Source organism: Dermacentor albipictus, chromosome 5 (genome assembly GCF_038994185.2).
Source record: "Dermacentor albipictus isolate Rhodes 1998 colony chromosome 5, USDA_Dalb.pri_finalv2, whole genome shotgun sequence".
Taxonomy (NCBI): Eukaryota; Metazoa; Arthropoda; class Arachnida; order Ixodida; family Ixodidae; genus Dermacentor; species Dermacentor albipictus.
The window spans coordinates 142,489,759-142,625,771 of NC_091825.1; the positions used below are offsets into that span (position 1 = coordinate 142,489,759).

General features: G+C 45.5%; 3 protein-coding genes and 4 non-coding genes across 10 annotated transcripts; 3 read left to right on the forward strand and 4 right to left on the reverse strand.

Moving 5' to 3' along the window:
* Positions 1 to 20,250: 20,250 nt before the first annotated feature.
* Positions 20,251 to 20,323, reverse strand: TRNAV-AAC (transfer RNA valine (anticodon AAC)). Its single transcript has one exon. It is a non-coding gene; the product is annotated as a tRNA-Val (tRNA).
* An 841-nt stretch (positions 20,324 to 21,164) lies between these two features.
* Positions 21,165 to 21,237, reverse strand: TRNAV-AAC (transfer RNA valine (anticodon AAC)). The gene has a single exon. It is a non-coding gene; the product is annotated as a tRNA-Val (tRNA).
* A 23,448-nt stretch (positions 21,238 to 44,685) lies between these two features.
* On the forward strand, positions 44,686 to 44,758 carry TRNAV-AAC (transfer RNA valine (anticodon AAC)). The gene has a single exon. It is a non-coding gene; the product is annotated as a tRNA-Val (tRNA).
* A 904-nt stretch (positions 44,759 to 45,662) lies between these two features.
* On the reverse strand, positions 45,663 to 45,735 carry TRNAV-AAC (transfer RNA valine (anticodon AAC)). The gene has a single exon. It is a non-coding gene; the product is annotated as a tRNA-Val (tRNA).
* A 578-nt stretch (positions 45,736 to 46,313) lies between these two features.
* Positions 46,314 to 60,554, reverse strand: LOC139060150 (kynureninase-like). Its single transcript, XM_070539061.1, has 9 exons — positions 60,501 to 60,554; positions 59,074 to 59,145; positions 58,736 to 58,810; positions 57,442 to 57,588; positions 53,821 to 53,919; positions 52,389 to 52,521; positions 51,476 to 51,561; positions 49,045 to 49,284; positions 46,314 to 47,140 (listed from the first exon to the last, which is right to left on the reverse strand). Exons 1-9 carry the CDS (start codon positions 60,534 to 60,536, stop codon positions 46,994 to 46,996), a joined length of 1,035 nt encoding a protein of 344 aa, XP_070395162.1. The 5' UTR covers positions 60,537 to 60,554; the 3' UTR covers positions 46,314 to 46,993.
* A 29,326-nt stretch (positions 60,555 to 89,880) lies between these two features.
* LOC139060151 (transmembrane protein 39A-B) lies at positions 89,881 to 99,657 on the forward strand. Of its 2 annotated transcripts, none has more exons than XM_070539062.1 (5): positions 89,881 to 90,301; positions 91,087 to 91,515; positions 92,044 to 92,206; positions 94,643 to 94,878; positions 96,875 to 99,657. In XM_070539062.1, the coding sequence occupies exons 1-5, from the start codon at positions 90,225 to 90,227 to the stop codon at positions 97,227 to 97,229; spliced, it is 1,260 nt and encodes a 419-aa protein (XP_070395163.1). In that variant the 5' UTR covers positions 89,881 to 90,224; the 3' UTR covers positions 97,230 to 99,657. The 2 variants fall into 2 exon arrangements, with proteins under 2 accessions (XP_070395163.1, XP_070395164.1); XM_070539063.1 differs by lacking the exon at positions 89,881 to 90,301 and adding an exon at positions 90,784 to 91,011.
* A 1,215-nt stretch (positions 99,658 to 100,872) lies between these two features.
* ArgRS-m (arginyl-tRNA synthetase, mitochondrial) lies at positions 100,873 to 133,931 on the forward strand. Of its 3 annotated transcripts, none has more exons than XM_070539074.1 (17): positions 100,873 to 101,016; positions 101,067 to 101,164; positions 101,250 to 101,355; positions 101,820 to 101,888; positions 102,229 to 102,436; positions 103,058 to 103,134; positions 103,522 to 103,606; positions 103,661 to 103,734; positions 113,068 to 113,174; positions 115,021 to 115,098; positions 116,525 to 116,585; positions 117,283 to 117,490; positions 119,763 to 119,946; positions 127,880 to 128,014; positions 129,012 to 129,086; positions 132,649 to 132,712; positions 133,736 to 133,931. In XM_070539074.1, exons 1-17 carry the CDS (start codon positions 100,981 to 100,983, stop codon positions 133,820 to 133,822), a joined length of 1,752 nt encoding a protein of 583 aa, XP_070395175.1. In that variant the 5' UTR covers positions 100,873 to 100,980; the 3' UTR covers positions 133,823 to 133,931. The 3 variants fall into 3 exon arrangements, with proteins under 3 accessions (XP_070395175.1, XP_070395176.1, XP_070395177.1); XM_070539075.1 differs by having other exon boundaries at positions 127,919 to 128,014; XM_070539076.1 differs by lacking the exon at positions 127,880 to 128,014.
* The last annotated feature ends 2,082 nt before the right edge of the window (positions 133,932 to 136,013 follow it).

A 136,013-nucleotide genomic window follows, 5' to 3' on the forward strand; every position in this document is an offset into this window, starting at 1 on the left:
CAGAACTGGTACCAGATCGAGAGTTCCATGTAGTTACAGCCTATATTGTAACTTGCGTTGTTACAAGTGGAATCTTTAGCTCGGAGTCTCTAATCCAAATACACCGGAAAGGGGAAGTCATATTTATCGGCAACCATTGCACCGAACTGGCAAAGACTGGTAAATTTAAATGAAAAAAAAAAGTTCAGTACTAGTGACTGTTGGAAGCGGATCTTTCATTTACGCGTTCGATTTAAAAAAAAAACATTTATGAAAACTGCAAAATTTGGAAAAACGAAACTATGAAATTTACATCTCTGTAGCTCAGCAATGAGAAATGACATCACTGAAATTTTGAAATCTGAATTTATTAATACATTTAAAGCGGGCGTAAGGGGGGAATGGCTTTCGAACAACGAATCCCGCACGTGTGTTCGACCTGCTTTTAACGCCGGCCTAAGCTTAAAATTTTGAATGGTGCTGACGTGGCTGCGCGTCTGGACGCTCGTGCCTATAGCTTCTTCTCCTCCTTATTCTTCTTTGGAAGAAGGAGAATTGGGTCGGGCTAGTTGGTACTGATACGATCTCGACCGGGTAAGGTGGGTCTTCACCGCAAGAATTAGGAAACGACGACGAAGCCGGGCATTGTGATGATGAAACAAAAGTAGAAAAGATTGTATTTACTTCATTGGTTGTGACTCATCCGAGCGTCGAGCGGTTCTGATTAACACGGGGCCAGGACGGCCTTAATAAACTCCTTGTGGTCTTGTGGTCGTCGACATCTTCTTCGGGAGCCTACAGAAGTAGCTTTTGCCGTCGACGACCTCCTTCCCTTCGGGTTTTCTATCCGTCGTTCTTCCCTTTATGTCAGCTCGGGGGAAAAGGGTGATGCATGCTGTTTCGGAGAAGGGGGCAATTGTTTCAATATGGGGACGACCGCTTGAACGCTTCTCGATCACATTGGACAGGTCAATCATACGGGGGCCATGACGTCATTAATTACCCTTTGTGGTCTGGTGGTCGTCGCTCTCTTGGGGAGCCTGTGGGAGTAGCTTTTGGGCCCGTACATGGTCGCTCCGCACGTCCGTTCCGCCCTCGCCCGGTCGCGTGCGGATAGCTCTCTACTGGTGAGCGAGGAGCGGACGCAAGTTTCCCGTCCGGCCGCCTGCTCGTCTCTCATTGGCTGGTCCGAGGCGGACGGTTTGGCTGTCGTCACAGCAAACATGGCGCGTGCTCGAAGCGAAGCGAAGCAGGGACGCAAGGCCTAGGCTACAGCCGCGTCAGAAACAGTCTATTTTTTTCTCCTGTTTGTGATTTTTACCAGAGATATGTGGCACCCACGGAGATAGTCATCGGAAGAAGCAAGCCGGTGTACGCTTCCAGACCTCATCAGTGCGTGCGATCGCCAACAGAAACAGACGGAGCGCAGGAAGTGTGTGTTGTGTTTACGAGAGCGTCGGAGGAAATATTTCAAGCCGTCGACTTCGTGATTTCTTGTGCCATGCTTCGCGTGTGCGTCGCAGACGAGAACTCCATCACATACACGTGCATTCTGAGCAGCACACCTGTTCAAGGCGTGTCGAAATAAGTAGCGTCCGATTGGCGCACCCAGCGTACACGTTTGGTTTCTGCTCTGTGTATGCCGATCGTTGCCGCGGTGTGGTGAACGCCAGCCCTTCGCAACTTACCAAAAGTAACGATACGATCAGTAGCGATAAGTTTTTATCGCCTAGTTATCGCTGCCATTCTGCGTGTGCTATACTGCGTATGAGCCGTTTTGCCGGCTGCGATGCGCCGTGGTGATCGCGACGTTCGAGCTGTGCTCTTGCCGTTATGAAGTGCGTTTGCGAGCTACAAATCGTGATATATATGTGCGATGTGTTGCAGCGTTACTGGGTGTAGAAGTGGTCGTACTACGCGATGTTCGTGTGCTCAGAACTGAGCTGAACATAAGTGTTGCCGATTGCGTTTTCTTATGTAGTAGCCCGATAGAGAAGCCCTATCACACCGGCCTTTTCTGCTTCGTACATCTATCGTTTGTTTCAAAAGTTGTTACTGCACGGTTAAAGATGCTTCTATCGGTGGGGGGAAATTAGGGAACAACATTATAATTGCATACGTCAAGACGTTCAGCGCTGTCGTGAAATGTGGACGCGCCTGAGAGCACTAATGTCATGAATGCAATTAAAATTTCCCGAGACAGTATTAAGAGAACGGTTAAAAAAGAAAACATATGAGAAGGTAAGCACAGCAGCTTGTGAACCCGCTCCTATAATACCTCGACCCGCGTCTGTTTGTAAATGTATGTTTTCTTGCGTTTGTCATTTTTTTTTCTATTTCCCAGATTTCTTTACGTTGGAGTTCTTCTTAGTTCTCGCATTTGTGTGTGAATACGTGCCTGTTTCCATGCGTGCTTGCGCTTACCATTATTTCTGTCCTTTTATATTATATTAGCATTTGCTTTTGCTAGTTTTCTTTCAGGAAAGTCATTACACATTTTCATAAACCAATCTCATTCAAAGCACTAACTCATGTACACGGCAGGGCAGGCCTCTTCCATCTCATTAAAACCTTTCTCACTGGTCTACCTCGTCTTCTCAGTCTGCCTACTCGCTGTGTTTTCTGTCCTTGCTTCTTGTGTTGTTGCTGCAGTGTGATTAACCAACTTGCTCAAAACAGATTTTCATCGCCTATGAAAACAGAAAGGTTTAGAGATAGATTTTCTTAAAACCGTCATGGGGGTTGCACAGCAACTTAGCCTCTTACCTCAGTTCATGTTTATGCATCAGTGCATGTGGCAGCTCGTCAGAAGTGCACATGAAAGGGTGCCATATTGTGAAACTACACCTTGCTATGCTGTTGCATTTTTCATGCAATCAGTCTTAGTAAACGGATGGTTTCGCTGCCCATCACATATGATGGCAAAAAAGTTCAACACGAATAACACTGTGCAGTGGGGTGTCATTTCCTGTCTGATGCTTTTGTCGTTGCAAAGAAATTTTTCAGTAAATGGAGCCCAGCAAAGCAGTGCACTGATAGCTTTTGCAACTTTCACCATTTATTACTTCACAAATGTCATTGTTTGAACCTGGCCGTCGATCACTATGCCGATGGCTTGTCAATTAAATAATTGCCTCAATAAAACACATTCAACTTCACTCAGAATTTTTTAGTACAAACAATGCTAGCAAAGCTATTCAGGGTGAATAATTGTGCTTACATTGGCGTTACTTGCCGTGAGATAAACAAATACAACAATGGCTGCGACATGACTGTGATTTGACGTGCAGACTGCTAATGGTGCATTTCAAGCGTGCCCTCGACTACTGCTATTAATAGCTGCCCGACTGAGTATTTTGCGCCTAACTAAGCTAATGATGTTTGATAATTGTTCTCCTATTCACATTACTTGCCTGGGCCAGGTAACCAAAATAAACAATGCCACCACATGAATGTGTGTTTGCATGCAAGCTGCCAACAGTGCCTGTCATTTTCACATTGAGTGCTGCCATTTCACCAACAGTGGCGACGACTTGACTGCGCTTTGACGTGCAGACTGCTAATGGTGCCTTTCAAGCGTGCCCTCGACTACTGCTATGAATAGTTACCCGACTGAGTATTTTGGGCCTAACTAAGCTAATGATGTTTGATAATTGTTCTCCTGTTCGCATTACTTGCCTGGGCCAGGTAACCAAAATAAACAATGCCACCACATGAATGTGTGTTTGCATGCAAGCTGCCAACAGTGCCTGTCATTTTCACATTGAGTGCTGCCATTTCACCAACAGTGGCGACGACTTGACTGCGCTTTGACGTGCAGACTGCTAATGGTGCCTTTCAAGCGTGCCCTCGACTACTGCTATGAATAGTTACCCGACTGAGTATTTTGGGCCTAACTAAGCTAATGATGTTTGATAATTGTTCTCCTGTTCGCATTACTTGCCTGGGCCAGGTAACCAAAATAAACAATGCCACCACATGAATGTGTGTTTGCATGCAAGCTGCCAACAGTGGCTGTCATTTTCACATTGAGTGCTGCCGTTTCACCAACAGTGGCGATGACTTGACTGCGCTTTGACGTGCAGACTGCTAATGGTGCCTTTCAAGCGTGCCCTCGACTACTGCTATGAATAGTTACCCGACTGAGTATTTTGGGCCTAACTAAGCTAATGATGTTTGATAATTGTTCTCCTGTTCGCATTACTTGCCTGGGCCAGGTAACCAAAATAAACAATGCCACCACATGAATGTGTGTTTGCATGCAAGCTGCCAACAGTGGCTGTCATTTTCACATTGAGTGCTGCCATTTCACCAACAGTGGCGACGACTTGACTGCGCTTTGACGTGCAGACTGCTAATGATGCCTTTCAAGCGTGCCCTCGACTACTGCTATTAATAGTTACCCGAATTAGTATTTTGGGCCTCACTAAGCTAATGATGTTTCATAATTGTTCTCTTATTCACATTACTTGCCTGGGCCAGGTAACCAAAATAAACAATGCCACCACATGAATGTGTGTTTGCATGCAAACTGCTAAAGTGGCGGTCAATTTCGCGTTGACTACTGCTGTTTCACCTACAATGGCTATGACATGGCTGCGGTTTGAAGTGCAGATGCTGAAGGTGCCTTTCAAGCATACCCCGATGACTGTTATTTCATGGTGTACTTGATGTACACAAACGTGTACAGCTATTTTAAAAATTAAAATATCACTACAACATGGGCTCATGTCATTTAGAACATACTCAAAAATTTTTAGAAGTGGAAACAAAGTTTCCAGTTACCGTATGCTCATCGGATACAAAGGCTCAACTCTTTGTATCCCAGCTGCAACACATGTCATTAGGAAGCGCTGCACCACAACTTCTGTGCGGTAGTTAGACCCCACTGAAACACGTGTTACATCAGTGCTTTGATACAGCCACACAGATTGCACAACCTGAGGAGCAGTTACCCGCCGTGATTGCTTAGTGGTTGTGGTGTTGGGCTGCTAAGCATGAGGCTACGGCATCGACTGCCAGCCACAGCGGCTGCATGCAGAGGAGGATGATTTACATATGTAACAGTTACTCATCCCTTGAAATGTGAATGACCCAAACCTTCGCGAGCATATCAGTCGCAACCATCCAGCAGCGCATAGTAGAAGTACAAGCACAAGTAGAATAGTACCAACGTCTCAGCTGGTTTGTTGTGATTACCTTGCCTGCAAGTTTCTCGTTTATATTGGATAGGCTTCCTACAAATAGCTTGTATACATATTTGACCTGCACCACAAAGAGCTTATGTGACAAAATATGTGTACACCGTAGTGTTATGTTGCTTTTCATGGTGTCTCAGTTTACTTAATACAGTTTTGAATTTACAGATTGCTTCACATGTTTATAGCTAAACACCACTGAAAACTACTTGCATTGTGACTGCAAGGTCACAACACGAGGATTTGTGTGGTATCTTTCCTGTTCATCGGTGTGTCCTTGCACTATAAATGTAAAATGTCACACCTGCAAACCTGAGCATCCACCCTTACATTTCAAACACTTTTTTGAATGCTCGGCAGTTATGCTTACAAGCACATTGTGACAGCAAATCTACACCACCTTAATTTAAGTGCGATGTAAAGGATTGTTTGTGCATATCCAAGCTGTTCTAGCGTGCCTGCAGGGATACAGCATTGTCCAATGGCACCGTATAGTTCAGGCGTAGTAAGGTGGCAACATATTGGGTAGCCAGGCTGGCAAGAAAGAATGCAATTGTTTGATTTCACTCAAAATAAGTTTTCTTATCAGCAATGTAAATTATATGCTTTCAAATAAGTACTCCCCTTGGAAACATATCTCATGAGTATGCATATATCTGCATAAGGTCACCGCAATACATACACATTGCTTTAAGCCAGTCATAATGAATTGTACACTCACTGCTTAACCTTCAATTCCTTGCTGCATGAAGTTAACCACTCATGCACAACTTTTTCTGCACACGGTGAGAACTTCAGACATCGCTGAGCATATCATTTAAGAAAAAGGCATTCCATGCATCCAACTGCTTTAAGCACCCTCTTAAAATTGGCAGAGTGAAAAAAAAAAAGCACGAGCAAGCGTATCAGCAAGCTGTACTCGGGGCCTCACACGCGTTCTCAGTGGTAGAAATGTGCCTCTTGGCGACCTACGCAAATGCATTCCGCGACAGATGTGCGTGTGTTCTGTATTCTTGCAAGCTGTCACTAACACTACAGAAACCGCGCCACCGCGCTTCCGGCGACAATATCAGTTTCGCGTGTCGCAGAACGGATCACGTTGGATAATTAGAGAGGTGTTGTTCAACCAGCCAAGGCAGCGTGCACTGAAAGTAATCATCCGAGAATACGTCGCGTGCTGCGACGTGATGCGATTGCAATACATCTGTAAAAGGTGGCGCAGATAAGACGACTGTGCAATGTTTCGAAGAAGGATGACGGTGCCAATGCAACACATACGGCTGCAGAACAGAATGTGGCAGCCTAGAATCGCATTTTCGCCGGAACGCGGAAAATTGAAATCACATCTGCAAAAATATGCCAGTGTCGTCTGCTGTCAAAGGTCGTTGCCAACCTTGAACACCTTTGCTCCGCCGAACGGTTGCCAGCTGTCAACAGGCCGCGTCGCCCAATAGGAGTGCGCGTGCGTTCCGCTCGTGCGGATTGAGCGTGCATCGAATTTTGCGACACCTTCCGCCTTTCGGGCTTCCGCTCGCGACCGGACGAGGGCGGAACGGACGGGCGGAGCGACCATGTACGGGCCCTTTGCCGTCGACGACCTCCTGCCCTTTTGATTTTCTTTCTTTCGTCCTTCCCTTTGTGTCAGCTCGGGGGGGAAAAGGGGTGACGCTGTTTCGGAGATGAGGGCAATTGTTTCGACATGGGGACGCCCGCTTGAACGCTTCTCACACTGGACAGGTCAATCATACGGGGGTCATGACGTCCTTAATTACGCCTTGTGGTCTGGTGGTCGTCGACGTCTTCTGCGGGAGCCTGTGGAAGCACGTTCTGCCGTCGACGATCTCCTGCTCTTCGGGTTTTCTTTCCTTCGTCCGTCCGTTAGTGTCCGCTCGGGAAATAAAAGGGGTGACGCTGTTTCGGAGATGAGGGCACTTATGTCGACATGGGCACGCCCGCTTGAGCGCTTCTCGTATTTGACAGGTCGATCATAACAGTACAAATCCGTGATGGTAGGTAGCGCAAAGTCCAAACACCAAAAGCGCTGTAAGTCATTGCGCTGCCTACCATCATGGATTTGTTCATTAGAAACATCGAACCGCTCGTTCTGCCCAGCCATGTGTTGCCAGAGGCCACAAAAAATTAGAGGTATACTTTTTCTTGAAAAATCAGTAGAAATCAGTGGATTTGGAAATGGATATGGCTATAAAATATGAGGGGAAAGAAAATGAGGGTGTTAAAAAAGAACTGCCTGCGCACACGTGGTGAGGCACCCAACAACGTTTACAGGTTTTCACGCAGTTACGATGCACTTCGGAGACGCAGCAGTGCGTTAAATGTGATATATATATATATATATATATATATATATATATATATATATATATATATATATATATATATGTGTGTGTGTGTGTGTGTGTGTGTGTGTGTGTGTGTACCTGTCTGCTCAATATAAGATTCTTTTATTTAGGGCTGTTAATTGCAGGACCATCATTGCAAAACCAAACAGGAAAGTCTAGAAGGCAGGGTGTCTACCAACCGGGAATACCTGGAATTCTCAGGGACTTTGAGTATAGTCTGGAAATACTCGGGAAAAACTCAGGGAATTTGTGCTTCTATCAGTGAAAATTAGCTGTAATTTTATTGAAATTTAACGACAGCCACTGTAATGCTGGCTCGAGTAACAGGCGAATCGTAACGAATCGTCTTTGATGCCGTGTCGTCGGCTGGAGGAGTTGCCAGTGTACAGACAACGACAGACTTTTCGGATGCCCGATAATTCGGACGGCTTCGCGGAACCACCACGTACCCCATAGAGCCAATGTATAAGAACGTCTTTGAAAACGTATCTGAAATTTCGGACGAAAGAAAACTTCCCCGTACGATCTTCCCGACTTCTTGCCGTGACCGCAGGTCCTTAACGGCATTAATCAAGGCCACCACCGCTGCCGTTTTATTTACCTCGTCCCCTCGAACCGGCGCTTTCTCACGGAGATCCGCTGGCAGCCTTAGCGACCATTGCGGCAGCGCTAGGCCTAGCTGCTTCGACATTCGCTATTAAGATCCTTTCCGTTGAGTGCCGTGTTTTTCATTGAAGGAATTCGCCGCTGTCAACAATGGCACCGACTCCGCCTTTGTGGTCCTCGCGATTGGGTTCGAAGCTCGGAAAGCACAATGCGTTGTATAATACCGGTTTCCGAAAGTCAGCCTCGCCTCAATACAGCAATGTTACACTGTGAAGCATACGCGAAAGTACTGCGGTGAAGCATAACAAGCGTGGGAAGGGTGAATTGTCACGGGACACAGTATGTATTCCTTAATTATGCACGTGTGCACCCGCCATCTCGTGTCACAATACGAGCACCGATATGCCTAATAAGTGTACTTGCAGGCCTTCAGAGCTTTTTCGGATGTCCCTGTGGCGATTTGAACCCTGAGGGCAGTAAAAGACGTGTATTCATTTTTTTCGAACTGCACGATCTTTCGGCCGTTTTCGTGGCCCCTAGGGAGTCCGAAAAATCGGTTGTTGACTGTACAACTGACCAAGAGGATGCTTCATATGGTCTGCGGGGCGAACGCGTGGCGGAAGAAGGACGAGAAAGGACTGGGAAAGGATCGAGGAATGAACAAGAAAGGAAGATTGCCGCCGCCGCTTTGAAGGAGCTTGAGCTCAAAAGGCCAAGTGTTGGCTGACGCGAAGTTGCAGGTGTCCCTCATCCAAGCCAAAATGAACTCTTTAAAGCAGTGAAACGAAGCACTGAGCCGTTCTGCACTGGCTGAGAGTATGTCAGGACAGTTGAGGTTGGCTTCTGTTGCTAGAGAATCTCACTTGTGACAAAGTTCGGGCTTCATACCAATGAGCCTGCTATCAGTTGGTAGAAATAGCTCATATTCGAAAATATTTGCTTCTATATGCGTATCCTTTTTATTCATATTTGAGAATGTACGACTCGATTTGCAATGGGTTTTAAAATTTTTTTCGAGTATGTTTTTTGCGCTGTGCATTTTACTAACCCCTCCCTTCTGTTTCCTTTTAGAATAAAGTAAACGCTACTCCTTACTGTTCAAGCTGGATTAAGTCAGTCTTTTATTTTTTAACACGCTTGCTAAAGAGTGGCAGCATCGGGCGACATGGGTGTCATCCCGTCTTGACATAAAACAAAGTTCTGGAACACTCAGGAAAAGTTGCAAAGGCACTCGGGGAAAACCTGGAAAACTCAGGGAATTTGGAAATGTCAACTTGGTAGACACCCTGAGAGTTAGCCTTTTGAACAACTGTCGCGAGTAGGGACAACCGACCTCAGGAAGGGCAGCCTTCTGAACGATTTCGTTATTGTCAAGACTATAGAGACAAATTAGCAACCTGATGTCATTGGCATAAGTACGATGACGATAGCTACACGGCAACAATGATGACGGCAACAACAAACACTGAGAAGAACCGTCTACGCATAACGCTGCCCTGCGGCGCCATGTCAGAAGGGCGGATATGGGGCCAAATGTCTGTCGTCAAATACGCCTCGTGCCGGCCAAACCAGTATACTTCACACAAACTCGGCATTCCTATAAACGGTCAATCCAAGGGCTGCGACGTGCGAATTCTCTTGCAGTGTGCCCTTCAGAACCGTAACAGTAATGTCCCGGCACCATAAAGAAATACTTGATTAGAGGTAACACAGTTGGCAATAGCAACGCACTGCTTACGGTTGGATAAGACGTTGATAAGACCGAAGCAATGCGAAATCGCCTTACCGCAAGCGTCATATCTGAGCAATTTGATTTGCTGTATATAAGGGTGATTTAAGGATTTCGTCCAGAAGGCCAATTGCCTTAACGTAGCAGATGTGCCCAAAGTAAGTATTGCCTTCTGTAGATTTTGAAGCCACTAATTGAGTTAACAGTGCTTTTTCGGTCGACCCACACTGTAAAAGGCCGTACTGATATTCAGTGATATTGTTTCTTCAGGAAGGGCGAAGAAAAACGTTCCTTCAAAAATGCAGGCAGTATTGAAATATATTCGTGTAGTCAGTATACCTGCATCATTTCTGTCCTCTATTTTTGAAATTGTGGAAACTTCTAGTTTCTTCATAGCGGTTGGGAAGCCATCCATATCCTAAACAAGCTTAAATATATTGGGACGTTGTAGTGACGGTGATATCGGTGATACTACAGTGGCAAAACACAAATAACAGAACTGACTGTTTATTGGGCGACCCTGGGCCCAGCAATAACGAGTGACAGCACAATGATAGAATGATAGCGGCGTGCCCAATCATCGATCGTCAAAATGCGATCAGGTGAATGATTGACTGAACCGCCCAGCGTTATCGCAGGAGCTCACGTGAGTCCCAGAATGTATACGTCACTGTTCTCGTCGTGCAGGCAATCTGATTACACAAGGCTCGGCGACGGCATAGGCAGCAAATAGAACCAGCGATAAGATAAGGAAAACTTCCGACACTGAAAGGCGCGTCTTGCGCTGGGCGATAACTTTTGAAAATTTGTGAGCCGGTGAAGGACAGTCCCCGGGACAGATAAGTTCTCCTGGCAATATACGTGAATATGCGAGTTGTAGTTAGGATAATTTACGCGCATCGCGCTGGTCTGATTTTAGTTCCATCGGCACACACGGAGTTTCTAGTACTGAAACTTATAAAGATCTCAACGTCATCCGTTGGCTCACAAAAATTTCTTTGAGCACATTTCATCAAACCTTGTGGTGACATCACCATGCATAGCCATGAAATGCACTATAAAGTATTTGGCTAATCGAACTACCCTGGACGCTTTCAATCGATACTTATTGCTGTACGTTGTACACAACTCTGTTCCGCGCCATTCCCTCATTCCGTCCCGTCCACGTCTTGTCGTGTTGCTGTTGCTAGAGAGAGAGATAGAGAGAGAGAATAGCTCGTTCATTAGTTAACTTATTCTTTTTTTAGCGGCAGCAAGGTCACATTCTCGGAAGTTATTGAAGATGATTTTTATATCTGCACATCCCAAAACGTTGATGAGCCTTACAAGAACATATTCTAATTGACATTAAGAGCAAAAAATGGAGCTCGAGGACGGCAGATGACTAGGTGTGGCGATGAAATTAGGAAATTCGGGGGCTCTATATAGTTGGGATCGGTTAGCGCAGGACCGAGGTAATTCGAGATCGCAGGGAGAGGCCTTGGTCCTGCAGTGGACATAAAATAGACATGATGATGATGAGAACATCAACGCGCATTGGGTAGTCATGAGAATGAAAGCCGTATAAATGCGCGCGCATGCGTGCGTGTAAACGTTTCTTCTTTCCTAAACCATTCCTCTTTTCTATCTCTTTTCAAAGTGCAGGGCAACCAGCCGCGGACCTCGCCTCGTCACTTTCTATCTCATTTCGGTAACCAACCGGGTTCCGCCTCGTCACTGTCGGGGTTCTGGTATGACGCCGGCTTGAATACGCGCCTCTAGCCCATATGTGACCTGAGAATGTGCAAAATGCGTTTGCGGAAAAGCATTTTGTGTGGATGAGTGTACCGCGTATTGGACGCTGTGTATGCAGTCAATTTTACTGCATCGTCACCTGCGATCTTTCTCCCCATCTTCTCTGTCTCTCTCTCTCTCTGACACACACACACGCACACACACGGCTGTGGCTCAGTGTACGGCCTTTTTCCGCTGAACACGAGGTCACAGGTTCGATTATCGGCCCTGATGTCTCAGTCCGATAAATCGAATCCCGGCCACGGCGTCCACATTTCGATGGGGGCGAAATGCGAAAACACCCGTGTGCTTAAATTTAGGTGCACGTTAAAGAACCCCAGGTGGTCGAAATTTCCGGAGTACTCCACTACGGCGTGCCTCATAATCAGAAAGTGGTTTTGGCACGTAAAACCCCATATTTTTTTTTTCATTCCGATAAAGGCGGAATGCAAAAAACGCTTATCGAAAATAATTCGGAGCATCCCACAGTGGCGTCCTTCACAGCCGGTGTGCTGCTCTGAGGCATTAAACCGAACATTTGATTTGATTTTACACACCCCGAAACACGCTATCGGGAGGCCGGAATCATTTAAAAGCGCGTAAACTTTAAGCCTAAAGTGATCAGCACTCATGTCGAGCGCAATGACTGCACTCCGCTTGCTCAGCAACAAGTACTACTATCCCGGAGCACGAAAGGCCACATCCTGTTTCCCAACCAGAGGTGCTCAGACCGCAGAGAGTGGTGCGCGAGCCACCTCTCTCCTATCCCACAGCGGTGAAGGGGGCGAGGGGGGGCGGCTAGTTCGAGGACTTGGGGTACACGAGCGGCGGCAGCTGAGGCCGGAGGCAGCCTTGAGCAACTCCGGGAGCCGGGGGAAGCGCTATCGACCGTGCTGACCTCGACCGCCGCGCGCCGCAGCCCTGAAGCGGGGCGAGCGCCCTTGAACTCCCTCTCGCCGACCTTGGGCCGCCCGAATCTGGGTCGCGCCGGTAACGGGGTTCGCTCCAGCCGTGCCTTACCCGTTCCCCAGTTTTTCCCCGGAGCCGCACCGGCCCGTCGCGCTCTCCCAGCGAACTACTCCCCCGCCTCGGGCAAGTGGTGACGAAGCCAGCGAAGAGAGCCCGTGGCAACCCCTTTTCATCACCACCAATACGCCTCCGCATTTGCCCCGCGTCCTGCCCCTACCCCCGACGACCGAAAGTGGACTCTCCCACTGTCGAGTGACGTAGCCGGCTGACGTCGACAGTGGGGGAAGACGCGTGTAGCAGAGGCAGCGGCAGCAGCCGCGGAGCACAGACGCGGGGAAAAAAAAAGAAGAGAAGAGAAAAGAAACAGCTGTTTCTCCGTCCTTGCCCCGGAAACATCTCTTTCCTCGCCCTCCCTCGGCATCGCCGGTAAAACCACGGGCGGAGCTATCCTTGCGGATTCTCACTGTCCTCCTTTCCGAAGCGCGCGTGAACTTGGCCCACTTTCACGCCGCGTCCAGTGTCAAGGTGGTGTGCCTCTGCGTTGTCGCTTTTGTGTTTTGCTGCTCCGCGGCCGAAGAGCGCGCGCGCGACTTGTTGCGCTGCCGCCGTATGTACCGGTGCGCTCGGCGGCCGCGTGCATCGGGAGGAGAAAGTCGATGGCAGGTTCCGGCGCGTGCTCTTCCTGGCGTGCTCTCTCCTCTCGGCTCGGAGAGGCCGATGGCCTTGGCGGAGAAAGTCCTCGCTTCGCCCCTCTCTCTCGCTTCTTTTTTTATTTTGTCTCCCGCTCCCTTGGTCTCTGGCGAAGCGCGCGTGCATGCGTTGCCAAGGCCGGCCAAGGCCGCCCCTCCTCCTCGCGAGCCCACCGTCACGTAGGCTGCTGTCGTCATCGGACCGCACCGCATTCTACGTGGAGAATTGCGAGCTGTTAGCTCGTCGATTTCTGCAATAGTTGGCAGTACCAGCCTTAGAGACGTGCAAGACGGTTACATGTCGTATTTACCTCGACAAACGTTCTCTACGAAACGCCGCGGATGCGATGCGATGTCGATGAGGGACAAACCTTGACCGAGCAGCTCTTTGTCATGTCTCAATGCGCGGCAGTTGCAGCAAGGTCAGGCTGGCTTGGCGCGTTTCCATTTGCTATGACCGTCGCCGAAGCCCCTCGATAGACGCGCCTTCGCCAACTATAGCGAATAATACTTTATAGCGTTCCGTCATGATATTCGAAGCGGCATCAGCAAAAGAGCTTTTTGCAAAGCTTTCTTTTTCTTTTTCCTGAATATGCCTCGAAATTAGAAATTGGAATCTGCGTTTTGCGTGTTATTCATTACGTGATATTCACTTGGTGAAAACAAACGCGGCTACGACAACGCTGTTTCCAAGCTAGCAGGCTGACAAGGCGTGCGGAAACCAGCGCGCTAATGATACTGTTGCGCATTTCTAACCCTTCGCAAAACTCGTTCGTAAAAACGAAAAGCCAATGCTGAATGGACGTGTTTATATTATCATATTTTAATAATTGTACCTTAAAAAACAACGCGATTGGAACTCTACTAGTTCAGGGTCAGTATCTGTGTTTTAGTACTCAATGGAAAACTATTTTTGTTAGAAATATATCAACTTTGCTATCCGTGTGATTCGTTCAGAGGGTTCATGCCCGAATTCAATATGAAAGTTACGACACAGACGTATGCCTGTACGCAGCGAAGCGACATCGGCGAGAAAGTGCGCCGACCTTGATCTGAAGTGGGAAGGAAGGTCAAGAGCAGGCTACGTGTCCGGAAATATCGCTTTATTCGCGGCAAAGCTCCGCGATCGAAGCCGTGCTCGCCGTCAATCTCTATTCGCCGAGCGCTGTCCAGAGGCGCGCGCGCGCGCAGTCACCTTGAGCTAGGAATAACAAATAAGCAGGAAACGTCCATCTGGAGGCCGACCGTGTAAACAAGCAATAATAATCGTTGCCAACCCGGCAGGCGTCCCCCGTTTTGGGGTACGTCCCCCTGCCATCTGTTTCCTCCTCCTCCTCTCTATGTACACACAAACCGGCACACAACGTAGACTCGTCCATTCTCGAGGGGTGAACGCAGCGATTCGGACGAGTCCACATACTCTAGCGCTGCGCAGGATCCCCCCAACACCCACCGCGTTCGCGCACCCTCTCCACTTTGCGGGAAAAAAAGAATACACAGCCAACTGTCGGCCGCCAATCGTAACGCGCCGGTGGAAAAAAAATCGCGTTCGAACAAGACCGCGCGCCGCGCCAGGAGTAGGTCACCGACTCGTGCGGCTTGCGACCGATGCAGAGCGGTAGCGTAGCGCAGGCTCTGCTTTCAGGGGGGAGTGGCACCGTCACGTGGAGGCTGGCTCCCTCAGTGCACACACTCATCCTTTCCAGCTGGGAGGGAGCAGTTGCCATGGGAACAGTACGCGTGCGCCGCCCTGGCGGCTGCTCCGCAAAACACGGACACCGCTCTCGGCACTCCCACAGCGAGGATGCGCTCCGAGTTCGATGCGCCTTGGTTGAGAGAAAGGAACTGAAGGTGCGACCAGGCGCTATCCGTTGTGAATTCTCACCCGAAAGCACCGCTTATTTTGCTCTGTGTACTTAAAGCAAATTACGATTAATCATACAACAACGCTTTGGTATGTACATACGTGTCTCCACAGGAAGCACGCCTTGAAAGGGAGATAGCCGAACGAGGTAGCGCACTCGATGCCTACGGTAGGCTGGAGGGAGGGCACGTTGAGAATGGGCGGTTGACAAAGAATGGAAGATGAGATTTATCGTTACATTATGAGTGAGTGATGACACTGCAAATGTCGGCGACTGTTGTACAGCTGACTTCTCCACAAACAATAGATTGTCTAACGAGCAAACTATGATAATATGAGCTGATATGAGGTCCTCTACGGGCGAAGAATGTATACGTGACACATGTGGCACTGGAGCCCACATGTACACGTATGTAGTACAAATGCACGATATTTCGGGTAACGAACGCGGCTGCTGTAGTTGCAACAATGCTTTCGTGCTGCCGTTACTACATCGATGGTGAGCGCCAAGAGGCGCAAATAAAATTGGACGTTTCATGTCTGTCAATAATGAATGACAATGTCGAATCTCATTTTTGGAAACAAATACGGTGGCTAATGTTCCAGCGGCCTTTAGCTTTAGCGAATTCGTATCAGCATCTTGGCGCTCAATGTATGAAAAAAGGAACATGATGGTGCTCGCAACACGAATCTGATCAGTCGAAACCGCCACCCGGCCCTCCTCCGAAGTCGAAACCAGTCCATTGGCAAAATTATTTTTGAAGAGAGAGAGGAAGAGCGAGAGAAAGAAGTTTGAACATACGCACACGTGTGGGCAAACGCTAAAGAAACAGCAGCTTTGCTTGAACTACACGAACCTGAGCGCATAGTAACGCGAATTGCCCTTTCACGGGGACCCCCCGAGCCACGGCCGTCCCTTAATTTCCCTCCTGACGTCCGGAGGAGGCGTCACAAGAGGGAACACCGGGCGAGTCCATTCGCAGCGAGCGCGGGGTGGGGAGCGCGGCACCGCTCTCGACCCTGCTCTGTCGCCAAGTCCGGAGGGGGTTCGGTTAGGCGAGAGAAAGCTCGCTGCGGCGCGGGGAAGGCTCCGGTGGCAGGCAAGGGTGTCGCCGGGGCGTGCCGAGAGGGGTGTTCGCAGGTGTCTCGCAGGCCTTGACCTCGGCCGCTCGCCGGGCCCGCAGCCCCTTTCCGCACGCGGGCGGCCCTGAACGGGGCAAGCGCGCGCCAGTTTCCGGGCCCGCCGGAACGAGCCTTCCGCGCTTCCGCGGTTCGGGAACCTTGACCGCGATCTCGAGGCTCTCTCTCCGCACAACCCCCTCCGTCTCGGCTCTCTCGCAGGGGGACACACCGCGAGAAGGAGGAGGCGGGGTTCTGCGGGCGCTTTACCGTTGTTGGCCGCGCTGCTGCATCCGATGCGCGGCTCGGCTTCGAAGGGCACGGAGCTGTCGGTGTTCCTTCTTTCGGGGGTTCGAGATTGATCACGGTCGCGGTTTGGCGGAGCGTCTGCCTCTCGGAGCTCTGCGCTGATTTGCTCGCTGTTAATTTAGCTCTATTCTCCTCCATTCGCATAAATGGAAATAAAGGTATAATAATAATAATAATAATAATAATAATAATAATAATAATAATAATGATGATGATGATGAGGAGGAGGAGGAGGAGGAGGAGGATGATGATGACGGCAGTATTTTCGTTATTGCGTAAGTTTGAGCGTTTTTTATCAGCTGGGCATATCACTTATATGTATGTCACTGCATATCGCTTAGCCTACCATACATTGTCACCTCGGATTTATTTGTTTGTTTGTTTACGGATAGGCAAGGAATGGGATAAGTTACAGGCACGAAGTGCTGTTATAAGCTACGCGTCTCGTTTTCTGATAGCCTCGGTCGCCCTGTACAATATTCAGCATTCGCCAAGTGCAGGTCCATGTCGCCACTGAAATTATCCTTGTTGCGAACCTGTAAGTCCACAGAATTAATAAATAAAATGTTGACAATCACTTTAGCATATGCTAAAGATGAAGCCGAAAGCCTGCGCACTTGCGACATTTATTAAATTACTTGACAGACTCATTCGAATGCGTTGTTACTTCCTATTACTTGTTTTCTACTACCAAAGGTAGTGGGTTCGAGTGCCTTAATTAAGTATATGCTAATTAGATGTGCCCTAATTAACGTCGCCTTAATCAACACCAGTGGTGGCGGGTCCCAACAAAGGTCGTGGGTTCGACAATCAGTGGTGGCGCCATCAATTTTGGTCCCACCAAAGGTCGAGGTTTCGACTCACCCCAAGGTCGGGGGTTCGAGTGCCTTAATTAACATTGTCTTAATTAATGCGGAATATCTTGGGTTCGATTCCCACCAAAGATCGTGGCTTCGACTCCCACCAATGGTCGTATGTTCGACTCCCACCAAAGATCGTGGTTTCGACTCCCGCCAAAGGTGATGGGCACGAGTACCTTAATTAACTTTGCCTTAATTAACACGAACAATCGTGGGTTCGACTCCAACCAATGGTCGTAGAATCACCTCCTACCAAAAGTGGTAGGTTCGAGTGGCTTAATTAACTTTGCCTTAATTAACACGGGAGATCATGGTTTGGACTCCCACCAATGGTCGTAGGTTCGACTCCCACCAATGCTCGTATGCGACTCCCGCCAAAGATCGTGGTTTCCACTCCCACCAAAGGTCGTGGGTACGAGTACCTTAATTAACTTTGCCTTAATTAACACGAACGATCGTGGGTTCGACTCCAACCAATGGTCGTAGATTCACCTCCCACCAAAAGTGGTAGGTTCGAGCGGCTTAATTAACTTTCCCTTAATTAACACGGGAGATCATGGTTTGGACTCCCGCCAAAGATGATGGGTTCGAGGTCCTTAATTAACACGAAAGGTTGTATTTACGGCTGCCGCCAAAGGTCGTTGGTTCGAGTGCCTTAACTAACGCCTTAATTAACGTGCAAGATCGTGGGTTCGACTCCCACCAATTATTTTGGGTTCGATCGAGTGCATTAATTAACATTGCCTTATAGTTAACACGAAAGATCGTGGGCTCAACTCCTACAAAAGGTCGTGGGCTCGAATCCCACCAATGGCGGAACCGTCAATTTGGGTGCCATTTTGGTGCCATAACGCGGGACGGTGAAATTTTCGATAACGCAGGACAACGGAGTTTTCGACCCATGAAACACTTAAGGCTCTCGCCTTAAAAATCGGAATCCGAATAAACAGTCACGTTATCATACTCTAAAGAGGACAAAGGTGAATGCCTGCCCGCTCACGAGACATTCATTATATTACTTGACATTTCCATTTTATTTAGTTGGTACGCCTTATTACTTGCCGTCTTGGGTTCGAGTGCCTTAATTAGGTATATCATAATTAAGCGTACCTTAATTATCACCATAGGTCGTGGGCTCGACTCTAACCAGAGGTCGTGGGTTCAACTGTCGACCTTCACGATGTCAATTGGAGTCCAGTTTAGAGATATTGCCGGTTCGCCCATGTCTCCAAGTGGGCTCGACTCCCACCAATGGTTGGGCGTCTTAATTAAATTCGCCTTAATAAACGACACAAATAGTGGGTTCGACTCCCTCTTAATGCTGGTGCCATAACGCCACACATCGGATTTTTCGTCCATTTGAGCCGTCTAAGGCTTTCGCCTTTATAATCGGAATCGTTGTCACAATTAAAAAAAATTCCCTTGTCCAGTCTGGGCTCCCTGGTACAGATTATAGCGTTTAAGTACTTGCCATTAACCCTTTACATATTTGCCATGGCTTATAACCGGAAGAGACGTGTAGGAGACAAATGTTACCTACGTGTGAGTGTCTAAAGACATCTGAAACAACGCCATTGCGATATAGGAGTATAGAAGGTGTAGCACATCCATGGTATCCCAATCATTTTATGGTGGTTTGGTAGAGACCTATAGTTGATGTCCGCCTCGATGTCGGTCAGGGAAACTTGAAGGTGTAGTGGATGTCGTGAAGTCAAATTACAGTGACGCTGTGGCGCTGATTGCAAGGGGTTAACTGTTTATTAAGATAAAATAGACAAGCGACAGAATGGAAACTATTTACACAGACATCACATTACGAGTCAAAAGTTACAATTATGTTAAAATTTTGGTCTTCTTTCTCTTAGCCGAATCTCCACCGAAATCCCCCTCCGACGGCCCTGCACGCACCTAAACGCATCCCCGACATCCCCCTCGCCCAATCGTTCGTCTAATCAAACTGCGGTGGGCACAGTGTGCAAACAACGGGGCTCCAAGGCGACACTATCCGGAGTTTCAATATACGTCAAGGCCGTTGCCACGAATCCTCTGCAGTGCAACGAGTCCTCTCGTCTCACAACCTCGCAAGACACACTTCCCCAAAGAAAACGCTTCCATGTCCCGTCGGGGCGTCTTGTCCGTTTGCGGAATGTCTCGGCATGGTGCAGTTCAGAGGCGAGGGCTTGACTTCAAAGCCCCGGCGCTGCTTCTGCGAACCGACTGGCTGATGCCCCGACTCACAGTCAACTCGCTTACGCGTTCTACGTACGTAAATCGCGGCACCCCAACCCTCGATGGCTATCCTTGGTGTCGAATCACACGTCCCTCTTGACCACCCCGCGTGACCCTTACGTGCAGCCGCCCGCACAAACAACGCTGAACTACATTGACCTTGTCCTGAAGGAATTCAGGTGCCTGCGCTACTTCATTATCGAAATTCGCAGCATCCTCCCATGCTCGCGGAAGATCCTACAGCTACTGGGTTTTGTTAATCACGAAAAAAACGCTTCCGTCCACGTGATACTTCGTTTTTTTCGCGCTTTGTCATGGTGCACTAGACGTGATCACCTTTCCCGTTTTCGAATTTCTAAACTGACCTGGAAGCCACTTGATAAAGTGATCAAATGTGTAAAAGAATCTAAGCAAGTATTTTGCTGTCAGATTCCACGGCACCTTTTGTTATAATATTCGATCTTGAAAGGTCATTCTTTCGGAAATTCGTACTCGATTAGAAAATTGTAGTTCTCTAACACCCCCAAAATTAAATAATTCTGAAAAATAAAACAGAAAAAAAAAGCTGTGCCTGCCAGGGATCGAACCTGGGACCTTCCGCGTGTTAGGCGGATGTGATAACCACTACACCACAAGCACGTGCGTTGACGCGCTCACATAGCATAAGTGTCCAGTATAGGGTACTAGAGCTGGCTACGAAGAAAAAACATAAAATAAAGCACGTTACAAAGGGAAATTTATCGATGTTCTAATAACAATAACAGCACAGGTGACCGTAACTGGAAAAACTGCTTACATCAATAATTATAGGTAAATCAAACAACTGTGCCGTCCCTCCGCAAACCGTGTATAAAGTTTGGATCACTCAACAGAAAAAAAAAAAGAAATGTGAAAACACGAAACACACGAAACACACGAAAAAGCCAAATTTATTGCCCGTACTTATACGCATAGACCGCGCTTTAACTTTGAAGATTGCCGCGGCTATATTTTAACAACTTGTTGCCTTACATTCATATTGAAGCTCGACACCCTAGGTTACTCTGGCGCCACTTGACCAAATCATATTTCAGTATTCGATTTCCTTAGAGCGATTGAATGTGTAGTAAACAATTTCTCTATTCGTTTGTACCTGTGAAGGTAATATGCGATTGTAAAGTGAGCTATAACTCTCGGTATCTTGAATTGATCGTATAGTTCGTGGGGTTTCACTTGTCCTGAAAAAAATAATCCAAAGTACGCAGGATCATAACCGGTAATATTTTCTTTACTAACGATTGCTGGGAACCCCGCCCCCTTAATTTTCTGTCTCGTTAAATAATAGTGCTGCCTCATATATATAGTTGCGATTGGCATCAGGAGCGCACATTGAAGGGAGTGTACGAACGGGTACTCGTTTATTCTGGGTATTCATGTGTCAAAACAAATGTTAGTGTTTGAAAAAAAAAAAAAGGTATTGTTTTTAGAAAAAAAAAAGATATGTTCTTGCCAGGGATCGAACCTGGGACCTTCCGCGTGTTAGGCGGATGTGATAACCACTACACCACAAGAACAGCTGGGAAAGGCCTGTTTACAAAACTTAGATAAAGATAAATGTTCGCAATATGAATTTCTTTGAATTAGTTTTTTTAGTCACATATATCCTACAGTACTATTTTACTGTGGCGTTGCGTTGCCTACTAAACGTTGCTGCGTCTGTTATGCGCTCTGAAACAAATGCGCGTTTGTAAGCTCTGGCGCCATCTAGCGGCAACAATTTGAAACGCCAGTCGGCGGCAAATTTGAATGTGAGAATGGCGACAACGAACGGACGTTTTCTGATTCAAACAGAACAAGGACTTTCAATCTTCTCTACGTCTCATTAAGTACCCTCTGCCTTGTATTTACAAGTACTGCTAGCGGGTAATAACTCTGTGGTGCAAGTGACCCCGCTCCGCTTCAATTGTCCCCGTCTTGACTTGCCAGTCGCGGTGTGTTTCCATTGTGCAGTGCAATCGCTACTGGGATCCAGAGCCCATCCCCTTTCACCAGGACCCGCCCCTGTGTGGGTGCAAGGTTTCTCCAGTTAAGCGAGTTTGCTGCAACGTGCCATCTGAGAGAACTTTCGAAAATTAAGGCGCGGCAGTCACGAAAACTGTTTTCCTAGAAAAGGCGTCACTGGTCAAATACCACTGTTCTGTATAACTTTGAAAAGTTGTTAAGGCCACTAAACTGTAGAAACGAGAACTTAGCATGTACTCTTAAAGTGACACTAACGAGAAACTCGTATTAAATGTGTTAATACTGATAAAACATTCTATTAAAACTCAATTTCCTTAATTTTACGGTATTTGGTTGTTTACCAGAGAGAAAATAATGTTAAAGGTATCTTTTATTTTATATTCAATAGCTCCCAGCGTCAGTACGTCGGTGAGATGTCCATTCTGCTCTCTCTCTCTCTCTCGTTTTTTGTTTTTGTTTTGTTTGTTTCATGGTTGTTTGGTGCGGAAATTTGATCATTTCTGTGGTTGGCCCTCTTATGAAACATCATCGTTCGTCTTTACCGAGAAAAACCAGGTACTGGAAAGCTTGAGAACTTCGAATCGACCAGTCAGGCTTTAATGTCTCAATAAGTCAAAGATAATCTACCTACAGGCATTAGAGCACGCAGTGTTGCTAAATGCACGGATGCAGTCATGCTTTGCTATCACATTCCGTTTCCGAACTTCCCTTCTGCAGCACGTAATCGACATGCCCCTTTGCCCTAACAAACACAACACCAATAAATAAATAAATAAATAAATAAATAAATAAATAAATAAATAAATAAATAGAGTTGCTAATGTTCTTTTCTCTGTCTTGTTGCAAGCTCTTCTACTGCCACAAGAGATGTAAAAGATCTGTTTGAACTGTGAGAGCGTGTCTGGGTGAGAAGGAAACGAGGGGTCTCGGAAGGGGAGCCACGGTGGAGTCCAACCTTGGTTCTTCGACACACCTCTCGCCTCTCTCCGCCAAGGCGCGTTCCACCGACTTCGTCGGCTTCTCAAAAGATCAGCCGCGTGCCCCAATGATCCCTTTTGTGCCGAGGTTACTCTGGTTCGGAATCGACCCGACTGTGCTTTCGTGACGTCGGCCGGGTCGGGCGTTGGGCGGAGGGGCCTCTCGGTTTCGAGGACGCCGACCGAGACACAAACACAATGCGCTGCAAAGCGGGACTCGGCCCGGCCGGGCCGGGGCGCGGACGGTGTCTCGCCGGCCCCGCGCACCTGCGTCCCCCCGGGTGACCCCGAAATGCGCCCCGGCGACCGGCGAACAGCCTTGGACGGCGCGCGCCGCTCGGCGGCCTGATCCAGATTCGCGCATCGGCGACCGCTCGCACGGAGCACAATGCTCGCCGTGGGGCCTTGATTCGGTTACCAGGTCGCGCGGTCGGTCGCTCCGAGCTTCTCGGCGCCGGTTCGCTTCCGACCTCTGCTCTGGTTCCGAGGCGCCTCGCATACCCCCCCGCGCTCCTTGCTGTTGTTGTACACACACTGGGACACACTCCGTCACACCCTCGAAATTCCGGGGGTCGCTGGAAAGCGGGCAAATGGGTGTTTGGTAGAGAGGAGGGGCTTTTCGCATATATGGTGACGAGGAGCTAGCTCTCTCCTTGCACACAGTGTTGCCCTTAATCCTCCTCGCGAAGAAAAAAAAAAAAGAGCACAGCCAGCGAAGTTTGAAGCGCCTTGGCTCGTCTAACTAGTGCAGTTGGGCCGCGGCAAATTGCGGTGAACTTCGCCTCAGTTATTCCTGTAACAAGTATCTGCGTGCGGCGCTACCGTAACTGCCTAATTCTTAACTGTCATTGCCGGAACAACCGGAAGCGTGGCTGTTGTAGTGCCGGTACATGCCCTTACTATTTCTACCGCCGCTATATTCGCGCGAAACTGCGGTCAACGAGCTATTGGAGTGGTTTGTAAGTGAACACCAGGAAAGGAACAACAAATTTGACTTGGGCGAGTTTGTTCAACTTGATGGTGCTGCGGAAGCGTCGCACATTCGTGCTGCGATGCGACCAGGTTGCAATGCCGAAACGAGAAAGAAACTTAATTTGCAACTAGTGAGGTTGAAGTATGTATCTATAGGGTTGGCATGACACTTAATCCACAGATGCATGATGAGGGACAGAAGAGACAGAGAGAGCGAGGGAAAACAAACATACGCATAAAGGGTATAGAAAGCGAAGTAAAAGCTTCGCCACTGAGAGGTTTTTGCGAGACCTCTGTCAAGAAAGTAACAACGATAAATCACTTCCGCGTAGCAAACGGCAGCGTCTGATTTTTCCGCCCCCCCGTCCTTGAAAACCGGCTCTCCGGAGTTCACGCCTGGGAGCAAACCTCGTCGCAGCACCTGAGGGTCGGTTCAAGGCCCTGGCTGTCCGAGAAAGCCACGCAGCGCGACACGCCGACATGACCTCGACCCCGCGTGGCAACCGGGGAGGAGCGAAAGGGAGCACGCGATGACCTCGAGACGGTCGTCGGGTCTCCTTGACACCTCCGGCCGGGGTCATCCCGCGAGTCCCCCTTGCCGACGCCTGCCCCGGTGACCTTGAGCGGACCGGACCCCTCGAGGGGATGCCCCACATCGGGTCCCCCCGGACGCCGGTAGTGCACTTGACCCCGGAGGCACCGCCTTGCCTTCTTGGCCGGTCGGCCTCGAAGACGCAGAGAGCACCTCGTGCGTCCCCGTGACACGTGAGCTTGGTAGTGCCGGAAACCACCGAAAAGTAGGGTATAGGGGAGGAGGGGGGTTCTCTCAGTTAGATTGAATCGGTTCAAAACACCGCGACACTATAGATGTCCGCTTTCACTACATTGCTCATATCTATTCAAGCGCGTCGAAGTTAAGGGTTCCTAGTTGCCTGTATGTAATTTATGCGCCAATTTTTTTTACATGCCAAGAGACCAGCCAGACAAACATCCATCTTCATTCAAGCATCTCCAGAAGCTCTCTCTCTCTCTCTCTCTTGCTCGTTTTCTCTGGCCGTTCCTGTCTATTCATTTTGACAATCAAATATCGCGGAATAGCCAGTGACGAAAGTTGCGACCGTATATTTGGTAACCTGGGTTTGTTCTGCCTGCCGTCCGCAATTGGACATCACCGCGGACACCACCAATCACGGAAGGCGCGCGCCCTAACACTGATCAATGAATGAACGCGCATGATTATGTAAGAAGCTTTCTGGATACCGACTTAAATACCCGCTCGTCATTAAATAGTGCTCACTCTGGCTTCGCTGCTCCAGCCGTGCTCAAGAGTTCGGGGTTTAGAACAGCTCAAATTAGTGAACCTAGTGCAATAATTTTGAGGAACAAAGACCGCTACTATATAAGTCCAGGCAACGTTGCATATTCGAACTGGACACTTAGTAAATGAACAGTTGTGCAGATCCCATGCACTGTGAAAATCGATGTAAGCGAAGCTTTCCGTGCTGTCATGCTTTGATTGACGATAATTAGCGGTGATATTGACGGCGAACGTTTAATTTCTTCAACATTTTGTCCAACACGAGAGGGGTGAGTTGATGTCAAAGTTACCTTGCGTGCACAACTGCTGTTTGTCTGCGTAGTGCACAAAACGCGAAGGGAGAGGTGTTTGCTTGAGGCGTTCCGGTGCGCCATATTTCATAACTTCCAATGGGGCTGAGCGTGCGCTTTTAATGCGGCTCGCTTCTGCGTGCCCTGCGTAAGTTATCCGCTAGACATGTTTGCATGAATTCATTTTTCAGAAACAGCAGAGACCATACCTTGAACTTAAGTTTATTCAGTTTCCCTGCAACCGCTGTCGTGTCTACAGTATTAGCGTTTCCTTGCCTTCACATCTCACCTTCCCCCCCCCCCCCCCCCCCCTCCATTGTATTTGTATGGGAACTGCGAGCAAATAGTGGCAAGGCTGTTATTCACTCGTTTCGCCACAGCGTCAGTTCCACCCATTATCTGCCTCCTCTCCCCCCTCCTATCTTCTGTTCTATCTAGCTTCCCTCCGCACTTGCACGCTAGTAGGAAGGTAAGCACTTTTGCGTGGGATCATGGATAATTACAGCTCTCAAGAGGCTAATGTTTTGACGCCCAGGGAGCTCCAGAGGACATTGTGGACATTCGACGCGGTGCAGTCCAAACGAGTTGCTCGCGTCTCTTCTCTGTCACGCTCTTTCCGTGTTACACACGCTCTGAACCACCCCCCAACGCCGTGTGCCAGACAGCAGCAGCAATGGAAAAGTCGAAGAGGCAAGGAAAGCTTCGCTTCAAAAGAATCGAGAGACTAACCTAGAGTGCTCGAGCACTGCAAATGCTTGCTGACTAGAGACACGAGAGAAGGAAAATGACTCCTAGTTCAACGTCATCGCACTTCAGGAGGAATCCAACTTGGCCTCTGGCGGTCCTTCTGGATCATACAGGCGTGTTTCTTTCTCGTGTACCATTATAACACTGGCAACAGGACAGCTCTGTGATCCTCAGAAAACCAGTATATATAAAGCAAGACGAATCTGACCCTTCTCATAGCCGCGGCATCCTATACATTTTAGCAAAGTTTCTGTAAGAGGAAGGATAGTAAATATTCTCGATCGATAACTTTTAAGGAGCATAACTATCTGTGCGCGATGATTTACTACGCCTGAAGAAGCGGCGGAAACAACGGCGCACCACACATCGGCGTTATTATTTTTTACGCCTCGCCGGCTTCAATATTTTTATAGATGGATGGTAGGTTTCTTTCATATACCTTCAGTGATAAAGATAAAAGCAAGCCTTCTTATCTAAACGCATAGCACATGCATTGCGAATGCTCTCTTCATCGCAGGCCACATCTGTACGATTCACTGAACACAATCCATAAAAAAGTGTGCTACAGACGCAGCGCTGACTAACAATTGTGTGCATCTATTAGCAGGCTTTGCCGTTTATGCACAGGTAAAAAAAAAGAACAATAATAAGACAAGGCCCCCAAAACGTGGAAGAAACAAAAAGGCACTTGCTATATCGCACATCCCCATCGCACATCCTTCTGACAAGTTACACAACTGTTGTAAAAAACAGGATTTCCTTTTCTTTAGGGATAAAGGAAGAGCAGCTGACGCAGCTGTCTTTTGAGCAATCAATCTCAAAGGCTCTGGATATTTTTTCTTGTATGTTTATCAGAATGTGCAAGGAGCGTTTCAGACTAGGAATATACATGTAGGGGCACATTTGCGCTGTTGACAACGAAATACAGTATTTGCAGAGATGGCCTAGATTCTTATGTGTGTTTTCTTAGAGCACCGGGCTTGCATCTTGCAGGACGCGTACATAATGTACAGTACATTGAACTGCCGTTGGATTGGTATCATATATGTTGTAATAAACTTTTTTTTTCTAAACGCAGCCTCTCGATTGATCTGGCTGACTGGCAGATGCATCGTTTTCCACGCGTCAGACGCTCAGAGGTAAGGAATACGCCACTTCGCTGCACATATGCAGCGAACTTGGTTTCTGTGCTTAGTTGTGCGCGCTTTAAGTCAACGAGGCTCTCAAGATCACCCTCATTTCCCTCCATTTGTCCACTTTAATCCGGAAGACCCTACTCATACGCGGTCTCTGCTCCGTTAGGTTCAACGAACCAACTGTCGCGCGACCACGTGACCGGAGCCGTTCCCCCCCCCCCCCACCTCCCCTCTTCGGGTGCTTTCACCTCAATTCCGAGGCGCGCAGCGGCAGCAGCTGCCGGAAGGCAGAGAGCGTGGAACTTTCTCGACTGCCCTTCCCTTTCCCACCCGTGCGGTCAGTTCAGGAAGCGTCCCACATTCCAGCGGAGCGGCGGTTCGACATTGAACTCGGCTCGGCGAAAGAGGCTGGGGTTGAGGGGACGGCCGCTTTCACTTTCGCTCGAGAAGAGTGCAGCGACCCCTTTGGCCGAGGTTCTTGATCCCGCGCGGTCGAACCGTGACGTCATCCGCTCTCGCCAACGAGGACGCTCTCGCTTGAACCCGGCCCCACAGGACGGCGTTCCAGCGCGCGTGCGCGGAGCGGCGTTGTGAGCAATGAGGTTTAGCTTGTCCCGTTGACGACAGCGAAAGATTGTGTCCACGCGTGCAACGTCATATATAGGAACGCGGCGAGTCGCTGAAAGGCTTTATCTCGGGGCGCTTCACAGTTCCGACTTTGAGAAAACTATGGGAACGCCCTCTTCCCTCACTGACGCGCTCCTCTACCATCCACATCATGATAATGTGCTTAACGGTTTAGAGCCACACCGTGGAGATGCGTGAGAGCCTCCAGCCGGAGTCCAGTAGAGAATCGAAGCCGCATGCGGACAGACTTCTTCCCGTCCACAAGCACTGAATTAAATACAGCTTATTTTTTTCTTTCTTTTTTAATCTATACGCTCTTGCTATTATTTCCGTTCAGATGAGTGTACCGATGAAGACCCTTATTCAAAGTAATGACGAATACCTACGACACATGGTTTCTGAATTCCGTTCGGCTTCAGTAACTTAAGCACGCGCCAATACGAAGCCGTGACATGTTCGCTCACGAGGACCATGCGGAGACGGGTTCTCTTTGTATCGGGTGCCTTCCCGTCCCTTCGGCACAGCCACCCCCTAGACCTCGCAGCGTGCATCCGTCCCCGTTTTGAAAATAAAAGCGACAGTCCTCGTTTGTTTTCTGGGTGACCGGTGCAATGCGCGGGGAGTATATAGGAAAGCAGGTCGGGCGTCAGCGGTGAACCGCGAACAAAAGACGCGCGAAGCGCACAGCTGCGCCAACGTAGAGTTGGAAGGGAGGGGTGGGTGTAACGAGAGTAAGAAAGAACGAAAATATAGAGCGGTGGCCGTGTTTCCATTTCGGGGCGTCGATGTGGGTATCGCGGTCGTATTCTTTTTGGGGACTTGACCGCGCTACTTGGCATAAGCGGGCCGACGGCGCGTTGTGGTACCGTTTGACCGCCTTCGAGCGCCCGCTGCTCCAGTGACGAACGGAAGGGCTTCCCGGTCGGCCCGACGCAACCGCCCGCCGGTGGCCCGAAAACCCCGACTCGCAGTCCGTCCCGCCCCTCCTTCTCCTCTCGTCACCCCCACCTTCGAACGCGTGCGCGTCAACCACCCTGCGAGCGGAGTGAATCCGCGGACCCCCCTGCGCGCTCGAATGGGATCGCCCAGAAAGAAGCCGTGCTGTACTACGGGCTTTGCTATACTAAGTGAGAAAGGGAGGGGTACGACGACTCGGGGGAAGCTGGCAGAATGTTCGACAAATAATAGGTGGAATAAATAAATAAAATAAAATTAGAGGGAGGGAATGGTGGCAGCTCTTGCCTCTTCCTGCGTTTCCTTCCCTTTTATTCTTGTCTTCTTATTTTCCCACTTTCACTATTGGCTGATTGGTATAGCTTTCTCTTGCCATCTCTAGCTGCTAATTTAAGCTCTCCTTTACATCTGTAGTATGTTTTTCTCGTCAAAGCTTCCGCTTCTTGCCCACGTTGCCGCAGCACAGGATCGAGTAAAAAAGAAAAAGAAAGCAAGAAAGAAAAGAAAGAAAAATGTGGGAGGAACTGGAATATTACAAGCAAAGCGGTAGATAAACCCTACTTGCGAAAGCACTGGACGGCGCTAATAGACGTGGACGAGACAAATACAACCACACAGTATTAGCGCCGTCAAATGCACGCGATACGTGCCGACCGACAACTTCAATTCAAGATCAATACTGCTTGATCCCCGCTATGTGCCGCTGCTGTGGCTAGGTCGTGTTGTTTTAGGCAAAAAAAGTTGTTGTATGGAACCCTTCAGACTCCGGCTTCACTAGTCACATCGCCTGTTGCCAGACGCAAGGTGACCCGCCTTCTCATTTCGCCTTAATTCTCAATCCTGAAAAGTTATAGCACAGCCTGAAATATATTAACGTCGTCACTATACCACCACCCCCCGCAAGCGAGCTTCGCAAATCAGTGAGATCCAGTGAACCATCCTCGTTCTTGCAGTTAGCGCGCCTCTGTGCTACGCACTTTCTTATGGGCACCTGCGCGACGAAGCAGCAGCCATCGCAAGGTCGTCAGAGCATCGCCTCCAGAAGCGACGTACCCGAAAGACGGAGTAAAGACCGTGTATCCAGAGGAGACAACCTTCTCAACAGCCTCCTCGACCTCATTCTTCGCCGGAAGGAAGCATAGCGCGCTCACGGAACCCTCCTCCGAAAGAGAGAACCGTCAACGTGCGGGGCAAGCAAGCTTGGCCCCGTTTTTATTATAATTTTTCCCTCTCATTTTACTCTCGATACTCGACAACGAGGGTGGGGGCAAGCGAACCAAACTCCTGCCGCGGGCGAGTCCAACTCCCGTGAAAGAAGCAGGGGTGCCCGGCTGTCCTCCGAAGCATCCTCTCGGCAAGGCTGGATGCTGCAGAGGGGCCAGGGAAGGCAGCGCACACCCCCCCAACTCCGCCGAGTGTGCGATGCGGGACCGACCCGCCGATTGGCGGCCGACCTTTCTGCTGCCTTCTTTCTCAGCCTCCCAGAGAGAGAAGCACGATGAGAGAGGGCGCGAGAGAGAGGTGTCTTATCCTTGCCCTCTTTCGCGGATGCGAACTGCCCGGCCTCGCTCTCGTTCCAGGAAGCGGGAGCTCGACGCGTCCGGATGCGGGCGGCAACAGCTTCCCTCGCCCCTGCGGAGAATGAATGGAGCACTTTCGCTTTCTCCTGCTCCTCCTCGGGGAAGCCAGTCGCACCTGCTCGCAGGAGAAGCCGGAGGTACAGGGTGCTGCCGCCGCGATGTTGCGCGACGGAACAACTCCGTGCCTCGACCAGCGGTAGCATAGTTTCGCGTCTTAGCTGCGAAGCTAGTGGTAGCAAGGTGCGCGTTCGTGTACGCGCTTGATGGCGAGGAGAGGGGCGCGAATGACTACAGTACCATTTTGACTGTGTCAACGATACGTATGTTTATTTGTATCAACAAGGTATGCAATTGGTTAAGCGACAGTCGAAAGTATTGCCTGATTAAGGCGCTTAACACTGTGTCTTTTGCGAGAACTTTGTGAATACTGGTAACATTGCCTGAATCGACAGATGCCGTACCTGACGTTCATTTACCTATCAGCTAAACTGTAAATATGAGAAGACAAACTGACGAAGCGGTAGCACAGACTTCTGTATTAAAAGAATAATTTTAGGTTGCTTTCCTGCGCACTTAAATAGAGTAACGAATAGGCACACTCACCTTCCTTTACTGTCGTGGTTATTTTATTACTATTATCATTTTGTTAAACTGAAGTCGGCGTTCTCCAAAGCGAAGTGCCCTTTTTTAATGAGTATTCTTTCTGACAACACCTATTTACATTTTGCTGTTCTACGCATACCGTGGTAACATTTACCTAAACACACGATGTCTTGTCGTAAAATAATAATAATAAAAAATAACTGCAGGCTCCCTCCATTTTATTTGCGCTCTCAGCACTATAGGTCGCGAGTTCGAGTCACCAGCCGTAGCGGCCGCATTACAATGGCGGCGGAATGCAGAAACGACCACATATCGTGCTTCGGATGCACGCTAAAGAAGTCCATATGGTAAAAATAAATCCGGAACCCTCCACTACGGCGTTTCCCACAACCCGCTGTGAAATTTCGGAGCGTTAAATGCCCCAATTTAAGCTCACTACACGAAAGCGACGTGATGGATAATTTTCGCACGAGCGGATCATTCGCCACCCGAATAAATATATCCAAATACAGAGGTTGGCGGGCTATATCAGTGGTTACAGCTCTTATGTGCGAAAAAACAAATAACGAGAAAAAGCGGTTGTCCCCTGCAAAGGGCATTCGCCCCGCTTTCAAAGACACGCTGCTGATATCGTTATCAGCTCAGTCCGATTGCTGCACGCATGGGGGGAGGCTGGATGCGGGACGGGCATCGGCCAAGGCTGTGGGAGGTAGGGTCGGGTCGGGCGAGCTGCTGTCATCGCCGGGTGCACGCGAGAAACTGCGAGGTGCAACGCACTCTGTCCGGCACGCGCAGAGCAAATATACAAAAAAGCATTGCAGGCCCGGTCATTGCATCACAGTTCACCGCGGCTCCCTTGTAGTTGTTTCGGCGGCGTCGCGCGGCGTCTGGTCCGGTCACCGCCCCTCCCTTCCAACCGCCACCGGCGACCCGGGCGACCCGGGGCCAACGAGGACGGCGACGAAAGGGCGAGGAGGTTGGGGCGCGCACCTGCCCGCACGCCCTCTCCGCGTGGCCACCTCCGCTCTCCCTCTCCGACGGCCGGGTCGGGATAAAGTGGTCGTCGCCGGGGGGGCGGAAGCGGAACCAGGTCGACCCGGGGCTCGGCGCGGTTCGGTCGGGGTCGACGGCTCCTGGGCCGGGGTCGACGACCCCGGCCGGGACGCTGCTTTCGCCGGGGCGGCCGGACGCCCTCTCCGGGGTCAAAGACCCCGCCGGCCCCGGGGGCGCGGCCGGGGTCACAGGCGCGCGCGCACCCTTCGGCCGCCCCTGGCCCTTTCCCTCCGCTGTGCCGTACCCTTACCCCGAACGGGAAAGCGGGCGGTGGGCCGGTGGTTTAAATCCACGCAATGCATCCCCCCCTCCCCCCTCCTTCGTGTCCCGGTCTGCAGCTTTCCTGCATCCACCGGTTGCGATCCGTCTCCGCACCATCGCGGACGCTCCCATAGCAATGGTAGTGAGCTCGCTCACGACAAGTGGACTGCGATTATATTTATGTAAAGTTCTCTTTTTTATTTTTACTCTCTCTCTCTCTCTGCATGTCTTGTCTTCACTCTTGTTATGCTGCACGGGGGAGTTGCTTATACACGAGGCTATACTCTACAGACATCGAGCAAAACAGCTTGAGCCTGGTGAAAGCGTGTGCAGTGTTTCACTGGTCAATGAACCTGCTTCCAATGACATATATGATAGGAGACTTTAATAAAACAATGTAGGCGATTAACGAGCAATAAATGTGCAGTTGTCAAGGAAGTTGACTTGAAGGCAAATTATCGCACGTCGACGCGTCAAATCCTCCTAGGTTATAACGCACACTCAATGCGCAGGAAAAAAAAAACGTAGTAGCAGTAGTAATAACCAATTTTATTAATGTGCACATTATTATTATTATTATTATTATTATTATTATTATTATTATTATTATTATTATTATTATTATTATTATTATTATTATTACTATTAATGTTCATTTCGAATGTACTTGTGCATTTGGTAAATTCTGTGCCATTTAAGCGCTGCCGCGCTTGTATGTGACGCCAGCAGCAGGCAGTGTTCGCGCATTAGCGTGAAATCTAGGCACAACATACATCCTTAATACACATAATTTCGCCTAGACGCCACTATTTTTTTTAATTCATGCGACAGACTGAAGAAGAGAATTTTGAATAGTGCAGACAATACATTACACTACCCGCCTTGGTGGCGTAGTGGCTTTGGTGTTGCGCTGCTAAACCCAAGGCTGCGGGATCGAATCCCGGCCGCCTTTCGATGGGGCGAAGTGCAAAAACACCCCTGCATTGAGTGCACGTTAGAGAATCACATGTGGTCAAAATTAACTCGCAGTCCCACACGGTGTGGCTCATATAGCGGTGTAAAACCCCATAATTTGGTTCTACTTCAAACCTGGGAGAACACGTCGTGCTCCTGAACAGTGCAACATCACGCCGCTGATGTCGTGATTATATGCACTTCGGTTTCGTTCGTTCATACCGCACCTGAGCAAAAACAAGTATAACCAAGTGCCTATCGACACCGATACCATGTAGCGCGAATGTACGACCCGGTGCATCGGAGCTACCACTAGGTGTTTTTTTTCTTTTCCATTCGTAACTATGCTACGAATGTTAAGCAACCCACGATCCCGTACGTGGAGAGTGGCTCAAATAATGAGCTTACCCACTGGTCGCACGCAGGTTAATTTTGTAACTAAGTAAAGGAGTTTTTAAAACCGCGACATGATTGATATAGCGCCTCTTGCGAACGTGAGTGAAATGCGCATGCTGTGCTATCTTCAGGTGTTTTCAAAGCACGCGTGACTCAGTGCAGGGAGCGTTGCCTCCGAGATTATTGAGTCGACCTTGTATCAGCGACGAGCACGGAGGCCATGTGTGGAGTGAAGTAGCACTTTCAGGCCACTACATAGATGACGCTGGCGCCCGTGTGCCTCCAAAGGCGCTCAAAATGAATGAAACCGGGGTGCATATAATGGTAGGTAGGTGTATTTTAAAAACTGCCCAGGGTTAATCGACTTTCGTGATGTAGAGCTAAGCAATGCGTATTTAGAGGCTTGATGGAACGCATAATTTAGGATGCGGATGTGTCCACATAGTGTTGATTGATTTGGTTGATGCAGGGAAGAAATCTCTGGGAACGCCCTGTTCCTGTTTGACTTGATAACGCTCATAATGGTTATATCATAATCATAACGACGACAAGTCGTTAGTGGACAATTGACACGTAGTCTGTGCCTGCGGCGCTTCCAACAGTACCCAGCATTATAGCCATACTCTTAAAAACACGTCAAATGCGTATTATTTGATTTCACTGAAAAACTGCTGACCCGACAAAGTAGGGAAGCAGGTAACAGGGTCGAGACTTGATTGTACAAGCGGAAGCAGTCATAACGTTCCGCTCACTAACATGCGCTCCTTTGAAAGTATAGCGAAGTGCGCGTGAAATGTAACGTTCTCTCAATGGATAAGTGGCGAGCGATGTCTTGACCGGGCTGTCTTGGCTGTATTTGTCTTTTCAATTAAAGAAAGATATCTGACTCACATGTTTCACAGCCAAGAGACATTCCAGTCTGTATTCTTGTAAGACCCTTTTCGCGGAGCAGTTCTCTCGAGAGGAACGAGATGGCGCTTTCGGCGCCGCACGAATACGGAACCATTGCCGCTTCTGCACAGGTTATGTGCGATCACCTGTCCGAAATGCAACTGCAGGGTGTTCGCCATCGCATTGTGCTCCATTCATGCTGCAAAGCGTGGAACGGTTGAGGGAAGACCTAGTGCAGTAGTTGGCTGCAAAAATAGTGACTGTCATATTGAGGAATGGAATGAATCTGGAATGAAATGAAATGAAATGAAATGAAAAGAATGGAATGAAAAATAGAATGAAGAGGAGGTCCACGGACCTCCTCTACATAAGGATTGGACATCCTGTTTTGTCGACCCTTCGCGATGCAAGGTATTCCTCGAGGATAAAAAAACAAGATCGCTCATCCGCCAGAAAGGACTTCAACTCCGGAACGTCGGCCAGAGTGTATACGGTGTTACGGTTCACTGTGTGCGTCGATGAAGGCAACGGATGCCAAGCGCCTGAGACATAACGTGCTTAATCGTCACGCTCGTCAACAGAAAAAGGCTTGTCCGTCGGGTGTGTGCGACGGGATTACGCACCAGTGCAAATCCAACTCTCCACTGTCTTCCGTTCAACCCCTCTTCGCCAGCGAATGGTTCTTCTCCGAATTACTCTGTGTGGGTTGACCAGTGTGCTGACCCGACGTTACCTACGCTCCCTACCTCTACACAAGTGAGTGGTTTTTCTCCGTATTCTTCTGTGGGAGCGGACCAGTGTGCTGACAGGGCCCTCTACCAGGGAGCAAGAGGGAATTGGCTTGCCCGCGGATGGTGGAGGTTATAAGGAGGCCAGCGAGACGCCACATGGAGACACATTTTCTCTGCCCTTTCGTGCAGGAGCACGCGCGCCGAACGTTTCTGTACTTTTTTCGCTTGGAGTGCCCCAGTCGCTCTTATCAATGCATTAAACTGCTGTAATTTGTTTTTACATCATCTCGTCTTCCCTACCGGACCTTCTCCGGTAGTCAATCTGGTTCAAGCTACAAAAAGACGCTGTTGAAAATCGACGAAACCCCGTCGCCGTACCAGCTGGTACCAGCTCGTAACAATTAATTAATGGCGGTCGTAACAACTGCTCGTTACGCAGTGACAAAGGGAGCAGCACCGTTTCCTGACATAGGAAGTTTCTCGCACGTTATCAACGCACATCAACCACAACTCACACGCAGACTTACACCCACTCCATCGCCAACGTATAAGGAATAAACGAATGGGCGCACTCTTGAATCAATGTGCCGAAGCATGGGTGACGGCGACTATTACAAAGTACAGAACATCTACGTTCCAAGTCTTGTGCGCAGCAAGAGGACATTTATCGCGACTGGGCACACCCACGAGCAATGAGGCAGAAAATAAACAATCAGACTGGTGACCGCACCGAGGGAGTCCGAAACATGACCAGACGCTTCTTCAGTGTGTTCGCCAAATAAAGAACGAATAGAACAACGCACTGATCCTGATCTAATTCATAAGGCGAATGCTTTACAGATTGAAGTACATTTCTAGCCCTGATTCTAGCACATGCACAGTATACGCTGCTCGCGCGTTTGGACAAGGCGTAATGAGCCAACACTCTTTTTCAGAATATTGAGGGGGTGTTGAATGAGCTCACAAAGCGCTTACATGTCCCCTGGAGCTGTGGCCAAAGCTTCGAGTCGTCCGCCTAGCCACCGTTTACGATATCCTCCGAAATACAGTTTTGCTGAGCCGGAACAATGCGCATCCATTGTAAACACGATGGCAGCTGAGGGCAAGCAATGGACGCGCCACCACGTGATCAAGCTTGGTGGCACACATGGGATCGCCGTGAAAAGGATCTATATCGTTCGTCCGTCCACTGAAGCGATGTTTGTAACACTTTGACTTAGTCCAATAAGCAACGTCTCAGATCGTAGACGTCCAAATGGCAGCGTTAAATGTACTGACAAGGTTTTTGTTGGTTAAGTTTGTCTTTGTACCTGGGCCTCTCGGCGCGCACGTAGAGAGAGAGAGAGAGAGAGAGAGAAAGAGAAAACATTTATTTGGACCAATGAGGTCGTTGACCTTGAGGTCGAGTGGGTGGTGTCCTCATTCCAGGACTCCACTGGCCATGGCTGCTCGACGTACTAGACGAGAGCTTTTTGTCCCACCAGAGTATCACCGTTCAGCTGTACCTCCCACCGCTCAAATGTCGGGCTAGGCGTCTTTAAGTGTTGAGGTTTGCCCCCGCACCCCCACGAGATGTGAAGGAGTGTAGGGTGTGTGTCGCCGCATCAGGGGCAGATGGCGCGATATGTTTGTGGGTATACATTTTGCTGTATCTGTGTAGGTTTGGGGACGTGTCAGTCTGAATAAGTCTGAGAGCTACTGCCTCTTCAGTGCTGAGCTTTCTGTGAGAGGGAGGATAAATCTTGCCGTTGAGCCGCTGGAACTCGAGTCGGTCGCAGTAATTGGAAGGCAGGGGCACGAATGTTTTGCCCCGCTCGGTTGATTAGCGCTCGAGCTAAGGCGTTCGCCCTTTCGTTCTCCAGTCCCGCGTGGCCCGGCGTCCACGTGATTTGATGGGATTCTTGCGGCGCGCACATAACTAAGTGCGTGCCTGCATGCGGGCGGGTGAAGGTGGGGTGGGGGATAGAATGATGACAAACTTTAATGGAGTGCTGAGTGGCCTAAGCAGTTCGGTATATATATATATATATATATATATATATATATATATATATATATATATATATATATATATATATATATATATATATATATATATATATATATATATATATATGTTGTTACAAGCACGGGGAAAAGGGGTTTATTGAGGCGTGCGAGAGCAGGAACGGCAGGCTACGAACAACAGGAATGGCCGCTGCACAGTCTTCGTTCTCCTCTTCCCCTCTCTTCTTGATCCCCGCGTCCCTTTGACGCGCTTGGACGTAACATGCCTCCCCTCGCAGACAAAGCCCCCTGGGCGAGTCAACTAGCTTGTCGTGGCGTGCATGATTTCAACCGTGCGACATGTGCGACTTGTGTCCTAGCAGAACGTCTACCAGTGTTCGTGAGGCGCGCGAGAGTATAGTTAACTTCGCTGACTTTGTCGATGACAACATACGGTCCATCGTAGTTTGCCAGCAGCTTTTGACACAAACCGCGCTTCCTTGTGGGAGTCCAAAGCCAAACGAGATCACCAGGGTGATATGTAACAGGCCGATGTCGTGCGTCGTAGCGGGCTTTGGAGTTTTCTTGTGATGCCAAAGTCCGAAGACGCGCAAGTCGCCGAGCCTCTTCAGCGAGGCATAGCGCATCGGCGACCGTAGGATTGCCGTGGTCGTAAAAAGGGAGGACAGTGTCGAGCGTATACCGGGGCGGCCGAGCATATAGAAGGAAGAAGGGGCTGTAGCCGGTTGTCTCGTGCTTGGCGGTGTTGTAGGCGTAAGTAATAAACGGTAGAACTTCATCCCAATTCTTGTGATCGGACGCAACATACATGGAAAGCATATTGGTGATTGTTCGATTAGTGCGCTCAGTGAGGCCGTTCGTTTGGGGATGATACGGCGTCGAGTGCCGGAGGTGCGAGTTACATAAACGCACAAGTTCTTCCACGATATCCGCCGTGAATTGACGTCCCCGGTCACTTATGATAACACCAGGCGGTCCATGCCGTAGAACAATAGCGTAAAGTAAGAAAAGCGACACTTCGGTGGCAGTTGCTGATGGTATAGCCGCCGTCTCGCAATAGCGTGTGAAATAGTCGGCGCAGACAATTATCCAGCGGTTCCCCTTAGATGACTTTGGAAAAGGGCCCAACAGATCAATTCCAACTTGCCGAAAGGGTGAGCTGGAAGGCGGCACAGGTTGAAGGAGACCAGATGGGGCAGTGGTTGGGCGTTTCCTACGTTGGCACTGTATGCAGCTGGCGACATAAAACTCAACCGAATGTCGCATCCGGGGCCAGTAAAAGCGTTCTTGAATGCGATAAAGTGTGCGCACAGTGCCTAAGTGACCGGAGGTAGGGTCATCGTGCATAGCCTGAAGGATTGCTGGCCGGAGACGCTCCGGCACCACTAGAAGGAAGCGTGCACCCGTGCTTGAGTAGTTCCTTTTGTACAGGAGCCCGTCACGTACACAGTAGCTGCTTGTTGCACTTGAATGGGCAGAAGTAAAGAGTGGCTCCAATTTAGTGTCTGTCCGTTGTTCTGCTTTGAACGCATCGATATCCGGAAAAGCGGGTGTCACAGAAGCGACGAGATGATCAAAATCGTCTGCGTCGCAGTCCGTCGTGGCAAGCGGCATACGGGAAAGGCAGTCTGCGTCAGCGTGTTTTCGGCCACTCTTGTAGGAAACAGTGAAGTTATATTCCTGCAACCTCAAAGCCCAGCGCGCAAGGCGACCACAAGGGTCGCGAAGGTTCACGAGCCAGCACAGGGAATGGTGGTCTGTGACGACTTGGAATGGGCGTCCGTACAAGTACGAGCGAAATCGCTGAACCGCAAAGATTACAGCGAGGCATTCTTGCTCTGTCACCGTGTAATTCCGTTCAGGTTTGCTTAATGAGCGGCTTGCGTAAGCAATCACGTGCTGACGGTCGTCATAGCGTTGGACCAATACGGCACCCAGACCAACGCCACTAGCATCTGTGTGGATTTCTGTCGGCGCAGTAGGATTGAAGTGGCGAAGGATAGGTCGGGAGGTTAACAGGAACTTCAGCTGACGAAATGCAGAATCGCACTCGGGTGTCCAGTCAAACCGCGCGTCTTTATGTAGCAGATTTGTCAGAGGATAAGCGACGTCAGCAAAACCAGGAATAAATCGGCGAAAGTAAGAGCAAAGGCCCAGAAAACTGCGAAGTTGCTTCACTGACTGCGGTGCACTGAATGCCTCGACAGCTGCCGTCTTGAGGGGATCAGGCCGGATACCGTCTTTGTCAACAAGGTGACCCAGCACAAGGGTTTGACGGTCACCAAAGTGACATTTCTTGGAGTTCAGAACCAGGCCAGCGTTTTTGATGCAGTCGAGGACAATATCCAGGCGCGTATTGTGCTCATTGAATGTGCGCCCAAATATAACAACGTCGTCAAGATAGCACATACAGATGTTCCACTTTAACCCACGCAGAATGGTGTCCATGAACCTTTCAAAGGTTGCTGGAGCGTTGCACAACCCAAATGGCATCACATTGAATTCGAATAATCCATCCGGGGTTATGAAGGCTGTTTTCTCCTTGTCTGCCGGGTGTATAGGGATTTGCCAATATCCTGAGCGCAGGTCCACTGAAGAAAAATAAGAGGCCGAATGCAGGCAATCAATTGCATCATCAATCCGGGGCAGGGGGTAGACATCCTTCTTAGTCACGGCGTTTAATCTTCGATAATCTACGCAAAATCTCCAGTTACCGTCTTTCTTTCTGACAAGTATGACCGGAGCTGCCCAAGGACTCGAGGACTCTTGTATTATTCCATTTTTCATCATGTCACTAACTTGTTCCCCGATTATCTTCCGCTCGTTAGGCGACACGCGATAAGGCTTTTGCCTGATCGGGTGCGCAGATCCCGTATCTATAGTATGGCGTGTTCGTGAGTCGGGAATCGAGAACGCTTTGTCCGGCTGAGCAAAGTCAAACACTGACAGATGCTTAGAAAGCGTATCCACCAAGGTGTGGCGCTCCCTCGTGCTGAGTGACTTGTTTATCATAGACAGAAGCTTTTTGTCTGAGACGTGGCGAAGGTCAGCAGGTTCACACGGTGGATCTGTTAGTACGGCTACGGACGAGGACGAGTATTCTGTAAAGTAGGCGAGTTTCAGGCCGTCTGGAAGCAGGACGGGTTCTGCCGAGCAGTTGGCCGTCCACAAGCCAGCACGTCCCTTGCCGATGGATACCACACAATGAGGGACAAAAATGTTCTTCTTCATACAATTTAGATGCATTGGCTCTACGGAGGCATCGAAACTGTCTGGCACTTCACCGCGACACACAACCGGCACGCACACAGAGGTGGACGCAGGCACAACAGTATCTGCAGATACACAAAGTTCACCTTGACTGCAAGTCTCCTCTAAGAGCCCGGACGAAACATGGCCATCGACGAAAACTTCCCCCGTGCGACAGTCGACGGTCGCACCACACTGTCGCAAAAAGTCGATGCCCAAAATCACTTCGTGCGTCGATCGGGGAATAACTACAAATTCCGTCGCGAAAACTCCACCAGCCAAGGATACGTCAGCAGTGCACACACAAACAGGGCGCAACGACTCGCCGCTCACTCCACAAAACGTTGCAGCCTGGTCCCACCGAAATACAACTTTACGCCCCAACCGACCTTTAAAACCGAGACTCATTACGGATACAGTTGCTCCGGTATCCACTAAAGCCATTGTAGCAACACCATCAACAAGTACATGCACTTTGTTCTTAATCATAGCAACTGCAGGGGGCATTTCTGTCGATAGCACGTGTCGAGCGACCTCACCCCCATCGGCCGCGCTAGCTAGTTTTCCGGTTGTGAAGGCGAGGCTGAGCGGCGCACTGGCGATGGAGATTGACGTAAACGCGGTGCACGAGAAGTCGGCGGTGGCGTCAAACTCCTGTCAGATGCGGGCGAGCGGCTCCGGAAGTTTCTCTGCCAGTAATCGTTGCCAGAAGGGACGCCAGCTGACCAAGAGGTGGTGTACGGCTGTTGAGTTGTCCTCGTAGGAGGTGTGGGCCTTGTTGAAGATCCGGATCGACCATTCCACGTCGTTGGGCGACGATTGCAGAACCTCGCTATGTGGCCCGCGACACCGCATTGGAAACATACCGGCAGATGCCTCAAATTGCGATGTTCTTCCATGTAGTCGCGCACGTTGCTGTCGACTGCATAGACAGTAGGTGGGTGACATTCATCATGGCTAGGCATCGGCCGCTGGGAGGCGTGTGTGCGGCGTGGGCGTTGGTCGTATTCATGACCTTGATAGCTCATGGTCCCTCTCGTTTGTGGGGTAGACCTATACTCGATGGTCGCTGAGTTCACCGTGGGTTGCCATGTCGTCGAAACGGCCGTGTTTCTCATCTCGTGTGGTGAGTACGCGCCAGTGATGCCGGGTGTGCAGCGGTACATCTCTTCCTGATGGAGCAACTCTTCGCGAACAATCTGCCGTATAGTGGATGGAAGGTCAACACACGAGCTTGGGTCTACACTCGCCACCGTCGTGACATTAGCCAGGCGACCAAACTTCGGTATTATCCGTCGCATCTTCAGCGTCTCAAAGGTTCGGCAGTGGCGAATGACGTCAGACACGGAATCCAAGCTTTCCTTGCCGATCAAAAAATTGTAGACGTCTTCGGCTATTCCTTTCAACAAATGTCCAACTTTGTCATCTTCAGACATTTGAGAGTTGACTATTTTACACAGTTTCAGCACTTCTTCTATATAAGTCGTACAGGTCTCGCCGGGAATCTGAGCTCGTTGCGAAAGCGTCTGTTCAGCGCGTTTCTTTTTTGCGCTAGAATCTCCAAAACACGCTCTGAGCTCCTCGACGAAAAGCTCCCACGAAGTGAGCGTGTCTTCGTGATTCTCGTACCAGACGAGCGCAGTGTCGGTAAGGGAAAATACAACATTGGACAACTGTGCGGTCGAGTTCCAACCGTTAGACCGGCTCACCCTTCGGTAGTTCGTGAGCCACTCGTCGACATCTTCTCCGGCTTTTCCTCCGAAAGTGAGTGGCACGCGGTAGTATTGCCACGGAACACCAGGTGCTGGCCTAGAAGCCGCGTCAGATCCTTCGGGAGTCTGGCAGGCGTATTCAGGCATGTCAGGTGAGGGTGGCGGAAGTCCGGCAAGTCGACGGCTTCGGCGAAGTTGTAGCAGCGTAGGCTCCGTGGTTACGAGGTGTACCCCGCACCGTCCACCAATTTGTTACAAGCACGGGGAAAAGGGGTTTATTGAGGCGTGCGAGAGCAGGAACGGCAGGCTACGAACAACAGGAATGGCCGCTGCACAGTCTTCGTTCTCCTCTTCCCCTCTCTTCTTGATCCCCGCGTCCCTTTGACGCGCTTGGACGTAACAATATATATATATATATATATATATATATATATATATATATATATATATATATATATATATATATATATATATATATATATATATATATATATATATATATATATATATATATATATGTGTGTGTGTGTGTGTGTGTGTGTGTGTGTGTGTGTGTGTGTGTGTGTGTGTGTACTGCCACAGTAAAACAGTACTGTAGGACACATGTTATTAAAAAAACAAATTTAGAGCAATTTATGTTGCGAGCATTTATCTTTATGTAAGTTTTGTAAACGCACGCTTCGCAGCTGTTCTTGTGGTGTAGCTGTTTGTTCACTACAATCCTTGTAGTGCATCCCGTGTATGCCATTCGTACCCCCTCCAAAACCACAGATCCCAGTTTTACGTAGTCGAGGATGCACAAAAGGATCTCGTGACTCACGCGGTCAAAGGCTTTCTCGAGATCGATCTGTAGCATCGCTACCCTACTCTCAAAATCTTCACAACATTCTAAAATATTCCTTGCAACGTGAATATTCGTCGTTATAGATCTACCTTTGATGCCGCAGGTCTGATGGTCAGCGAAAGCAGGTCAGCGAAAGCATACAAGTTTTATCAAGCGTAAAACAAGGATGTCCTGCTTCAGCATTACTTTTCGCCCTCTACCTAGAGCCCCTTTGCCAAAAAATGCTTCAGAATGAACGACTTCGTGGATTCCGCTTGATGACCGCGGAAGTCAAAGTGCTTAGTTATGCGGATGATATCGCAGTGTTCTGTGATGATCAAGAAAGTGTGAGAGTGGCAGTAAATGATGTGAAGACATTCTGTGGGTGCACCGGTAGTAGAATTAATTGGAATAAATGCCTTGGTATCTGGCATGGAAATTGGCGAAGTACTACCTCACTGTTTGAAAATGTTACATGGACGGTGACGCCTGATAAGTATCTAGGCGTACCACTCCAACACTACCGGGACACAACAGAATATTGGAAGAATGAAACGGAGCAACTACGCGAGAAGACCCAAAAATGGGGTGGCCGAGAATTTTCAATGTTTACGCGTTCAATTGTGTGCAACATATTTCTTGTTTCACGAGTGTGGTATGTTCTTCAAGTGTTATCTATGACACGTAATGCAGTTCAAAAGCTACACAGAGTGATGGCAGTATTTGTTTGGAGTTCTACGTGGGAAAGAACCAGTCGCACAAATTTGTTTCGATCTGTCCGCAGTGGGGGGCTTGGCCTAGTCCACCTTTTCTTGCGGCAGATCGTGGCTAGGTTTATTTTCTTACGCGATCAAAGCGATTGCTTCTTGAGAACAGTGTTACATGTGCGATTGTCAAATTATTTGAAGGAATTTATTGTTTCAACGGTCAATGTCGAACAAAGACGGCCAAGGGGTTATATGCGTGAAATCATTAGTGCTTTTGAAATCCTAAAAGTACGCTTTTCAATGGAGTATCTCTCTGTGGTGACGCGTAAGAAATTATATAAAGATCTTGTAGAAACCATGTTGCCGCTTCCTGTATACCGATCATTGTACTCAAGGGGTCCAGGGGACGATGTTTTAGTAAGAGTTAAAAGGATGCCTGTACGACCATCAGTAAAAACGTTCTTCTTCCAGCTACATAGTGGCACACTCCCTACAAAACCTTGGCTGCGAGAAAAGGGCATTTTTGTTGCCTGGTCTGTGGACTGCATCATCTGCAAAAAGCCGGAGACAGTTGAACACATATTTCTGGATTGCTGTGATGCAGTCTTTCTCTGGGACATCCTCCAGAGGACCTTGAAGAAAGACTTGCCCATTACCCCGTACGGCATCCGTTTTCTGCCTGTCAAGAACGTAGGGGGTGTGCCCTACGACATGTTCATGGCACTAGTACTCCACAGCGTGTGGAGGACGCGGATGGCCGTGCGCAACGAGGACTTGAATTCGCGACCGGCACGAGAGAATTTCATTGAGAGTGTAGAATACTTGAGAGAAGTGTACACAGTTCAAACTGAAAAGCCTGAGTGGTACCCCCTTTTAGGGGAACTCTCTATGATGAAACAACTGCGTTTTTAACCCCTTACGTGCTGAAAGTGATGTGACAGCACTTTTAAAAGTGACAATGCACTGTATCTGCTTTTGTTGTATGCCTAGCAGGCAATAAAGAAAAAAAAAAGTTCTTGTGGTGTACTGGTTATCACATCCGCCTAACACGCGGAAGGTCCCAGGTTCGATCCCTGGCAAGAACAGATCTTTTCATTTTTTACAAATTATTATTGTTTTCTTTTTCAAACACCAACATTTGTGTTGAAACATAGATACCCAGAATAAACGAGTACCCGTTCGTATGCACTTTTTGTGCGCGCCCTGATGCCAATATATATATATATATATATATATATATATATATATATATATATATATATATATATATATATATATATATATATATATATATATATATATATATATATATATATATATATATATATATATATATAGGATCTATATCGTTCGTCCGTCCACTGAAACGTTGTTTGTAACATTTTGACTTAGTCCAATAAGCAACGTCTCAGATCGTAGACGTCCAAATGGCAGCGTTAAATGTACTGACAAGATTTTTGTTGGTTAAGTTTGTCTTGGTACCTGGGCCTCTCGGCGCGCACGTAGAGAGAGAGAGAGAGAGAAAACATTTATTATATATATATATATATATATATATATATATATATACACGAGAAGAAAGGGGGTTAACCGAGGGTCGAAGGTTGTGCGAACCGAATGCGAAGGTTGTGGGTTCGGTTCCCACCTGCGGCAAGTTGTTTTTTCATCCACTTTAATTTCCATTATTTCATTTATTAAGCACAATAATTTCCCCTATGTTGTCCGTGGTGTCAATGTTTGTTGGCTTCTTATGATATGACTATATATATATATATATATATATATATATATATATATATATATATATATATATATATATATATATATATATATATATATATATATATATATATATATATATATATTGGCATCAGGACGCGCACAAGAAGTGCATACGAACGGGTACTCGTTCATTCTGGGTATCTATGTTTCAACACAAATGTTGGTGTTTGAAAAAGAAAATAATAATTTGTAAAAAATAAAAAGATCTGTTCTTGCCAGGGATCGAACCTGGGACCTTCCGCGTGTTAGGCGGATGTGATAACCACTACACCACAAGAACAGCTGCGAAGCGTGCGTTTAAGCTTCAATATATATATATATATATATATATATATAGTTTCATAGGACTGTATTAATTTATGTTTTACGTTTCCCTATCAACCTTTCCTCTTCCTTTTTTTAACGTCTTCCTGATTTTTCATTTCTCTCCGCGTGATTCCAAAGTTCACCAGCCTAGGTCGCCATCTCATCTTTCATTCGCAATTGTTTTGGTGATGGTTTTATATTTAGATTGCAATTTTGTGTTTGCCTTGCTGATTAAAAATACGTTATGTTTGGAGCACTGCGTGCTTGCAGAGGGGGAGGGGGGAGAAGGGGGTGAAGTGTATGCCAGCTTGTTTTTGTGTTTGGGTTTTTGGGAAAAAACTTGCGAAAGCAGTCTTCTATCTTGAACCACAACCCCATCAGGCATTTAGCGCGTGTGCGTGTGTGTGAGAGAGAGATGGCGATAACTGTGGTTCATTCATTCATTCATTCATTCATTCATTCATTCATTCATTCATTCATTCATTCAGTCAGTCAGTCAGTCAGTCAGTCAGTCAGTCAGTCAGTCAGTCAGTCAGTCAGTCAGTCAGTCAGTCAGTCAGTCATTGATTTTTATTTCGGCATTCTGCTACACTTGTATCACAAAATGCTTGCAGTACACACCAAGAGCAAGAAAAGGTCAGACGGGGTCAATAACCGATAATTGTACCTTGACAAAGGAAAAACGAAACGTCTCTGCGACGGCCAATTGCATGAGGCACTTCTGCAAGAGAAGCTATGTAAACACGGGCCCGTAAGAGCAACGCAGAAGCAAATCGCATCTATAGCCGCCAAAACGCTGAATGCAACTGCAATGAGACCAGCGCGACAGTTTTGTTCATTTAAGCGCATAATTTTATCAGGTTTGGGACGTGGTTAAATAAAGTATTTGTAAACACAATACAGTCGACCACGACATTGCCTCGCAATTTATGCAAAGGATGCAATGCGTTTGTGTCGCAATATCCGTATAAGAATGTTGCCTGACGATATTCTCCTATCTCAACGCGTATCTTGGTTCCATCGCGTTGACCCGCTCGTAGTTGTTGCGTAAAGCAGTTGCTCTTCCATTTTATTCCATATTTTCCGAGACGAATAAGAAAAGCAGTCGGCTCTCCTCCTACAGATATCACCAGCCGACGGCATTTTTTTATGCCCTCTCTATACTGAATCATCGACGACCGCTTTCAGGTAATTTACAATATATGCATTTACAATATATGCACAAACAGTCCCTAGTCGCCGTTAGTGTAGGGCGCTCCTTCTGAGCTGAACTGGTTGCAGATCTCCTCCAGCGCGTGTACGCAGTTGTACACGTCTTCGAAAGTGTTGTACAGAGAAACCGGCGTCAGGCGGAGTACCGACGGCGGGAGCAGGTTACCCTGAAACGAGCCAACACAGCAAGAAAACATGAAGGGATATTATTTTTTTTTTTTTTTACGGAGACCAGTCACTACAATAAGGGTAGCTACTATATACGTAAAGGCAACTATATAGGGCAACTGCTACGTAGGGCTAATTACGGCGACCAGCAAAATTAATTTCGCAGATACCATGCTTGCAAGACCAACACTCGTTCATATCACGCTTACCGGAATGTGGAAGTACACTAAAAGCGTGTAAAGAAACAATGAAAGGATTTCTAGCTGAATATACTTGACTTTACGCGGTATTAAGAGAAAAGAACGCTTAGCATTGTATTTGTAATATTTGTTACTAAATAGTGCCCTTTAAATTTGGCATTATTCTATCACTTTTCTCATGATGGAGCTCGCCGATTATGCGATTATATGGAGCCGCGTCTCCAAAGGCAGTGTTGTGTACTGAAATTTTGCTGAATTAAGGGGAAAGGAAAATACAAGTGAGCGTGGTCGCATGCTGCACGAAGCTAGCGCTTTATAGTTATAACGAGGAGTGGCGCAAACGCTTGTAAAATTTCGCTGCACCGGGCGTTTCATTGCCACATTATCGCTTAACCAGAATAAAAAAAAAACTGTTAACATATTATTTAGATCACTTGTGGCTTATAGCGCAAATCTATCCTCATGAGCTGGTGTACTCGAAAAGGCGGTGCCTGCGCAATAAGTCAACGTTCATATACTGGACTAATTGAACACCGATGTATTTCGTCGCACATCTTGGGAATGCATATCCGAAAATTGTGTCACCCTTGGAATCAGTTCCAAGCTGGTACGTACTTGCGTACTCACCGGCTAGAATGAATAAATTGCAAATTGTATCATACTGTAATTAATTTAATAGTTAATTAGCGCTGTTTTCTTAATTAGTCTATTATGCATGTCGAATTCTCTTGCAGAAATTCTCGCTTTCTATAGTACTCCAGCTCCATTAGTAGAATTATGCTACGTGGAATAGGCGATTTCCCCCTTTTTATTTTTCAGTTGTGAAGGACCAATGACGTTTGTCATCGAGGAATGCGTTTCAGCAAGCTTTGGAAAGAGTTTATTTGTGGCACTACGTTGCACAATCTGTTACGGGCGGCGGTCGCCTTAACAACGTGCCTTACCCGTACGCTGGAGCCAACTGCGGTATACTTGGAGCGCCACTTCCCCCAAGGACTATACTCGCGGACAACTTTCGGTGGCAAGCTACGTACGCAAAGCAAGCACACGTGAGAGCGCTTCTGAAAAGAGTCTCGCGTTTTAATCCACATTGGCTTAGGCTGGGGAAAAGAGAACATAAACACCTTATCAGCAACAGTCAAATAAGGCAGAAGACATCATTGAATGTAAAAGTTTACTTATTCTGCGGCTTTTCCCTTCCGCGTCTGAGGAAACGCGAAACCGTCGCACGTGGAAGCTGCGTCGATTCATCGTCTGTTCCTGCAGCAACCGAAAGCACTGTCAAATGCTACCGGTCTACTTGGCGCCGTAACACATGTGCAGCAGCCACGCGCCCCGTAGCTTTCTCTTCATTACCACAGAAAGTTGTCCGCGAGTAGTTCGGAACGCAGCGTTTGCGACCAGAAGCGCAGCGTCTCAAACGAGAGCGCCTGCGTATTAGACGAGAGGCACAGCTCGCTCAATGACAGCTTTTCAATACGCTAGAGAGAATAATAATTCGAGAGCGACCCCCCCCCCCTTCCCCCCGCTTCCCACCACGCGGTTTCTACAGCTGCGTTCGATGGCACTATCTTTCGGATTGTTCAGTTAGCGAGAACGCTTAGACACAAGTCGCGGCGGTTGGTTCCCAAAGAATGCTATACCTAAGCGCTTTAACATTCTGGTGACTCTAAATAAACGCCAGCAGAGACAAAGAAACTCACGATGATGCCTCGTCGCAGAAGCTCTCGAAACACGGAACTGGCGTCGTAGGGCGCGGCGAAGTGGAGACTGAGCTGGCTGCCTCTGCGCCCCGCGTCGGCTGGCGTGAGGAGGTGAACGGGGCGCGTAGTGTCTTCAAGGTCGTGGCTCGCACCGAGCGCGTCCGTCAACAGGAGCTCCATGTAGCCGGTCAGGAGGAACTGCTTGCGCAGGCGGTTCGGCTCTCCGACCTCGCTGAATATCTGTCCCGCGTCGCGTGGGGAAGCGGGTCCAGACCACCCAAGAGAAATTGTATAAACCGAGGACGAAACGATTTGTACAGAAGACAGCATGACTGAAGCTTAGACCACTGCAATTGTACGGTCCTGACAATATCGATGCAAAGCTTGCTTTATATATATGCTTCGGTCACCCCAGAAAATTACATGCACTGCCGCCGAGATTAGACGGCGCATACCGCCCGATCGGCGGAACAGCGTACGCCGCAACATCTTGGAGGCCAAGCTACACGCATACAGTTGCCCAGTGTAGTTGCAAGAGAGAAAAGTGGCGCTGCGATCGTCGAACTACCATGGGTATAGTTTCATACAAACACTATGACCACGGGAATTGGAAAGATGGGTAGTTGACGGATTTGTCTAATCCTCGTACTTATGACTTCAGACGTTCTTATGGCTTTATTTATTATGTTTTACCTGCCTTTCTTTGTCTAAATTTCCAAACCCTCGTGTTTTTCTAAGCGCATAAAGGCAGTAAGACTGTGCGCACATGCACGTATGATAATTGAGAATTGTTGTATTTATAACCCGGTATGTTGTCGAATATGATCAATCTGCAAAGTCACAAACTCGTCTAAGCCAGAAGGGCAAAGTCTAGGCAATTCTACGCGATAGCCTTCGTTCAACATTTTTTTTTTTTTGTGGGGGAACGCTATGCATCACTTCCACGCAGGATGAACCGCCATTGTTGCACCTACCGCAGACACTAGGACCAAGCATCCTGTAGTATTTTTGTAGGAAACTCTTAATGACGACAAACTGTATGTGTGTAATTAGTCGGCCAGTATGTGACAGATCCGTCACTATCGCGAAGTGGATGGGTCGCGTTATACACGTTGCGCTGCTATTTTTGCCAAGGTATAAGAGAGAACGCGTAGCCTGAGCCTTGAGGGCGGGGAGTCTCAGTGCTATTGAGCGAGGAGAGAGAGAGAGAGAGAGAGAGAGAGAGAGAGAGAGTTATAAGGAAGGTAGGGATGTTAACCAGTCAAGTGTCTGGTTGGCTACCCTACAATGGGGGAAGGGAGAAGGGGACGAGAGAGAAGTGAGAGAGAGTGGGCATAGAGAAGTGCACAGACAGTACTTCAGTCAAAGCCGCTCGTGCAAACCAGACGTTCTCAGAAAGCACAAACGTGCCTTCACTGCTGAGCCGACAATCGGTGGGGATGGTGCTCTAGTACTGTCTGTTCACTCAGAGGACGATCATCTAGTTTTCTCAATGTGTTGGACAAAGGTTCTCTTTGTGCTTGAAATCGAGGACAGTGGCACAATAAGTGGTCAATGTTCTCCTCGCATCCGCAAACATCACATGCAGGACTATCAGTAATTCCAATTAGTACTGAGTAAGCTTTCGTGAAGGCAACTCCCAGCTACAACTGACACAGAAGAGACGCTTCGCGTCTGTGCAGTCCGGCCGGAGGTCTGAATTGCAGTGTAGGATTTTGTCTGTACAGTCTGGCGCGCCTTGTATGTGCGGTATTGCACTCTGCTGAGGAGAGCGTGCGTGCTAGAATGCGAAGTTGCGAGTATAGAGTCGCGAAGGAGCCACACCAATGCAATGGAATTAATAGTTTGGCTAATTGGTCTCTCATTATTAAAAAATAAACCTAAATAATCTAGAGCACAGGAAAGACGAGACACACAGAAGATGACAAAAACAGGCGCTCACTCACAGACAGTTGTGAGTGAGCGCTTGCTTGTGTCATCGCCTTCGTGTCTCGTCTTCGTGTCTCGAACAAGATACGACTTAACACGCAGTGAGGCCTCATGGGTGGCTGAGAGGAGGTGCGAGGTGTCACGTCGTTCACGGGACATTACGTGGCGGAGGCCGATGAGTACAGGCAGTGCTTGAGAGTAGATAATGGAAAAGAGTACGAAGCGAATGGGGTATAGGAAAATTAGCCTGAAAAGCGTCCCATTCACTGCCCTACACAGGAAGAGTCGGAGGAGGGAATTGAAATTTGAGAGAGAGTAAGGGAATATAAGTCTGGAGACAGCGTCGGACCATGGAGCCGATCAGAAAAGGTACACTACTCGCAGCAGAAAATGCCGACAATGCAGCTACTCGGCGCACACACAAGCATTTGAACCGTCACCAGTGGAATATATATCGTATATCGTACAACGAAAGATAGAAAACGATCTTTCTTGAAATTACCTGCAGGCTTGTCATGATTGGCGCGATCAGAATGGAGCAACCGGCGGAGATTTTGAACATGTCGGCCGATGGGAAAGGGTCGAATTCTGCAAAATAATTGTTAACCGCGCTTGTTGGTATGACGGCATAGTGCGGCAAACATCACAAAAACGGGGCCAAATGAACGGTTCATTGCCTGAGAATATTTACATTCGGCATTGTTCTAACGCTCTCCACTTACAGGGACGCGCGTTTTTCTGTTAGAATTGTAGGGGGAAAAAATGATTTTGCGCTTACCGTTGCTGTGGTCTTACTGAAAATTTCCAGAGAGATCGCGTTTTGTGGTAAGAATTGTTCAATGCAGCACTCATTTACCTGCCTGATTTTTAAGAAAACAATTTGAAGTTGCCATCGTGAATGGTGAAAGCTAGCTGCTGCGAAGAGGGCGCTGATAATGATTGTGACGAGATCTTGGCATCCCTTTTGAAAAGGCGCGGTGACAAATAGTCACCTAGCCTGCTTGAGTTAATCATGATATGATATAGCAGAAACTTATGTCGCCGCCTCTCTTGAGCTGCGGTAAATAGCCGATCCGGGAAGGGTTACAACGTGCCCCGTCTTCCAGAGAAGCGGGGAACGCTTGCCTTCCGCAGCTTGCCTTAGGATTTCGGTATTTAGCCTTCATCGGGAAACGTAATAAGTCAGTCAAGTTTACTTTCACTTTCTACAGAAGCGTATACCGACACAAGATGTGTGTAAATGCGAGGGAAATTCGTTAGCGTACGTCGCGCCTCTTGAGGTTCTGGATATATATATATATATATATATATATATATATATATATATATATATATATATATATATATATATATATATATATTCTGGCGCTCCTAATGCTAACGCATCAAAAGAAAGATGAGGTAACCCAACGCACCGTGTTTCATGAGTAGCCTAGTCTTGGCGTCGTTGCCCCACCAGCCTCTCAGCTCCGGCAGCCGGTCGCAGGCCTTGCGGAACTTGTGGCTCACGTACGCCACCGCCGTGCATCCAGGGCCGCAGTTCATGTACTGGGCGTGTCCGGAACAAGGAGGCAAGGAGTGAAGTGAGTTATTCAGCGCCAGGCCTAATTCCCCAGAAATTGTCCTCGACACACAATCCCGCCTCGGTGCCTTATATAAACCTCCGGAATTATCAGTTGCGAAGCAAATAGTATACCGACAGTCGCAACGAGCGTTCATAAAGATTTTTACATTCCGTGCTGTACAGTGCTCAGATGGTCCGGGCGCCGCAGTGACCGGCACGCTGACTTGAGCACGTGGATTGATTCAAAATGATTATCATTGCAGAGCCTTGCTGGACTTCCTGTAGAATGCGCGGTTACATCAATTTCTTTCAGCATATCTTTTACTATGCCTTAAGGCAACAAACCTGAAAAAAAGAATAGGAAGAAAGAAAGAAGGACGGAAAAGCTCAGTCGGGCAGAAAGCGACATCTGTCACCAATACTGTTGCGATGGGCGCAGGAATACTTCTCTCGTTTCCGCGGAAACATATGTAGGCGGGGGATTGTTGTATATGTGGTTTTGGTTTCTAACCCACATCATCTGTCTCCTGGGAAATGTACCGCTATCATCGTCCCATATGTTCTGACGTCTTTATTTAAAAAGTGCAATACAATATCAGCGCTTAAACCTGAAACTGATGTAATTTTACTGGCGCAGCTCTTTACGGGCAGCGTATAGTGGTACCTGTGCGATGACATAACAGCCCTTACACGGCGTATTAAAGCGTTCAGGGGTGCCATAAATTTCGGCGCACCCACGCATGTTGAGTCCGCGTTAGTCGGACCCACATATTTTCAGAACAGCGTCCTATTAGTTCAAGCGAAACGCCAAACCCTTGCAGTCGCAGTCAGTGCTTCACCTTCAGGCGAAACCGCCAATTTCGTTATTGTTTACAGACTTCTTGCAAGACCTCCGGTCAAGCGCCCTCTTGAACAACATATTTAGAGAGACAACAGTTTGACACCATCTGACACCAGTTTTGCTGTACAGGTGCAATGTTTCCCGAGTGAATTTTACTGCTAAGTAGAACAAGAAAGCTACAACATGAGCTCTACGCATCGGGCACGTCTCTTACATCTGAACACATCAAGTATATACTATACGGGAGAAAATATACTTCTTTTTCTTTGGCTAACTTGAATGTCGAAAATGCACGACCGGTTGTTTTCTGGGGTCACGAACCCACCGCTGCCATTGCGCGGATAAAAGCTTCGCTGTCTTTGTTGTATTAGTTGTCAGATATGAGATATATCTGTGAAGGATTTTCTTTTTTTCTTCACGAGGCAAAGCAACGCGGGCTCACCTTGTACGTGCACCAGGCGGCCAGGTCAACCTCCCATTCGTTCAGCCTTAGCTCCGTGTTGCAGACGGAGTGAGCCAAGTCCCACAGCACGACGCAACCCTGGGAAGCGGCAGCCCTCGGTATCAGTCATTGTTCTGTTTGTAAGCTTATTTACGATATGTGCGTGCAAAACTAATGTGTATATAAGTACGAACGGATGTACGTGTCTTTGTACACAGATAACATACGTGTGACATGTTGCAACATAGACTGTACTTAGAGAACAAATTGCCGGAGTCCCCCACTAATTAGATCGTGGTTTTGTCACGTAAAACCCCATAATTTATATAATTTTAACAGAGATTGTATGTAGTTATGGTACAAACATTATTGCCAAAGAATCACAATACAGGAGATAGAAGAAAGTAAGAAAGTATATATAAGAAAGTATGCATCATGTAACGAAGCAAACGACAACGGACGAAGTAGGAAACACACAGGACAGCCGCGGCTGTCCTGTGTGTTTCCTTCTTCGTCCGTTGTCGTTTGCTCCGTTACATGATGCATTCCAATATCGACCACCAACTAGCCCGCCTCTCCCTGTTAAAAAGTAAGAAGGCATGTTCAGCGGCGTCATTTCTAGTCACCTACGGTGAAAGAGATGGTGAACGCTCCCGTGCTCTACAGACACAAAAGGTTTCTGCACCAGTGGTGCAGAAACTTTTGCTCTCCTAGAAAAAGGACCTGAAGAGGCAGCTCATGAGAATGTACATTTGAACAGCGCGCTGTTATGGGTGGCCTCGTGCATGCTACAGGGCAGCCTGTTCTCGCTTCTTGAATGGGAACGCCTGTATTTTCATGTTAATCCGTTTCTCACCACGCGGGGACTTCATACGTATTGTAAACTCTCTTTACATGGTAAAATTTTTTTCTCATTCATTGCATCTTTATATCTAACCAGATTATCCCCCCCTTTTTTCTTCTTTAGCGCTTTTTGTTATTGCTATTAATTGTACTTTAGTTGTTTCTTCCTATATTACATGATTATTTGTTCTACATATTGCTTTGTGAAACAGTGTATATAGTAGCCGTCACCATTGTAAGTGGTGGCTATAAGTGCATGGTGTAAGTGGTGGCGAACCGTTCTCTAAATTAGTGCATTCTACTGTCATTTCAATTTGGTTTAAGTTGAGGGGCAGTGAGGTCGCTTGAATGAAACAAGACAGTTTTAGCAGAACGATTGTCTAGAGCTGATGACAGGGCATCGCTGCATTTGCATATATTACGCTGGCAGAGGTGCCGCGTCGCTTACGGTTCCACGCAGAAGAGTCTGGCCGTTTGGCGCCTCCTAAACTATTTCTTAAATGCACAGACGCCCAAGAAGACGCATAGCGTCCTTGCGCTGCTATGGGAGGACACAGCGCGGTGCTTAAGAACGAGCTCACGTCTGACGAGTGAAGAGCCTTATATACCGCCCGTCGGCGAGCGACATGCAGCGGGAGGGTGTAGCTAGCACCTCTTCGGCGCTTTACAGCCAGCACGACTGGTTTCTGACGCCGGAGCACGCTCCCTGAGCCTCGTGGAGGGCGAACTTGAGCTGCGGCTTGAGCATTTAACACGCAACTAGCGTGTATAAGACGCTGGAGACCTGCTTGAAAGCAGTCTCTGTGCTAGCGTAGCTCCCTCGAAAGTTCAGTCAAAGCTGGCTTCTCCGCAGTAACAGCAAACGTGGGGCAAAGCCTGCTTCACCTACGCTCTGTGTTTCGCCGACACTGCAAGTCTGATCGAAACATTCATACGAAGAATGGAACGTGGCGGCGCGAAGCTCCTGTATGTAAGAAGGCAATTTTTGGGCATGATCAATCAATATCGAAGCCGGGACTTTATATACAGGGTTTTATTTGTTAGACTATACATATTTTCTATAAAATATTTACCGACGATTGCGATACTCCCTAATGCGAAATTTGAGCCCAGCCCTACACGTGCTTTCATTTCGCGATGCATTAGCTGGCGCGGACAATCTGTCTCGCGCAGCACGTTGCAAATGGAGCGAAGTACGGCGCGACTGCCTCGCTAATCGGAAGATAGCGAGAGCCAGCGTGTGGGTGACGCCTGGGCGCGATTTGCAGAAGCCACCGCCGACAGACCCCCCATACGACGCGCGCTACTCTGGCGCCATCTGCCGCCGCATTACGCTTTTCTCCTCACGCTTTCGCCATACCCTCCTCCGCTTTCCGCCTCATGGTTCCGCTGCATCCTCCTCTCCTCTTTCCTCCTCCCGTCTTTCATTCCCTCCGCTGCGCTCCGCGTTAGCTATCATCTTTCGCTGTGCTCGTTCGCTCGGTTACGCCGAACTACGACGCCGAGGCACGCCGACGGTCGCCGCAGAGTAGGTAATGAGTGCAGCGAACTTGACCTTTTTGCACACGAATTCGTATTCGAGGCGGACATATTTGTCGCCCGTAACGCGAGCTTCACAAGTCTAATTAACAAAAATTAATTGACGTTTTATCAGTGCTTGGGGGCAGTTGCCTAAATGGCAAACTTGGAGGCGGTGACATTTTCATGCACACCCATCTTTTAACAATCTTGAATATAGCACCCAATTTGAGATACTCGTCATCAAATTCCAAAGCTCAACTAAGGCAACGAGCGCGTCCCCGCTGCTCATCAGACGGCAACGTCACGTAAAAAAGTGGGGGGGGGGGGGGGGGAGTTTGCATGATAGCATGCCGGTGGCAAATCTTGGCTCGACACACAGCCGCACATGCTTGCCAGGCAGAGCGTGCCGTATCAACGTTAGGTTCCCAACGTCCTCGAGCGTGTGGTCACGGGGCGTTTGGGTCTGATATGGCAGCGAGGCCGCCTTTTCTGCGCTCTCGTGGTACCCGTGGCACTCGGTTTCGGTATTGCCTGGATTAGCCGTTCGATTGTAAGTATATCGAATTTGGTGTGACTTTCAAGATTTAAGAAAACAAAATGAGGGTGCACTAAAATATGACTGCCTTCAAATTCGCCATTTAAACAACTGTGCTTATGACACTAATAAAAAAGGTTAATTAATAATTTTTTGGTAATTCGTCTTCTGAAGCTCCCGTTATTAGCGGCAAAGTACGTCCGCATCTTCTAGGAACTCGTCTGCAAGAACGCCGCATTCGCTGCGCTTATATCCCGTTTATAAAAAAAAATATGTATTCTCTAAAAAAAAAAATAACACCCCATGTACTGTATATGCGAGACCGGCGCCCAAGCTCATCATCAAGACCGGCACACTTCGGGTGCAAGTCGTCGCACTTATTTCACGCCGCTTAGCGCCGACGGCTACGCGATTGTCAATTTAACGTCGGACTGCGCCCAAGGTGGCTAAATTGGATGCGACTGCCATTTAAAGAGACAATGGCATTTACACATCGAGGAATGCGTAACGTTTAAATTGGGCTGCGACACCATCCCAATAATACGTCGCGGATATTCTCTATAAGGTGGCACTTTATACGTCAGAGCGAGCTTTTCATTTTCATACATGATAAGATATACACAATATATAAGACATGATCGACCTATCTGTCAGTGCGTAGTGGTTCGCGGCACCAAAAATAATATATTTTTTGTTTATTTTCGCAAGTGTGTTTGCTATACCTTTTTGCGAGCGGCACTTGTGATTCCCCGGATGTCCAGAGCCTGGCCCGTCTTGTACTGCACTCCGGACAGGAGCAGTAGAGCGATGGCGTCGCCCTCTTTCTCGATGACGTCGTAGATGTCCTCTTCTCTGAGCAGCTCATCACCCTTTTGCCCAAAACAAGGTGGCGGCAGAATTATTTCGACGCAGATGCAACATCGACTTTCCTGCCACGAAGCAGCGTCTTTGATGCGTGCGTAATATGTCGTGCAACATCGACTGTGTGCGGGTGCAAATCTATAAAAGTTAGAGAGATTAAAACAGAGGGAAGACGCGTCAAGAGAAATACAAAACTGCAGCTATCAAAAGCGATCATCACATGAGTAAAATTACGCTACACGCGCGCCTGCAGAGGCCATATTGGCCAGTCTTATCGTGAGCGAAGGCTTGTTAACTAACGACGCTAAAACAAAGCTCGGAGAGCGAAGCCAGCGTGAAATTTTGGGACATACGTGACGTCATAGATTTTGACAGCGTCCTTTCGGGTGTAGTTAATTAATTCTGATCAATAAACAAAGATCACATTCGATTAAAGAAGGAACGAGCAATGAGTGGTAACTTTTGGACAATTTTCTTGCGTAAAAATATCACAAATGCGCGAGAGAAAAGAATCCATGACGTCACATCGAGGTCATTAGTGCCGCTGTGTTGGCGCGAAATTTGACAAAGAAAAGAAATTTTAGTGTTATTTTCTCAGCTAATAGGGAACCGTCTTTGACCGAAGTTTAACAGTGTTGAATGGCAACCTCAACTTGTTCGGGAGCTTAAAATGTCCCTATAATTTAAACAATCTTTAAGCTTCCTTGAACTTCTTTGAAGCGCGTATTACACATTATGGAGGGAAACACAGAAATCATCTCGTTATCACCAACAACGTCACCGAGCCGAGCTTCGCAATTAGCCGAACCTCGTAAGTCCGCATTAGTCGAAGTGTATACGCGGCCGCGTATAGGACGCATTGCACCTGCGTTTAGTCGCGTCGCCGAAACGATATTTCAAACCAAACTCATGTTTAAGAAATTATGGATTCTCCTTTAATGATTCATTTGAGATAACCAGCATCGCTGCAAAAGATAAGGTTAGCAATTTGCTTATCGAGTCGTTTAATGCCAGCGATATATCTTACTAACAGTTCCATAATCTCAGTTTCTTTTTATTATCTTTTTCTTTGGGTAAAAAGAGATGTGTGTGGGCTGGAGCGTCGCGTTTGCGACGTCGCACTCGGGACGCTTCTACCAAGGCTGCGGACATTACCTTTCTGGAGCGCAGGAGGATCAGGCTGGACGCCAGGTCGAGGCCATGGTGGCTCACCTGGGACTGCGCAGCATACTGGAAACATTCGTTTTGGTCAGCAGCCTAGCTAATGCAAGCCAGCGTCTTAGGTTTTCCTAGTTTATGACTAAAGTTGCCGACAGCTTTGCTCACGTCAAGCACTCGATATGCACGTGTGCCTTGTGTGTGTGTACGTGTGTACGTGTGTGTGTGTGTGTGTGTGTGTGTGTGTGTGTGTGTGTGTGTGTGTGTGTGTGTGTGTGTGTGTGTGTGTTGTTTTTCTTGCGTTACTGTTCGAATTTTCCGCTTTGACGACTGACCATGTCTGTTGAAAACGCATCCTCTTCCACGGCCACCTTGGTTCTTGTCCCTTCTGGTCTGTAGTACGTCATCTAAGAAGAGAGACACACTGCTCATTGCGCTAGAACCTATTTGAACGACGTTCAAAGTCCATTTAAGCTTTGTTTAACGCATGCTTAGATAAATGAAATGATCTTTAAAAAATCTGATTCTGAAAAATACCTGGAACGGGAGCTGCCTCCGCAACTGAAGTAAATATATAATTGTGCCTTTCAACTGTTTTTCCCAGTTTTAATGCATTCGAAGGTTGTGCGTATCTGAAAAGCTGGCGAATAATTATTAACTGTTAGACCGGTGATAGCTGGCATGATAGCTATCAGTTGTCGCTGTGCCTCTGCCTTTTCTGACCACGATCTCCTTCGTCTATAGATGTGAGGTGTCACAAGAGCAACAATGCACCAAGTCGTCTACAGATGCAAGACGTCATAGAAAAGGCATTTCAGGGACTTTGCGTTTCGACAAGGTACTAACCAAGAAGTTGAACAAGGTGTTGGCGTACCCGAAAGAAAGGGCATAAGTGATAACGCAGTAGTGTTGAGTGTAGAAGGCAAGACTTGGGACAGCAGAAAGTTGAGTTAAGCTGTGTTAGTGAATTACGTTTCTGCAATATCAGAAAATGGGACTCATATAGATAGAGGAGGCTTGGTAAGCTAGGAAATAAAAAAAGGGAAGAAAAAAAAATGAAAAAAGCGCAACAACAAAAGATGGGTGGCGGCTTCAACCACGAAGTTCCCGGGTCAGCCCGTCATCACGTCAGGTATTTTGACAGCGTTTCCTGGTCTCTCTCTCTCTCTCTCAATATATATATATATATATATATATATATATATATATATATATATATATATATATATATATATATATATATATATATAATAAACGTCGTAATAACGCGTAATAAACGTCGTGATAACTGCTGCGTCACGATATATATATATATATATATATATATATATATATATATATATATATATATATATATATATATATATATATATATATATATATATATATATATTGCAATGCATTCTAAATCAACCACAGACTCAGCCTCGCAAGCTTCAATACCCTTTCTTCCGCTAGAATTGCCCAAATATTGAAAAAAAAGAACATAAAAAGGAAGCACACTTTGATGTCCCCGACGTCACACTGACATGCCGGCGCAGCAGCAAATTCAAGAAATGGTACAATTTAGCCTGCGTGTTCTCCGCTATATAGCGATCGACTTTCGTCCGCTAAGTAAATGAAAATAGAGTGTTTAAAGAATGCTTTAAGAGTCTAAACAGACATGATACATATATAGTGCTCTTCTCGAAGTGACTCAAACCGCAAAAAAATGTTCACCTTCCTTTTTTTTTTTGCAAAGGATGCGAGTGATCCCGCTTACCATGAGCAGGTGTAGGTTGACGGTGAGCCCGTTCATGAAAACGATCTCATCACAATCGGCCCCTGCATGGCAAGAAGTTTTGGTTTCCGTGATAATGATATGTAATACATACATTTCGTACGTGGCATTTAAATACTAGGCCATCAGTTTGATTTGAAGTGTTATCCACTGAGCTATAATATACCGGTGCTGGTGTATAGACGATTATGTGAAGGCACAGTTGGAAGTGAGCCTCTGATAGAGCGACTTGTCCCACCCATACGATTTAGACATATAATAATCGGATGAAATAACAATAAAATGATCAAATATTATGAAGCGATGCGAGAGAATGCAATGATGAATTAGGCAGAAACAAGTTGTGAGCACCCGTGCCGTCCTTTGTGTACTGCGTGCAAAAGATCCCGCAAGTGAGATTATCTCTTTTTTTTTTCGATTCTGTGAATTAGTCATGATCCTAAACTTAGTGCGTTCTTTATTTAACTAATGCACTGGACTTGTTTTATATTGCCACTGTCACGACACGACTGTGTGCAGACGTGTATAATATGTACCGCTTCTTTCGTGCAGCTTCTATTTAGCTCAGAATATACACTAGGGTTAATAGGCATTCTATATATCTATAGGCGGAACCGTATATATATGTGGCGGATCTCACCCACGAGATCAGCCATGAGCTTCTTCGGGTACAAGTCGGCCGTTGAAACCGGTAGGTGGCCTTGCCGGAAGCACTGCACGGCCCTGCAGCACACGTACAGTCGTTGTAGAAAGTCTACAAGCCACGCGGCGAGTTGAAAAGCGCAGAGGCCCGAGAGCGACAAATCTGAATTATAGGTTGATGAAGAGATAAGAAAAAATTTGCACACTCATGGTGGTTTCGGTTCTCGAAGGAAGAGGTTTAGCGGATATATATGGGGAGAGGCCCTTGTACTTCAGCGGACATCATATTCGGCTGCTCCTTGTAAGCGCACATATGTCGTATCGCTCGCGGTCACCTCTTTCCCCAGTCGTCCAGGACCTTCTGAAACTCGCCGTCCACAGCTTTTGGCTTGGGGCCGCACTGGTGGCCGCTCATGTAGATGCATTCCTGCTCCGTAGACTTGATGAACTCGGTATCCACTGAGACGTGAACAAACAGTTACGGCAGTATAAGGTATGCAGCACGACAAGACACAGTATAATGCGGCACAACAAAGCAAGCACACTTAACTAACCTTCACCCTGTAAAAAGTTGACAGCTCATTTTAAATAAAGTAGCCCTCTGGCCGTGTGGATGCCACCTTATGTGTTCGGTAGGCGGAGAGCAAATAATCAGCAGACACACACACGTGTGTGTGTGTGTGTGTGTGTGTGTGTGTGTGTGTGTGTGTGTGTGTGTGTGTGTGTGTGTGTGTGTGTTTTGCCGATGATGAAATTTTGAAGTTCGTACCAACTTTCGAAGCTGGAAACACGCTGGAGGACCGGAAGCGCTGCCCACGCCCGCGGTGCCTCGAGCGAAGACTTGCAAGTCGTCATGATCGGGCATCCCGCCGCTCGGTGGCTCTGACTTCGCGGCCTTGGAAATGCGAGCTCACTGCAGCGCACTTCAGGGCAGGTAGGACGCAAGCCAGGATTACCCCCACCCACCCTCCCTTCTTTCTTTTTCGTTTCTGCTGTTTTCTTATCTTCCACCGCTCATAACAGGCAGAGAGCCGGTCGAATCATTAGCGAAGTGCCATAAAGAAATGACTGTATTGCAATCGTTACATAATACCAGCCCATGGCTCTCCAGCATCTTCCATCGCTAACACGAAACCAACATTGTTGGAGCAGTGACGTCATAGATTAATTCGAGTTTTCACTGGTAAGCACGGAGAGACGAAAGCCTCAAACGCCGAAAGTGCTGTTACTCGCCTGTTCGAGTCTCTGTTCGAATGTATAAGGTATGTTGCCCTACCCGTGAAAGGAAATAATTGTCATACACCTGAGATTATAACGCGAAGCTACTCAGAAGGAAAGCTTCGCAGTTGAAGAAAACTTGGTCCTGTCCTGTGGTCTGGGTAACAAATCCGTGGCCAACACCTCTCCGGACTGGTTGTTTTAACAAGCGAGCTCTAACCAGGAGGCTGCAGACCGTAGGGCGATGGCGAATTGACCGGCAGCTCGAAGCATTGTGACAAAGTGCTCCTAATCTCTTCTACTGTAATGCCCTCGGGCGAATGTAGGTATTGAAATAAATACCAATACGAAAAATCGGTTCTGCGAAAGCCCGCAAGGTGGAGGAAGTTTCGTGAAAGGGAATAATTGTCATCCAGCTGAAAGTTTGTTTGCGGATGCACTGTGCTTTCTGCGGTCATTGGACGAATATGAACCACATTGCATTAGAAAGCTTACTGTCTGCGCTCTCCAATTACACCTAATATTATCGCCTAGCTTGAAGCGTTACCTGACGGCAATCAAAACAGTGTGAGCAAGAAACGGCGTTTTTGATGTACTAGTCTCCTTTGTACTGTGCTTCCGGCAAAACTGTTCAATAGAACAAAATGAAGTTTGCCGTACCTTTACATGAAATGTTATACAATGTTTCTATGAAGAAATTTCTACAGGCGCTAATAAAAATGGGCAAAACAATAAAAGTTTATGAATTAACATCTTTTTTTTTCCTTTTCAACGCGCAAGAACAATATTTATTCGTTTTCTAGGCTACAATGCATTTATCATCTATGTGAAGTTGTTTTCTGCTATGATGAACAGTTCATGAGTTATTAGTACTTCAAATTATCAATTTATGCTATACTTGGTCACGCATTACCGAAGAATATGCAAAACTATTCAAGCTGGAACTGAAATTTTCCTTATCAAGCAGCAAGCCCTTCTCTGCGATTCAATGAAGAGAAAATTGTCTTATGTTGATTAAGGAGTCGTGCAGCGGTGGCGTAGAGGAAGAACACCCGCCTCGCGTGCAAGAGGTCCGTGGTTCGAATCCCGGTGCCGGCAATTTTCCACCTGATTAAAAAGAACCGCGTGTTGATAAAATTGCATAAACAGGCCTGGAGTGTGGCCTGATCCCGGTGACCAGAAACGGTAACGCACTCCCTCACCAGAGCAGGATTGGCCACCCTGGTGCAGTACTTGGCCACAACCTCGTATATGACCACAACAATCAAACCCCGGCCCTCAGTCCCCAGCAGCTGCGAAGCAACTGACCTCGGCGGCGATCAGACCTGCGACGCAGCAGAGGGTGCTAAGAATCCCTGGCTCCGGACAGGCCGCCATTGGAATATGAACCTGGCAACGTTTAACGCTAGAACGTTATCTAGTGAGGCGAGTCTAGCAGTGCTATTGGAGGAACTAGAGGGCAGTAAATGGGATATAATAGGGCTCAGTGAAGTTAGGAGGCCAAAAGAAGCATATACAGTGCTAAAAAGCGGGCACGTCCTGTGCTACCGGGGCTTAGCGGAGCGACGAGAACTAGGAGTCGGATTCCTGATTAATAAGAATATAGCTGGTAACATGCAGGAACTCTATAGCATTAACGAGAGGGTGGCAGGTCTTGTTGTGAAACTTCATAAGAGGTACAAAATAAAGGTCGTACAGGTCTACGCCCCTACATCCAGTCATGATGACCAGGAAGTCGAAAGCTTCTATGAAGACGTGGAATCGGCGATGAGTAGAGTAAAAACAAAATACACTATACTAATGGGCGACATTAATGCCAAGGTAGGCAAGAAGCAGGCTGGAGACAAGGCAGTGGAGGAATATGGCATATGCTCTAGGAATAGCAGGGGAGAGTCATTAGTAGAGTTTGCGGAACAGAATAATATGCGGATGATGAATACCTTCTTCCGCCAGCGGGATAGCCGAAAGTGGACGTGGAGGGGCCCGAACGGCGAGACTAGAAATGAAATAGACCTCATACTCTGCGCTAACCCTGGCATCATAAAAGATGTGGACGTGCTCGGCAAGGTGCGCTGCAGTGACCACAGGATGGTAAGAACTCGAATTAGCCTAGACCTGAGAAGGGAACGGAAGAAACTGGTACATAAGAAGCCGATCAATGAGTTAGCGGTAAGAGGGAAAATAGAGCAATTCCAGATCAAGCTACAGAACAGGTATTCGGCTTTAACTCAGGAAGAGGACCTTAGTGTTGAAGCAATGAACGACAATCTTGTGGACATCATTAAGGAGTGTGCAATGGAAGTCGGTGGCAACTCCGTTAGGCAGGATACCAGTAAACTATCGCAGGAGACAAAAGATCTGATCAAGAAACGCCAATGTATGAAAGCCTCTAACCCTACAGCTAGAATAGAACTGGCAGAACTTTCGAAGTTAATCAACAAGCGTAAGACAGCTGACATAAGGAAGTATAATATGGATAGAATTGAACATGCTCTCAGGAACGGAGGAAGCCTAAAAGCAGTGAAGAAGAAACTAGGAATTGGCAAGAATCAGATGTATGCATTAAGAGACAAAGCCGGCAACACCATTACTAATATGGATGAGATATTTCAAATGGCTGAGGAGTTCTATATATAGATTTATACGGTACCAGTGGCACCCACGACGATAATGGAAGAGAAAATCTAGAGGAATTCGAAATCCCACAGCTAACGCCGGAAGAAGTAAAGAAAGCCTTGGGAGATATGCAAAGGAGGAAGGCAGCTGGGGAGGATTAATTCATTTTAATCACCGGCTTCTTGGGCAATCCCACGTAGTGGGTAAGCGCCACAAGTGAAGGAACAAGCAAGGAAGTTCCACCCCGAGCCGATACCATTAACCTGCGCACATCCTACAACCTTATCGCCTTTCAAGAAGAACACTACCACCGTATCATAATGCTCTCATGTGAGAGGAAGCCGTAGTATAACGGAAAATCCAAACAACCCCATATCCACACAGTTGAATCTCTACCACTTCCCACACTGCGATCCTTCCCACACTGCGAATGCCCACACTGCGATCAATGCGCAACGCTTTACCACATGGTATGGGCTTGTGCAGGCGCACCATAGCTCACACCCATAATACGCCCCACCACACGGCCATCGGAGGCACCGCTGGCCAGCTCCGGCTCGACGGACCCGCTCAACCTAATGGTCAACCGAGCGAGATGGGCAGCTGAGACCGCTAGACTCCTGGTCTGAGAGCACCACCCACTACAGAACAGAGGAGCTAACTACGCTCGCGTGCTCTTTTGTATAAGGTCTCCCTCTCAGAGACGCAGGCCACATGTGCTCTTCAAGATGGGCGTTAAACTTGCTGACGCTAAATCTCAGCAAGTCCTATGTACTGAAACTATTTCCACCGCCCGCTATAGGATGTGTGTGCCATGGCTACGGCGTTTGCAGAGCAAGATTTCAGCGCTTGTTGCCCATTCACAAGTGCGCGGTTACGCTGTATGCGCAGTGAAATGCCGCGTGTAGGTTTTGTACCTCCAGTCAAGTCGGCAACCTTGGGGATGACGAAGCGTTCGCGAAATTCTCTCAGCGGGTCCTCGCAGTCGAGCCGCCTGGCGAAGTCGATGGTGTCATGCCTTAAACCCCACCTGTCGGCCAGCGAAAACAGCTCTTGCCTTGGCGTCGTCCCCACGTTGGCGGCGACTTGCACGTGGTCTCGATAGCTGCGCATGTTAAAGAGCTCAGTCGGAGTTATCAGCTTATCTGAATTACAACGCGTGCGATTAAACCGGGCTTCCCCCGCACGCTCTCTTTTGACGCGCACTAGGCGGGAAGCGTATTTTTGTCTGGCGAGGGACAGACAGACAGACAAAGAACTTTATTAATGGTCCTGAGGAACCGGCGTTAGGGTACCCCCCTTTTCAGGGAGTCCCCGTAGCCGTCGCGGGCCGCACCCACGTCGGGGTCGGAAGATGGTGGTCCTCCGCCCTGTCGCAGGCCCTCTGGACAGCCCGTAGTTGCTCTGAGAGGTCGCCGCTCTTAAGGGCTGCCTCCCAGTCGGTTAGAGTGGTTAGCGATGAGCTGCGTAACGCAGGGCATTGCCAGAGCATATGGGACAAGGAGCAGTACGCCTCCCCACAGTCTGGACAGTGGGGTTCTACGTTAGGCGCGAAGTGACTGAATCTGCCCCTGGAGGGAAATGACCCCGTCTGAAGCATGCGAAACGCCGACGATTGTGGTCTATTAAGTTTAGGGTGTGGTAGCGGAAAGGCCCGCCGAGCAAGTTGATAATGTGTCAAGACTTCGTGGAAGGTGAGAAGCGAATCCCTATACAGCCCTAAGTCGCCGCCCGTGAGTCCACCTGAACCGCCGCGGTGTGTAAGACCTCGCGCACAGTCATGGGCCAACTCATTGGCGTTAACAAGCTCAGAGTGTACATTGATTCCCATATGGGCCGGGAACCATTTGATGCTATGAAAACCAGCAGCCCCCTCGCTGCCGAGGATGGCCGCCGCCTCCTTTGAGATCGAGCCGGAGGCGAAAGCTCGGGCTGCCGATTTGGAGTCTGTAAAGATATTGGAACGCAGATGGTCCTTCAGTGCTATAGCTATAGCAACTTGCTCGGCTACTGTTGAAGAAACCTTCCGCACGGATGCTGAATTAATGAGAGTGCCATTACAGTCAACCGAAACTACGGCATAGTGATCAGAGCACTCGTACTGGGCGGCATCAACGAAACATGCCAGATTCGGAGTGGCAGCAGCCGCTTTTAACAGGGAACGAGCCCTGGCTACCCGGCGCCCTACATTGTATTGAGGGTGGACGTTACGTGGCATGGGATCTACCTTGAACGTATCTCGGACCATGGGTGATAGGGTCACGTTGCGCTCCGTGATTTCCTGGTGACCGCATCCAACGGATTCGAGGATGCGTCTCCCCGCTCGCGATGATGATAGTCGAATTATTTGAGCCACTCGTTGGGCCTCGATCACCTCTGATAGGGTGTTGTGCATGCCTAGTTGCATGAGACGCGCGGTGCTGGTAGTGAGTGGTAAACCCAGCACGCGCTTGATGCTTTTGCGCATGAGGGCGTCGATTTTGGCCTCATCCCCTTTAGACCAGCGCAACGCGGAGGCTACATAGTTAACGTGGCTCATCAGAAACGCATGGTAGAGTCTGAGTAGATTGCTCTCGCTTAAACCCCCTCTGCGGTTCGAGACCCTGAGGATAAGCCGAAGCATATTCTCCGTCTTCGAAGTAATGCGGGCTATAGTCTGTGAGTTGCCCCCGCGAGATTCCAGCAAGAGTCCGAGGACCCTGATGGTATCCACTCTGTGAATTTGTTGTCCGTCCTTCGTATAGAGGGCTATGGGAATTTGATCTAAGGGTGTGGAGCACCTAACCCCCCGTCGGGTGGGCCTATACAATAGAAGTTCGGACTTGGTTGGTGACAGACTCAGGCCCGTGTCTAGTAGGAAGTGTTCTGTGATGTCGAGCGCCTCTTGGAGCGCACTCTCAACTGCAGCGTCAGACCCTCCCAAGCACCACACGGTAATATCATCCGCGTAGAGGGCGTGACCCGTTCCTCTTACTGTGGCCAGTCTGTCCGAGAGGCCCTTCATGGCGATGTTAAACAGTAGGGGAGAGATGACCGCCCCTTGCGGGGTGCCTCTCGCTCCCAATGTAAATTCCTTCGATTTGATTTGCCCTATTTTGACAGTGGCCTTGCGATCCCTGAGGAAGGAGCTAACGTACGCATGGAATCGTGGCCCCAGGCCCAGATCTGAGATGGCGTCTAGTACGAACCGGTGCGAGATGTTATCAAAAGCCTTGGACAAGTCTAGAGCAAGGATGCCCCGAGTGTCTCTAGTGTCGACCAGTGGCGTAGCCAGAAATTTCGTTCGTGGGGGGCTCACTTTGCCGCTCGGCCTCCTCCTTACAGAATTAGTCGGGATATATATATATATATATATATATATATATATATATATATATATATATATATATATATATATATATATATATATATATATATATATATATATATATATATATATATATATATATATATATATATATCATTCAACGACCTTGTTTACATTTTTGTACGTATGCAACGACCAGGGGAAAATCTCAATGACGCTTTCCTTTGTTCGAATGTATTGCGCAGGAGCAGCTTTCACCGCTCGTGTATTGCGAGCAATTGCTCCGAAATTATAGTCGCACAGAGAGCACATGTAAAAAAGCAGGAGTTCTGCAAAATATACGAGGGCGAGTCAAATGAAAGTGAGCCAATGCGAATAAATGATAAACGGGGTACTTTATTTAAAAGTAGTCACCATGAGTATTTAGACACTTCTCCTACTAACGAGTCGCGTAATTCCCGTCTCATAAAACTCCTTGGGTTGCTGTCTCAAAAATCTGTAAATGACTACACGTCATCTTCCGACACGAATCTGGTTCCCTTGAGCAGTTTTTTTTTCAAATTTTACCAAATGTGGAAGACGCAAGGAAACAGGTCTGGGCTGCATGAAGAATGTTGCAACGTTTCCCACTTGAACTTTGCCAGTTTCCTATTAACCACATCAGCGACGTAGGAACGGGCAATGTTGTGAAGCAACATGTTCCCAATGCTCAATTTTCCACGTCGTTTGTTCTTGATTGCGTCACGCAGCCGATCGGACCTTTCACAATATCTGAAACGATTTAGAGTCTCTCCAGGTTTAGAAAATTCGATCAATAAAGGCCCCTAACGATCTAAAAAGAAGTCGACACTTTTCCGGCAGAAATGACGGCCTTTGTTTTCCTTGGGAGTGGTGAATTCAAATGCTTCCACTGTAAGCTTTGCCGTAGTGTTTCAGGCTAGTAGTAGCGGCACCATGAGTCATCCTCGGTCACAATTGCAGACAAAATGTCGTCACCATCATCTGGGGTTTTTTGACGTGCACTTAAATTTAAGTACGCGGGTGTATTCGCATTTCGCCTCCACCGAAATGCAGCCGCCGTGACCGGGATTCGATCCCACGACTTCGTGCTCAGCAGCCCAACGCCATAGCCACTGAGCAACCACGGCCTTTTCAATTGTGTTGGGGATGATTGCACAGTGGCTTTCGCCCGGCCATGGATCGTCTTTGTAACTTTCATGTCCTTCTTTGAACAGCTTGCTACAATGCTTCACAGTGGCCAATGAAACGCAATGTCCAACGCATACGGCAGCCATATGGTGAATGATTTCTTTTTGGGAAACATCTTCACTTGTCAAAAACCTCACGACACCAAGCTGTTCAACTTTTGGAGTGTCCATTATGTCACGTAACCCTGTTCAACCCAGTGTATGAGAACATTAAAGAACATTTAACCTCACCTCTGCATGTCACTTGTAAATAAGATGCGTATGTGCTACGCGCATGCCTCGAAAATAATGAACCGAACTATTATTGCGCGGGGCGGGTTGTATCACTTTCATTTGACTCGCCTTCGTACATTAGAAGTGCGAAGATACAATTGAATATACATATGTGAAGATACAGCGTGATACAGGGCAAAAATTGGCACTGGAAACAGTTCACTGCGCATATGCAGAAAACCTCGCAACAAGATGTTTAAATATACGTATAAGTCTCCAGTAAATCTACGTACCTAAGAAAAAGTCACTATATATAATGCGTCAAACAAGGCAAATAAACAGGTTGCGCAACCACAGATTCACAGATCACAGCACCCCCCCACCCTCCCTCCACTCCCAAAATGTATCGCGTGCGACAGAAGGCGGCGCGCTTCCTCCCCGCTTTTCTCCCTTGCGCTCACAATCGAACACGTTGCAATCCGTCGAGTACCCGCAATGCTGCCGGCGAGCGACTATGCATTGTTTCTTTTTCTCGTCTGCTAGCCAGAAAGCGTCCAAAACTCTGCCAGGTGAAAAGGCAGTCGGCCAGAGAAAAACGAACGCGCATCCAAGTGCGCCGCGCGGTTGTCGATGCAGCACGAGAAAAACGCATGCGCTCTGGCTGGATTGGCAGCCCGCGGGTTGCGAGAACAAATAAAAAAGATGAGAAAGAGGCTTAATGTATCCTCGCGAATAAATGTCTAGGTAGAAAAATAAATAAGAACTTAGTTACAATGGTGGCTTTAGTGTCTTGACATGGATGCTTTGGCGCAGGTGAAAAAAAATTCATATTCTTTTCTGTGACCTGATGGCACAAATGAACCACCACAACGCTTTGTCTCATCGGACCTCGCTGCGTGCTTTGTCAACTTGTCTGATAGTGTGTTGATTTGGCTTGTCTCGTTGTATGGCCCGATGTACGACCTTAGAAAGGTCGATGCACCTTTGGCGTCAAATGTTTACAACAGCATTATAGCCACAAAATTCCGGAATCGAAAATCTAAAGCACGACTTTGGAAATGTCAATGCACCTTTCGCATCAAAATGTTATGAGAACTTTATACCCACAAAGTTTCAGAAGTGAAATCCAAGCGCTCGGTAGATTCCGCGGCCTCCACGAGATGCCGAGACGAACACGCTCGCCATCAAAACGCCCTTGAAATTTTGTGCTCGGTGGGGCTCCTTGCGTTACGGTATATGACTCCCGATGCATGGGCGTTTCCGCGAAATCCAGCCCGATTTCGCTATGTTCGCGCTAAAATGTCTAAAATGTCTTTTCGAGCATGAATTCAGGACATTCCAGACAAAATCGAGCATGGTTTCCGGCGCCGGGAGTTGTTTTGGTCGTCGGCGCATGACAGCACGAAAAAATTTCGGGGGGGGCTCAAGCCCCATAAGCCCCCCCCCTGGCTACGCCCCTGGTGTCGACATCAATGATTTGCCTCTTTATAAGTAACATGACGTCCTGTGTGGAGAGTGCCGGCCGAAAGCCGACCATGTTGTGAGGGAATAACTCATTATTTTCTATATGCCTAGATATACGGTTGTGAATGACATGTTCGGCCACCTTACCCACGCAGGACGTGAGCGAGATGGGCCGCATGTTCTCCGGCCCAAGAGGTTTGCCTGGTTTCGGGATGAGCACCACTGAGGCCGTCTTCCAGGAGGGAGATTTGACAGACGGAAAGGTCACTGACGCACGTGTACACACTGATAACTGGTGTTAGACAGACGCGCAACAACCGAGTAACCGCGTAAGGAAGACGAGAAAGGAAAGGGCGTCAAGGGCATCGTCCTTTCCGTGCTTGTTGCGCGTCTGTTTCACGCCGGTTATCATTTACCAGCTAGCCCAGTGGCAAGTCTTACACTGCAGTGGTATTCGCCACGTTGCGCTACTAAAGCAGGACAGCGCTACCCTCCAGGTAACATCCACGGAGTTCCGAGACAGTGCTCAATGTAACGACACAGGATGTTTCAAGAGTCCACCGTTCAGCGATGCTGTCGTTGGGGCGAAACGAGGGCTTTGTTTGCCGGTAGTGTTTCCAACCTCCTCGCTATCTACTTCTTAAGTTCTTATGAAAGGGCGTTCTAAGAAAGAGACGCAAAATAGAAATACAAAATTGAGTTTACACTGATTAAGCATTCTTTCAAAATTATATTCTCGCGGATTTCGCAGTAACAGATTGATTAAATAGATAAGAAAGTGAAGCCTAAATATAATTATTTGAATTTCGCGCCAACATCACAGCGTCTGAATTTCAGCATGTCGTCACAAATTTGAAATAATTTTGTTTGTTTGTTTGTTTGTTTGTTTGTGTGTGTGTGTGTGTGTGTGTGTGTGTGTGTGTGTGTGTGTGTGTGTGTGTGTGTGTGTGTGTGTGTGTGTGTGTGTGTGTGTGTGTGTTTGGGCCTTGCTGGTTGAGCAAGAGTTATTAGAACTTGCTAACTTTCGACTTCGACTCTCGTATAATACATTGTCATCCGTCTCAACCGATGAATACATTAACTTATAGCCTAAGCAGACGCCGCCGAAATACATTACGTCAAGGCGAGCTGGCGCGGCAACTTCAAGGTGGCGGCGGCACTTTGTCTTTTGCGTCCTTCCTGGCTTATCAAGTTTTCTCTCGCCGTAACAGCGACATTTTGGTGTTGAAGAAGACTAAATTGCCAACACAGCTCTACCCCCCCCCCCTTTTTTTTCCCTTTCAACTCCCAATTTCTCTGCATTAAACGAAGTTTCAAACCACCTAAACCCTAGAGACAAATGCTGGCAAGCCTCAATGTACGCGCTGCGGCGGCTACACGCATGCGCACGTGGCACTCGAGTTTATTTCAGTATGAGTAACGTATTTCTAACATGCTGCTTGTTATTGGAAAATTGTGCTCTGTGTCATGATTTCGCGATAATAGGCCGTGTTCAGCACTTCGAGACCGGCTTTAGAATCATATTAAAAGAAGAAAATATTATCCGCAGATGTGGGCGACTCTGAGCAACCGAGGCGCTAATGACAGCGAAGGTATATATAGGCGAGTTCTCACACTCTTCGGAAGTACGAAGCGTCCCTTTGTTAGCAGCTTTTAGTTGAGATTCACCACCGACGCGCCGGTCATACAGGCGCATTGGCGCTCCCACGGCGGCGGTGTTGCTGTGCGACGCCGTCAGCTTTCTCCGCCCACGGCCGTACAAATTCCCAGCAGGCCTCCAAAGCGGAGACAGTGAAATGAGACGTGAGAAGGAACAGTTATGTATTACTGGCTTTAAAACGAAAAAAAAAATGCACATATAGTTGCTGTTATTTGAATGAGATATACGCAAGATAACTTTTATTTTATAATCGTTGATCATTACTTTTTTAAAGCAAATTCGCGGTTTCGACAGACGTTGCGTTGCATGTGCGTTTGATATTGACCACGCCGTCGCACGCCGGCCTTTACCGCCGCGCGAAAACCGCTGCGGAAAACTTGTAAATACTTCCTAATGTTCATATTTTCGAAGTGTCGCTCTTTTACGTGCGAAAACCAAGTGACTGAGTTTATGCAGGGCAAGGTTACTGTGTACTCCGAAGCGCGCGTCGAAACGCAGTGTTTCAGGGATCGCCGCCTTGTCAACGCCCGCTACAGCGCTGACTCATTTGCTGAGGACCGCCACACGTCCTCTTCTGCACATGGTGGAGTCTACTACCCCTCATCTTCCATCTTCCTCTATCCACTTTCACTTCCCACTCCGCCTTCCCTGACGACGCTTCGCCGTGCTCACCCTCGGGTGTTGCAGAATTAGGCGTCGTTTCCTTCTGTAGATCGCTGTAATCAATGTTGTGCAGCCTGTCTCGACATGAACGCGGACGAATGTTCTTCCGCTCAACCCCTACCCCCCCCCCCCCCCCCACACACACACACACACACCGGACTGCGGCCGCCGAAGCAGGGAATGGCACCCACGACCTCGAGCTTGGTGTATACAGAGCGCCATATAAACTGGGTCAGCGCTGCACGTCCAGACGAGGTCAGACATTTCAGGTCTCGTCCAACGAGTGCAGGAACACACATGAAAAGCACGCATGATAGCACAAGCGCGTGCAGGAAGAAGAAAAAAGAAGTTGTTGCTCTATCTTTTAATGCGTGCCAGCCCATCTTTGTGATATATATAGTGGACCATAATATTTGTTTTCCTTTCCTGTGGCGAGTTTCTTTTTTAAAGGAAGTCTGACATATTGTTCGCACATTACGCTAATCTTATCGTCTGTCCGGCTATATTATGGACGGCCTTCATTTTTCTTTTTATGCCTCGAGGCGCGCTGCAAGAGGCGATCCACACAGGATATAGTGCTCCCGTTTATGGAGGTGTGTTATTTCTTCTTGCGCCGTCTTCTTCTTCTTCTTCTTCTTCTTCTTCTTCTCTTTCTTCATCATCATCAACCTACTTTATGTCCACAGCAGGACGAACGTCTCTCCCTGCGATCTCCAATTACCCCTGTCTCGCGCTAACTGACTGCAGCTTGCGCCTGCGAATTTCTTAATTCCATCACCCCACCTAATTTTCTGCCGTCCTCGACTGCGCTTCCCTTCTCTTTGCACCCATTCTGTAACTCTAATGGTCCACTGGTTATCTATTCTATGCATTGCATGGCCCATTTTTCCCCTCCTAATGTCAATTAGAATATCGGCTATCCTCGTTTGTTCTCTGTTTCACACCGCTCTCTTCCCGTCTCTTAACGTTACTCCTAACATTCTTCGTTACATCGATCTTTGCGCTGTCCTTGTTTTTCGAGTTTCTTCGTCAACCTCCAAGTTTGTGCCCCATATGTTAGCAACAGTAGAATGCATTGATTGTACATCTTTCTTTTCATTGATATATAGCTGTAAGCTTTTAGTCAGGACCTGGCAATGTCTGCCGTACGCACTCCAACCCGTTTTTATTCTTCTGCGAATTTCCTTCTCATGATTAGGGTCCCCTATGACTAAGTGACCTAGGTAAACATACTCCTTCACAAACTCTAGAGGCTGACTGGTGACCTTGAACTCTTGTTCCTTTGCCAAGATGTTGTCGTTGTATGTTAATAGCCTTACTATTTAAGAGCCTTGCTATGTTAATAGTCTTACCAGACTGTTGTCGTTATATATGCGTCGTTACATGTGTTGCTTTTTGTTTTTCTAGTAAAAGTGCCGCGCATACCTTTTATTTATTTTTATTCAAGTCACTTAACAGGCTCCAGGCATCGGAGCATTGTGTGAGGACGGGATTACAAATATAGGGGCAAAGCCAGGAGCACGAGTAACATGATTATACAACGCATATTGACTGTTATAGCGCCGATCGCTAAAACGCAAGAACATCTTCATACTATAGTTAATGGCGCCTTAGTAACTAGAAAATATGGCGGTTACTTCGGCCCTAAAAAAAACGAGCAGCTTATTGACTGTTAGTACCAATCACTAAAACGCAAGGTCATCTTTATACTATAGTGAAGGACGCGGTAGTAACTAGAAAATATGGCGGTCACTTCGGCCGTAAAACGAGCAGAATCACGAAAGTTGACGATGTGTTCCGGAAGACCAATCCAGTGGATGATAGCCTGCGGCAAGGCGGATGAATTATATGCTACGGTTCTACCAGAAATGCGTTGGAAGCTTGAGTGGTGTTTAAACGACGTGATGAGCGGTAAGGTAGTACAAGAGGCAGCGTTTAATGAATTGCATGAGGGACTATACCGTGTGAAATAGGCAGATTGGCGCGATTATTCTCCGTGATTGCAATGTATGAAGAGAGAGCGATGATTTAGTGTTTTATACGCTCGAGTGACGGTCGTAGTTTCTGGAAATCAAACGTGCTGCACGATTTTGAAGCATCTCAAGGGAATTTGTTAGGTAAGCCTGATGGAGGGACCAGATGGGTGATGCGTATTCGAGCTGCGGACGAACAAATTTTCGATAGGGGAGCTTACTGGTTGTGGCTGGAGTTCCATGGAGATTACGTTTTAGATAGCCTAATGTCCGTGATGCTTTAGCTGTTACTTTCCGTATGTGAGTGGACCAGCAGTGTTTACTCGTGAAATGAACACCAAGGTATATGTATGAGCACGCATGAGACAATAAAGAATTGTTGAGTAAGTAACTGTAAGAAGAGTTACATTTTTTCCAGTTGAATGTCATTAACTTGCATTTATCGATGTTAAGTGACATTTGCCATGATGTGCACCAAGCGGTTACGTTATCGAGGTCACTTTGAAGTGCTGTGTGATCTGCAAATGAAAGTATTTTGCGGCAAATAATGCACTCATCTGCGAACAAGCGAATGGTTGATTTAATGTTAAGTGGCAGGTCATTAATGTAAATGAGGAACAGCAACCGGCCCAGGACGCTACCATGAGGTACACCAGAGAGTACATCGCTAAGTGGAGACGAGTGACCGTTGACAACAGGGAAGTGCTTGCGAGATGAAAAAAAATTCCTTATCCATGAGGTTGTTAATAAGTCGAGGTTAAGGGAAGTCATTTTAGCTATTAAACGTGAATGCACGACGCGATCAAATGCTTTTGAGAAGTCTAGAATATGCAGTGCGTTTGAAAGTTCTCGTCCATATTTTGTAGTCGTTCGTTAGTAAATTCCAGTAGTTGAGTGCCACACGATAAGCCTTTGCTGAACCCATGCTGGTTAGTAAAAAATAAATTATTAATATATAGATGCTTCGCAACGTCTGATACGATGATGGGTTCCAGAATCTTACATGGGACGGATATCAATGCTATTGGGCGATAATTACATGGGTTTGTTTTATCACATGATTTGAACACAGGGATGATATTTCCAATTTTCCAGTCGTCTGGAATATCTCCAGTTAGCGACTAAAAGAAAAAATATGTGGAATATACAGCATTTTACACCGATGGTTCCAAAGCTGCACACTACGTGGGATGTGCTGTGATACAGAATAGCTGGGAAGAAATAGTACGGCTGCCGCAATGTGCATCAATTCTCACTGCAGAGAGTCATGCAATTTCCATGGCTGTGGAAAGAATATTACATGAAAACATTGAAAACAGCATCATTTATACAGACTCACTAAGCATACTTACAGCACTTCAGCCTAGGAATGCAGTTCTGCCAATAATCGGTGACATCCTACACAACATAACGGAAGCCGCGAGGCGGGGACAAAATATCAAGTTTTGTTGAGTGCCGAGCCACGTAGGAATCTATGGAAATGAGAAAGCAGACGAGAGTGCAGCGAAAGCTCGAAATAAGCAAATCAAAAACATAAGAATTCCTTACAGAGATTGCATGAAATTAGTGTGCCATAAACTGAAAGAAAAATGGCAGTCCGCATGGAACAATCAAATGAACAATAAGCTACGCCTTGTAAAACCCATCATCGAAGAGTGGAAGTCATGTTCACACCAAGAACGTTTTATTGAAGTTGTCTTATGTCGACTCCGCATTGGACACACGCACCTCACCCATAATTACTTGCTGACAAAAAAAGACAAGCCTGTTTGTGACAAATGCGGAGACGAACTCACAGTAACCCACATTTTACTCTCCTGCAGGCAACTTGAGGCATTGAGAAAAAAATATTTTACGCCATTTTACAGCGAACGCATTCCTTTTCATCCTTCATTGATTTTAAGCGAAGATGCACTGGTTGACACAATTCATGTATTTAGCTTTTTAAAAGAAACCGGTTTTCTTGAAAAATTGTAAAGCCTGACCTTGTTCTCTTTCACATCCAGTGACACACCTCGTCCACCTTCTCATGTCTGAGAAGAACGCTGAGGTGTTTATTTAATTTGTTGGAATCCTCGGGGTCCTCTATCAGAAAAGGACCTTTTGAGGCTACCCAGCTTTTCCCTACATTATACCTTGCTGTTGGCGCATGATGGCCTTAGTTGCTTATGCGCCATTAAACTCAACAACAACAACAACAACAACAACGTTTCGATCGATAGTGCAGTTATTCAAATCGGGCAATACTTCGTCGTTCCTAACTTCATGGTGCCTTCGGTAAAGAAAAACTGCAAGACTGGCACTCTTTTAGCACCGTGACTCTGCCCATTGAGTTGTAATAGGGAAGCAGCGTAACTACTGTTACCATCGTGTATACAGAAGAAACAGCACAGAAAGAGAAAATGAAACTCTAAAAGAAAAATTCGAAGATCGAGCGCTTGAGGTACACGATTCATATTAGTAGAATTTATTACTACTTGAAGGCGCAGTTCAATGCTTTCGGTAGCAGAAAATGAGCAGTACATTGATATAACATCTATGTCAACAAATTTCGTTCTCGTGGGTGAAATTACCTATGTGAACAAGTTAGCTTATATAACATTCCGGTGAATTTGTACTGACAGGCCTACCTAACTTTTTCCATCTAAAAACGACATGTTGTGTTAACTTCTTATTCATTTCTTGAATAGACTGAATAAAAAGGAGACGTAGCAATCGTTGATGGTATGGTGCAGATTTTGCGAATCCTGCATATGTTATTTTTCAACTTTAATTTGAGTGCGTAGAGTCAATAATAAAAAGAAAAGTTCACTAATAATAATAAAAAGTTCAATAATAAAAGAAAAGAAATCACTATGTACAGCACATGTTTTATTTTATTCTTTTTTATTATTTTCCTTTGTGTTATTTATGTCAAAGACAATGAAGTACGTTACATGGGAACCGAAACATCAATAGTTGAGTCTACAAACACAACACGAACGTTTCAGCGAATAGTAATAGAGTAAGGTGGAAAGCTGGAGCAGTTGAAATTGAGGCACTCTGTGAGTCGGCACGGAAAACGAGGGCATCTCAAAAAGGAAGGACACAGGACGAGTGCTGTATAAGAACTGGAGTTTATTAAAAAAAAAAGATGAAGACATCATCTGCGTGCGCATGTCATTAGATCACATATAATAGATTCCCAAACATTTCCGTCTTAAAGTCGAAAAAAGAGATGAACGGCTCCGACACGCAATCAGCGCGCATCTTTTGCGTGTTAAAGGCTTCCGCAAGTTCACGAGCTTTTATGTTCTTTTGCTTCACGATGATCTTAGTTTTAACGAAGAAAAACTACAACCGCATGCTTTACAGTGTGCTGAAAGATGGGAGGTAAGGTTTCCTTTTAAAGTATTGTGCTGACGCAGGCGCTTCATGTTCACACAGTTACGCCCAATGCAGGCTTTTCCACAAGACAGTGGGACCTCGTAAACAACGCCAACGGCACAAGAGAGAAAATGGTTTCGATGCGGTCGTATGGCACGAGTGAAACTTCTCTGCGCTTCTTGTTTCTCGAATCTTCTTTCGAATTTATCCAATCGAATATCTCGAAAGGGGTAGCTGTGCTAGCCTTGGATTTATAGATGCTACATGTTTCCCGGCTTCGATTTCGCTTGCGACATGTACTATAAAGTGAATAATTAAAGAAAAGTCAATTAATATTTATTTCATTAAATACAAAGTAGGTGCTTTTGGTCGTATCAATAATGTCTACGTCTCAAGGTAAACCACCTGGATAGGACGCATTGCAGTATCTTTCAGAGGGTATTATTAAAAATCCGTTCAAACTAAAACAGAAAGGTAAGGGGCAAAAAGGGGGGTGGGGATATACATGTGAAATATTCACATTGTTTGAGAACATTCAGTAAACGGCCTCTGAAATTGACAAACGAATGGTTGTAGACCAAATATACAAATTCCGTTTTCGTCAGGCAGTATAGAGTCGATTACGTGCCGTTTTCTTTGAAATTAAACGCAGCAGATTTTTATGGGATGCCAAACAAGAATATGCGCTCTTGCGGGTCACAGGAAGTCTGTAAACGTCGCTGTCCAGAACGCAACTAAACCGCAGTCACAATACAATGCGCCAAAACACAATTCTGTGTATACGGGGCTTCGCATTAATTTTGCCATACTCACCCGTTTCCTCGGCAAGGTCGGTTGTCTTCTCGGCTTTCCTGGGAAACGCAGTGCATGCTGTCGCGTTGCATCGGAGTAGCCGCCGCGAGACGGTGCATCATCGCGGGACCGTTCAGTCGCGCCGCAGAGTTCAGCCTCGCCGGAGATAGCCGCGGCTTGACGAAATTCACGTTGACGGCTGCGATTGTGCACGTGTCTTCCCGTATATATATATCTCTCTCCTCCTCCTCCTCCGCGCATATTTTTATGCTGACGGAGAGTCTGCGCAGCGTGTGCGCTTGACAAGGCATGGAGGCCGTCCTCGCCTCCTGGCTGCCGAGTTCTCCCGAACCTTAAAGGGACACTAAAGCGAAGCATGCAATAAATCAGTTTAGGCTAATGAAGGATTGTTTGAGAGCCCTGCAGGCAGTCATTTAAAAAAAAAGATAGTTTGATTATTAGATGAGAAAATGAAGGTCCAAGTATCAATATTTGAATTTCGGGCCGAAACCCCAGCGCCGGTACGTCAGCGTGACGTCAGGGATTCCAAAGTATGTTTTCGCACTTGGGCCGCGTTGGCTGAGTAAAGGTTCCCGAAACTTGCCATGTTTAATATTTGGTTCCTTTAGAACACAATGTAGTCAATCTGCACCACTATATATAATTAGTGGGCCCTAGAAGGTGCCATCAATATCCAAGACGTCACAGCCACCAGGTGCGGGAACTTAAGTAGGCGTCGCCACCCGTATTTCGTTATTGCGCTTTTTCTGGCCTACCAAACGTCTTATCGTTGTAAGAGTGGTGTTTTTGGTGTTGTGGAAAGGTAATTCACTGACGCAGAATAAATCATTTTTCACTTTAGTGTCCCTTTAAGCATCATACCCCACTTTTCTTTTTAATGGTCGTGTGGGCCAAAGTGCATGGATAAGGGGTTTTAAGATTGGAAGGGAACAGAGGGAGAATTTATTTTAAGGAAGGCAGAGAGGTATGTCCCCCTGAACTCGCCATACTACCGCGCGGTCAGCAGCAAGAACTTTGCTTGGATTATGAGGACAAATGCATGCTAGTGATTTTTTAGGGCCCTGGGACAAAAGCGGAAGCGCAATCCGAGCCACGAAAGCGTGATGTACTTCCGCCAGTCAAGCCTTATGGATATTGTCACGTGGTAGTGACGATGAAGAAAACAGTCGCAAAACTGTGAATTACGAAACTAACTATTTTATTGGGCGAACCTGTGCCCACAAAATCAAGTTATGCACTCAAAAGCACAACGATAGCGGCGAACACAGTCGGCGATCATTGAAATCTGATCTGCGGAGCAAGCGCGTCGGCCTTCATATAGATCCCATTGGACCACCAACGTCCTGCAGACGTCCAGCAGAGATCCGAAACGGGACATTCGACCGTCCGTAGGACATATCTAGGAAACCTGCAGATCATTCTTAGATGTCCGTGGGATAGTCCCATGCACAAGAATTGGCGTGCATAGAAACGTCCCACGAACGTCATAATGGGATATTCGGACGCCCAAGAGATGTCTAAATATAGATTATTTTTATTGCATAATGCCGAGTACTTCCTAAGGACATTCTTGTGAGGATGTAGGGTACTTCTGGGATATTGTGTTACCAGTCGTCTAAACGAGGACATTTCGTTGTGGATTTAGTATACCCACATGCAGGACGTCCTTGTTCATTGTAAATTAACATAATAGGGACGTTCTTCATAATGTGCCCTAGCAGTGCAGCAGGCCTGCTGCATTTTACATACCATTAACAAAGTAATGACTATTCTTAATACCGCAAGTCTTGCTACGCATAAAATCAGATTACGCAAAGTTCGGTGATGAAAGACAACGGATAGAACCATCAATAACATTATGTAAGCTTCGATAAATGCAGGCGCCTCCTGCGCCGAGCGATAACGTTTAACCTTGGTTAGCCGGTGAAAAAGCGGTCACCCGAGAAAGACAAACAAGTACGCGTGACAGTGCCCCCCTTTTAAAAAACGACGTCCTGATGCTACAAACGTAACAGGAGAGCGAAAAAAATAAATAAGAAAGGACGCTTAGCAAAGAGAAAGTAACAAAGAAACAAGAGTCCCAAAGTTTATCAGCGCTGATAAACTGGCACAACGTGGGCTATATTTCAGGTCGTGAGCGGCGCCGCTGTGATAGCGAAATTCCGTACGTCGCGACCTTTATAGTGCAGCTGCGCGCCTATTCGTCGGATGATCTTGTGGGGTACCTTCGCTACATGGCCCACGTGGCCTCCTACCTGGGAACACACCAGCACACGAACACTCTGGCCGGCGTGCCTGAGCGACACGCCTACCGGACGCTACATGAACCCCGCAGCGCTCTTTCAATGACACCGGTAGCGTTACGTACAAAACACGTTGTAAAATTAATACCCCGCGTTCGTTGCTTAAAATCCCCGGCTCAGACCGTGTGCATTCCTATTCTGGCTCCCTTTGCTATATTTGACCTCGAAGCTGTGAATGCAGACGGCCTGAGCCGTCTTTAAGCAACAAACTCTGGGTATTTCTTTTACAGAGAGAGAGAGAGAGAGAGTACAACTTTGTAAGCTACGCGGGGATCATAGCGTCCGGTAGGCGTGTCGCTAAAACGGGAGACCTCAGTCTCTCGTTTTCTTTCCTACATTTTCTTTAGCCATGCAAGAGGGCCGTCTTCGCTCTCCACCGTGAACTTCGTGCCTTGAATATAGCATCTTAGCTTTTGAATGGCCCATTATATGCGCAAACACTCTTTCTTCGAGCTGCTAAACGCCTCATCTCGTGGTGTCAGTTTTCAACTGAGGTACAGCAAGGGACGCTCTTCATCGCGTTCGTTAAATTGGGCAACGATAGACCACAGTTGGTGGCCTCACACAAGAGAATGCATTCTCTGCAAAAGTCTGTCGAGACAAGCACAGGCCGTGAAGACAAGGTTTTCCTCTCAAAACAATCCACATATTCCGAATAAGGCTCTGCCAGTCTTCCACTTTCGTGCGACTCCAGCACTACCATTTTCTTTCTTGTCCACGAAGCACCCGCACTAAATAAATAACCACAAAGATGTTGCCTAAATAGCTCACCCTCGAAACTACATAAAAATTCGAGGTTATTTCTGCACACTTCCACGCACGCTCTGAGCGATACTCAACATGCAACGTGCGAAACACGCACCAACGCTTTGTTCTCTGTGTCCGAGCACGACATGCCTTGAGGGAACAGTTCAAACACCTTTTAAATTATGTGGCTAAACAGAGGCTTCATAACGCCTTTTGCTTTCAAAGAAAAATCCCTCGCCACCACTTCCGAAAAGTGAACTGATACTCGAGCGCGCCACTACTGGTTTCTAACAAATAACCCATGGACTTGGCCATGCAAGCATATCTCACAAAAAAAAAAATGAAGCCTATCTGCATAAAAAAAAGAATGACAAATCGAAAAACAAATTTTCCAAATTTTATGCGCGCGCAAGCTATCTCTTTCAAAATATCACTGAGCTTCTAAAACAAACAATCTGTTTCCACAAAACCTGTATCGCCGTTATTCATTCTGAATAGCCTACTGCTGCGTCATCTCTTTAAGCCGTATTCGAGGCGGGCGCTGTCTGAACGCTATCGTCAAGCTTGTCGAGTAGGGAATACAAAGGGCACATAGACCATTACCCTCGCTGTATACCCCCGATACCTTACCGTGCCTTGCATATATCGTGCCTTACATATATCGTGCCTTACATATATCGTGCCTTACATATATCGTGCCATGCCTTACCGTGCCTTGCAAAAGGCAGGCGCGCCCACCTGCCTTTTGACATTGCATTCGGAATACACTGCCTGGTACGACCCTTCGCGTCGCCTGACCGCCGCGCTCTCCTGTGTCATACAGCCTGTATGACACTGGCTGTATGGGCCTGTGGAGGTGTAGCCTGTATAATACAGGCTACACCTCGAAAAGAACTCAAAGAGGGGCAACATGATTGCTGTCGCTGATAGGCGCTGATGGATGGGTGGGCTTGCCTCGTGGTAATCGTTTAATCAAGGCCCTTGGTCGTGTTGAGACGTAACAACAGCCACCTGTAGAGACCCTCGCATCAAACGAAGCCATCGATGTCCAGCTGCTCTGACCATTGCCAAGGGCCAGCTGTAAATCATAGTCAAACATCGCGACCGAGAAAAAACAAGAGGATCCGAGGGGATCGATCTTTCGTTAGTTACGGAGTGACAAGCAGTAAAGCGAGAGAAAGCACAGGGATAGTTAATTGCAACTGCTGGCCAGCTTCTAATAAGATCACTAAGGGATCTTGCACGAGCACCTGATCTTATATGTATTTTGCAGCTGCGGGTAGAAGGAGTTCCACGTCAGCTCGCCTTGGCCGTGAACTGCGTTCGTAGGGCTCATCGTGTCTACTCAAACACCCAAGAAAGTGAGCGAGAGGTTGAGGCCACCGCGGTAGCTTAATTGGTAAAGCACCAAACGCGTGTAATGAGGATGTATGGGGTCAGTCCCCACCTGCAGCAAGTTATCTTTCCGTTCACTTTCATTCCCGTTTGCCTTACTCTTTCTAAATTTCAATTAGGCGTAACCATAATTTCCTGTTTGCTTTCCTCTGGTTTCATATGTGTCACTTCATATGATTGTGACAATCAGGGGCCTTCTGCCAAGGCTGCAAAATAACCCAGGTGAAAATATTCAACTGGAATCCAACTGGTTCCAACTGGTATTAACTGGGAACAACTGGTTCCAGTAGGAAACCAACCGGTCCCAGTTACAGGTCAACTGGTCCCAGTTAGAAACCAACTGGGATGAAACTGGTTCCAGTTGGGATCCAACTGGAACCATCTCCAGTTGTACTGGGAGCAAATGGTCCCAGTTGGTATGCAACTGGAACGCAACTGGAACCATTACCAGTTGTACTGGAAGCAAATGGTCCCAGTTGGGATCCAACTGGAACCTGAACCAGCTGTACTGGAAGCAACTGGTTCCATTTGGATTCCAACTGGAACTTTGACCAGTTGTATAGTAGCAACTGGTTAGTAGTTGGGATCTGTACTCGTACAACTGTTAACATAAAAAAGTTGAGTTAAGCGATATGCTGCAACGAGTGCGACATTAGAGATGGGTTTTATCCGACACAAGATTTATTTATATGGATAACTGAATCATGCAGGATCCTCTTGCGTAAATGTGGAGCACATTGCCTTGACACGTACGCGTGCTTTAGTTTCAACGCACTAAATTTGTGAATGTTGGCCCTAGTCTTTAGTTGTCAAATGAGGCATTGGTTCGTCTCATGACGTTACCGTTGCGTGCCTGACCGACATCGCGGTGTTATGGTAATGTTGCACCAACTTTGTGCCGCTGACGTCGTTGCCTAGCTAAGCGCTAGTGAGCTGTATGGCATTTGGTGGAAACAACTGGTGTTTGCAGCACGGCGATATTACTTCCCTACGACAAAAAAAGAGAGAAAAAGGAAAAGAAAATGCTGAGCAGCGCATAGAGCTACACAACGCACGCTTACTACGCGTCCATGGCTAGTCTAGTACAGTCTTCCACATGGTGAAAGAATATTATGATGCTTACACCGACAGTGCTCTACCATGACTAGCCACTGTACCATGACCACAACAACCGCCATTTTGAAAAAAAAAGAAACATTAGTTGCGTATCTTCTCATGATCGGCTGAAACCTCTATGGCTCAAACAATAATAATGATTTAGCAATAAATTTAAATTATGTCAAATAAAAGTGAAATAAAATTCTTACCTCACATAGATAGCGTAATATTTATTAATAGCGAGAAACTTCATCACAAATACGAAACTGTGTAAACGTGCGGCGTAGTTCGGCAGCCATATTAACAGCAAGCTATTCGAGCGAGACATGGAGCGAGGCGTGCGCAGCTGAAAAGATTTTTCTAGAGGAACCTGTGGTGTCATTGCCTGTGTAACCTCATTTAAGTAGTATTAGTGTTGGACATTTTCACCTTTGGAAGACGGCATGATTACAGGCCAACGGATGACACCTGTTTTAACACCGACTACGCGGCTTTGTGGACCCATCGTGTTTGGATTGACGTGCACACTTTTCCCTGCTCTTGATTCTGCCATTTGGAGGTAATTATATATTGAACTTATTTATGTTTCGAGTGCAAGTGGTTCTTTATCACAAAGGTGTCAATACTGCAGCACATTGTCGTTGACTCGAGTGTTCTACTACGTGACGTTTGTACACATCAATGCTTGCGAGCTTGGTGCTTGTTTTTGAGCCCCATTATCTGCGAGTCAGACGCGTCGTTTTTTTTTTGTTTTTTTTTCACGTAACTTGCCGTAGGTTCCGGCGTAAACGATGGTGCCCGCATTACTTCCAGAAAGTACTACACAGTTCGTGTCGCGCATACAATCTGATTACTCTAGGTTCAGCGATAACATATATACACAACAAATAGTCAACAATAGCATTCGAGTAAGCTACAGCCATGCAGGTGCGTCTTGTGCAGAGCGATAAACTTAAGTGGCCAGTGGGTGAGTGCAGTTACCGAGAAAAGTTCACGTGTCAATACGAACCAGTGTCGTGCAAGACTTGTGCTTTGAATAGCACACAGAAGTATCTGTAGCTCTGCATAATAACGTGTAGCAGAAGTGCATACACTACTGATACACATGTCTGTATGATGTATAAGTAGAATTGCTTGTACGAAGTGGTTGCCTTTTTACTGAATGCATATAAATATTTCTTTCAGATGGTGATGTGCAAGAGTTACGAAATGTACGTGTGCAAGGTCATCAAGGGAGCATTCAAGATGTTTCATCGCTAAACACAAGCTCAAGTGTCCCAATAAATGTCCAATTTCAACACCAAGCTGCTTCGGCTGCATGCATAAAGTTCACTGAATCGGCTGGTTCTTTGCGACACGCGATGGCAACCACAAAAAGCATACAAGCTATGGCCAGCTTGAATCCCACTTGTGTGTAAACGTTTACCAGTGGTTCCTGCTGGCCATGGCTCACTACCTCTATTGCACAATCGATGCCAGTTGCAATAGGAACTGGAACCTGTTCCGATGTGGACCAACTGGGACCAGTTGCAATGGGAATCAACTGGGACCAGTTGCAATGGGGACCAACTGGGACCAGTTGCAATGGGGACCAACTGGGACCAGTTGCAATGGGGATCAACTGGGACCAGTTGCAATGGGGACCAACTGGGAATTGTTCCATAAACCAGTTGAACTGGAACCAGTTGCATTCCCAGTTGGAAATTTTCACCTGGGAAGGCTGCCAACGCATTTCGTTCGTGCAAGTATATGCAGAGCGCCATAGAAATAATCCCCCCCCCCCAAAAAAAAAATGTGAACAATTTTATTTTTCTAGATTACGCGCTCTTTGCGGACGACTTTATAAACTGAACGAAACCACACAGCACGCAGAGCGCTAACTAGCAACTGTATATGATAGTTGCTGTAGTTCATAAACAGTTGCTAGTTCGTGTGTTTCCGTCGAGTTTCGAAAGTTGTCCTTTCGCGTAACATCGCGCAATCGGAAACGATGTGTAACCAATTGGCTCAAATTTCGCTACCCTATACTCTTCCAGAAAATAGACATCTAGTCAAAGTCGAGACCATATATAGCTGGCTGCCGCACTCTCGCTGCGTGACATCATGTATAGCGTTGTCTTAACGCATAGCGTTGTCGTAACATTTTGAGCGTGTATGCCATCTCACACTCGGACCGGGAAACGATTAAGTCGGTTTCCAAAGAGGCTGAGCAGTGCAAGAAACCCACGGAATCGCGCACACCAGAACAGAGCAGACAACCTCGATTGTCCCGTATATCTGCTGCGCGTACGTACTTCTTTTTTTTTCTCGCAGGATAAGGCGCACTTATCTGCGCTTTCTTGTAGTTTCGCAATTACAAATACATTTCAAAACATTCGCTTCTTTAGCTGTGTTGTGTGAACTGACATCTACTTCATATTTATTTATGCAGCAGATGTGAGAAAGGGGATATCGTAAATTGGATGCAACCTCGGGAAAAACGTGTTGCTATTCGGGTAAAGCTGCTGCACCTAGCACAACAGACGGTCATTCGGCACGCGATGGATTGTACACGAGGAGAAGCTCAACGCGGTTTGCAGTTGAACGCATCTGCGCTTGTGTATAGCTGACGCCTTTAGAGCAGGTTTCCCCACAAGAACTGGTAATTTTGCGGAGAAGCCCACTTCTGCGATCGTTTTCGTCGTGCTCGTTGTACCTGATCTTTGAAGATGCTTCCTGGAGCATTGTGCAGTAATATTTGTAGGCTTTTGAAAATTGAGTGCAATGTTTACGACAGTTTGATTTTAAAAAAAGTTACAACTTTTTTGCAGCTGAGTTTAGCTACGTTACTTGAGAGAACCCCTGGAGATCGTAATGCACTATTTTAACTCTGTAATGCTCATATATGTATGCTGCACCGTTTTGATACCTGAGAATTCTTATCTAAGCTAGGAAAACTTAACGCATAGCCTATATTAGGGTTTTTTTTTCTTTCTTACTTTTTTTCAAACACTGGAGTGAGTTTTCACTTCCGGATAGTTGAGCAATTACTCAATAACTAATAAATAATTGCTATACTATTTAAGTTTTAACTCAAATAATGTTTAATATTTTTACAATTGTGCTATCCATGGCCATAAATAAAGATTAGCAAGTTGTCTTGATGTGGAACTGTGTTTGGACGTTATAGGAATACTTAAAAAAAGAAGGGGGGAGGTGGAGGACTTGCAATTCAATAGCGCTAATGCCAGCTGACTATTTAAGGACACATTCTTTAAATATACTAGTGTGTTATTGCATCGCACCTGCGCATTTGCTTGTTTGCAATGTAGTATTCTAAATGATCGACAGCGTTTAATTTTAGGTTACCTAAACGTCATTATAAAATTTCGTCAGCCTTCGCGGAGATGTCCGCGCGGTATATATTAGAACTGCTTGAACCAGAGAGAGAGAGAGAGAGAGAGAGAGAGAGAGAGAGAGAGATAGGGGGGGAGTAAAGATGTTTATCATAAATGATGCTTTGGAGAGGCGTCCTCGATCATTCCAGAATGTTTTGAGCTAGGTCCGCGTCCTGGGCTCTCGCAATCAGCCGTTGCTGATTCTCGATGTCGAAGCTGGCTAAGGCTCTCTCCCAAAGCTCGTTGGTTTGATAAAAGTTGGGAGGATATAATGGTAAACGTATTCACCATAGCCATGATCGACCGACGAATCAATGCATGAAGTTGGCGGGGCAATATGGGATGTGCATGTTTGGCACCCATCCAACACAAGTGCGGTTGTGTGGCCCAGGTTGGCTTAATGCATGAGTCAGGACAGGGATTTACTTTGTAGTGTTAATGTTAATAGTAGTAGTAGCAACATAGCATCGTTGATGTAACGTGTGTTGGTAGCAGTATAATTTTGTCATGGTAAAGCACCATGGCTGCGTGTGTAGTAGCATAGAATAGAATGTAGTTTAAAGTAGTAGTATATGGTTAACGTAGTGTATATATACTATATGTGCCGCTATAATATATTTAGTTGTCACACATAGTCAAGCTCTCGCACAAGATGAGCGAAATTTCTAACAGAAAGGTAAACATGTAGCACTATATGTTAACGCAGCTGCCACACGCCGATGTCAGTGGTATCTTTCACCTAAATAAAATATACCTAATGCTTGTTGTGGAACAATATTTTTGCTTCTCGAAAACTTACGCCGCTGTAAATCGTGGTACGTGCACCAATGACTTTATAGGAGTATTGACGCATATTTTTAAGTGTTTTAAAAACTATACCGCGCATTTCTCACTCGTAAAAGCACGGCACTTAGCAAGTCTTGAGGTTCAAGAACAGTTACAAGATATTTTAATTTAGTAAAATGTTGGTCCCGAAATGCCAGACCTGGCATCATCGACATTATCGGAATGTCATGACATTTATAACAAAACTTGCTGACTTTGTGACCGGCAGCCGCACCACTGATCGCAGGACGGGGCGCATTCGTGACGCACCTACTTCCTCAGTACCGAAACCGAAACCTATTCGTAAAACAATAATTTGTTTACGGTGCTCTGACCCTTACTTGTATTTTTGTATCGTTGAAATGTTAATTTGATGAAAAGAAAGAAAAGAATGTAATGTCAATGCTCATTTGCTGCCACCGCTTTCACCAGCACAGAAACTAAAACTACCAGAAATTGACCCTAGCGCCATTCCTCGGAATCTTTTTCGTGGTGTCACGAAAGCCGCAAAAGGACAAAACGTGACAAAACTGACAAATCGGCGAAACTTGTGGCGTGTGTTGTGTTGTATTTCGGGGTGTTTAGTGTGCGCAACGTGATCAGTGTGTTGTCGCCGGATAGGCTGGATTTCTGCGGTGCACTCGATGGAGCATGTGCCCGTGGCAGCTGTTTCAGCAGATGAAACTTTTAATGGACTTGCTTGGTTTAGTGAGACGCCCGCAGTGTCAACGATGGTTACCGAAAGCTGGGAGTGAAGAACTGTTATGACGGCCAGCTGTTGGTCGCTATTGCATGTTCTCTACAATCGTGGATAGAAAATGACCCGAGTTACAAATTCCCGTCGAAACTTCGCTAAGTCGGGTGCAAGTAAAGCTGTGATACCGACAGATGACAGGTAGCTGAATTCCCGTTTCATTCATGCATCACTTATTTTCATGTGTGGAGTCATACGATGGCACGTGCGTATTTTGTGCCGGTAAATTGGTGCAAGTGCATTTTATTTGAAAAAATCGGCTGTGAGAAATTCGAATGTACACGGCGCTCATATGAAAGAGAAACCATATTTACGATTAGAGGCGATAAAATTCCTTGTTTAGACGTCAGTACATAATTTAAGTACGCAAGAGACAAAGGTTTCGGAAATTAGCGAAGTATGCAAAATAGAAACGAACGCGGCGATGCAACGCGTGTGTGTGTGCGTGTGTGTGTGTTATTGTAACGGTGAACTTTTCCTCGGGCGTCTTTTGTATACATGTGCTCATGCGCGGCCGCGTAGGCGTGGTAAGCTGCACGCGCAGGCCGGAGCGGCACTTAGCTTGCGTGAGTGCTTTTCAAGCATCTCAAGGCGTCGCTATCTACTCGACGGAAGGCGTCATTACTTAGACTGAAAAGATGCAATGCCTCTCTCACTTGAGTTGTCACAAGCAGAGGAAAAAGTGCACATTTGCCATCGTTCACACAATTTACTTTTCGACTTGTGTATAGTATCTGACTCGGGGCATTCCGGGCGTTCTTCGATCTCCATGTTCCTTGTAATGTGAAAATTACGTCCTGATTTTTGCTTCCTTGCTTGGTACAAATATGAAACCAAGCAATGGCTATAGTGTAAGCAGCCGTACTGACAGCAGTCTCGTTCATCTTAATTCCATTTACTGAGGTGCTGCCATTTGTGACACGCAGGGCAGGACTGAACCAGGAGGGGCCCTCAAGCCTAGCACGGCACATCCAGCTGCCCGAGCTGCCCGTAGATGGTGATCTTGCGTTCGAGGCACAAGCAGCGCTCTTTGCTGTGGTGTTGCTGGTGTGCCAGCAACTGCAGCTGCACCGAGCTGCCTGGTGGCTGCCGCATGCACACCAAGACCAGGCACTGCACTACGAACTGGTGGAGCCGCACGCGGCTGCCCTGAGCCTAGCGATCATGTGCCACCCGCTGCCGGCGGCCTTTGCCCAGCGAGTGCTGGCTGCCCTGCTGCCCACCAGCTGGCAGCCCCGTGCCACAGCTGTGTGCCGAGGGGCCACGTTGATGGCCACTGCAGGGCTCGTGGCTTGGGCCGCCTTTCACGTGTGTTGCAAGCATGGCATTTTCAGCGTCCTGTGCCTCGCCTACCCGTTAGTAGTACCTTGTCTCCTGGTGCCTTTTGCGAGCGGGATTTTTCGAACAGCTATATGGAGTGTAAATGAAATGAGTGGCACGCCATGATCTTCAAATTCACCTAACCAGATAAACTTAAGCTCTGCTATTGTTGATGCTGTTTTGTTATGCAAAGACATGGCTAAGTGTGATGAGTGTACAGTTTGCTTTCTATAGCCATTGAATCATTTTGATGCCTAACTGAATAACTTTAGTCACTTGACATGAAAACAAATTTTGCTCTACAGCAAAGATTGCTAACAACACTTTGCATCCATGAGAATGTCATTTTACTGAAGTCATATTGCACCTACATAATGAACTCACTGAATGGCTTCTGTTCTTACATTGCCTTCTGCCATTCTTTTTTTTTCCTTCTTTTTTTTTCACTTTACTCTGTGGCCACTCGTTACAAGCTATGCCTTCAGCCACTGAGCTGTTGATAAAATCGAGAAACCTGTGCCTTACTGTTTGTCTCTCTCTGCTTTTGTGTTAACATGGTGCAGGGGGGTTATTCACGTAGTGCTGTTCGGGCCCCGGCCAGGACTGATACGCGAGTGGCCTATGCCTGTGGCACACATATGTTCTTCAGTGCCAGCTGAAGTGAGGGCCGAGGTGGAGCGCCACAAGCATGACTTCAATGAGCGACTCAAGCGCTGCCTCTTCCAGGTATATTGTAGCAGATCATGATTTCTTATTACGGTCTCCGATGAGATTGACAATAACTAGGGGTAGGTGAATATTCAAGTTTTGAATCGATTAGGACACACAAAATATTCATATTCAAAAAGGAACTATTCGGTATTTTTGAAAATTCAAAACTGGCCAAATATTTCACAAGAACCAAATGTTAAAGGCTGGTCACTGCTCTCAATCTGCTATACGAAGTATCCAAAATCAGAAGCAAGTTAACGACAAAAGTTTTAAAAGCTATGCAGAAGCACAATGGGGATTGCAAGCTTTATTTTCTGCTATGTAGCGGAACCCTACATTAAAACCTGTGATATTTTCTTATAGTCTGTCATTTAGTGTTTCAGATAGTCTAGTTATGTAGCAGTTTTATCTACATCTGGGATTTTTTCTTGCTATGGGCCGTTTTACGTGTGTCTATGGCACGCAAGACTTCCAGCAGTTTTTTTATTTCTTTTCTTCCACAACTTCTGATCATTTTCTGGTAACCATTTATTTAATGCATTGAAAAGCTAGTCATACAGCTGTCATTCTTTCTTGGAAAGCTTGGTTGCTGGTGAGAGGCTATTTGTGCAGTTCTTTTTAATAGCATTTAGTTACCTTGTATTTAAAACTGACTTTTTGTCCCTTATAGTTAGCTGACTTTTAATTGTGCACTAGCCAGTTAGGCGGGTACCTAATTATGCCGAAATAAATATTCCTGCTCTAAATAAATGTTTGCGTTTGACTGCTCGATTCTATATTCAATACTTGCTATTTGTATTCAATTCGTATTTGAAGAAACATATATTCACCCGCCTCTAGTATTAACAAATAAATACAAAAAAGTTTCATGTGTACCACAACACCACTCTAGTACGTTTTTCATGGGACTGCAGTAGTAGGATGCCGTAGACCAGGAAATGTATTGTGTTTACGTTTATGTTGTTATAATATTGTGGAACGTTTCAGCGAGGTTGTACTAAACATGAAATGGCCTTTTCAATGTTGAATTTTCCAGCCAGAGATGTTGGTTACAGTATTGTTTAAAATTGTTGTTTCTGTTGCCACTAAAATAATTTCGTCTAATATGCTAGACCCACATATGCCATGTGGCCACTCCTGGGCACATGTCAAGCTGTACCCTTTTGTATGAGGTTCCCCAGACCCTGCTGCTACCTTGTTATAAACACATTGCTTGTTTATACATGGCATTTATTGCTGCACAACAAAGTGTTATTCCTGTTGTACCAGGTCTCTTTGAAAAACCTTTGTTTTGTAACTCACTCTCATTATAAGGTATGGCACAAAAGTTACATAAATAGGGATAAACTACCTCAGAAAGGCTGGCCTAGATTTTGATAGGTGGACCTATCTTTTCCATAAGCCTTTGGCAAAGATAGGTCCACCTATCGAAACCTAGACCAGTTTTTCTGAGGCACTTTATCCCTTTTTGTGTAACTTTTATACCACAGTACGCTAGTTCATCGGTCTGCCCCATTCTTGATTTTGGATTTCTCATTGTAAGGTGTTACTTAATGAATGCTGACAGGTTCGTGCTCAAGTGTGCATGCAAAATTATACATTCTTATTTATTTTTCTTGCTTGTTTTCTGATCAGCTGCTTTATCCTTGACACTGTACTACATTCCACAGGTTGTTTGCAGTACTGTATTAGCTGGGAGACCGCTTAGCCAGTCGGAAGGCCAAAGGCCCCTCGAGATGTGTTCATCCATGCCATGTCGTCTGCTCAGCATCGTATGCTCAGTTGCTGCTGAATTGGCAGTATACAGCATGCATATGCAAAGGTCCTAACATGGCACACATCACTGTAACAGGTCATGCACCAAGTAAAAACAAAACCACCCAGTTCCACCATTAACCGTACAGTGACGCCTGGAACTGTATTCCACTGACGCCTGTACATGCCTCACACTTTCGGCAGTGCTTCAAACAACTTGTGAGATGAAGTAAAGGAACTATCATCATGAAGAGTATAAAGGTTATGGCATTAGTTCTTGGCTCTGAGGTATCTTAATACAACCAAAATTCAATGGCTTCACTGTGGTGGAACCAGTTTCATGTGCTGGGATGCCATAAAGTGCAGACTGGTTTATTCCTTCAAAAACCCCAACTCCATAGATCAGTAGATGTTATATTCTGCTGCTGAATGTGAAGCTGTGGGTTCGATTCCCTGTTGCGATGGCCACATTTCAATGGGTGTAGAATACAAAAACGCTCGTGTACCATGCTTTGGGTGCACAAGAAACCCAAATGATCAGAATTAATCCGTATTGTCCGTCTACTGCAGTTTCCCTCATAATCCACTGCGCAGTTTCAAGACATTAAACCCAGGAATGTTATTCTTCCAAAAGTGTTTATATATTGTTTCTACTTGTACATTGCCAGTGTAGAATAATTTTATCGGCAATTGCAGGCACTGCTAGTGACATACTATGCGGCCCTGCAGCCATGCTGCTTTGTGCCACCATCTCTGCATTTGGAGCCCTGGGCCCTTGCCCAGCACGGCTTGCTGGCTTGGCTGGCTGCTTTGACGCTGCATGCTTCACGCCTGTTCCCACCACGTTACCTGGACTCACTGCACAGGGCCGCACTGCACCTGGGACGCTGGCGCCGTCTTGAGGCCCGTCATGTCCATGCCCCACATCATCTGTGAGTGCACACGTGATTGCCTGTGCCACATGTTTACCTTGAATTTCAGAAAACTAGAAATTATTTCTGTCAGTCTGAATTGGTGCTAAAGGGCCCCTGGCACTGCCTCTTACGAAAGGTGTAGACCATGCCTTGTATTAAAGCGTACATGCTTACAAATTTTGCAGGCAGGCTTTCTTTGCAACTTTTCCCTGAGGGTTGCTTTCTTGCTGACTAGACGTATGTGCCTATTCTTGGCCTATCCCGAGAATGGGGATCTGCCACTGTGATGCAAAGGGGGTGGAAGCCTTAAGCATGGTTAAGTAGGTAGGTGTCCCATGCCTCTCACTAACATGCGTCCCCCGACAAGCACCATACATGGCCTTCATCTTCATGTCATTCACTACCATTGCTACTTTTCTAACTCTAACAAGCTTTGCATCATTTAGTTTCCAACACTCTGTTGTTTCTGTGGATTATTTTCTACACTACATTTGTATTTGCATACACCTTGTTTCAAAAGAGGTCATCGATAACCATATGCTGCTACTTCCATGCCCTCGCATCCCTCCTGTCTTTTCATCTGCACTGCATTCAACGCTGTGCACCACATCCACGTGGAGAAATGCCTACCGTGCTCTGCCCATCACCACTCCCAAGGTTTTGCATTGGTGGTAGCTCAAATTCATGCGGTCTGACTCTTTGCTGTGGCTTATCTTAAGAAGCCATTTAGCATTGCTGTGGTGGTATTGTTCTCTGACAGCTTTTGGCATTTCTGCCTCATCAGTGATGAGCTTTCTCTGTTTTGCTTCTGCCAGAGGCACTAATGTTTAAAGAAATTCACCAAGCAGCAATTTCTACTCTTACAGGAAGAGCAAAAGAAAGCAACAAGTGTAATGGACAGGCAGGCAGCCTTTTGAACGAAACTGGTCTCTACTCTGCTACTTCTGCATCACTTGCCAGCACAATATTTTTACATTAGTAATGAATGCAAATAAGAGCAGTAGCAGATTGCCTTAATTGAAAAATTTGTGGGAATTGCTCACAATTGCTTACTAGTGAATGAAAAAATGGCCCAAACAAAAGTAAGCAGTAGTTTTTTATTTGAAAAGTGCAGTTATTGAAAATGGCATGTTGATTGAAAAGGAATTAAAGATGAAAAATTCTGAACCCTAACTATAGCATACAGGAGCAATGCACCTTTTGTTCCCACACAGTTGCACATGATTGGGAAGGTTTGTTAGCGCTAGATTGTGCATAATCAGAGGGAATTTAGGGGGCATCACTTTAAGCAATGACATGTGCACAGATTTGTTTTCTATGTCTTTATTTGTCTGTGAAAAGAACGCCATAATACTTCCCTGTAATCACTAAAGCTAAAGGAGGTGGCAGGCATGCAAGTGGTGATGTTGATTTATTTGTATATTTTAATATTTGCATTGCCTTGATTTTCCTCATGACGATGTTTCAAAGCAGTGCCTTTTTTGTCGACCTCCCCACGATTTGGCATGTCGTGGTGGTGACGGTTGTTGTATATCTTGCCTAAGAGAAGCTTCTTCTCAATAAAAAAAATAATAATAATAAACAAAGGGGAAAAAAAGAAAATTGCGTGTTGATGGTCAGTATTAAAGCCAGTTCCCCTACATTCCCTTTACATTGTTAAAATGAATGCCAGCCAACTGTTCCAGCTTAATATGCTACGGAATGCTATGCTTTCTTTTTTATGCCTGAGCAAGTGCTGATCTTGCTGCAGCGACTCAGTGGCTCTGACGTTCTGATACTGAGCCCTAGGTCATGGGTTCAACTACAAGCTGCAGCAGCTGTATTCTGATGTGGGTGTAATGCAAAGACACTTGGGTATTGAATGTTGAATGCACCTTAGCTGAGATGGTCAAGACTATTCTGTAGCTCTCCACTGCAGCATCCATCATAGCCACTGTGCTGCTTTAGGTTAAACTCTGTCAAATAAATGAATCGATCCCTCATTCAACTAGCAACTGTTGATCTTGTGTCGCAGGTGGTCCGACACAGTGCTGTGGCCCCAGAATAACCTGGTGAAGCACAGCCGGGAGTTCTTTCGTGCGGAAGGTGTCAGCAACGCTGCAGAGCCGGGCCACCCATGGCATGGCCGTTTCTATGGTCTGTTCCGCAGCCCCGCTGTGGTGGTTGGGGGAGCGCTCGCACTGCAGGCAGCTCAGCTGCTCTTCCTGCTTTACCTCCTGGCCAGTTCGTCAGAGTGGCATCGGCTGCTTACAGCCAGTCTACTCGTGTTGCTCAATGCCCTGACCCTCTTCAAACTAGCGCGTCAATATCTAGTCCTTGACAAAGTCTATCATGCAGAGCGCCTGCTGCACGAGCGGCTTGCTTCCTGAGTTTGTCCCTTAGTTAGGGTGGTTCCTAGTTCTGTTTCTGTTGGACCAAGCTTGTCTTGCATTACTTGGTTGGCCTACAATCTCTCAGAATGATGAATGCATGCAGCAAGTGAGTGCTGCATGCGTTCGCTGTAGACGAGAGCCCACAGTAATAGTGCACTGTGCACTCTTACTGTAGGCTCTCGTCCACGTGAAGGTTGAAGATACTTATTCAAGTTGAAGACGAGCAAGAAATGCTTACCAACAAAGCTATGAGCAGCAATGAGCCGTGTAAAGCAGAAGACACAAGCTACAAATGACTAATCCTACCAAATGCATCCAACGAGGCCCTAGAAGATTTAATTGAGTTTTAACAGTTGGATATGCTGCACATTGTATTCGATGCTAGCTTGTACCTTGTGTCTCCTGCTTAGTGTTCCTAATGGAGTTGATAAGTATGGCCATCCTGGCTCAGGTTGCAGCAAATGCTAAGACACATGTATATGTAACATGAGGCTGTGTTTAGCAGAAGTACACTGCTCTAAGCTTTTCAAGATCTCAAGCTATTGTGCAGGGCCAAAAATTGCAGAAACCAAAGCTTGTATTCATGTAGCACTTCATTAAATAGAGCGCTTCATGGGAACAGGGACTCCATAATGATAAAGAACAGAACTGAACGAAAAACAGGTCTTACGATTGAAATGATTTGTGAATTCAGGCTCAAGTTTATTTTCATGTGCATTTGTTAAGGTTTGCTCAATTAGGTATGGAGCCTAGAACCAGCTTAAAACTTGCTATATGTCCAACATGGCAAATGATGCTCTATGCAAGGTTTCTCTTAAGTTCAAATCTCATTTCAATGGACACTGATGATACACATTAAGTCAAGCTGAAGTGACAAGTTATTGCTCCAACTTGTCCAAAGAATCACACTTATTCAGAACAGGACTTTAGGGAAAAATAGGACAGACATTGGACAGTATTGCCACTGCCTCAGTGAATATGTGGTACGGACTCTCAAGATGTAGTATGTCCCATTGCATCGTAAACATAATAAATCGTATGCAGTCACTGTCAATGATAAAGGTGCATGGAATTTCAATGTGAAAGAAAACACAGTTTGGGCAATTTCGTTGGATGTTGCTCATTCATTTGTTCATTGTTCATTTTGTGATTTTGTTCATTGCTCATTCCCATCATATCTTTGTTGTTGATGTTGTTTTCTTCTTGAGGTCAAATCATTTTTAGGACTTGCGTTCATTGCATTTTCCATTAGTGAAGATGGGGACGACCATTTCCAGACGCCTTTGTTGACTTTGTACACTTGCTGGGCATTCTTAGTTCAAGGTTGGCAATAAAATTTTATTATTAATGACATCTTTAATGACAAAATGTGCATTTTTTATGAAGAAGAACCTGTCGCATTCATTACTTAGATTAAAGAGTGGATTACCATGAAAGGCAGCAGTGTACAAAGTACATTATGGCTTTAAGGTCACCTACAAATCATGAAACATTTGTTCCACCTCAAATGAAATTTCAAGTCCAGAGTGATCCCAAAATTCATTGAAATTGAAAAAAAAAATAATAATCTTCTAAAAGATTATTTTGTAATTGCCTATTCACAGCTTTTCAGGGTCCGTGAGATTAAAAACAATCAACAACATGAAAGCGGGTATACTACATAGTGTATACAGTTAGCTTGTACAGTGACCTGCAATTTTATTTTATCTTTAAAAGAAGGTATTGCAGTTTTCACTTGTTTTTGCTCAAATTTTGTAGCAAGATTGCATTTGTTATCCACATTGTTCTGTAAAACACTCATTGTCTTTACTTGCCTAGTTCATCTATGCAAGGTGAAGAGACAACATGTTTCCAAATCTTTTCATTGGAGGAGCAGGCTGCTTACAGAGACGCACACTGGTTCAGTGCTCATCTACAAATAAGTGTCTGGGCAAGCCTGGTAGACAGTGATGCTAACTATTTTATCAAATGTTTCAAACCAAAAGATGCAATTGTGTTGCTAAATTTGGGCAAAAGCAAAGCAACTGTGTATAAAATTTTTTGAAATTGTTGGAATAAAAACACTAGTGGCAATAAAAGTTACGAGCATAGCCTCACACTTCTGCAGAGTTGTGCGGTTTTGAGCATTCACAGATAGATGCACTGGAATTTCTCATTTGTACTAATTTGTGCATGAATACCGTGGTGTGTGGCAGTATGGTTCAATTACTGTTATGTGCTGCTTGAACATGTCATCACCAAGGTATTAGGGTACTGGTTATAGTTTCCTCTCACATGATTAAAGGTGCTCAAACATACAACACTGATTTCATTCCATTTGTTGGGCACTGACTGGATGGTTTCTGCTATGTCGCACATTCAGAAATGTAATATTGAGATACTGATGGCCATATACGATGTTGCATTAAAAAATTACTGCTGAGAATGCTGTGCTTGCGTGGTCTTTCTTCCTCGAAACATTTTGCACTTGTCGCCTTATGACCAAACCCATGACACCCATTAAGTAAGATGGTTTGGTGAGCACAAGCATGATGTCAGTCTGATGTCCCATCCCTTAGTCAATATGATGATGGTTGTGTGTTTATTGAAGGTGATGTATTTATTACTGCAGCTGTTGAACACTGCAATAAAATGTTTGTGGAATAATTATTTCCCTGTGTCATCTTTGTATCAAGCTTGGTTTAGCTTAAGCCAAATGTGGTTTAACTTGATGCATTATATCTGCATTTTTTTTCTTGGAAGTGCAACTTTACAGACCACCAGTTGAGTCGGCGTATATTTTATGTTGAATATATATGCAATACCTCTAAACGTAGCATTCTTAGAGGTATTTTGCTCTTAGAGGATGTGCACAACACTTTGGCATTGTACGTATAATGAGCGCTATTATTCAGTCAACTTGTTTGAGCTTAGATTTAAATGTAATTTCACGAGTGCACATGGTAAAGTCCTGGCTTAAAACGACAGAAAGCTGAGCTAGTTGGTAAGGATTCATTATGCAAAATAGAAGTGAGGCGTGCAGACAGGACACAAGAGTAGAGAAGTGGGCGTTTGTGTTGTCTACTTCTCTACTCTTGTGTCCTGTCTGCACGCCTCACTTCTATCCTGGCTTCAGTACATCTTAAAGCTGCAGGTTAGCATGCAAATACTCAACAATGTTTGCTGCTATGTAATGCTTTCTACAGCCGTGGCATACTCTTGGGTCAACATATGCAATTATTATGCTGATCACTGTAGATCTGAGAGTGGTTCAGAGAGGAAAGAAATTGCTCGAATGAGAATGAGAACGCGGCGGCCAATGAAGCCACGTGAAACTATGACGGCGATACTACAAGAGAGAGAGAGAGATAATTTATTTGAATGAAGGCAGATGTCGGCCTTAGTTCACGCGCTAGCCCGCTACTCTGCACAGGAGGTTCATGGTTGGTATGGCATCTGAGAATTCCAATGGCGCATTAACAATCTCTGAGGCTAAGCTACGAATCGGAGTTGCTTTGGGCGTGGTAGTCGCGGTTTTGTTTAGAACTGTTCTCTTTTTGCCCTTGACAGATAGCGCTTTGGCTCACCACAAAGCTGCTTGTAGATATAAAATATGGTCCGGTTTTGTCATAGAGTTTCGAGAAACTCTGTGGGTTTCTCGAAACTAGACCGCATCGGCATTGTCATCAGGCCATGTGCTTTTTGGCGAGCTCGCGATGTAAACAAGCGAAACTTGTTTTGATCGCCCGTCTTTCGCTCAGCTGCGGACATGGTATCGGCCCTTCGGCGAAAGATTGCTGAACAGGTATTTATGGCGCGATTGTTCCAAGGACGTCAACTAACGTAATCTTGCAGATGTGCCAGTCGGCAACTCGTCTGGCGCGGTGTCGCGATGCTGCCGAATTCTCCGCCCATCGTTTCCTTCCTCTCGTAAAGTTGAAACTAGACAAAAGGTAGGTTCTAAACAAAGAATGCTAGGATGTAATTACGTTTCTTTATTGCTTTTTTTCTGAAATGCACATTCTGTTTGATCACAAGCTGCAGCGTGCCGTTCCTGGTCGTCTCTGAATCGGAGCTTGGTGGGGCGCTTGGCATCGGTTCCGATGAGTTTAGAGGACCACTTAAAACAGATTTGGAAAATGTGGTGAGTGTATGCTTGCGGTCGACTCTTTACCTTATGTAACCACACGCACTGTGCACGAGTTTGCACGAGTGCACTCCTACTGCATATAAAAAAGCTGGTGGAGGCGGAAGGGTTTTAAAAAGAAAGGAATCTAATCTTTCTGAACTGACTCAACATACTTTTCGAGTGAAAATTTGGTCTACTTTGCAGCTATAGTTAATGTAATGACTGTGACACAATCTTACTTTGGGATCGAGATGAGGCATACTCATGAGTGAATGTTCGAAATTACAAGACTTGGAAACAACTGTGGTGTATGTATCGTTGAATGTATCGTTCTCCACTTACTGTCACTTAGCTGGAATATAAACAAAATGATCAAACTAACACTTCCCTTTAGATTTAAAACATGAGATAAAGCAGCTTGTGGCTATCTCGGCTTAAAAGATGTCATCGCGTGACACATATGTGGGCCTATTTGGCAGCTGTCGCAGGCGATGGTGCTCGAGGCAGGTGAGCTGGCCGTGCCCATTGACCGCGCCAAATTTCTCCAGGTGAGTCAGTGCTAACCGACATATTGCTGAGAGTTCTCAACTGCTTTTATGTTTGTGGGCATGTGTGTTTGTCAGCTTTAAAGGCACTGATATTTAACGTCTTATTAAATAAGTGACGTGGCACTGAAAGGTCTACATTCTTTAGGTGGTCATACGCTTCAGCACATCACACCTAACTAAAGTTACCATGCTCATTGAATAAACCTAGCTGCGAGTTAGTGGATTTCCTGTCTGCTTTGCTGTCATGTCAGCTCCGTTCGCGCTTTTTTAATGTCCAAGAATGGTTCAAATAGCTCACCGGTGTGCATTGTCCAGCTACACACAGGTTGCTTTGATGCAGGAATCTCTACGATCAGCCGGCTGTGCACCATGCCTTGTGCCTTCACAGCGCTTGGTGGTGGACTTCAGCTCACCCAATGTGGCCAAGCCATTCCATGTCGGCCACCTGCGCTCCACAGTACTGGGCCACAGCCTTTGCAACCTGCTGAGCTTTGCTGGGCACCATGTCACTCGGCTCAACTACCTGGGAGATTGGGGCACCCAGTGCGGTATGTGCGGTTCCACTGATGGCGCATAAGGCAGCGTTGAAAAGACGCTTTCACAATCATTGTATTTTGTCAGTGCTACCTTATGGGGCTGAAACTTGGTGAATAACAAAGAAATTTGAGAGGAGTTGAAGGATCGTGCAACAAGTGATGAAATGGGAAAACAATAGGTGTAACATTATGAGACAGGAACAGAGAAGTATGGATGAGAGAGGAAATGTAGGTGGGTGACATCCTAGTTGAGATTAATAGGTAAAAGGCAAGTTGGGCAGGCCCTGTAATGCCTAGAGCAGAGGACGGGTGGTCTTTTAAAGTGTCAGAATAGGTTCCAAAGAAAGGAAACTGCAGTCTTGGGTGGAAAATGATATGGCAGTGTGGTGAGATTACAAAATTTAGAAACAGGGATGTAGAATTGGTGGGCATTGGGTCAGGGACACTGTTAGGCTGTAAAATCCGTGAGAAGCAGGTATGCATGCTGTCTTTATATACACTTACTGTTGGTGCCCACTGTAGGCTGATGCCAACGTTGGCTTTTCGAATGCATACAAGATAGCAGTACTGCTTTATCTGTATAAGTGCTGCTGATGCAGGTGTCCTAGCTCCATCCTGTTATCACTGCTGCAGGTCTTCTGATAGCTGGTTTCAACAAATATGGCAGTAACAAGGAGCTCACTAAGGATCCCCTTAAACACCTCCTTTCAGTAAGTGAGCACTTCAAAAAGCTTTTTTCTTGTTTTGGACTTATCTGATTATACCACAACTGCAAATCTGAAAACTGAAATGCCAGGATTAGAGCGTGGAATCTTGCCTGCTGTTGTAAATTTAAAGACTCAATTACCAGGATGATAAAGTGGAATCTTCTGTCAGCTGAGACTAGTTATGAACACAGCAGAGGTTTGCCTCAGTGATTCATGTTTACAGCCTGAAACAACAATTGTGGCTCATACCATGTGCATTACTGGTTTAGCACAAGTTGAATTGTAAAGTACAGAGCACAGGCTTATTATTTGCACCAAGAGTCCAACCGCAAAATTTAGTTTGCAATTTCTGCTGGGGAAATTAGTCTTTCTGAACTTGCTGTTGACCAGGTCTATGTGGCTGCCAACGCAGAAGCCGGGAAGAACCCTGCATTTCATGCTGAGGCTCTTCGGAATTTTGCTGACCTTGAAGCTGGTAAGTGCGTGAGTAGGCAAGACCCACTGATTTTGCATGATGGTTGTCTGACAGGTCAGCAGGAGGTACTTGACCAGTGGCAACAGTGGCGGCAATTAAGCTTGGATGGCTATGGCCAGCAGTACAAGGTAAGAAGACCCTCTTTGTCTTGTTGTTATAGTTGTTGTAGTAGTGTAATTCTTTCTTGCATACACAACCAAGAAAAACATGGAGGACGCTTAAGCTTTGCCTTTAAGAGTGGAACGCGATAGCATTAAAAGAACCCTGACTGCTTTTCATGCTTCCCAGGAACTGCAACTTATGTAACATTTACCGGGAAATGCTGGCTGTGAACGCTATGCACGAAGGCAAGCTTTCTAGTGGAAATGCGGCCTCTTGCATGGGTTGATTTCCCGTTATGCTTTTGCATTTTTAATATTTCAGTCTGAGAAGAGCTAACATAAAAGGTATGTGCTGTTGGTGTCTTTTTCCCATTACATCTGTTTGTGGGCTGCCATTCTCAAAATTCCGAGGAATAACTTTGTAAAGAATAAAAAACAAGGTATGAGCAACTTTGGTGGTAGAATAGTGGTTGGGTATGCGTGGTTCAGAATTTGGTTCGAAATTCTTTTTGCTGAAGCAATGTCTGACGCTGGACGTCAGACGTGGGATGACGAACGCTGATGCCAGATTTTCTGCGACATGGGGCCCTTAATGCTAGCGCGTTAAAAGGGACGGAAGCAAAAAAGGGCTTTATGTGCCTGACAGTGGCTTCTGCATCTGTGATACACAATAGATACATGTGTCTTACACAATACACATTTGATGCATCAAAGAACATGAGCAATAACAAAGTGGTATCTCACACTTACAAAAGCAGCTAATAACGGATACTTCTCATACAGTAGTAAAGAAAGAGAGAGAGAAAGGGAGAGAAAAAAAGAAACTGCCATGCACTCGTGTCTATGTATGACAAAACTAATATAATTTTCGTATAAGTTATGTGCAATATTGTTTAGTATTGATAAATAATTTGTTTCTCCAAAATTTCTTTAGCTTGATGCTTAAAAGCCTGTGTTTGTCATAAATGCAAAGAAGCTGCAATACCTTGAACTTAGTTATCAGCATGTAAACACTGAGGGTATGCCTGTAAGCAAAAGTATGTGAATGATGGGCTCGTTGAAAAAACTCAATTTACTCTTAACTCAGACACACAAGCTGAAATTGATGAGTGCTCTACATAGTTTGAACTGCGGTTGTCAATTTCAAATTACATGTATAGGCAGCGAAAAAAAAAATCGGTTGTATTGTGCGATCCCTGTTCTGTATAAGTTTGCTCATGGATGTACATACCTCTATTCGTGATGCAGTGACATCTGCCATTGGAAAGCTGTTTTCCTTCCTTGTGCTTTTCCATAATTTAGATGGCTTGTGCACCACCTTTCAAAATTTCAAGTACAACTTACAAAAGTGGTTGCTAGGTGAAATACTGTCTTGCTATATGCTCCTACACAAGGACACTAGTGTGAAAGTATGACCGATAAATTTATCCATCTATCTGCTCCATAGAGTTTGTCTGTTAAATGTGTCTGCTTAGCTATGAACCTCTGTGAAAAAGGACTGCAACATTCTATACAACTGGAGTAATTTTTTGGTCTGCCACCTCTGGTGATGCTTCCACTTCTACACAGCGTAGTAACATCAAGCACAGTGTCTCATTATAACCAGAAACATCTGCCGATGTCGCAGCATTTCTACTCCCCATACGACCACTGCCTGACATGAAACTAGGGCTGTCTGACTCAACAACTCTTCTGATCATATCTTTAATCAGTTACAGGCTGAAAATTTAGTGCCACATGCACAAACGTTGGAATTCATGCGCATGCATTAGTAAAATATTGTTTCGGCTTCTTTGTCTCTGTTGCTATTTTTAAACAAGTGTATATTGTTTATTCCTTTTACGTTATCCTTTTCGTGTTCTCTCTCCCTGTGCTTCATGATGATGATGATTTATTGGCATCCTCTTTGAAACGGGGTGCTGGCAAATAGTCATCTAGCCTGCTTGAGTTAATCAGGTATGCTACATACATGCTTTTCTTTCCAGCAGTTTTGTGTACATCGCTTTAATTTTATGCGAAGCATACTAGCCGCACAACCACGCTCTTCCTTGCTGCGCCGCGCACGGCCGCGTAGCTACCATTGAGGGTATGAGCCATTGTTCGTTGCTGCGTGTCTCATATGTGGGTCTATTCTCTTTTAAGTTTACTATGTTTGTTATTAAATTGCTTCTATTATGCGAAGCATACTAGCCGCACAACCACGCGGCCGCTTAGCTACCATATGACGCCATAACAGCTGCAAAAGCGGAGGCTCAACTCGTGCGCTTGCTTGCGGCTGCGTAGCTACATAGCCGAGTCTCAGCTCGTGCGCTCGCCTGGATGAGTTGTTTCTTCGTCTAGCCGAACCAAATATAGCCAAGCAACAGCAGTTCACCAGGCTAAACAGTGGCTCAACAACTAAAATAAAGGCTAGTATGCTTTGCATCCTGGGCTTAACCTTAGCTAAGCCACAGCCATTTTTTTTCTTCTCTTCCTTAAAACTTCTCCATCTACCTTGTACCACTACCTATACTTGTAACGGACCCAATCATATCAATCTCTTCCCTGCTTTTTTTTCCACTAACACTCAAAGCCTCTCTTGCTTATTCCAGCTGCTGACTGGTTGATGCTTCCTTCCACTTCGAATCCAAGTGCTTCTGGAAGGTGTACATTACCTATGGGTCTCACTGAGTTAATCCCTTCAGATTTCATTAGGATATGTGCTGAGTGGTCTCCAGATTTTTGCTGCAGTAGACACATACATCATCTTGTTGTGAATATTTTCTCCAGTATGTTTTTGTCCTTGGGCAACCAGTTCGTGCCTCAAATAGTGAGGCACTGCCCTTCCATCTATTGTACAGATTTTTCCTTCTAATTCCTTTTTTCCTGTTCTTGCCAATAGCCATGGTCTTTTTTTGTTTCCATTCTTTGCATCCAGTTCACTGTCTCTCTCACTTTGAATTGCCCTGTACTTGGTTGCCAACATTCTTGACCTCTTACTCCATTCCCTGTCCATGCTTTTCAGGCACAGATACTTGTGTGCATTTGCTGCCCATTTATTTTTATCCATGTTCTTGAGTCTTTCTTCAAAACTAATTCTGCTTTGTGCTTCTCCGACTTCCAAAGAGGCTCAACCCACATCACTCTGCACTGCCTCACTTGTGGTTTTACTGAGGGCTCTCAAAGCCGACTGGCTTATCGATCCTTGGTTAACATCCAACCCTGATAAGATATCTGATTTTAAGCACAGAATGGCATTTGCAAAAATTGGTGCTGGCATCATTACTCTTTTCCATATTCCATGCACCATCTCATACTTATTGTAGCCGCAAAAGGCTGTGTGTTCCATTATTGCTGCATTACTCTTCCCCTTCATTTTCAAATTATCTTGGTGGGTGCTTGAGTAAACCTTTCCTTCGTTTATGTGTGGTATATATACTGCTTGACTATGGGTATGACTTGCTGTTGAATTGATACCACCTAATTACTCATCTTTTCATTAGAGATCATAATTCTCAATTCCTCTGTGCTAAACTTAAACAGCAACTTCAGTGATTTTCTGATTATATATGCCGAACGATATGACTGCGAGACATTTAGTTTTCTTGAATATGAATATTAAAGATTGGTTGCATGTTCCTGACTCATGCCGTAGGAATGTGTGACATTTTACGGCCACCCTGCGTTTGTGACGTCGGAGACTACACCGCCACTTCGTCCAGACACTATGAAGCTGGCTACTTTTTCTGCGAGACAATGGCCGACATTCATCGCTTTGACAGACGTAATAACTGGTGCTCCTCTTCGTCTTGCTGCAGCACAATGCATTGAGCTTAGGCTTGTCAGCTGCCTTGTGTAGCTGCAGCAGGTCAGAAGCAAACGGCGATCCTTCAGAGCTCATACTGTCACAGAAATTGTCGCTGAAATCACCACTGTATAGTTCGAAAGAGCTGTGAAAGGTCCTCACATCATCAGAAGACATTGTCAGCTTCGCCTTTTTGGCATTAGAGCCTCGTATACTGCGTGTTCAGCTTGCATTCTGCATGTTTACATTATGGTAGTGTAGGATCTGACCTTGTTTATTGGTTATTTAATGTATTGATGAGCTTCTAAGCAAATTGAATCACCCTACTGGTGACAGGACTTTCGCTGCCATTTGAAAATGACAATATCCTAATATGGTTAAAAAAACGCCATAGTTGCTATTAAGGCTCAGATTTGTTGCTGTATTGTCACAGACATTCGCAAGTCTCTGTAAATGTCTTGCATTGTCTGCTAGTAGCACTATGTCCTTTGCATACATCAGCCCAGGGACCTTCTGTTGCACCCTTCACCTATTACGAATGTAAGATAAACCAAACTCTAATTCACTGTTTTCTATTCATCTTTCTATGCCTTTGACATAAAGCGTGAGCAACAATGGAGACGGAGGACATCCTTGCTTCAGTCCTTGGTGAATTTCCACCACTTTATTGCATTTCCAGCCTTCTCATACAATTTGTACTCGGTTATCTCTATGTGCCTCCCTCAGCAGCTCCATGAAATTGTTACCTATGCCTTTGTGCTTGAGAATATCCCATAACAATTGCCTGTTTACATTGGTGTGGACTTCCTTAATATCTAGAAATACTATCCATAAAGGTTAAGCCTGAGCTATAGAAATGTCTATACACTGAATTAGTACAAACATATTCTCTAAGCGGTCTGCCTGGCCTGAACCCATTCTGTAGTTCCCCCAGTATATCATTTTTCTTCACCTGCTTCAACAGTTCTAATTTTTTGGCTTGCATTGCCATTCTTTATATCACCAACATTACTCTAACTGGCATATATGAGCTCGTCTTGTCCTTATCACCTTTGCTTTGTATATGCGGTTCGTCTTGCTTACATGCTATCCAACCGGATTTTCTTTGTTTTAGTCCCTTGCTCTATGGCATTAGTCAGCACTGTCTTCCATGCCATCACCACCCTCTGCTGGCCACCATTCAAGTGTCAGCAAACAAAGCTAGACAGTTACAGTGTGACCAGCAGCAGTTTCCTTTCTTCCTATTTCTTAAAGGGGTACTGACACAAAAAAATTGTTATCCACTTTTCTTGCATTTTCAGGTGTCTGTCAACTCCATAATTTCAATACGAAGCCTCAATTTCTTGAGAGCCCCCAAAATATTTCATTGCAGTACATTTTAAATTACTTGTTCGAGAAAGCCAACTCGACACATCGCCAAAAGCGGAGGTGGTGGTCACGTGGTATCACAACTAAGAGCCCACCTGTCAATCTGGTACAGTGTTTGAAGGCCATGTGATGACCACGTTGCCACAAGCTATCAAATCAGGCCTTCCAATTGTGCGCTTTTCTTGTCGACGCAATGGGACACGCTCTCCCCTCTCATCCTGTCAAGGGCTGAATGGACTCAGCTCTCAGCTTTTCGCAGCATGGCCATAGTGTGTGCGTACATGCCACTGGTATCTGGTACCACAAGGCCGAAACAACAGGTTTCGATGACATGTCGAGTCTCTTTTTTCACGTCCGTAGCTGTGCTGTTCTTCATGTGTGTTTTGAAATGGTCAGTAAAAAGTAACATAATTCATTATTTGTTGTGCTCTCAGGAAATTGAGGCTTCATAGTGTAATTGCTATGTTGATGGCTATCTAATAACGCAATAAGAACAAGACCAAAAATTACCTGTCAGTATTTGTTTATTCTAGAAGAGTTGATTGTTGGGCCAGTTAGTTTTCCATAATTGAAGTAGTAATTTAGCTCAACAAAAATCACAGAGACAATAAAGGTGGACAAAGACAATCACTTTCTACTACTTCTCAGGTTAAGTTTCATTGGTGCTCCTCTCCTTACTTCTCCTGCATATTCATTTGCATGTGTTCACCTTCATGTGGCAGCTTTGTGGCCGTTCACTGCTTTTTGCCTATTTTATTTTCTTGTGGAGGTGGGAAGGGGGTTGTATAAGAGATGCCAACAATCTATCAGCGATTCATGATTAAGTTGACGTTCAACTGTAGTAAATTCTTGTCCACAGCAAGTGGCCTCACAGCTCACAAGGAGGTTTCATGAAAGCCCTGTAAGGAAACCTCAATTTTCTTCGTGCTTTTATCACCCTATAATACACACCAGCACAAACATACTTGCAAAGTCATTATTGTGCGGACACACTCCAAGAATGTAAGCTGCTTTAGGTAAGTGCAAAGGCAGACAATGTCGAAGGGAAAAGGATAAGTTTGGTAAATGATAAGTTGCGCATCAATGATCAGATTTAGTATGGAATGACTATACGATGGCATGCAAAGTACTATCAAGGAAAAACTTTCAGTCACTCTAGAGCTAGGAATAGAAGGTTTATCAGTTCTGCCTTCTTTCGTAAAATGCCAGAAGTATGCTAAACAAAACGGACACGTTGGAATCTCTGTTGCTCTTATGTAATTCACATGTATGCTTGATTAGTGAAATTTGGCTTCATGACAATATTCATGATGATGAAATCGCACCATCAGGATACTGCTTGTATCGCTGTGACAGGGGTTTTCAAAGAGGTTGTTCTTGCAAAGCATTCTGTCGATGTTACTGCCGGTGATCAAATCGCTGACCGTGAAAGTTTGCTGCTCAGTGTGTGTTTGATTATTTCTTTGTGCGGTGTACTGGACTCTCAATGCAAATGATGTGTACTTGTCAAAACTGTACAACCATTTACTCAGCCTACGTAATAGAAATGTTATTGTGATGGGCGGTCTTAACCTTCCTGCAATTAATTGGGAACAACTGACGTATGAATGTTCTAGAGAAATGATGTCATCTGGCATATGATGTTGTGTTTGAATTTGGAGCAGATGGTGCAGCAGTAAATGCATGGTAGATTCATTCTCAACCTGTTTCTAACAGAAATATTTAGTGGCATGTTGGCATCAGTGCAGCAAAGAATTACAGATCACGATTTGATCTGTTTTTATTGGGAGCTAACTAATAACTTACAAAAGCTTTGTCAGCATTACGGGATTTTTGTAACGCTGATGTCTCGGTAATTGATTATTTAGATGTTCATCTCGATCTTAAGGCAAATAATATTGAGACTTCATGGAAGGGGTTGCATGAAGCTGTCAAATTTTGTGTTATGAAATTTATACCTACTAAAACTATACATAAGCAACATCCTAACCCTTGGATAAATAGATATTATTCATACAAAGTGTAAAATTCAACAGCCCCGCAAGCAGAAAATGACATCATCATCCATTTTTCTTCAACTGAAACTTAACTTCTTAGAAAAAGTGACAGAGTCTCAAAGTGCTTACTTCAATCATTATCTTTCTCAGTTTAATAAATGTGACAGCCAGAAGTTCTGGCGTTTTTTTGAAGGAAAGTAGACACACAGGATGTTTCTAAAATTAATATTGGTGTCGCCACAACTGCTGATGTTCAACAAATTGCAGAGAATTTCAGTAATTATTTTCACAGTTTCTTTATGAGGGGTGATAACTATGTACCTCAGAGTGCAGAATCATGCTTAGCCGATGGTCTAACAGTGACATGTGAAATCGTCATATCTACGCTTCTTAATGCTAACCTTAAAAAAGCCTTAAGGGCTGGATGGCATCCAAATGTTTTTCTGCTTTGTTACATGGACCAAATATCTCACTTTGTGACAGATTTCTTCACTTTATCAAGTGCAGCAGGTGAAATTCCAGATGACTAGCGTATAGCGCACATTACTGCTGTTCACAAAAAAAGGTGACCATTTATCTGTGTACAACTATTGACCCACATCGATTACAAGCACATGTTGTAAACTGCTGGAACATGCTATTTCGAAGATCATTTTCAATTTCTTTGAAAGGTGGAATTTTTTATCACCCTGTCAACATGGTTTTAGAAAGCATGTGTCCACAGTTATGCAACTTGTTTCAACAGTACATAATTTTGCACATATTCTTGATATGGTGGGTCAGCTGGACACTTTGCTCTTAGTTTTTTTTAATGTGCTTGCTAAAATGCCACATGAGAAGTTATTACACAAGTTGAAATGTTTGGGTTTTTTGTTAAATATTAATAAATGGATTAGTGCCTACCTTCGGGAGAGGCAGCAATTTGTACATGTTTTGGATCACTCTTCAGACCTGTTGCATGTATTACTACTTCAGTGCCTCAGGGAAGTGTATTTGGACCAATATTGCTTTTTATTTATGTTAATAACTTGGTAGACTTGATTTATGGTGGTGTTTGCGTCTGTCTGTTTGCAGATGATTCTGTTATTTTTATGGAAATTGATATTCGAAATGATCATATAATATTACAAGAAAACCTACAGTCCATTGGAGACTGGTGTACTTGATAGGACATGGAAACAAATAGAGAAAATAGTGTACTTCTGTGTGTTATGAGAAGTAAAAGCCGAAACACATTTACATATATACTCCTTTAACCAGCGTGAAGCAAATAAATACAAGTGTCTTGGTATTACATTGAATAACAAACTTGCCTGGTCGTCACATATATAGGCTATTTGTATTTCTGCACCACAAAGGTTGTGGTTTATGAAAAGGAAACTTAGAATGGCACCTCCTGGCTTTAAGCTTCTGGTGTACAATTCGTGTTAGATCTCTGCAGCAAAAGCAATATTCAAGAGCTTGAATGTTGTATACAAAAAAAGCAGTCTGTTTCATCTTTAATAAGTACAGGGTGACTGACTCACCCTCGTTATTAATGAATGAGCCAACATAACATCCCATCTTTAGAATTCCACAGAAGGGTCAGTCAGCTGGTTTTCCTATGCAACCGTCTTGCAGGAATATAAAGGTGAAATAACCAAACTGCCTACTACCTCACACTGCTAGGACAACTGGACATACCTATTAAAGGGCAGTTGCTCCAATATTCGCTAAGAAAAATGTATATAAATACAGCTTTTTCCTAAAACAGTGTCAAACTGGAATGCATCTATTGTGATTGTAATTAATGTCTGTCTTGCTAGCTTTTACTGCATCTTTGTTTTCATTTTTTATTGCTTGTCTGATAGTTACTTGCTTGTTATTACTCTGGATTGTTACTTGTATGGCCCCTCCTGCATAGACCACAAGGTGTTCTGCAGTAATGATAAATAAATAAATAGAAAGAATACTCCCTTCCATGAACCCTCTGCAAAATTTACTGTTGTGCTCTCTCTCTTTTGCAAGCATTGCAAAAGTTGCCTGCAGGCCAGCACAGTTTTGTATGAGAAACATTCCCTGAATCCTTAGCTTGTAAACGAACTGTATTTTTACTACTTGTTGTTTAGTAACAACAATGTATCCAAAAGTGGTTGCACAAACATTTTCCATGGTTTTTACCCGATAGTGCTGATGCTGTTTAAATGTGCTTTCTGTGATACCTCATTACAGCGCTTGGGCATATCCTTTGATGTGCTGGATGCAGAATCTAGGCACAGTCATGCTGCCCTTGACCTACTGGAGCGACTACGCACGGAGGGAAGGCTCACTTCTCGAAGGTTTGTTCATTTGTTCACTGTACTTGAGGGTTTGCGATTCAGAGAGATCAAAGAGAGCAAAGTGCACATTGCTTTATTAGTGTGGAATCTGCAAAGCCTTCAAAACTAATCTTACAGCAGATGCATTGTTTGTTAATTCCTTCTGTGCCACGCTGTTATCCCTAGTTCGGACTTTCAGACTGACTCCAACCAAATAACTGAATTTTATTAGCGCGGTGTTTCGGAGCCCATTCGGCTCCTTCTTCAGGGGTTGTTCTTCAGGGGTGGCGGTGTGCAGCTTTTAAAGGGTCTTTTGTAAAGAAAGCAGGGGAGAGTATGGAAGGTGCGGAGACACTTCACAGACGAGAAAGGGGGGGGGGGGGGGGACAAAAGGGTGAGACGGCTGCTGTGGTGCTGGGTGGCTGGGATGACCAGTGCTTTAGGAGCTTTACCCGCGAGAGTGCTGCTTATGGGAGGGACGGGGGGGGGGGGAGGTTATGGGCTATCCCTAGTTCTCGCGAAAAATTATCAGTTTTTTTATTATGAAATTTTGTTAAAAAAAAGAATACAAACAATAGTTTATGAATTTCTTTATTAAAACTCTCAGCTGTTATTGCAAAAGTGAAGCTTAATGGCACTACACTGTATCCATGTAATAGGCATGAAAAAAGAACACAGCACTTAATGCTCGACTCCAATGGGTCACTTATGTTCTCAACACCAAACATTTTACCTGGAGGTGCCGAAGACAGGAGGCCAGGCAGATATGCACAGGCATTGTTTATGTTGAGTTCACATCATTGCCTTGTGGCATCTAAGTCATCAGAGGCGCTGCTCTCACCTTCGTTTTCACTAACAATGAGCAGAGTGCATCAAGAAACTCAAGTCTTTCTCACTTGAGGAACTGGGTGTTTCATTTTTGGAATCACTCATTTCATTACTAAAGTCAGCCTTTCTTTTTTTCTAAGATGAAGCCAGCAAAGCTCGACCTGCCGACAGTGCCATTTTAAAGACCACAAAACATTTTACTTTCTCGTCTAGAAAAAACTCTCTCCTGCTTACGCTGCTTCATGGAATGAGTGCTGCCATCTACCAGAAGCTAGAAAAAGCACTCAGACAAAATTATTTCAACCCATGGCATTGTGAGAAAATGAAAATTACCATAGAGGAGCTTAGCTCGTCCTTGGTCATTTTTACCAGAAATTCATGGACAAACCCAGCTTGTACAAGGGATGCAAGGGGTTGAAATAGCAAGTGACTTTGCTGGTTTTTTCGTGGTTAGTGCTTAAACTACTAGCTGGTCAACTTGGTTATTGGTCTTGAAAAATGTGTTATTATTTCTGCCAATAATTTACAAAGTATGGTAGTAATGCTAGACATGAGACGGTATTATGATAAAATAATCATGCATGTGACGCAAGGTAGGGCGTCAGTGACTAACATTATGCTCACTACTTATTGTACAAGTATTCTGTGCCGCCTTTGATCAACGTGGTTGTCATTGTTGTGAGAAATTGCAACTAGAGGCATCCTTGTGCAACTTCCGACTTCTTTTTGAAGGGACTGAATGTCATGCATGAACTTCTTTCCTGTAGTCTGCACTTCCTCAGCGCATATGTTTTGTAAAATTATAGTTTACATGCTCACATATTCTACAGTGGTCTGCGGCATTCCCTGGTTTCGTTGATTACTGCATCTGTGTATAGTGACACTTGCCAAATCTAGCGTTGAAAACATTTGTAATGCGGGCAACATTATTGTTAGCATATGGCAGATGCTAGAGTAACTCAGTTAATAGTAACAGCAGTGTGTGACACAGCCTTTTGACCACCTCTTTATTTGTAGTTGTGCTTGATGTGGCTTGCAGTGATGGTGTCTTGGGCATCGAATGTCAGGAGTTCGTCCCACTTGCGAAGAGCTCCGGTGCCAGCCTTTATCTGACTAGGTATGTAACACGGGGAAGGCAGGAGATGGAAATTCAAGACGATGAGCTGAATGAGAACAAGGTAAAAACAAAAGCCAACATTTCGACAAGTGGACTTGTTTTTTTTCAAGGTGACATATGCTTCCCTCGGCACAGTATAGGTAGGGTATGTGATGATAAGATAGCCTTAACTTGTCCATAAGTTGTCTGTAAACTTCTTACTGTTCACGGATTACCAGGTTACCGGAGCCATGGAAGGCAGCAACAATGCTGGTAGCGGCATCTCTAGATGCAGAGTTTAACCAGAGAGCACAAAGAGCTAATACTGCAGGGACCAATATTTTATGTACCTATTGGTGAAAAGCGTTGTTAGAGGCATAATTGTTAATGTGCAATCCTTTATTATTTTCCTTTGATGAGAACACTAATGCCACAAACAATATTTTCAAATTCAACTGGAGTGAGCATGTATGGTCATGTGGCCTTGACTTAAACCAATGCTGGCTTTTTACATTAGAGTCATGCATTTGCTGTTGTGAGTCATGTTCCATGACACCAAAATAGCGTTAGGGCTAAAATTATGCACTCTACACAGACATCAGTGGAGACCATCTGCAATGTCTGATTGGCTAAGGAGCAGAAGTTGGTGATTCTGTTCAGTTACGATGGAAAGCATTGGTGCAATGGCTGTCAATTGCAGCAGTGAACACTTTGTAGCTTCCAACATCGGTAGTGGGCTGTGGTATCGAACGTCATGCCTCTACTGCTACTGCATGGACTTATGCAACATGGTGTGGCATTGGAAAGCAGCTTCACTGCAGTTGTGTTGGAGCTATGGTCATGAAGAAAGACAACCTAGAATTTCTCTGCTTTCTTGCAAGAAAGAGGCTATTTGTAGAATTCATTCTTTTCAGACATTTTTGTCTGAATGTATTTGTAGCATTTATTAGGTACTTACACGTCTGTCGACAGAAAGGAGGTCATACCCACAATCATTTGGGTACGACCTTCTTAGTGTGAGGTCGCGAGTTTGATTCCTGGCCATGGTAGCCATGTTCCAGTGGCAGCAGAATGCAGAAATGCTTGTCTGCTTAGAGTTAGGTGGTAGAAATTAATGGACGTCTCATTATGGCATCTCTTATACCCGTGCATTGCTTGGGGCATTACACACTGTAACTTGATTTATATTTAGAAAAATAATAGTTGAGGTAGGTGGAAAAGTTATTCATGGCAAGAAAATGGTGCTTTCTGCATGCTGGTGCTTTTTGCCGCTCGTGGGCGTGCACTGTCATTTTCGCTTCTCGAACCACTGAGACCACACTTTTTCAGGATATTAATCAGAATACAGTCCCAGGAATTTCATGAGCCTTCTTGCAAACTCCTATGTGCTCTCTTTGCATTTGGCATGGGCACTGTCATACAGTGCTTGTATGTATTTCTGATCCAGGGATGTTGTAGCTGCCTTGGAGCGAAAGGAGAAGTACGACTTTGACTGGGCCTACTACGTGGTGAGTACCTGGGAGTGCAGTGAGTGTGCTCCGATGTTTTCATGCATACCACATGGGCTCACTAGTAGATTGTGTTCGAGCAAGGAGTAGCTGTGCGATATTCGTGAAGCTTTTTTCAAGCAGCATGTGATGACATACTGTGAGTAGCGGTGCCGGAGCACACTGCAAAGGAAAGAGCACTAAATATGGTTGCCAGCTTTTGCTTTGAATTCACTGCCTTAATACACAAGCTTGACAGGCATTTTTGAATTTCGCCCCCATAAAAATAAGGCCTCTGTGACCAGGGTTTGTTCCTGCAACCTCATGCTTAGCAGCGTAATGCCAAAGTCACTAAGCAACCATGCCGGTTATCGATGTAAATTAGCATTGCATAGTCTCTCAGAGAAGTTCAGATTGTTGCTTGATTTACAGGCTGCATGCCTAGGCTCTGTTGAAATTTACCATTTTCACATGTTACTGTGCCTTTGCAAACTTCTTTTTTATGCAAAACTTTGCCCTGCAGCATAAAACATTTAAACTTTTAAAGATGATTGCATTTGGAAGTTATATAGAAAGCGCTCCTTTGACCAATTAACACTGTGTTCCACTATGATGCTGTTTCCATAGCTCAATGATTTACAGTGCTCAGCTTATGAAGATTTCTTTTTAATTGGTTGTTACTTTAAGATGGTGCCCCTCTAGTGACTTGTGTGTGCAGGTGGATCGTTCACAGGCAGAACACTTTCGACGGCTGGCGCTGGTGTTGGAGCAACTTGGTGTGGGTTGGTCAGACCGAGTGCAGCATGTGCCTTTTGGTCGCATCCGGGGCGTCAGCAGCCGCAAAGGCATCGGCGAGGGAATGTTGCTGGATGACTTGTTGAACGAAGCTGTTCATCGTGCCCGCCAGTCCATGGATCAGGCACCCAGTATGTAGCCTTCTCAAGCTACAAAATTAAAGGCAAAGTGGTGGCACAGCTACACGCAGATGTCGCCTTTAGGTGCGGCTTCACAGCATTGGGAGGTGCATTGTCGTTAAGCTGCACCATATTTCTATACAAATTAGCAAAATGAATTGACCATCTATTTGTAAGGATGGTTCATTAGCCAAAGTGGGGAAGCAGTGAAAAATGTGGTCATTTACTAAATAATTGTTTCTAGAGCTTTGCTTTGTGCAAAAAATTACCCTTACTAAAGTTCGAACATATGCTGTTATTTGCTCTGATTGCAGCCGTCGATTACTTTTTCTTTCATACCTGGGGTTTTGATGGCGACAATGGTTGTATGAGTCAAATGCAGTATATCACTAGATCCGCAGCAATTGTGGGTTTGAGGGTCTTACTTATTTGTTTGACTCTACTGCTGTGCTCAGTGATAAACATGGGGCTTATTTGAAGCTAAGTGTTGTGGTGCGTACTAAAGTTTTGATAGTGTGTGCATCTGGTCTTGCTGCCATATGGCGGTGTCAGCCATGGGGCACCACACATTTCATGTGCCTTGGAACTTCAAGGTCCTATCGATGACTTGCACATGACATCATGGTGCTGTATTGAAGTGCCACTCACAGCCCCACAGCGCTGCTAGTGTGCAGACTGGCTACATGTGGTTCAACATTACAGCCTCAGTGACATCAGTGCAAGTGATATTAGAGCACATGATAGCGTGTACAACTTGTATCATGTACAGAAAATGACACAAACTTATGGCCACTGAGTGGGTTTTAGTTTAGTGTTACACCTGTCAGGCTATATTTGAAGCAGTAGCTTAGCGCAAATAAAACCACAAACACAAGGAAGACAGACAAGGCTGTATCGAGTCGCCTGGCAGCGCGATGTAAGTTCCTGACTCAATGCATGCACAACCTTTTGGGCAGTGCAACAGGTGTGATACACTTACACTTTGTGGTTGCCAAATTCTGGATGCATTAATATTGATTCTGCAGCCTGTTACCACCAAAGTAAACAAAGATGGGTGAGAGTTTCTATAGGCTCTTGAATTACCACATTTTATATATCAAAATTTTAATAAATTGCATTGTTTTCCCACTTTATTTTTCAAGTTCGATACATAAGGTTTTGACTGCATTTAAAAAGTAAGTGGCAGAACACACCTCGTGATGACTGTCGATGGTAATGCATTTAGCATTGAATCAATATGGTGACAAAACATATTGCCACCATCGAAACAAGTTATGTACGAGGCATGTACTGCAGCGGGATTCCTCTTTCAGGCTTCCCTAAGTACAGTGCTCACGGATTGAAATAGGACACGGAGCATTTAGTAGAACCCTACATATGTGCAAAGTACGCGAGAGCACCGTGTCATGTCACTAGGAATTTGGTCACCAAGCGTGACGAGGACTCCGATGTAAGCGTACGCGCCAAAATTATGTCGATGTGACGCGAACTGCAGCCGGTTGAAACGAAAGTACCTATGCGCATTACTTAGCCCTAAATTTACGCGTTTCATTCCGTGAGCACTGTACACTCGGTGCCATCTAGTGCCACCGCTGTGAAGCCTGCACATGGTCTCCGAAATGCATGGCATGCCGATGCGTGCGAACGCTGAGAAACGCATTATGTCAACCACGTTCCTCTCTCGTGCTTCTTTCTGGACACACTGCACCATCTAATGGTACTGCCGAGAAGTCCACACACGGCCTCCGAGACGAGAAGCATGGTGCGCTGATGTAAGCGAACACTGATAATTGCTCCCTTACTTGCCACATACTCGGTGGCACATGCTCAGAGACTCAAGTTGGTGAGAGGTTCAGTGAAGAGCAGCACACGCACAGTGCATTCATGGCACAGCTCGCTAAAACCTTGGCACGAAAGGAGTTCATTCAAAGCACCCCAGTGCATTTGTGCCACAGCCTGCTAACCCGTTGGCTCGCTGTCCTGGATGTACCCTTGTGAAATGGGCTTGATTACACTCAGCATCGAAGAAATTTAAGAGAGTTTTTGTCATTGTAAAGCGGCACATTCCCAGTGGCACATACCTAGTTACCCAAGTGCCTATAAATTAGGTGAGTGAACATTTTGAGCAAGACAAGACAGCTCAAGGAACAGCTAGGAACAGCTTGTGTAGTAGAGGATTGTGTTCTTTTTTTCTTTCCCCCACATTATGAACTACTCAACAGAGTAGTTGATAATGGGAATGACTACCATGTTGAAATGAAAGGTGCACAATGGTTTTTTGCAGCGACGCGGGTGAAGGAGGAGATGAATGCCCAGTTTGTGGCGGAACAGCTAGGGCTGGCAGCCGTGGTAGTGAATTTTCTTCGTGGTCGGCGAAACCGGGACATCACTTTCGACTGGCATCAGGCACTGCACGCAGCTGGTGACTCAGGTGTTTCACTGCAGTATGCACATGCCAGGCTGTGTAGGTAAGTCCTGCCTCTCAGGTGCCTCAGACGATGTGCAACTTTTCTGGCTATTAGTGTTTCGTTTGTCTTGAATGTATGCGGGAATGTTTAATGGCAAATTTAATATCCTGTCATTCATCTTAGTCCTTGGATCATGCAGTTGCTGTTCACTACCTTGAATAATATATTCTGGTAATTTAAAAAAAAAGTAATCTACACTGACATCATAATGGATGACAAAGGGGTCTAAAAAATGTGGCTGTCATCTCCTTGCCAAATTAGAAACTGGACCAGTGATACAAAGCCAGCCAGTATAATTACAAAGAGGCTTATATGACACCTGGCAACTATTATAGAACTATTCTTTTCATATTTAAATTTTGGTGCCTTTGGTATTGCGGTGGTATGGTCTGCATGAGGCTAGGGCTGAAGGCAAGCTTCAGATCTAGCCACACACAGTCCTTCTGTAGTACTCCCCAGCCCCTAGTGCGTGTAATTGCAGCTACATTGTGTTCGGGTGAGTAAATCCTCCAGCGGTATCAACTATAACAATTTTTACTGCTGCGAGCAATAAGTAACACTTGCAAAAGGAAAGTCTACTCTGTAATAGGTAATAAACAGGCTTGCCTCGTTGCGTGTGATAGTCAGGCAACGAAGTCACTCATGGGTTGTGGCAGGTATCCATTAGATTCAGGCATGTACCCAGGATTATGTTTTGTGTGTGTGTGGGGGGGGGGGGGGCAACCCAAGGTAACTTTTCTATGCAAATGAGGGGTGGGGGGACCTATACTATTGCAAATATGAATAACGTCCACCATTCGCCATAAAGACGCATAAACCCACAAAATAGTAATGAAATAAGATGTACTTTTCAGGTAGGCCTGCGAGCTACACCTCTCCTTTACTTGGCAAACAAAAAAACACATCAAATGGACTCACACAGGAAGAACACTTCCAAGAAAGAACAAGTAAGCAAGCGAAAGTGTAAAATAAAAATTTCAGTTGTAGAATACAACATTAAAAAAAAAAACGGCAGTTAGGAACCAGGGCACACGGATCACGCGGGATTGTGTTACTCTGCCAGCCAATCACAGAAGCAAACAAAATCATCGTCATGTGGCCTTTGCAAAATGGCATCGTACTTGATAGCTCTGGAGCGTCCACAGTTCTTGAAGAGTCTTTTCATCGGCGGAAGCAATGAGGTGTGCGAAAGACATGGACATAGTGTATGGAGTCTGAGCATTTAACTCTACAAAAGTCTGCAGTGTAGTTCATTTAACTGCTTAGCTGGTTTTACTCATGAAACTTCACTACCAACCAAAGTGAAAATTGACAATAAATAGTTGCAGCGAAGCAAGCATTTTGTTTTAGTTCAATAAAGAATTAGGCTTTCGCCATTCTGCTACAAGAGGCGAAGGAAAACGTATAAAATTATGCGCTAATTTAATTTTTGTGGTTACCACTTTATTTGGGTACCAAGAAAAGTTTGAAGTACGAATTATTTGCAGCCTCGAGGAGGAACATTGGCTGGTGGTTGTGAGGGCATGGACAGGACTTCACTGCAGACTTAAGTTGTATCCTACTATAGTAGTGTTTTTTGAATTAGCTCTGGAAGAATTATAAAGAAACATATATTTGGCACAGCGGTGGCGTAGAGGTAGAACACCAGCCTCGCGTGCAAGAGGTCCGTGGTTCGAATCCCGGTGCCGGCAATTTTCCACCGGATTAAAAAAAAAAAAAAATCCGCGTGTTGATAAAATTGCACAAACAGGCCTGGAGTGTGGCCTGATCCCGGTGACCAGAACCGGTAACGCACTCCCTCACCAGAGCAGGATTGGCCACCCTGGTGCAGTATTTGGCCACAACCTCCTATATGAACACAACAATCAAACCCCGGCCCTCAGTCCCCAGCAGCTGCGCAGCAACTGACCACGGCGGCAATCAGACCTGCGACGCAGCAGAGGGCGCTAAGAATCACTGGCTCCGGACAGGCCGCCATTGGAATATGAACCTGGCAACGTTTAACACTAAAACGTTATCTAGTGAAGCGAGTCTAGCAGTTCTATTGGAGGAATTAGAGGGCAGTAAATGGGATATAATAGCGCTCAGTGAAGTTAGGAGGCCAAAAGAAGCATATACAGTGCTAAAAAGCGGGCACGTCCTGTGCTACCGGGGCTTAGCGGAGAGAAGAGAACTAGGAGTTGGATTCCTGATTAATAAGAATATAGCCTATAACATACAGGAATTCTATAGCCTTAACGAGAGGGTGGCAGGTCTTGTTGTGAAACTTAATAAGAGGTACAAAATGAAGATTGTACAGGTCTACGCCCCTACATCCAGTCATGATGACCAGGAAGTCGAAAGCTTCTATAAAACGTGGAATCGGCGATGGATAGATTGAAAACCAAATACACTACACTAATGGGCGACTTTAATGCCAAGGTAGACAAGAAGCAGGCTGGAGACAAAGCAGTGGGGGAATATGGCATAGGCACTAGGAATAGCAGGGGAGAGTTATTAGTAAAGTTTGCGGAACGGAATAATATGAGGATAATGAATACCTTCTTCCGCAAGCGGGATAGCCGAAAGTGGACGTGGAGGAGCCCGAACGGCGAGACTAGAAATGAAATAGACTTCATACTCTGCGCTAACCCTGGCATCATACAAGATGTGGACGTGCTCGGCAAGGTGCGTTGCAGTGACCACAGGATGGTAAGAACTCGAATTAGCCTAGACCTGAGAAGGGAACGGAAGAAACTGGTACATAAGAAGCCGATCAATGAGTTAGCGGTAAGAGGGAAAATAGAGGAATTCCAGATCAAGCTACAACAGGTACTCGGATTTAACTCAGGAAGAGGACCTTAGTGTTGAAGCAATGAACGACAATCTTGTGGGCATCATTAAGGAGTGTGCAATGGAAGTCGGTGGCAACTCCGTTAGGCAGGATACCAGTAAACTATCACAGGAGACGAAAGATCTGATCAAGAAACGCCAATGTATGAAAGCCTCTAACCCTACAGCTAGAATAGAACTGGCAGAACTTTCGAAGTTAATCAACAAGCGTAAGACAGCTGACATAAGGAAGTATAATATGGATAGAATTGAACATGCTCTCAGGAACGGAGGAAGCCTAAAGACAGTGAAGAAGAAACTAGGAATTGGCAAGAATCAGATGTATGCGTTAAGAGACAAAGCCGGCAATATCATAACTAATATGGATGAGATAGTTCAAGTGGCTGAGGAGTTCTATAGAGATTTATACAGTACCAGTGGCACCCACGACGATAATGGAGGAGAAAATAGTCTAGAGGAATTCGAAATCCCAAAGGTAACGCCGGAAGAAGTAAAGAAAGCCTTAGGAGATATGCAAAGGGGGAAGGCAGCTGGGGAGGATCAGGTAACAGCAGATTTGTTGAAGGATGGTGGGCAGATTGCTCTAGAGAAACTGGCCACCCTGTATACGCAATGCCTCATGACCTCGAGCGTACCGGAATCTTGGAAGAACGCTAACATAATTCTAATCCATAAGAAAGGGGACGCCAAAGACTTGAAAAATTATAGACCAATCAGCTTACTGTCCGTTGCCTACAAACTATTTACTAAGGTAATCGCAAATAGAATCAGGAACACCTTAGACTTCTGTCAAGCAAAGGACCAGGCAGGATTCCGTAAAGGCTACTCAACAATAGATCATATTCACACTATCAATCAGGTGATAGAGAAATGTGCGGAATATAACCAACCCTTATATATAGCTTTCATTGATTACGAGAAAGCGTTTGATTCTGTCGAAACCTCAGCAGTCATGGAGGCATTACGGAATCAGGGTGTAGACGAGCCGTATGTAAAAATACTGAAAGATATCTATAGCGGCTCCACAGCCACTGTAGTCCTCCATAAAGAAAGCAACAAAATCCCAATAAAGGAAGGCATCAGACAGGGAGATACGATCTCTCCAATGCTATTCACAGCGTGTTTACAGGAGGTGTTCAGAGACCTGGATTGGGAAGAATTGGGGATAAAAGTTAATGGAGAATACCTTAGTAACTTGCGATTCGCTGATGATATTGCCTTGCTTAGTAACTCAGGGGACCAATTGCAATGCATGCTCACTGACCTGAAGAGGCAAAGCAGAAGAGTGGGTTTAAAAATTAATCTGCGGAAAACTAAAGTAATGTTTAACAGTCTCGGAAGAGAACAGAAATTTACAATAGGCAGCGAGGCACTGGAAGTAGTAAGGGAATACATCTACTTAGGGCAGGTAGTGACGGCAAATCCGGATCATGAGACAGAAATATTCAGAAGAATAAGAATGGGCTGGGGTGCGTTTGGCAGGCATTCTCAGATCATGAACAGCAGGTTGCCATTATCCCTCAAGAGGAAAGTGTATAATAGCTGCGTCTTACCAGTACTCACCTACAGGGCAGAAACCTGGAGGCTTACGAAAAGCGTTCTACTGAAATTGAGGACGACGCAACGAGCTATGGAAAGAAGAATGATAGGTGTAACGTTAAGGGATAAGAAAAGAGCAGATTGGGTGAGGGAACAAACGCGAGTTAATGACATCTTAGTTGAAATCAAGAAAAAGAAATGGGCATGGGCAGGACATGTAATGAAGAGGGAGGATAACCGATGGTCATTAAGGGTTACGGACTGGATTCCAAGGGAAGGGAAGCGTAGCAGGGGGCGGCAGAAAGTTAGGTGGGCGGATGAGATAAAGAAGTTTGCAGGGACGGCATGGCGACAATTAGTACATGACCGGGGTTGTTGGATAAGTATGGGAGAGGCCTTTGCCCTGCAGTGGGCGTAACCAGGCTGATGATGATGATGATGATATATTTGCAGAACAGTCACAGTTCTTTTGCATTCCTCATTTACTGCTCTACCAAGTAGCAAAAGCGACTCGTATTGTTATTTGGGAAGTTGCATAACAATGTGTGGCCACCAGTCGCGTACAACCACATATCGCAGAGGATGCTGTGATTCTAAACGTACTGTATCCACGGCGGAAGGTTATAAAAACACCCATATAAGCACAGCAGAGAAGTGGCTACGTCAGACGGTGCGACTGATAACTAACTGTACAAGCATCATTCAACACACACGGAATTGTTCTCTACTTTCGGCGGCATTTTCTCTACTTCCTTTTTAAGTAAAAAGATGTTGATCTATAAACATTTTCATAAACAACGGTTAAATTTGTTAATTTTTGCTTTTCCTTCCTGTTTCGCTTGGCTCTTTCCCTTAGTAGATCACTTTATTTCTCAACACCTTGTGACTCTTGTTTCCAGTTGAAAATTTTGCACGAAAAGCCAGACGAGGTAACAGGTAACAGTAATATTGCTTATGGGTTTAAGGGTTATTGCAGGGTTTGATGATAAATGCTGTTTCGCATCATTTTATTTTCCACCTTATCTAAGCCATATCGTGGGTATATGGTTTGGAGGATCTGCCAGCGTCGTGGCGAGCCGTCACTCGAGGAAATAATGAAGCAAAAGGAAAATTTTAACGCAGTTGGTGTTTTCTCCAGCCGCAACTCGTTCCACGAGCATGCAGACCAGCTGACTAAGAACCGAATCCCTTGCCTGCTCCCTGGATCAGTCTGAACAAAAAAGGTTGAACTAACAAAGCAATAGCGATGCACGCAACCGTTGAATAGATGGCGACAACTGAACGCATGTCGAGTTAATCGTGCGGGCACCGAACCTATGAGAAAATTGGCCTTCACAGACCAAGAGATGCCGATAACTATACCACCATCCAAAAGGAGTGAAAAGGAGTGAAGGCAGCGAAATGTTGACCGCTGAATAGCTTTCAAGTCTCAACATTGATTTGGCAGCGCTTTAGGAATGTGTGAGGAGTGGTGGCGTAAGCGGGGAGGGGAGGTATGCTGCTTGATTTCCGCCCCCCCATCCCCGGTACGTGCCTGGTTAGGTTGTTGTTCAGGTTCGAGGTTGAGGCAAAAGAGAGAGTGTCTCCTCCGGTGACCTTTTTTTTTATACCTTTTTACCTTCGCGGAAGGAATGTCCTCCTCGTGCATCGAATACCTTTCCAGTGAGTCGGGGGTGTATTGTCCACAACAGCAGCTTTGTGAGAGCTGAGGGAGAACTGGGAGAGGGCATAGTGCTCCTTCCCCGTATCTACACCGGCAATGTGCAAGCGCAACAACGTGAGCGCACGGGAGGAAATAGACTTGTGTGCTCCCCACAATGTAAAATTTTAATTAAAAAAGTTCGCTATTCACATATCTTTAACATCTTCCATAAAGTACATGTACAGGTGGCACAAAACCTAACCATTAGAATGTGACCTTGCAATCTAATCTGTATGCTTCAGCTTCACAGAACCTCTCATGAATTACAACACCAGGTTGAGCTCACCATTTTCCCCAATTTCTTCTAGCTTATTCCAGTTTTACTTTTTTTTTTATTATTTTCATGTAACTACCACCTTGAGAAAATCCTTCAACTTGCATTCAGGCCCCTGCGTCTACCATATTATGACTTTCTTTCTCGATTTTGCGTTTTGAAATGCGGTGAGCTCAGCCACTAGGCAACTAAGAACTGCCACGAAGCCAATTTTTCTGTACTAAGGACACTGCAGGTGCACTTGCACAGAAGAGAGCGCGGTTTGTGAGAAAGTGACAGTGCAAAAAAAGAAAGAGGTCATAACGCGAAGTGGTCAACGGTTGGTTGCCTTGCTGTAATGCTTGTGTGCTAGGTGTCATCTGAAGAAACATAGCATGCCTTGGAGTGCATGCAACTCCCCGTCACCTGACAAAGCATCACCCACTTCGCAGTTCACTTAAACCACTTTAGAACAACATCTTGCATTATGAAACCCATTGCTGACTTGGTGTATCATGTCATTCGTTCATTTTCTTCATCTGTACTGTTCATCTTGGGCCAAATCATGGGCTTGTGTATGTGTTTTGAACACATTTTACATGCATGTGTCAGGACTCCATATAGTGTGCGGCGCAATCTGTCCTTGCCTTTTGTCTTATTGCTCCAGTGTGTGTAGGACTATGCGTGGACTTCATTTACTCCCTTAACTGACTCATTTCCAAAATTTCAGGACCTGTTTCAATATTATCTATTTTACAATATTTTTACTATTTTTATTAGTATTGCATGAAAAGGAGTTTCTGTCACCATTGTAGATGGCTCGATCTCTTCCTTTTACTTTCATTTCTGTAAAAGAATATACAGTGGGCGATTTTTTATTGTGCCCAAGCGGACCACGGTGCATGCACAGGCTTATTCTCACTGGGCAGAAGACCACACGTAATACTGTGCAGTGGCCTTTTACTTATTCATTACTGTGATTGCATCAATTGTTCTTAGCTAGCCTTATAATTGTAATGTCTTGTTTCTTTTTCTTAACTGGACAGAGCCCCTCTTTGTGTTATATCATGTATCGTGCCACTTGTACTCGTGTAAGTGGTACAAGTGATACATGTAAGTGATGTAAGTGTGGAAGCTTGATGCCCACAGCACTAGCTGCTGCGTAAAATGCTCAGAGTTCTGTAAAGTCTGTTTTGTGGTGTTTCGTAGAATTCATGATGTTTGCTAGTTCTGTGCCATGAAATTAAAATTTGGAGGGTATTGTATCTCATTGGGGATGAGTTCATGGGATGTACACGCTTAAAGTGTGTATGTGGTGTGTATGTGTATGTAGTGTGTACTGGCGCATATATTGTAATAACATAATGCTCTTTGAAGGCGTAGCATATAGAGTGGAGCCTGTGTAAAGTATTTAATGTGATATTGAAATACTTGCACTATCCTACTGTGCAGCATAATTCTTTTTGATGTCGAAGACCATCACTAGAATAGGCATGTTGCCTTTCTGACATTGATAACACATGGTTAATGAGAGTGACAGTGAGCTGTTACATCAGTGTATCAGCTGTTGCAATACGTTTGGCTGAGTCCATGAAGCACTGTACTAGAGAACTGTGGCAGCCAGCCAAATGCACCCCTTTTTCCAGCCTTGAGGAGAAGGCTGGGCTGCCAGTAGAAGCAGAAGCTGCAGTGGATCTCCTGCAAGAATCTTGTGCACTCGCTCTGGCTCTCCAGGTAGCCAGGTGAGGCCTGCACCTCCATCCATGTTGCTTTATTATTAGAGCTGCTCTGTATGTCTTATTAAGGCATTTACTGTAATAGGACACCCCAGGAGTGCTTTGTGTACTGTCTAAATGCTAAGCATCAATGTGGAGTGAGGTAGCTGCAGTTTTGCACATTGTCTGGTGAACCTTTTGTCTGGTATGAGTCACACAAAAATATGCTAAAATCATGAGTGCATAAAATGATCTATTCAGTATATTTGAGTGTTAGATCATAATAGTCCACCATTGCTTCATAATTGTGCTGAGCACAGCATAGAGCCCAAAGGAAGTGACAAGGTTTATGATGCAAGAGCTTGCATTATTATTCTTATGCCTTCTCTTAGTCCTCATGCATGCTGTGCAGTAGACAACAATTAAGTCAAATTAGAGGCCCTTTAGCACCCCAAAGCAACAAACAGGCTATGAGAGACAACATAGTCAGGTTCTATGTGTTAGGTTTGGCCACCCGGGGTTCTTTAACATGCACCTTTAACATGCAACAAGTGTTTTTGTATTCCACCTTCATCAGAATGCAGCCATCTCAGCTGGAAATCGAACTTATGCCCTCATGCTTAGCAGCACAAATGCTGTGTACAATTGTAACAGTACAACCGATGCCCCATTATAACTTGAATATGCTTTGAGCACCTGAAATGTTCCAGCTGCAGATGGCACTGATGTTTGCCAATGACAGGGGCAATGCAATTGCTTAGTTGCTCTGTCACCTTTTCAAAATCACAGATGTGTCATTTTCATGGCCCAGTACATTTTCAGTCAAAGCTGATAGAAGTGCATCTTCTGTGTATGTGTAAAGTCTGATGGCAGCTGTACATCAGCTTGCCTGCACATATCTGAAACTACATTCAACCTTGTGCATGCATTCTGGTGGGATGTTCAGGAAACTTGCACTTCAGCAGTCACAAGAAGCACTGATTTCACACGATTTCATGTGAAATATTTTGTCGGCTCCTTGCAGATTTGAAGAGGTTGTATGCAGCGCAGTTGACCAGCTGGAGCCCTGCATTGTGGCACAGTACCTGTTCGCTCTTAGGTACGTATCCTATCCCGTATTGTCGTGGCTACTGGCTTCCTTGCAGACGACACCATGGATGAACTGACCATACTTTCACATGCCAAAGCAGGACCGATGGTGTAAACACATTGGAGCGCTGCAATCTTCCACTCACTGCTTTCGGCTAACAGCACCAGCCACTCCTTTTTGCTGCACACGTTTCAATTCAATGAGCGACTTGAATTGGAAAGGTAGTAGTTGCATGACTAAGGCGCTTTGCCGTCAGCATACAGTCTGCTGCCCTTACAACGGATCTGCACACAACATACTTTCAGATAAAACAGAGCATTCTTCTTTCAGAATTTATTTCAGAATTTGTTCATTAGTAAAAATACAAAAATATTACAGGTGCGTAGTATACATAAAGAGGTCCCATAGTCAAAGACTTACGGGATCTCCTGTTAAAGGCACTTATGATGGTATACGATGTTCAAAGCAACACTAGCATAGATGAGAGCTAAGAGTAATATAGAAACATGTTTATAGCATATGAGTAATAACAACACTTGTTAACAGCATGACAGCATAAAAAACAGAATAAAATTAGAAAACAAAAAAACGGACACTATCGGTAAGTATGTATTATGAATGCTTTTAGGGTCCCCTTTAAGTTGGTATAAATATCTTGCATTTTTGATTATGGCTGATAGAGTATTCCAAAGCAATATTGAGGAAAATTCCTCAGTCTGTTTACCATAGTTGGTATGCACTTTAGATAGAAGGAAATTACTATTGAGTGCAAATCTAGTGTGACTATGAGCTATCAGGTCACAAGGTGAGGAGCAGATCGATGGTAGCTCCTTAGTCAAATATTTATAGAATAAAATTCCTAGATTATATTTGGTGAGTTCTGAAATGGTTAGGATGTTGTTTTCATGTAGTAGTGATTTTCCATTTGCAAAGCGTGAACTGCTCGTAACAGTTCTTATGAATTGCTTCTGGATTACCTGGAGGGATGCCAAGTGAGTGTTATATGTGTTACCCCAGCATATTATGCCGTAATTAATGTGATAGTGAATGAATGAGTGGTATAGCGAGATTAATGCGTCATGTGTAAAGTAGGGACGAGTTTTAATTAGAACGTGAATACCGTATGCTATTTTCTTTCTTATGTGAGAAATGTGGTCTTTATATTTCAAGTTACAGTCAAGAGAAATCCCAAGGAAAGATGAGCATGAACTGGGAGAAATAGAGTCTGATCCAAAAGTTAAAGATTTGCAGAAATGTTATTGCACTATTAATGCAATAAATTCTGCTTTTAATGGATCCGGCTTTAACTACAGCTACAGTGGACACAATATTGGACAAATATTGTCTAGAGGAGGCGTATACAATGTACTTCGCAGCAGCGATGCATGCGTGTGGCAGTGGCAACTTTTTCCGGCCGCTTGCGAAAAGTGTGAGAATACACTTGGAATGAAGACATGAGTGGCAAGCTTCCAATAACAGCATGCCATACAAAGCACTACTGGCAACAGAGAGTTTTCGGAACGGCCAGGCAGGTGGATCGCTGCCACCCACCACTGTCAGCTCAGTGTCGAGGGTACCGCGATGCCCAAACTGCTTCACTTCGAAGCAGTGGCTTACAGCACTTCAAAAACAACCACCAACGATCCAAAAGTGCATCATCTTGAGAACACCTTATTTCTGCTTGCATCAATTCACACACTAAAGTAGATAGATTACACCTATTCACGGCGTACAAGCTACGTAGGGTGGTGATCAAGCTGTCGTGTGTATAGTGCAGTGCAGTGTGACAGCCGGATGTAGGCTATGAGCATATCACAGCCCTTGCTCATGCTAGAGGTTCGACAGTTGTTGCGTGTCACGAAACATTAAAATAAGACATCAGCTTCTTCTATAAACCATTGACTTTTGTGAAAAATAAACCGTAGCGGCTGCTTGTGCCATCGGTGATGGCAACGCAGCCGGGCCGGCTTGCTAGCATGGAGGGGAGCTGGACACATCGATAGAAATATCCTGCTAGTAACAGCGCAAAATGTAGACAAGAGACGAGACAAAAAGACACCACAAGCGCTGTCTTTCAACAACATTTATTCCGAAAGAAACACCACTTCTTATAACCATTGCCCACACGTGTCGCAGTCACGTGATCGCACATCATGTGAAACATGCACTTTTTCTTTTTTGCACTCAAGATAGTGGTTGCACATGCAAAAGCTCAAGTTCTTTTTTTGTCAGTAACAAGGACGGCGTGCTAACGCATTGGTCACGAAGTCTGGTAATCTCGGCTGCCTCAATTATCTCCCGGAAAGACAGTTGTTGAAAGACAGCGCTTGTGGTGTCTTCTTGTCTCGTCTCTCGTCTACATTTTGCGCTGTTACTAGCAGGATGGAAAACCAACAAGCCCAAGCTACTATTCTAGAGATAGAAATATTGTTTAAACCCATTTTCACCTGACATGAAAATCGGGAAAACCGTAATTTGTCTGCCGCTATGATTACTGCGTAAATTATTTTTACTTACTTATCTTACATTTAATTTTTTAGTTGTTCTTGTGATTGTCTCCAGGTTCCAGTAAACAAGCAGTCGACAGCAGTATATTAGAAGTTTTGTCTTTTCAAAACATGCTGGGCAGATCTAATTTAGGATGGAATGGGCTTTGGATAAAACAGACTTTCTAATCGGATTATTACGGTTCATTGTAACAAGTGTTGACTGTGTTGGTATCTTCTGCTGAAAATCCCAATGATGACCTGGCTTTCAGACATGTAGTGAATCTCTTCACACAGACCAAGTGAGCACCACAGGAACAGGTGGTCCCGTGATATGCAACCTCCAATCTCACATCACGATTCGGTCTGTTGTGTGAATCCAGCTTAAAGCACCCAACATGTGCACATTGGCTGCTGCCACTGTGCACATTTTGTTCGGGGGTATGTTAGAATCGGGGCAAATATTGTGAAATGAATCAGCGGTGTGTTTTGGAGCTTTTTCTGAATCTCATTTAATTTGAATCGCTGGATAATTGACAAATTTTGTCGGTACCATCAGGGTTGAATTAGCGGAAGTTGACTGTATTAGTGTGTAGTTTGGTTTTATTTGCTTATGTGTATTATTTCTGATTTTTTCTTATTAATTAAAAAAAACGTTTGTTGCAGTTACAGTACAGGGGTATGTCTTATATGATGCAGTTGGACAAACCTATAATGTGTGCTTTTGTTAGAGGGCCTATTCTATTATTATTCTATTTTGTTAGAGGGCCTAGAGGGCTGTGGGGACAACGTCTAAGAATCCGAAGTCACAAATAGCCAGAAGGTCAAACGAAGGACACAAGAACAAACTTATGTTCATTGTTTGTCTATTCCATCATAAGACAAAGGAGGTCTATGTCATATATATTCATATATAACAGCCCCTGTACTATTATTGGGCACATGAGAGGCCCATCCCCTCCTTTCACCTACAGTTTACTGGTGTGAGACTGAAATTTGAAAATACTCGTAATGTTCATCTTCTCTAAGCGCTAAGTCTGTACAGTTTGTCAAAAAACTATTGTTGTTTCCATGCTATTATGCAGCCATGCCATTGGCCGAGCCACCAAGGAGCTTCCTGTCAAGAGCCAAGGACTGTTCATAGCACAGGTGATGCACCTATCAAGTGTCAACCAGCACTTTTATGTGTGTACTATGTTTAGCTTGCAACAAAAGAATTGTGGGTTGAGAAGCAGGCAAAGAGCTGCAATAACAGCACGAGGACCATGGCTTCCTCACATGTGCACCCGGCAAACTTTCCATACTTTCTGTACGCACCCCCTGTCCCACTTCTTCTCAAAACAGAAGAGAGAGAGAGAGGAATAAATATTGGGTGCAAAGGCTTAAGAAACCATCATGTACTGTATTGGAACATTAGCTGCATACAGCTGAACCGATGTCCCAGTAGTATGGGAACGCCCAGTGGCATTCCCACAATGCCTGTGTGGCAATACTGCCAGGCATGCATTTTTTTTAACTTTTCGCCAGGCGTCAGCTTCATCTTATGGCTCCCGTTATCAGGTTATCAATATGGTGCAAGGCGCACTTACTCTATCTGAAATGTCTTGAACATTATCACCATTTTGACAGCAAGACAGGCATGCCTTATCAGGTTTCGTGCACGTCACAAATACTGCTGTACAATCTTAAGTTTATGTGAACACTGGCAATTGCTCTGGAATGTATGGCGATGCATGTATAAATATTGAACCGATTTGAAACATTAGGTTTGATTCAATAACTTGTCACATTTGCATTCAGTCAAAAGTTTGTCAAACAAAGAGCTAAATTTTTTTATTCCCTGTTCCTGGTGGTATTTGTGTATATTTACGGTCATTACACCATGACAATGTAAAAACATATAAAGCCAGAGCCTGTTCTGAATTGACAATGGCATAAATGTTGTTTTTGTAACTTCCTTTCTTAAGTTGGAGTGGAAGCTGTTGCTTGTACGACACTGTTATGTGAGCCTATACACTAAACAGTACAAATAGTTTTGTGGATGAAAAAGGAACCTGTTTCAATGACTTGCGTAGTAGACTTGCATCTTACAAAAAATATTGCTGCTGCATTTTTTAAATTAATGTGTTTGTACCTTTGAGGATATCTGATTATAGGAGACCTTTCTTGCAGGCGAGGCTTCTACTTTTCCATGCTGCAAGAGTGACACTTGCACAAGGGATGCGGCTCCTAGGTGTCGAGCCCCTGACAGCAATGTAGATAGTTATTAAAGTCAAGATGTTCAACTCATGCTGGCTCTGTATGACTCACAAGCTCTTACGCTGGTTTAACTTCAGCGTTGCGATAATAAAGGGATCATGCAACTTAGCCCAAGACATTCGTGATGTTCTGCTATCTAAACTAACTGATGAGCATTTTCATGCATTAGCAAACCACCAGAGCTTTTATCAGAAGCTTATCTTTTCTTCAATATGAAATCTTTCACACTTAGTTGACATAATAGGATGGCAATAACACAGCAAGTCACAATGTGCTTAAGACACTTAAAGGGGCAGGAAAGAAATGTTTAAGCAATTTATACGGGCAAAGTATTCTGTGACAAATCTAGCTTGATTGCTGGCTTGATTATCTGAAGATTGATTAATTACTGTTAGCTTGATTACTAGAAGAGAAAGTAAAGGTCAAAGTTCTATATTTCTAATTTCGCACCGAAGCCTCAGTGCCGGGGCATCATAGTGACATAACGGTTTTCAAAGTGAAGATTGCGAAGTTCAGTTTCTGGCTCTTTTAGAATGTGGTGGTGTTCATCTTTACCATTAACAAATCAACTAGGCCTGACCAGACACTGTCATAATCCATGATGTCACAGTGAAGTGGTGCAGGAACTTCCAAGGTGACACTGTTTGTTGTTAATTGCTTGAATGCTAATTACCTCAACGTCGACAGCCATTTCCTGTTTCTTGCATTTTTTCTTGCTTATCAAGGCTCGATACTATCACAGTATGATTGGCCTTCTTGGTCTTGTAAAAGGGTAATTTACTAATGCAGCTCAAATGTTTTTTTTTCCTTGGTGTCCCTTTAGCATGCCTAAGCAGTACAAAATTGTGGTAGGAAATCCCACTGCAAGTCATCAAACATGTGATTTAGGAATGCCGATGATGTCGCATACAACTTTCTGCATGGGAATTTACAAAATGAATTTTGAAGGTTCATATGAAATGTGCATCATGCAACATTTTCATACCTTGCTGCTTTGTAGGCAGTCTAGGTATAGTGAAAGCAACCCTTGATACAGGGTTTTCTTTTTTTTTTTACCATACAAAATAAAACAAAAACTCACTTGTGGCAGATAGCGTAATTGTAGTCCTTCAGCTGAATTACTTGAAGCAGTGGACGTAACTCGCACAATAAGTAGGAGTGCATAATTGGCTAATTAACAAGTTTGTTCATTAAATTTTTAATTAAGTGTTTTACATCAAGCATTGCAACTTATAAATAGTAGCAGGTGAATTTGCAAGGCATATCCACTTGGAATGACTTCTACGGATTGCATGGGTTTCAAGATTCACGATTTTTACACTATTGTTTTGCTTACGTTTTAACGAACCACCATTTTATGCATTGTAGCAAACAACTGGAATGCTCATGTATTTCCTCTGGTGTCATCTTGAAAATTTGGTCCAAGTGAATGCGCCTTGTGAACTCACTGGCCACAGTTTGCAGATTGCAATATGTGCTGTAAAGCAATTAGTTAATGCTTGTTAATTATGTAAATATGTATTTTAATTTCTAATGGAAGTAATGTCTGTCTTTTTAAGTAATCCAGCTAAATGACTAGAATTTTACTATCTTCCACAGACAGCTTAAAAAGTTCTGTATGGCATATATAAAAAAAGAACTGTACAAGTTCACTTCTTTGCAGGTTTGAAATAGACAGTTTGTTGAAGACTCCTAAGGTACCACATCATTTGTGGTAGAATCAATGGCATTATTTACCTCTGGTACTTGTTACAAGTGTTACAAGTTCTGTGTAATTTTTTATTTTTTTTTTGTTGTAGTCCGTGTGTGGTCAGGGCTTAAGTTTGCATCAAATTTAGATGTTATTGCTTTTTGTTAAATAAAAAAAAATTAGTGCCATACTGCTATAGAGGGTTGTACTGTTCTCTTTTTTATCAAATTACCTTAAACTAATAGGTGGTCTGGATTATTACCAATAGCGTCCTTATCTATGAACTCTACGTCACATTGAAGCTGGGAGCATACACATATGAAAGGTTACATTACATTAGTGCACTGTGCTAAGCAAAAACTAGCACCAATTCATAATTTTTCTTTTATATTTTGTGATTCTTAGCACATACACTCCTGAAACATTTTTCAGCGGAGACTAAGACGCATTAGCAATGGTGCAGGTTGTTGAAAGGTGTCGGTTACCAATCTTCCATAGTAG

Coding starts and splice junctions, on each gene's coding strand:
- LOC139060150 (XM_070539061.1), bottom strand. CDS start 60,536: ATGAACGGGCTCACCGTCAACCTACACCTGCTCATG. Junction 59,146..60,500: donor TCAACCTACACCTGCTCATG/GTAAGCGGGATC, acceptor CTCTCTTCTTAG/ATGACGTACTACAGACCAGA. Junction 49,285..51,475: donor CAATCATGACAAGCCTGCAG/GTAATTTCAAGA, acceptor GACGCGGGACAG/ATATTCAGCGAGGTCGGAGA.
- ArgRS-m (XM_070539074.1), top strand. CDS start 100,981: ATGGTATCGGCCCTTCGGCGAAAGATTGCTGAACAG. Junction 101,017..101,066: donor GGCGAAAGATTGCTGAACAG/GTATTTATGGCG, acceptor GTAATCTTGCAG/ATGTGCCAGTCGGCAACTCG. Junction 101,165..101,249: donor AAGTTGAAACTAGACAAAAG/GTAGGTTCTAAA, acceptor TTTGATCACAAG/CTGCAGCGTGCCGTTCCTGG.
- LOC139060151 (XM_070539062.1), top strand. CDS start 90,225: ATGACCCGAGTTACAAATTCCCGTCGAAACTTCGCTAAGTCGGGTGCA. Junction 90,302..91,086: donor GTGATACCGACAGATGACAG/GTAGCTGAATTC, acceptor TGTGACACGCAG/GGCAGGACTGAACCAGGAGG. Junction 94,879..96,874: donor GTCCATGCCCCACATCATCT/GTGAGTGCACAC, acceptor CTTGTGTCGCAG/GTGGTCCGACACAGTGCTGT.